The sequence below is a fragment of the Cupressus sempervirens genome, chromosome 10, assembly GCF_028749045.1.
Source record: "Cupressus sempervirens isolate cs-2001-9-10 chromosome 10, ASM2874904v1, whole genome shotgun sequence".
Lineage (NCBI taxonomy): Eukaryota > Viridiplantae > Streptophyta > Pinopsida > Cupressales > Cupressaceae > Cupressus > Cupressus sempervirens.
Genome location: NC_143127.1, coordinates 402,781,466 through 402,925,644, shown reverse-complemented (window position 1 = coordinate 402,925,644; position 144,179 = coordinate 402,781,466).

Genomic DNA, 144,179 nt, shown 5'->3' with positions numbered 1-144,179 from the left:
AGTCATTGATAGAAAAATTGAACTTAATGTCAACAATCTCCCCCTTTGGCATTAGTGACAAAAAAAATTATCAAAAAAAAAATTTGAATACTCAAAATTACAAGTCAAAAATTTATTTATCACCATATTGTACCTTCAACTCAATTTTGACTTCCTATTGCTGTAGCTTGGTAACATGCTTTGTTTTTCTAATTTTTCAAAATTTCTTTTGTAAAGATATTTTTCTGCTTATTTGTATATGTATTTGAATAATACTATACTACTCCCCCATACATGTATCTCTCCTATATACATATAGTATTTTACTCCTTTGTTAGAATATTCATAAATATAATATTAATATGTTTACTTCTCCCCCTTTGCATATTAAATATATTTACTTCTCCCCCTTTTTGACATAAATGCCAAAGGTGTATAATATTTACAAATTAATACCAAAATGTGACAAGAAATTAAATTGTACCTTCAAAATTAGTACCATAGTCTTGTTCCAATTCTCTTGCAATACCTTACTTGCATGCAAGGCCATCTAAACTTCTGCTGATAATTCTATCATGTGGTCAGCTACAGAGAAAATGTTACCATGGATGAGAGTCTTTTCATGTGTAATGTATTTCTATAGTGCATCCATGTTTGGAAGAATCATGCCCTAAATTTTTGCAAGTGTGGCCTGATTCTAGCTTCTTCCCTCAAAAATTCTGCTTGAAGATTTGTTAGCTATTTGATCCTTGTGTGATGTGCAAAACTATAAATTGGATCAAGTGATAGCTAGTGTGCACTTTCCTTCATATCCTCATCTATTTTCTATAATTTATCCTTGATCTCCTTTGTGAAGATAGATCTGTCACTTAGTTTGACAAAAAATGAAACAAAATTACTAATAGATGTTTCTAGTGAAGAAAGAACATTAGATAGTTCAACTTGATCTATTGTAATCTTTAGTACAATTTGCTCCAACACTTTGTTTTCAAAATTTTTTTCAGCTCTTTGTAGTAGTTTTTCTTGTTCATTCAAATCTTCATTATATTTGTGGATAATTTTAGCTAACTGATCTAGAATAGGTTGTTTTCTTTCAACATCAATACTTAGAGCATCAAAAAAATGCTCTTTATGTCCTCAAAGGCTTGATTTCTCTTCTTCTTTTCTTCTCTAAGCTTCTGTTTCTTAGCCCTTTTCTTCAATAGTTCACTGAGGGTATCCATTTTATCAGGAGTGAGGGTAAAGATATCCCAATTTGGAATAAAAATATCCTCATCTAGATCTATTTCTTCATCTTTTTCTTTACCTTTTAACCTTTAGATTGGTAGAACCAATTTCTTTGCCCTTATTTAGAACTTCAGTGCTCAGTTGAGACTGATTCTCATTGTCATTACATTGGCTATGGATACACTTAGAATAAAAAAAGTTGTAGAAATAACACTGACAAAAGGAGTACCTTGTTGTTTCTTGGTAAAGCTTGATGTTGGAGGAACTTGCTTCTTAGTAGATGAAGTGTTGGCCACTTCAGTCAATGAAATACTCAGTAGTACAAATCTAAAGATTGGTTGGGTGCTTGGTGTAGTAGTCATAACCAAAATCAACTTGGTAGGAGCCTTCTCTAAGCCTGATTGCACTAAGGATTTACTTAGAGAGTGAGGAAATAAATTCATGACCAATACTACAATCTTCTCTACATCAGTTTCCTTAATGTTCTATATTTATGGAAGACTTTCCTCAGTGGCTTCCTATCCTTCCTCCTCATCACCAAGATCAACATCATCTATCTCATCATCTTTTATTTTGACTTCTACTTTTGCATCCTCATCATCACCATCCTTTTCATCAATATGCACCATAAAGTCACTAGGTTTGTGCAACCCTTAGATGTTCTTCCATATGGTAGAAGTAGACCACACCACAAATTGAATGTCCTTAAGCAATATCAGATATGTGTTGAATTCAAGAGTGAGCTTCTTCTCATTTTCCTTCAAGGATTCTTTCACCTCCTTTTCATTGAGACTTGACATAAGTTGTCTCAAGGTTTGTTCAGAGATGTCCTTGGTAATCTTTATTGCATTGTCCCATCTAAGTTTAACTACATTCACATGTTCATTAGATATTTTTTATGAAAGCTCATAAGGTGAGTATTTCAATTTTTCCAATTTTTCTATAAGTGTATTTTCTATCTTCTTTTTCTCTTATTCATTCCTAGTCTCATACTTAAGAGGCTTAAAATATACCATGCCTGCTCCTTCTTCCACCTTCTTTAATTTTTCTTGAAGTGTAGGTGCAAACCTTTTGAATATAATCTGTTCTACTTCATCCTCACCCAACTTTAGCTTCTTCTTGGACTTGGCTACTCTTCTTGTAAATACTATAGGGGAGGACTTAATAGGTCTGATTATAATAACCTTCCCCTTCTTCTTGGGAGACTCTTCCTTCTCAGATTCAATTTACTCTACCTCATATTCTTCATCTTCTACATCATCTCCTTTGTCCTTGGTAATCATAAGAGGAGAACTTGATGATTTTTTATTCTTGATTATCTTTTCTATCCTCTTTCTTCTTCTTCTTACTACTTGAGGTAGCTTGATCACCAACTCAATTCTTGCATTGGCTTCATCATAGGTTCCAAAATAGGTGGCTTTAGGATCTACAAGATCATTTAGTAGAGCTTCAATGATATCCTTAGTGTCATCAATGTTAACCTCATATTATAGAGGCTTAAACCATGCCACTCTAGGTCTAACTACTTGAATATATACTTTGTCATAGTCAACCATGAAATAGATATCTTTCTCATAGTCTTCTACAAGCTTCCCAGGTATCCTAAATCTACTTTTCATCTTTTCCTTGAATGAATCAAAGTAATTATCCATAATGCTATTAAAATTTTCACCCATTTCTACTATGTGCTTATTGATTTGGTCTAAAAATTGAACATCCTTTCTCCATACTATAGATCCTTTGGAAGGGAAAAACTTTTGAATAAATAAATATATACATGTCAAAGGAGAACCAAAATTACATGGGTTGTTCATTGACACTCTACTACATTCCATATTCTTGTTGAATTGAATCAATAATAACTTGGCAAGGTCAAAATACAAGAAATTCTTCACCACCTTGTATGCTAGATCAACAACCTCACATGATACATTGTTCAATCGACTTGAGTTGAATATATTAAGAGCAATCACATGGATTCCAAAATTTATTCGACAAGAGTTTTCTTTGTTATTTCTACCCAACCTAGTGTTTTAGTGGTATTATATTTGTTCAACATTGGCAATCTAGTGATTGTATGTATCATATTATTTGTTATAAAGATAGGGTGATCTAACCACAACTGCCCATTGTGAATTCTTCTCAGAATAAATTTGATCTATTTGACTTGAAATTCCTTTGGCATATGAAGAATATGTGTTAAATTATTATGCTTGTGTTTGAGAATGCCATCCACACATAGCTCATTGAATGATTATTTCATTTCTAGGGTTCCAAGTTCTTGAATAGAACAATGATAGAACAAATAAATATCATGGACAAGAAGTACCTTGGGCATAATTTTCTATTACACTCCAGTAGGGTCTAATGTCTCTATAATTGCTAGACTCGTCTCGAATATGGGAGCCTTGCAATCCACTCCATGAACCAACATTTCCAATCCTTTCTTCACTTAGATGATCAAAGATTCCATCGCTCAATAGGGTTTTGAAAATGGTAGAATCTTTAACAATAATTGCTCAAATTGCTCAAAAATTTAGAATTCATTCTTCACTCCGTGCTCTAAAAATTTATGATGAAATAATGCATTTGATTCCTTCCTTTTAATAAATTTCCTCTTTTCAATTTCCATTAATGCTTCATATGTATACTCGCTTAGTGATAGGATATTCTCCACTTGGTTTGGTCTTTAATGCTCAGAAGACACCTTCAACTTGGTAAGGTCTCTTGACTCAGTAGGAACTACCAACTTAGAGAACTTTAAAAATTGGTAAAATTACCACAATACAATCTAACCTTGGTACTCGAAAGAGTTACCAACTTGGTATTTGCAATATGAAATGTAATGTAACTCAATTATGCTCGGTAAGGTTTGTGACCCGGCCTTGATTGGTAAGGTCTTGAATTTCCATCATTACTTGGTGATCCTCATACATCTTGAATGCTGATATGGATCTTTTTGCTTGCTAGTTGAAATTAATGTTAGATGACTTCTTCTGAATGATAGTTCTAGTGATCTCCACAAGGAACTAAGTTGAAATGATTGTGCCACCCAACTCATTGACTTGGGTGTTGTCCATTGTAAGGAAACTCGGGTGCGGAAACAACTTCCTACGCTAATCTCATAAGGAAAGTATGGTGCAAATCCTATTAAAATCTTCTACACTTACAAATCCAATATCATGTAAACAACAATATTATAGCCAACCATGCATACAGAAAATAGACAAAGAAAGAAAAAACATAACACAGAGATTTTCTGGTGGGTAAAAACCTTTCAATAAAATAACCCCACCCCTTCAGAACCTGCACAATGTATTATCTTCAACACAAGGTTACAATACACTTGCAATGCAAGTTCAACATCAACAATAGAAGACTCCAGTAGCAACTCATAGTACCAACAATACACCTTTTTCGCATACTCTCTTCAAAACCCTAAAAATTCTTATAACACGTGCTACACTTTTAGGGCTACTCCCAAAGGTTACTCAAATATCTTAGTTACCACATGTCTTCACTTGTCATTGAATCTTCCTAACATAGCTCTTACGTGTTATAAGAATCCGTCATAACTGTTTCAACTATGATCTCCTTATACTCAATTCAAGATGCCGACACATCAACATTATTTGCAAGAAATACATTTTACAAAACAAATAATAATGAATAGGAATTATCCAAGGTTGAGACACCTTATTCCTAACATCCACTTCATGATTTTGACTTGCATTCCTTGGAGATTTTAGTACCCATTGAGCTACCTCATTTGTTTTATGATATTGTCACCTTTGGATTTCTTTTCATCTTCAATTCTTCATGTGTTCATATAATTCTTGGAAAGATGTCCAAGTTCTATATAAATAAACATCTCTTTGTAGAATCTATTTTCTTCACGTGATGTTTCACACAGTTTGATCCTATGTGCCCAAACTCACCACAGTAGTGACATCTACATCATGTGTTGTAATCCCATCCAAATATTTCTTTCAAATTTTTTTCTATTGGGTTCCACTTCATGGTTTTACACTTTGAAGACTTATGTCCTTGTTTCTTGCAATTATGACACTTTCCTTCAAACTTAGGTTTCTCTATTCATTCACTTTCTCTATGTCCATGTTTGTTGCAACTGTAACACTTTTTATTGAATTTTTCTTTACCATTTCTCCAAAATTTGTTTGATGTATGACCTATCTTACCACAATGATTGCAAGTAGGCCATTTTTTCTTTTGAGCTCCTTGTTGAGATGATTCACCTTCTTTTGTATATCCTAATCCAACTTTTCCTTTGTACCTATATTGACTTTGCTCATTCAATTGATTCATGCTTTCCTGAGATTTTATATTTTTTTCATTGGTTTGCTTTTAAATGCTAAGATCATTCTATAGTCTTTCATTCTCTATCCTTAGATTGATAAACTCTTGATTTACATCATTGATTTGATCAATAAAGTCTACTTGCTGAAAGGATAGTTGAATAATTTCATTGTCCTATTCTATCACTTCTTTGGCTTTATCTTTTTCTTCCACAACTTCACATAATCTGATTGATTGGATTTCTTGTTCTCTTTTCACCTTTTTGACTTCTTCTTGAAGATTATAACTCTTCCCTACTAGGTCTTTGATTATTGCATCAGCTTCATCTACATTTCTTTCTAGACATAAGTCTTCAATACTTCTTTCAATGTAGAAATTGTCATCCATTTGTACTACAAGATCTTTCCTTCTTTTCAATAATTGAGAGATTTTCTCCTTTTATTTCTTGAGTTGACCAATGGCCAATTCCAAGTCCAGATTTTCATTCTCAATAGCCTTATCTAGCTTGTATACCTCCACTACCTTCTAATCTTATCTCAAGCTATCAAAATTCTAATGTGAGAACTAAAGATCTGATACCAATTGTTGGAAATATAAGATAGGCTAGGTTATTGAGAGGGGAGGGGTGAATCATGAACCAATAAAACTTTATCTTACTTCACCAATTAATCCTTCATATATTATTCTGATCTAATTGCATGCATGAGAGAATGGAAGAAATAAAACATTCATAACACTTTGACACAAGTTATGTTCACCTAGAAACCTTCCAATTAGAAAGTAAAAATGGGGCGGGGATGATACACACAAGCTTTAGTACTATAGTAAAAAATTAACTTGTTAAGGCTTATAATTGACCACTTTTGGTGGTGTTCCCTATTAGGAGCAATAAGGACTATGAGGTCCACCTTGCTAATGGATTTACAAACATACAATGAAGTTGCACTCTGTTAGGGGATTTAACAAAAGATGTATAAGTATACCTTGTTAAAGGATTTGACTAATACACCTACTAAGATGAACCAATGGATGATCTTTGATCTACAACTCTAATTTTATGAATGAGATTCCTTGTATTGCAGTTATTACCTAGTTGTAATAGATAAAACTCTACTATCCCTTATACTACTTGTAGCCTTCTTCAATTCACACTCATACACTCCTTATTCTTCTTTGTAATTCCCCGCCTAGAGATCATTGGAACAAGGATAAATATAAGCCAAGATAAAAAAAGAAAAGTATGGATGCACATGAAAACATCATATAGGGATCAAAATGATCACAACAAATGACTAAACAAAATCCAAACACCAACAGATCTCCAAATGCCACTACTGACCAAAATGACAACACATAGAAGAACACAACCAATTTCAAATCTGAAACATTTCAAAATCAAAATCCAATTCCAAGGGATTTAAGAACATGGTAGAGGGTAGTCAAATCACCTCTTGAAAAGTTTTGGTTAAACCAAAGAGTGTCTACTATCCACCTGAATAAGTTTTCCCAAGAACCTAGGCAATATTTTCATGTAGCACTATGCAATACTTTCTAGTATCATATGACCTTTCTCAAGAGGCTATGTGATACTTTCAAGGTTTAGATGACACTTTTCCAAAGGTTGTGTGATAATTTACCAGTATCATAATCTAGTTTTTTAAAGTGTGTGTGATACTTTCAAGTATTGTGCGATAGTTTTCCTATGGGGATGTAATACTTTCTAGTATCACATGATTCTTCTTCTCTGTGTGTGTGACACTTTATAAGTATCATCCAATTCTTACACATTGTTATCTAGGAAAAGCAAGAAATGCTCCAAGGACAAAAAAAAAGATAAAACAAGGATTCAGAACCTCCTAACTAGAGAGTATCAAATCCACAATCGAGGCATAGACACTCAAACAATAACAAATGAAAGACAAGAACTAAATCTAACCATCTAAACATAAAAAAGAAGGAAATGAACTAAAATTAACATCATAAAGAGTTGAAAGAAAAAAACTAAGTGTGCAATTCCCCCAATCATAATAGCATCATGAGACCTTGAAGGTCCTAGCCATCCCTCACATGTAACAAATCAAACTACCAACTCAATAGTCAGAGCTATCTTATGAGGATGTTTTACTACTTTTTGTGGTGTCCACAACACATGTCCCATTCTTTAGTAGGAATGGGGACCCCCTTACTTTTTTCAGCTCCCAGACTCACAGTTCGAGAGTCGGGAGAAGAAAGTTTTGTTAGAGTTAGAATTTTAGAGTCAAAATTTGGAAAAACACAAAAACATGGAAAAAATTAGGAAAAACACACAAAAAAAAGGAAGTTAAAAAATCAAAAAAGAAAAAGAAAAAGAAAGTAATGATAAAAGAACACATGCCAAAAATGGCCACGCAGGCGCCTGAGTGTTGTGTGCCACAAATGACTGCACACATGCCACAAATTGCAGTGAGAGTGTCCGAGCGCTGCACATGCCAAAGGGCCATGACATGCCCGAGTGCTGCACATGCCAAAGGGCCATGCACATGCGCAAGCATCGCACATGCCCCACAAAGGGCCCTGCATGCGCCAAAGGTCCACGTGTGTGCCAAAGCACTGAATGCTTCCTTGCGCACTATGCATCCTGCACGCCCTCCCATTCACCTCTAGTTTTGTTTGATGTTTTCAAGTAACTATTTTTTGGGGCTTTTGTTCTGATGTCATTAGGGTGTATCTTAATTAAGTATATTTCATCACTATAGACTAATTTGTGCTTCTTTGTGTAGGGAAAAAATGTATCCTTAACTTGTCGGGGTCATAACTTTTGACTCGGAGCTTAGAATTCATAACCGTTTACATCGTTGGAAAGAAGAACTGAAGATCTTCAATCCCTAAAAAAGTGAGCCTTTAGTTGCCCAATTTTAAGGACCAATGAAGGTTTCAAATTGAAATATTGAGTAGAAGACCTTCGAAAAAGCCAGTTAAAAATGCCTAGGAAAACTTGTGAAAAAATATGAAAAAGTTTCAAACATTTGATCATCTGGATCACTTGGTTTCTCGACTAGGAAGGATAGAGAAGTTGGAGAGAAGACAAAGGTCAAAGATAGAAGGGTTGGACACATGAAGTGGAATATGTTCCTCATCTTATACAACTATTAATGACAAGATTTGACCTAGGTGCCTTGGGATTTTAGATCGAAGAAGCAGGAGGAGTTCAAGTTTATGAAAGTGATTGGCTATAAAGAGGGTATAAATCATCAAAAAGGGCCAAAGTATGTACACAAAAAGTGATCTAAAACCCCATTTGATCAAAACCTACAAACCATTTTCAAAATTGACAACTTTGATTTTTTGGCTATTTGAGCTATTGATGTGCACAGGTCCGCATTTTCATGCAGCTCTGTAGCTTTGCAACTCTGCAAGTTTGCAGCTCCACATTTTCATGTAGGTCTATAGCTCCACAATTTAGAGGTGTGCTGACAGTTAACTGCCAGTTCCAAAAATAACACTTTCCATGCATCGGGAATGCATTCTGATGATAGTTTAACTACGACACATGCTTAGTGAAGGACCAACTTCTATTTTTGGTGCCTACATGCACTTCCACTTTGACTAGTGGCTTCCTCCTACTTTCTCTCTCATGCTTTCTCTATTTTTGACATGTAAAGGGCTCATGTATCCAATTAATGAATAAAATATGGATGGAGTCCGTCTAAGCACCAGTTAGATTGTTAGTTTGTATATATTTAATTTGTTTTAATGTTTTAAAAGCATTTTATTACATGAAGATATCTCTCACTCTCAACAAAAATTGAGGAGACAATTTCTTGTAAATACCCCATTGTAAAATGTAACAAGGGTCATTGTTATTATGCAATTAAATTATGCTTTTGGTGCTCGCATTTAGAGTGTAGTCATTCTTGCTTGAATGTGTCATATTTTTTGTGAATTTTATTCATGAAATTGTCATTGAGCCAAAGGTTTATTGAATTATTTTTGGTTCTATGATCTTTTAGTTCTAATGTTTGCTGAATAGATTTACGAGTTCCACTGATGTAATGAGCTTGAGAAGAGATCACCCAATTGTGTCTTTATAGCTTTTTGTCTCGCATGAGCGCACTTTCTATGGCCTTGCAATTTGATGAAGAGCGAAATATCATTCAATTGGTTAAAGTTTCTCACCGATGATAGCATCAGTGGATTCTTGGAAGCACTGCTCCTATTTTCATTGGTTTCCTATCGATTTCTTCAAAGGTTTAACTTGCAGTGTGTTGTGTTCTATAGCTTGTGTCAATTTCATGTTATTTTATTTCAATTTCATTATCTGCTTTGCTAACCCCTTGTTAGAATAGGAACACATTTTAGTTGCATTGGTAGAATTGCATTCATTAAAAAAAATAGAAAATACAAAAATATTGTTCTTTTGGTGTGATATTTTGAGACAGAAAATAGATTTACTTTGACTCTGAGATCATAATAGAACTAGCAAAGGCCTCCTCATGAACAATCACATTTATCTTCATCTGAGCGGATTTTGGTATGTCGCAAGATAAATACTGAACCTTGGAGTTGATCCCAAAAAGATTAGCTTTTTAAGAGAGGAATTGCACAATGGATTCCTGCCATTGACCTCATGTAAAATGACCTCCCAACACTACTAAAACTTAATAACATCATAAGAACAAAAAATCTAACATGCTAAACTAATAAGCAATAGATACTCCAATTAAGAAAATCACATCATCAAATCATATGCTAAATAAAATAATAAGGGAATGCGTCAAATAAACTAAGATCATCTAAACATGATATCCAAGCATTCTAATGAAAGCATAAATCACAAGAAAGCATACTCTAGAACTTGAAGTACCAAGTGAATACATCTAACAATGGTCACACTAGGACAATAAACTATCTTTGTACATTGATCCACAACATGGGTATAGGTAACTACACCTCCTAACCACATGGAACCTATAGGTCCACTCCCACCATGCCAATGGAGATAATGATCCAACCACAACCATGAATAAAGAAAACATCCATGGCTATCACACACACCAGCCAATAATGATAACTAAAACCTAGAGCATGAGACAATACAAGTATTATAGGTCTTGGTAAGACACTCAATGGGTTACTATGTAGGGTCTGACAACATCGAGAGTTTCTTGGCATTGGAAAGCCCAAGCTAGTATTGGCAGCATAAACTTCCCAATAGAAGGTGCCCAATCTTGGCAGTATCAACTTCCCAACAGAAGGCACATAATCCAACTTTCAATTATCTTAAATTTTATTACTAGCCAATGTTTTATTTAATTATAACTTAATTAAAACTCCCTCTGTATAGTATGTCACAATAAACACCAGGTTGTGAGATAAAACCTTTAAAACTTCTTCACACCAATCCTATGGCGCAATGATCACTAGGATAAAAGATAGGAGCCCCCTATATGGTGCTACCCTACCCTACCCATGCTCATCTAATGATGAGTGGCATAGGCATGCATATTCCCAAACCAACCCCAAATGATCATAACTCCACCAAAATACAAATGGGAGGTCAAGCCTTGCAAGTCACCCAACAAATGCACATGCACATGATCATGTGTGATGCACCACCATTACAAAGATCATAACACAAGGATTGGAAGAGAACATAATGCAAAAATAACACTCAGCTGAAAATAGACTCAGGAGAATAGATGTGGCACACATCCCAATGTAATATAAAAGTGAAACAATGATCTAACTAGCATCCCAACGGATGATCTAGGTTCATGATCAACATCATGCCAAGAAAACTCAAGAAAACATGATGGCATGCAAAATGAGGTAAAAACCCCAAAACTAGAAAACTTTGATATTAATACCCATTTGGTCTTAGGGCACAAAAGCCAAAAAAATCTAATAAAATCAGGTTTACACACCATATGCAACAATGACCAACATAATGGTGCAAAACCCAAAACCCTCATCATGAAAATAGGGAAAACATTCATACTCGACCAATTGGGTAGAACCAACCAAAAAAAAATAGAGAGGAACACTAGCTCTCAGCCTCCTAACAAATAACTACTAGAAACATAGGTAGAAATGAAGCTAAAACACAAAAATAGAAGAGCCTTACCTAACAATAGAAGGCATAGAAACAAGAAACAACACAATAAAATAAATAACCTACAAAAATTGTCAAAATTATTGTAAAGTAAGGTCTCCCTATGATGGATCCAATGAGACTAACCTCATGAGGATCCCAAACTCACAACTCTCACAACAAACAGATATGTAATCCTCCAAAAGAGGATTTTGGAAAAAGTTTTCAAATTCTCAATTTTCAAAAGTGAGAAGTGAGGAATTAATATCTTCTTTCAATATTTATTCACTTTTTGAGTGAGTAATCAATTAGGGTAAATAACTAGTTAAACTAGTTTAACCTTGAATCATCTCAAATGAAAATAGGACATTCCAAGTAATTGGAATTCATCTATGGAAAAGCTGCTAGAAATTAAAAATCAATTAAATAAAGCCTAAAAATCCTTAAACCAAAATCATAGAAAGCCTTAAAAACTTTGTGATAATGGGAAACTCTAAGTGCACAAACACATTTGCTGGTCCAATCACATAATGCAAATGATTCTAGGTTTATCAAATCATTGGAAGGTTTAATTTAACATTCAAATAAGATACATCAACCATACATGGATGACATTGGTAAAATATGAATTGTGGAATCACTAACTCCATGTGCCACTACTACGGATATAAATCATACACACTAAAACAAATGATCAATTGTAATTGCATATTATAAAATAGCCAAAGAAATAAATGCATTAAATCACCTAATTTAACTATTTATTCAATTATACTAATATAATCCATTTACATCACTCATGTTTGCATAACACATAATGAAGCAAGAATGAAGTAAATAACCATAGCATTAAATCCATCACATAACAAAATCAAAGATATGTCCAAATATCGAATAACCATGTATCATTATAAAACATACTATCATCTCAAAATGACATCAATGTGCAAATATAATCAACTGCACAACATAGTAGTATAGCATCTATTATACTGAAATTAAAGTATAACATCTAACCCTTAGGTCATCTCAAATGCAGAAGTAATACAGACTAAAAATATAAGAAGTAGTACATTCTTCATATACATATTTGGATATGATATAATGCATTACATATATACCAATCCAATTCATTACTTTCTAGTGTGAACTACGATACCAAATTCATTATAATTCACAAGGTTAGCCCAACTATTGTAACTTGGGTTCTAAAGAAAAACTCAAAAATGTTCTGATACATAAAAAAAACTGACAACTCTCAACAAAATTTAGCACTTAGTTTAAGTTGAAGCTTGGTCCATACTAATCACTTTCAAGTAGCTCAAACTTGATTAGCATTGTGTGATTTGGTGAACACTGAGAAATTTGGTAGCTGCTAAATCACTTGGTTGACACTACATGACTTGGTCAACACTAGATTCATTGAGTTAACATTGCAATCTTGGTAAACACTGTAGAGCTTGGTTAACACTATAGAGCTTGGTTAACACTAGAGTCTTCATCTCATCCATTGGATACCTTGGTAGACACTGCTACGCTTAGGCTATACTATAAATTGTCTTCGATGCTTGGTAGATGCTGTGTAGCTTGACATTAACTACAAATTGTCTATTTATCTCAGTAGCAATTAAGATGCTTGGTTAACACTGCTAGATGAATGATAAGCCTGATAGCAACTGTAGAGCTCAATAGTAATGCAACCATTTGACTAAGTGTTGAGTCACTGATAGAAAAATTGACCTTAATGTCAAAAGGGGCTTTCTTCCTATTTTTCATTTTAAATCTCTCCAAGATCCAATTTGCATAGTTTCCTTGAGAGATAAAGATGCCATCATGCATTTGTTTTACTTCTATGCCTAGAAAATACTTCAAGAGACCCAAATCTATCATTTCAGACTCACTTTAATGGCCTCTTTGAAATTAGAAATGAGGAAATCATCATTCCCAGTAAATATAAAATAATCTACATACAAGACAAAAATTAAAAATTTACCATAAGCTACCTTGATGTAAAGAGTGGGCTCACCATCTCTTTTTCTAAAGCTATTTCTCATCAAATATGAGTCAATCCTATTATACCATGCCCATGGAGCTTGTTTCAGCCCATAAAGAGATCTTTTCAGCCTATACCCTTTATTTTCTTCACCCTAAATTTCATAACTAGGTGGTTTCTCCACATACACCTCTTATTTTAACACTCCATTCAAGAAGGCAGACTTCAGATCCATTTGGAATACCTTCCATTTGTGTCGGGCTGCAATTGCTATGACAACATGCATAGTTTCCATTCTTACAATAGGAGCATATGTCTCATCATAGTCTCTACCATACTTTGCACCCCTTGAAAATAATCATGCCTTATACCTATCTATTTTTCCTTTGGCACTACACTTGGTCTTATAGACCCATATAACTCTAATAACTTGCTTCTTGGGAGGTAAGCCAACTAGACCCCATGTTTCCTTTTCTCTCTATTGCATCTATTCTCACATCCATGGACTTACACCATTTCTTTTCTTTCATCACTTCTTCAAAATAAATTGGATCACTATGAGAAAATAATGTAAAGTTTACACTCTCATCAAAATCTTCCTCATGCATTTCATCTTGGTATATCTCCCTTAAAATTTTGGTTTTTCTTGGTAATAGGGAGGCAAGAGTTGGATATGAACATTCACTATTTCTACTATTTTTGTTTTGTACATTTTGTTCACCAATAAGGAGTTGTCTAGAGCTACCCAAAGCTGATTCTCTTGTTGTCTATGGCTAGTTGTCTTTCTATTTGTTTGCCTATTTCCATGAGGAGCATTTTGAATCTATCCAGAGCTGTCTACATCTTCTGCTCCTTCATCTTGTTGATCACCAACCTCATCTTCTTCATTAATAATAGGCACTTTACTTGAAGTGCTTAAAAATTTATCCACTAAGCCATCCCATGACTTATTTTCAATAAACTTCACATCTCTTGAAATGATGAGCTTCTCGGTGATAGGATTATACAATGTGTATGCTTTTTTGAATTATAACTAGTGAAGATAACTTCACACCTTTCTCATCCAATTTTTTTCTTTTCTACTTTGGCACATGTGCATATGCTACACACCAAAACACCCTCAAGTGTTTAACTATCCATCTATGTCTTGACTAAGCCTTAAGAGGAATCTTGTCATGAACTACCTTTATTGGAAACCTATTTATCAAATATATAGTTGTTGTTACAACCTCTCTCCAATATTCAGTTGAGAGTCCCTTTCCTTTCATCATGCTCCTTTCTATCTCAATAGTGGTTCTATTCTTCCTCTCAGCCACTCCATTTTTCTATGGGGTATAGTTGGCTATAAAGTCCTTCTTGATGTCATTTTTCTTGCAAAAAATTATAAAAGAATTGAAAGTATACTTCCCCCTCTATTTGACTTAGGATCTTGACATAATGTCCACATTCTTTTTTAGTCTGGAATTTAAACTATAAAAACTTATCAAATACAACAAATTTATTTTTCTAAAAATATACCCATGTCCTATGGTTGAAATCATCTATACATGTCATAAAATATGTACTCCCCCCAATGGAAGTGGTTTTCATAGGGAAAACTAAATAAGTAGGCACTAATTCTAATGGTGTCCTTTCCCTTCTAGAATTACTAGATTTAAAGGGAGGCCTATTTTTGACAATAAGTTCAAATCAACATAAGCAAGATGTCCATACCTAAGATGCTATAGCTTGGAGGGGTCTTTAATCATACTCTCTAGAGCTGATTCCTAGTGTAACATTCTACATGCATTCTTGGGAGGTTCAAGAACAATTTAAGAAGAGAAACATGTCTCTATCATCAAAGAAAATATCTAGTTCCTTGTCATTTGGACTATGGAAACTATTCTCTTACTCCTATCTTTATCATGAATGACATATTTGTCATTTTCTATCAACGTTTCGTAACCATTTTGAATGAGCTATCCAAAACTCATCAAATTGTGCTTCATACCTAAGATAAAATAAACATTTCAAATCTCCTTCTCATATTTGGTGTGGATCATAATAGATCTCTTTCCCAAAATAGGAATGGTTCCATTGTTTCCCATTCTAATTTCAAACTTGAAATTTTTATCAGTAAATCTATTGGTAAACAGATTGTTCTTTATCATTTTAACTCTTAGATGCCCTAATTCATGAACAATAACTGATTACAAAAATTGGAAAGTTGCTTCTAAAAAGATTAACTTCCCTCTAAATTATTAGGTATAGCTCCCTATTGTAGATTTGCAATGAATTTTGTTTATTTCTAAATCTAAATAGGGTATGTTCTTAACCAGAGAACAGGGGAGGTAAACCAAGCTAAACCTATACAAGGTTCAACTCAGGCTAGAAATGATTTAGAAAGTTAATTAAGTTTTATGGACTCACATCTTATGAACTCATAAAAATTAATTATTCAATGGTGCTTTCTAATTGATGCTAAACTGAACTAATTAGAAACATAAAATGTAGAGAAACTAAACTTAACTTGAAGGAAAAAAATTTAAAGAACATCTTTGAACCTAAGGTGAAAATACTTCTCACATTTAGTTTGCTATCTCAAAACAAGGGAATGAAGCTCTATTTACTCCTTGTTTTAATCTAGATAAAAGAGAAAGATAACAGTTAATTACTAACAAAATGAAACTAAAAATAATCGATACAAAATACCACTCAATTGACTCTACAACATCAAGTATTTCACATTAAAAATTAGCTAAACTTTTATTAATCTTTCATTTGAATACATATAGGATTCTGAGATGACCATTACAATGGAAGTTTAATCGATTCATCTCCTCAAAAGAATGACAAATGAAAAGGAATCAGTTTGTCATATTACAATAATTATATCAAAATGAGAAAGAGGAAGAATATGAACCACTTCACTTTCTTTCCTTTTTCTTCTTTTTCTCTATAGGACTTAGTGGCGATGATAATTGGAATTATTTCTTCATGTCTTTGTACATGCATATTAGTATATCTCAAGAACCATCTAGAATGTTCTCTAGCAAAATCTTTGATGACATTCAATCTGTCTTGCAATTCCTCCATGGCCACATGTATGCATCTGCCAAGTTTTTGGAGTTCACAAACTCTATTCTGGTGCCCTAAAGATATGATTGTTAGAATATTTATAAAATTAGAGAAATTTTTCTACATGACAGTTATCCCAATCACCCCTTTTCCTTGTCCACTATTCTATGAATCTGTATGCAGTGCCTTCAAGAGTTCGTAATCTCTATCTTGATCTTTCTTTACCTTATCTTCAGTCTCCTTTAGGATTTTTTATACTACCAAGATCATTTTAGACTCGAACTACATACTTTTTAGCCACTTGAACAAAGGCTCATATCCTTTGGGAAAATTTTTAGCTTCAACAACCTCCTTTGGTTTCATGTGGATGATCATCTTCAATAGAGATACACAATCATCGCTCTTAGCTCTCTTTGTGGCTAGGGTATTTCTATTAGATGAAATGTTATCTTTCTCTATTTCTAGTCTTAAGATAACATTTCCAATTTTCTCAATAATAGAGAGCCCTTTTAACTTAAGCTTGTCACTCCATTCTTTACCAATCTGACCAAAATGCTTATCTTCTTGAAGTTGGCAGATAAGGGCTTGAACATCTCCAATAGTAGGATTACTAGTCATGGGCATCCCAAAGATGCTCACCAATGGAGTGACCAATTATCTAATATACCCATTCAATTCTCGTATCTCCACCTTCATCCTAACCTTTGACAATTTGAGGTTCTCTAGTAGTCCTTTAATTACCTCCTTTGTTGACTTCCACAAGCCAACCTTGGTATCATGTCTAGCTTCCCTCAGATCTACTGAATGCATGGTGAAATCATTCGTAGTCATATCCTCAATCCTTCCTTCTTTAGTAGGTTTGGCTATCTGCATTGTTAAATGCCCTATTTCAAGGTCTTTCCCGAGGATAGACAAGGCTTTCTACTTCTTGACCTTACTCAATGTAGATCTAGAGTAGACCACAAGAGATAAGGTGTCCTTGTCAGGAGCCCCTTCATCCTTTCTTTTTCTCTTCTTCTCTAGAGTGTCGTCCAACCATGAATCAATGCCTATCACCTTGGAAGCCATCCTAAGAGAAACTATGCTAAACATCTTCTTGATCAGAGTAGCTGCTCTCACCATCAAAGAGAAGGGATTCTTTGGAGTTTGTGAACCAATCTTTGAAGAGTCTTAGTCTTTCTCTGCTTTTGTACTCTTTTTGGTTGCTTCATTTGACTTGGTGGACTCACTATCACTACTTCCTCCATCTCCTAAGTCCACTACTTGTACATGAAGGCTACTAGGTAGGAGAAGTACAATGCTTATAGATGAAACTGGACATCTATAAGGTAAGAAAATTAGAGTAATAACATTGTCTTTTGGTTCATCCACCTTAGTCTCTACTTTTGGTAGGGTATCAATCACTGGGAGGGAGTTGTCTTGGCAAGTCTTATCCATAGGAATTGAACCGCCTCACAATAAGTGTTCCATAGTCATGTGCTAGGCCTAGCTTAGGAATAATCTATTCAAGCTAAGGACTACTTTTCCCCTACCATGAGGTGCATTTAGATTGTCAACCCAAGGACGTATACTTGAAATGGTCGGCACAGTATGTGCACTAGGTACCTTGATAAGTCATTATGCTTATGCTATAGGAAAGTAAAAATGCAAAGGAAAGAAACTACACTACTACTGTGGAAAGAAAAATACTGAATCTATGAATGTTGAAAACAAAATGACAAGATAACAGAGATTCCATCTTGACTCATCCACTAGTTTGTTCTCGCAGATGTTGCAGGAACGTTTATGAAGTGTGATGCTACAGGAAGGAATTAACTAGCTACGTCTTACTTAAAATACTACTAATGCTAGTAAAATAAATCTATTCTATCCTAATCTAATCCACCTTCCAAGTGGGCCCCCTTGGTTGGCTTCTCGAATCTACCAACATAGGATAGAAGCTAAAGAGAACTAATTCATTTCATTAATCAGTCATTACATGATTCAGAATTGTAAAACACAACTACAACAAATTGTGAATCAGTGTTCTGTCTTACTCAATAAAACTTATAAAAAAACCAAAAATTCACACACAGGAGTCGATCCTAACATATATAGGGAATCTACTCTTTATTACATAATAGAAAAGTTAAGTCTGCAGGAGAGAATATAGGAGAACAACTGAAAGCAGAAAGGAAGGATAACAAAATTGAGGAGGGAGCAATGAAGTCTCAACATCCACTTGTTACAACATAAATGCAGAGAAGGCAATGGCTCATAAAAGCTTCTCCTTATTCACTGCCATGTTTCTTGGAGTGGTTATAACTTCCTTTTTGTGGTTGTTCCTTGATGCTCATTTCTCCTTGAATGCTATCGACAACCAACTTCTGGATTCCTCTGCTCATCCTTTAATCCTTATCATTAGGTTAGTTATGATATAAGATGTATTTGCAAATAAACATCCATCAAACTAAATTCAAGCATAAGAATGCACATTTGGATATTTATATGAAATACTGCATATTAGATACAATTGAGGCAAAAGATGACATAGTTTTTCTACCCCATAAATCATCAAAGGTTTATCAAACATAGGCTTATAAGTGTTAAAACAAGGATAAACAGAGTATCACAAAGTATCTTAAACATAACAAAATAAAGACATTTTTAGACTCATCATCTACCCCCTGCTAAACTAATGCTTGTCCTCAAGCATTACACTTCTTTGTCAAAGATTTGAGGTCCCCAACTTTTTTCTTTCCCTTTCTACTGCTCTTGAAGGTGTAATATAATCCTTTGGTCCTTTCCCATACTTCTCGCCTATGGTCTTCCTGTAACTTATCAAGTTTGTCAGCATCAATATCATACATGGGCCATAAAAGCATTGGAGGTTGCATGGTCAAAGGACACCATAGCTCTGGCCTTAGTTGCTTTCCTAGTTCTAAATATTTTGGAACTCTATATAGTGCTGCTTCCAAATTAATAGGACTGTGCGGCTCTGATTTCTTGAGAGAATCAGGTAACCGTGCCCATCTACTTCTTACTCTAGTCATAGCTCTCTGGAATGCAAAGTAGGGAAAGTTTTCATATTTAGCATATACTTTGGATCTAGCAGCAAATACCTTCTTTCTAACTTTTGGATTACTCTTCCCATAGGTTAATGTAAACCAGTCTTGAAGCATTTCTTCTAGTTGTTTACTTTCTGCCCTCAAAGGTAAATGTTTTATTCTCTCCTCATCTCTGTAATTAACTAGCTGTCTATCATAATTCACCTCATTAGACATCCATGACATAAAAGCTTTCAAATGCACATCTCCTATATAGAGCAAAGGATTCCACTCAGTTTCTGCAGGAATGACAAAATTATGAATATACAACTCACACAATAGATTTTACTGCCATGGTGGTAAGGTTTGATACAGCTCATAAAAATCTTGTGCGATTTTGAATTTTGCATTTACATTTCTGAGGGTTAACATCAACTGAAGCAAAAGATATTGTTCTTCCAAACAAAAAGTATATACTTGAGGAGGTGGTCTGCAAGCAAGAGCTTGATCAGCTAATTCAAGTCCATGTTCCATGCGTTGTTTCTATCTTTCTAGCTATTCTTTCAATTCTTCAATCTCCTCATTTTGTGATGTTATGATCTTGCTCATTCTTTTTTTCTCCTCTTTCCATAGTACTTCAGCAAATAAATGCTTTCCATATAATTGGAAAGGGAGTTTTTGCAAGGTGACGGCACTGTTATCCTCTTCATAATCCTTTTTCTTTTTCTGTTCGTGCCATAGATGTTCTGCCAAACTATTGATCCATGTTGACTTATATGGGACTAAGGCAGTATTTGAATCATGACATTCAGGAACTACTTCATTCTCATGGCTTGAAACACCTGGTAAATTCATTAAAGTTTCGTTAATTTCTTGCTCACTTGCTACAAGAGGATTACCAGAAGTTTTTGTCATCTCAGTGTGAAGGGGAGAATGGTCAAAAATTATCTGAATAGGAGACTCTAGAGTAGGTGCTTTAGACAATATAGGATCTTTCAAAATTTTCCCTCTCATTCTAGGGCTTTTATGCAAAGGAGTCTCTTCTTGTACTATTGTCTGTTGCCTACTTTTCTGTTTCGATGTCACTGCCACAAGATTAGTTGTTGTAGGAACCTTCTTTATTTTCTTCTGTTGCTTAATTGCAGGACTAGGTTTTTGTTGAGCAGCAATTTCTTCTGGTGACTTCCGTTTCCTTTTAGCTTTACTAGTAGTGCGTTTAGGGATGTCCTGTTCAGGTGGAGGCACATTCTCTTGTGTGTTTTCTATTTTAGCTCCCTCAATATTTTGTTCTATAGGCTCACTACTAGGAACTACGTTTTCCTCACCCTTCCATTCACTAAGGTCAACTTGGGGTTGTAGGGTTTTAAATTTCACAAAGTCATCCCATGTCAAAGGGGATACATCCCTAAGAGACCTTTCTATTAACAACTTAATCAAGGCATAGTGAGTGATAGAATTATCTTTCCTTTTTTGAGTCTCTTCCACACTAATACATAGCATATTATATAGAAAATTTGGAAGATTCACGGCAATATTGTGCCTTATACAACTAAGCAACTTAAAATGGTGTACATGTAAGTGAGAAAATATACCTTCACAAGTAAAACACCTGATGACACGCATTGCTAGCTCAGGGTATGGAGGTGGCAAAGATAATCTCTTGCACCCCTACTTTGTAATATCCAATTGAGGGTCATGTGGGGTAGTGAATTGGGCCCTTGCTGACCTAGCGTCATGCAAGCTTGGATAATGCTCTCCAACAGAAGGTAACCCTATTACTTCTGCAATTCATTCTTTTGTTGCAATTACTGTCAAACCCCACACAGAAGCTTCACCTTCATCAAATGTCCTGGTGAATTCTACAGCTGCTTCTTCATCATATGCTATTAAATTCAAACAATAACCTAACCACCCGCATGCATTGAATCTTCTTACTGCTTCTACGTCAGAGAGCAACAAAATGTGCTCAATCAGCTCTCTTCTCTATAAACCTCCTCCCATTTCTTGATACTTCTTCTGCTACTCCATTTCTCTCTCCCTTTCTGAATGCAAACTTCAAGACTCTGTGTTATTTCTCAGATGCTTCACCACTTCTTTTTGGAAACATTAATTGCCATAACCAATTGTTATGTGCCATAATTAAACTTTAGGTAAAAGTAAATCATGAATTTGTGTGGAAATCTTTCAAAAACATGGTTCAAATGCCAAAATTTTAAAAATAGGTCACATCATGTCTTAGCACGACAAATTTGGCACGAACAAGGAAAAAAAAACAAAATTCATTCAGAAAGTGGGAGTACAACACTTGACATGGCATACTTATGGCAAAAAGTTCTCATTAATAAATGATAATGCCAAGATTTTAGAAAATCATCACAGTTAATCAGGCATGTCATTGGATAGTATGAAACTCCCCTGCCCCTTGCTAATTTTATGACAAGTGTCCTCACTTGTCAGACTAGTATGGGTGAGGGACTGGAATACGCCATAATTATAGAGACTATGCAACATTATATATAATTAAAAAAATCTGCAAACTTATAAATGAATAATAGTTTGAAAATTATGTTTATACCTGCCAAGTGGATTGTCACATGCTCCAAAAAAAAGAGGTGGCAGAAATAATGTAAATGGCAGCATCCATCAGCATGTGCAGATTTGATTGAAAACACAAAAACTTAATTATGTAGAAAGTGAGTGAATGGAAGATTAAGAAATAGAGTGGGGTGGGTGGATGGAAGATTAGGATATGAATGGAAAGAAATATCATGAAAAGAAAATGGACTTTATGTGAACATAAAGTTATTATTATGGACATGCAAATTAGAGTTAATGTTGAAGAGGAGCAGGCGGAAGGTTTTCACCTTCTGCTGCAGGAAGAGATACTTGAGTTGTTGTTGGATCCAGTTGTTTGAACTGTTGCATGAATTCGGCTTTTGTTTGAGGCTATTTTTAAAGCTTAAGTCGATGATTGTTGATTAGCATTTTGAAAGACACATCATTAATTGTGGTTAGTTGAACTATTCCATTGTCAAAGACATGGATGATTTGATATGGTCCAAACCATCGCGTCTACAGCTTCCCTGGCATATCCTTAAAGCAAGAATCACACAATAATGCCTAGTCACCAGCTTTGAACTATTTGTTGAGGATATGAGAACCATGCCAGTGTTTTCACTATTTTTGCACCAGTTTAGTGTGTTCTAAAGTGGTCTTGCGCATTTCATCCAAAGAATTAAGATGCAGGAGGCGTTCTCTTTGTGCTACAGGAAGATCAATATCTAAGGTCAAGGCTATTCTTAAAGTCTTGTGTTCAAATTAAATTGGAAGCATTGCCACTTTCCCATACAAAAGCTCAAATGGTGTGAATCTGGTAGTGGTTTTCTAACTTGTTCTATAAGCCCAAACAGCTTCTTGTAACCGGCTGGTCCAATCCTGACGAGGCAAATGGACTATTTTAGTTAGAATATTTTCCAGCTCATGGTTGGTAAATTTTTCTTGTCCATTGGCTTGTGGATGATAAGGACTAGATCTGTGATGCCTGATGTTATACTATTTCATCAACTCTTAAATCAGGTTGGAAGTAAACTGTGTGCCTTGATCAATAACCAATTCTTCAGGAACTCCATAGCATGTATAAATCTCTTCATACAGGAATTTGGCAACTTTTTCATCATGGGCATGCTTCATAGCCTTAACCTCAACCCATTTGGTTAGGTAGTTAGTACAAACTAGAATATAAGACTTCCCATTCGATGGAGGATCAATAGGACTGATGAAGTCCATTCCCCCTTTGTCAAATGGTGTTAACACCACTTGAGGATTCAGAGGCATTTTATCTGTTTTGGTTGGGCAACCCATTCTTTGGCATTGGTCATAGTTCCTTGTATAATTGATTGCATCTTTATGAAGGGTAGGCCAACAGTAACCAGTGGCTAAGATTTTGAAAGCTGTTCTTTTGGCTACAAAATGTCCTCTGCAGGGCTCATTATGACATGCATGCAAAATGTCATATGTCTCATCTTCTCTTACACATCTGCGCATAACTTGATCAGGTCCAGTATAGAATAGAAAATTGTCTATCCATGAGAAATGGACGCTTTTTTGTATGAGCAGATTTCTCTCCTTATAAGAAAAATGTGTTGGTGTTTATTAGCTATAATGTAGTTAGCAATATCTGCATACAATGGAACTTTAATAGCAATATGAAACAAATGTTCATCTGGAAATGCATCGTCTACCAGAGTAGTATCAGTATCATGTTGATTGATTCTTGACAAATAATCAGCTACAACATTTGTTTTTCTAGGCTTATCCACTATGGTTATGTCAAATTCTTGTAGCAATAGTAACCATCTTACTAACCTACCAGTTATAGTAGGTTTGTTCATGAGATATTTGATTGCTGCATGATCAGTATGAATGTAGATAGGATAACATATGAATGTAGATAGGATAACCTGTGATGTAATGCTGAAATTTATTTAGAACATAGACTATTGCTAACAATTCTTTTTTAGTCACTGTGTAATTCAGTTATGGGACATGAAGACTCTTATTGATATAATAAATGGCATTTTCAAGATTTGAGTGTTTCTGTGCTAAGACTGCACCTATGGCATAATTAGAAGAATCTGTATATATGTGAAAAGGTAGGTTCCAATCAGGGCCTTGTAAAATTGGGGCTGTGGTCAAAAGTTGCTCAAGCTGCAGGAAAGCTTTATTGCACTCAGGTGTCCAATTGAATTCAGCTTCTTTGGTGAGCAACTTGCACAAGGGACTAGCTATTTTACTGAAGTCTTTTATAAAATGCCTGTAATATCTAGCATGTCCCAGAAAAGATCTCATATCTTTTAATTTAGTGGGTATGGGTAATGTTTGAATTACCTCAATTTTAGCTGGGTCTACTTGTATACCTGCAGTAGATATGAAATGACTGAGTACCACACCCTCTTGCATGAGCATGAAACACTTTTCACTATTTAGTGCCAAATTATGTTCTTGACATCTTACCAAAACTTTTTCAAGATTTATCATTGCTTCTTCAAAAGTAACTCCAAATGTTGTAAAGTCATCCATATAGATTTCCATACAATCATGTGATATATCAGCAAAAATACTAATTACAGCCCGTTGAAATGTTGCAAGAGCGTTACAAAGACCAAATGGTAAAACAGAGTATGCAAAAGTACCCCATGGACAAGTAAATATAGTTTTGTCTTGGTCTTCAGGAGCAATACTAATTTGATTATAGCCACTATATCCATCTAAAAAGGAGAAGTACTTCTTTCCAGCTAGTGTATCCAAAACTTGATCTATGAAGTGTCAAGGAAAATGATCCTTTTTAGTAGCCTTATTCAACTCCCTATAATCTACAAAAATTCTCCATTTTCCTCCTTTCTTAGGTACTATAACCAGCGGTGATACCCATTTACTATCAGATATAGGATAGATAAAGCCAGCATCAAGCAGTTTTTGTAATTCTATTTTGACTATTTCTCTGAGGCTTGGATTTATCCTCCTTTGAGGTTGACAAAGTGGTAGACAACCTTCATTAATGTATATCCTATGGGTACACAGTGTAGGGCTTAATCCTTTCATATCACCATAATCCCAAGCAAAAGTCTTCTCATGCTTCTGAAACAATTCTTTTAATTGTTCCATCTGTACAGATGTCAATTTGGGGTTAACCTATAGTTTATGGCCTTTACTCAGTTCAATAGAAATAGTGGATTCTAACATAGCAATTTTAGAGATTGGGCTTCCTTCAAATTCACAGGGAAGTAGTGAACAAATATTTTCAGGTTCCTTAAGTAAAGTACAACTTGTATCACACTCCTCATATGTAATCAATTCTAATACAGAGCTTTCAGACACATCTTTTCCTACCATACAAGTGTTGGTAAGGATGCTCTGGATTACTGAATCTTCTTCTTGCAACTTTAGAAAAGATTTCCTATGTAACATCATAAGTTGTACTATGAAATTTATCTCTTCTTCTTCATCTCCTAAATCTGGCCAAAAAGATGTACTCAATTCTAGTAATGGTTGTGCAGGAGGATATAGATCAAATTGCTTGGTTTCTTGGCCATTTGATATGGTCATATTCCCTGATCTGCAATTTATGTTTGCATCAGTTGTGGCCAACCATGGTCTACCTAGAATGACAGGATAGCCAGATAGGTTTACTTTAGGGGACAAAGTCATGAAGTCCGCAGGATATTCTAGGCAATCTAAGGTCACAACAATATTTTCTATCATTCCATCAGGAATGATAGTGGAACTATCTACAAGCTGCAGAATAGTTGGTGTGGGCCTTAATCCTTCTATTTGTAACTTCTTCATGGTTTCTTTAGTCATCACATTTATAGCAGCTCCCAAATCTATTAAGGCATTTTTAAAAAATTGACCATTTATGTTGACACTTACTACTGGACTCCCTGGGTCAGAATATTTTGGTGATATCACTCTTCTTAACATGATATCAGCTAAGTGTCCAACAACATGAACTGTGGTAGGATCCTTCTTCTTCCTTCCAAGTTTCTTTAGACAAGCTTCCCTTATAGCTTTTCCATAAGTAGGAATGTCCTTAATAGCTTGAAACAAAGGTATTTGGACATGCATATTCTTCAACTGATTAACAATGTCAAAGGGTTGTTCCTTGCTTTGTTCAGGTTTCTTTTGTATTAGTTGGTCTAGAAAAGGAGGCTCTACTGCTGGTTGAACTGGTATTGGTACAGTAACATTAGTTGGGTCAACAGGTTCATCAACCAAAGGTTCTGATGCTGCAGGAGAGTCTGATACTTCAGTTATAAGAGGTGGCTTTTGTGCTAGTAAGGTCATTTTAGATCTCAAATGTATATCTGTGACATCTAGGGCATAAGCAGGGTACTGCTAGGTATTAGCACTATACATGGGCTGCTGTGGTTGGCTATTTGGATTTTGCTGAGGCTATGCAGGTAGCTATGTTTTCTTTTGAGGTTCACTATTTGCAGGTGGTGGCATTAAAGCAGGTTGTTGAGCTAGAGGGGGTAATTGTGGAGCACCAGTATTTTGGTTAGGCCATTATTGAGATCCCTTCCATTGGTTTGGAGATTGCCAATTCCCTTAGGGTGGTTGCCATTGGTTCTACTGGTTCTGGGGCCATTGGTTATTCTGCTGGTTAGGCCAAGGTTGTTGGAAATTTTGAGACCATTGAGACTGTTGTGGGTTATTTTGCCCAGCATTATTCCAATTGGGTTAGTTTTGTGGAGGACCTTGGGTATTGCGGTTTTTCCATTGATTACCATATGAATTTGAATTTTGCAAGGGGTCTTGAGGCATACCTTGACATTGAGCCCATGGTCAGCGTTGAGCAACAAAGAATACTTGCTCATCATCCCCATCTATCTTTACATATCTAGTTGGAAGATGCTGGTTCTCCATGCTTGTAACCAATTTACAGTGGCAATCCTTCTTTTGCTTCCAATAATGAGGACAGTACTCAGCTAGTTGTAACTCAGCCTCTACTTGCTTCTTCTTTGTAGTCATTGTATCCAACTATGTAGCGACATCATTAATGATGTCTTGTTTGAAATCTGACAACAAATTAGATATTTCAAGTGTTGAAATGCCTTGACTAATTCCTTTTGTAACCGTAGAACGGGGTCCTCGACCTTTTTTCATGGTTGACCTTGAGTAGTTCTGACATATCTTTTTGAGGTCATCCCATTGAGCTTGATATACATCTCCACCGGCCATTAGGTCCAATGCTTCCAAATAGTCTTCATTCACTCCTCTTAGAAAGACTAGTTTTTGGGAATCTTCACACAATGTGTGCCGAGGATTCTTTTGTAGTGTATATAAAAATCGAGAAACATAGTCTTCTAATGTCTCTTCCTCCTTTTGTGATATCCGAAAGATATCATCTCCTCTTGTGCTAGATGCTTTGCATTATAATTTATATTTTTCCAAAAACAAGGCTTGCATTTCATCCCAATTCATAGCTGCATTAGCTCCTAAGCCCATGAACCATCGTAAAGCTGATTCTTTCAATTTGGCTAGAAATAATTTAAGCTTATGGGCATCAGTGTTGTAGTTGAAACTACGACAAAAGATGTCAAACTCAAACAAGAAGGTATCAAGGTCTTCAGTTGCAAGGCCATAGAACTTTGGAAGAGTAGTGGGAGGTATATTCTTGAGATTGGCATTGGTTATGAGACTTGGAAGTGGAAATGGAAAAGTGGGTTGTGCCATGACTAGTGGGACTAGATTATGAGGTTGCTGCTAAAAAGGAATGTTAGGAACTAGATGATTAACAACTGGTGGATTCAAGGTAGTGTTATCAAGAAGACTGGTCAATATTTCAGTGAAAGGTTGGAGACCAGATATATCTAGGGATTCAGCTCTTGATGATGATACTATGGGGAAAACAAGACTTGCGTCTTCAAAGGACAACTCAACTTCTTCTTCAACTTCTTCATTCAAATTAACAGATCCTTGTGGAAGAAATTTTCCATATTCATCTCATCGTCTTCCTCTTCGATGCATGCAACTAAAATTTTGACACTGGTAAAAAGAACTTAATCTAAAAACTATGACTCAAAAATGCTCCTAGCTTGACACCATCCCCGACAATGGTGCCAAAAATGAACCGCCTCATAATAAGTGTTCCATAGTCATGCGCTAGGCCTGGCTTAGGAATAATCTATTCAAGCTAAGGACTACTTTTCCCCTACCATGAGGTGCATTTAGATTATCAACCTAAGGACATATACTTGAAATGGTCGACGCAATATGTGCACTAGGTACCTTGATGAGTCATTATGCTTGTGCTGCAGGAAAGTAAAAATGCAAAGGAAGGAAACTACACTACTGCTGTGGAAAGGAAAATACTAAATCTATGAATGTTGAAAACACAATGACAAGATAACAAAGATTCCATCTTGACTCATCCACTAGACTGTTCTCGCAGATGTTGCAAGAACATTCATGAAGTGTGATGCTACAGGAAGGAATTAACTAGCTAAGTCTTACTTAAAATACTACTAATGCTAGTAAAATGAATCTATTCTATCCTAATCTAATCCACCTTCCAAGTGGGCCCCCTTGGTTGGCTTCTCTAATCTACCAACATAGGATAGAAGCTAAAGAGAACTAATTCATTTCATTAATCAGTCATTACATGATTCAAAATTGTAAAACACAACTACAACAAACTATGAATCAATGTTCTCTTTTACTCGATAAAACTTATCAAAAACCAAAACCTCACACACAGGAGTCGATCCCGACATATATAGGGAATCTACTCTTTATTACATAACAGAAAAGTAACTGTCCTAAGTTAAGTCCGTAGGAGAGAATATAGGAGAACAACTAAAAGTGAAAAGGAAGGATAACGGAATTGAGGAGGAAGCAATGAAGTCTCAGCATCCGCTTGTTACAATGTAAATGCAAAGAAGGCAATGGCTTGTAAAAGCTCCTCCTTATTCGCTGCCATGTTTCTTGGAGTGGTTATAACTTCCTTTTCGTGGTTGTTCCTTGATGCTTGTTTCTCCTTGAATGCTATCGGCAACCAACTTCTGGATTCCTCTGCTCATCCTTTAATCCTTATCATCAGGTTAGTTATGATATAAGACATATTTGCAAATAAAAATCCATCAAACTAAATTCAAGCATAAGAACACACATTTGGATATTTATATGAAATAGTGCATATTAGATATAATTTAGGCAAAAGATGACATAGTTTTTCTACCCCATAAATTATCAAAGTTTTATTAAACATAGGCTTATAAGTGTTAAAACAAGGATAAACAGAGTATCACAAAGTATCTTAAACCTAACAAAATAAAGGCATTTTTTAGACTCATCAGGAATAATGACAATATTTGTAGAATTAAAGTTGCTAAGCATGACACCTTTTCTCTTAGATTCTTCTAAGGCCAATAAAAGATCCCAACCTATGACATCCCAACATTTCTAATAGAATAATACAGTGAATCCATCTGTTCCAGGAGCTTTATCAAGGGGAAAAGTCTGAACCACTTTCCAAATCTCCTCCAACAAAAATGGTTTTTTGAGATCCCTATTTTATTGATTTGTTACAACTTCTAGAATAGCTTCCAAAAGTGAACTAGTTTTCTCTTCACTCCTCTCCTTCTCTCCCAAAGGCTCAAGAAGATATTTAAAAAACCTAATGCCCTCTATCTTAATACTTTCTTCATCACTGATCACATTGCTTGATGTAGAATCTTTAATTGAGAATATAATCATACTTGCTTTTTGTTGCTTTGCTGTTGCATGAATTTTTTTGTGTGTTCCTATCTCCCTCACTTAGTCATAGTTCTCTTGATTTTTGCCTCTAATATTCTCCCTCTGTTTTTCACATATCCCCCTCCTAAGGATATCTTTATCCTTCTCTTGAGGATCTCTTTGTCCTTCTCCTGAGGATCTCTTTGTCCTTCTCCTGGGGATCTCTTTATCCTTTTCTTGAGGCTTACCCACCTAGCTATAAAGCTAACCTAGCAATGTAGGGTTTCAATATCTAATACAATGGTAAGAAAGTATTAGAAGGGATTTGACCTGATACAGAATTCAAGTTCAACCTTGCAGATTTTAGATCACTCTTCAATCCTTTTCTTTTCTTGGCTTTCCTCCCTTGCAGTGCTGATAGCTTGTTCACCCTTCAAGATCTGCCTCCTTGAGTTCTTCCACTCGTTATGCCAATGCTCTCTCTGGTCACTTGATCAATTTAGAATCTTGATGCTCTGTTCTTACTCCTCTTGGCTTCTTCGCATGATTACACTTATGACCAACTCCTTCTCATGCATGCATACTTGATATTTTGCTTGTAATTCCTTATAAAGAAGTTTTGTTCTCAATTTCCTGCTCAAATCTCCCTCTCCAATTTTAGGGTTTCAATGGATTAGGTAGGACACAATGTATCTGCCCCATATCTTGTTTCTATCTAGAAAATTCATGATAAATCCATTAGCATTTGCCAACAAAAATTTACATAGTGTTCTGTGCCACCAAATCATCATTCTTATCTTCTATCTGGTTCACAAAATTCTAGATAACTACCATGTCAGCTCAAATCTGGCAAATCTTTGACTTTTCAAAATAATGCAGCAACTTGACATCATTGGTTTACTGATGCTTGGCACCTTCTGTGTTACTCAGCTTCTTAATATTATTTATTGGTGCTCGACACCTGTATCTTTCTTGGAATTTGTATCTTCACTCGACACCTGTATCTTGCTCGGCACCTGAAGACTGCTCGACACCTGAAGATCACTCGACACTTGATCTTCACTTGGCACCTAAAGATCACTCGACACACACTAAAATTGAACTTTCTCAGCTTCAACTAAGAATCTGTTTGGCACTAACTAGAACTTAGTTAATCCTTACATCATGTGTCTCAGTGTGTCCATCCTTTGTGTCTTAGAGTATGTCATCAATACACTATTTTATCGATGGCTTAGCTGATCCTTATACTTCATTACAACATCATAACTTCAACCTTTCTCTAGGTACTCTAGTTACATCTTATTGATTTCCACCTCCTTGTCAATCAACCAACTGATAGTATTTGGATCACTAAAGCAATTGTCATTCCTGCAAGTAGCAAGTTTGACATCAATGACAAAACAATGATTGAAAACATTCTTTACCAGTTCTATTACTCTTCATTCATGAGCTTTTCAATCATTTTCAACAATCTCCCTCTTTGACATTGATGGCAAACCAAACTAATCAATTGATCAACTTAGTTACCACTAAATTATATACGTTTTCTACTACTTTTTGCTTCCTTCTTGACTACTACATCCTTACTACTGATCTCATATATCTCCATATCTTTACCTTTTAGTTTCTCATAAATCTCCCTCTTTCATATATATCTTCCTCTTACTTTGTATTGATCAATTTTCTGCATATATCTCCCTCTTTGACATAAATGCCAAAGATGTAGCATCTTTAACATGTGAAATATAAGCTTTGCATCTCATGTTTTCTCCCTTTGTCACCATGCTTTTGACTGATTTGGAGTTCCTGCTCCTACTATCATCCTCTACATCATTCTTTTGATATTTAAATGATTTATTCCTATTGATCCAAGGTAGCTTCTTTGTTGCTTTAAACTGTTGGAAATGAGAATGAAGTAACTGAGAGGGGGAGGGGGTGAATCAGTTACTACAAAAACATTTCACAGTCCCTTAGATGTCTAAAAGTTTGATCTATTTTACAGATTACTGAAACTTGATATTACAGAAAATAATAACGATCATTAAGAACTGATATCAAAACAATTAAGCAAACTCCAACACTAGAGACACCAGATTTAACGTGGAAACCCAATATGGGAAAAACCACCAATGTAACTAGTTACTGTTTTTCACTCTTCTGAAGTGAGCCCTATTAGGAGCCAACCCTGTTAAAGGTTACAAAAACACACTGTTAGGTGTGACCCTGTTAGAGGATTTAATCACCCTGTTAGGAGTGGCCTTGCTAGAGGTCTTTAGAACAATTCAATTGAACTGTCACCTTGTTAGAGGATTTACAATAGGGTTGTTAAACCCACTCTGTTAAGAGATTTTGAGTTCACTGTTACAATGGTTAGAAAGCAACAATGAAGTGACCTGATATAATGTGCAACTTATCTTTTGCTGATTGCAGATCTCTGTTATGCTTGACTGGATCCTTACTGATCACATACAACTTTGCAGCTCCTTCAACGCATCTGATCCTCCATCACACTTTTTCAACATTTGCTTATATGTTCAATATTCACACTCTTATGCATCCAAATTCTTGCATATATCAAATTCACAACTTGATCTTTCATATATACCTTACAAATTATCTTAGTCGGCTCTAATCACTGATCAAACAAATACAATAGTCGGCTAAGAATTACAAACCAACAAATCCCTTTACTGGCCGACACTGCTTGGTTAATACTGTGATTTGGAGTTCCTACTCCTACTATCATCCTCTACATCATTCTTTTGATATTTAAATGATTTGTTTCTATTGATCCAAGGTAGCTTCTTTGTTGCTTTAAACTGCTTGAGTTAGGGGCATTACCCCCAACTTGCCTCTAAGATATTCATAAGCATCCTTGGGCAATGGTTTGGTGAAGATATCTACAATTTGTTCCTTTGAGTGAATGTATTCCATCATTACTTGTTTGTCTTCCACCAATTCTCTAACATAGTGATACTTGATTACAATATGCTTGGTTTTTGCATGCATTATTGGATTCTTGGATATATTTATAGCACTTTTATTATCACAATATAGTATCATAAGTTTAGTTACCTCTTCTTTCATTCCTTTCAATAGATGTTTAAGCCACACAATGTTTGTGCAATTGACTGCTGCTACCACATATTCTACTTCTGTAGTGGACTGAGATGTGCATGTTTGTTTCTTGCTAGTCCAAGTAACTAGCCTTTTACCTAAGAATAATGCTCCTCCACTTGTGCTTTTTCTGCCATCAATGCTTCCTCCCCAATCTGCATCTGTGTATGCATTGAGCTCAAACTTCTCATTCTTTTTGTAATATAGGCCAAAATCATCAGTTCTTTTGAGATACCTCATTATCCTTTTACTACCATGAGATGATTTTCTCTAGGATTGGTAGAGAATCTAGCCACTATTCCAACTGCTAGTGCTATGTCCGGTCTGCTATGTATAACATATTGTAGCTTTACAATCATTGATCTATACATTGTTTGATTGATTTCAGCTGATTCATCATTTTTAGATAGCTTATGTCCTATTGCCATTGGTGTGCTAATAGGTTTGGATTCTTCTAATCCAAACTTCTTGAGTATCTCCTTGATGTATTTTGATTATGTCACAAATATACCATGTTTTAGTTGATGCACCTATAATCTTACAAAGAACTTGATTTCTCCAAACATAGACATCTCAAACTCATGTTTGATTTTGTCAGCAAAACTTTTGCATAGTACTTCCTTTCCTCCAAAAACTATATCATCCACAAATATTTCAGATACAAGAATATCCTTACCTTCTTCTGATTTGATGTACATGTTGCTATTATCATCAGTTCTTTCAAATTCTATTTGCACCAAATACTTGTGAAGTCTCTCATACCAAGCTCTAAGGGTTTGCTTCAATCCATATAGAGCCTTTTGCAGTTTACATACCTTATTTTTATTCTTTTCATCAATAAAACCTTCTAGTTTCTCTATGTAGACTTCGTCTTCAAGTATACCATTCAAAAATGCAGACTTTACATCCATCTGATAGACTTTAAAATCTTTGAAAGCTGCATATGCCAATAAGGTTCTTACACCTTCCATTCTGGCAACTGGAGCAAAAGTTTCTCCATAATCTAGTCCTTCTTCTTGTGCATATCCTTTGCAAACTAGTCTTGCCTTGTTCCTTGTGATTTCACCATTTTCATCTAACTTGTTTTTGAACACCCACTTGGTTCCAATCACATTCTTATTTACTGGTCTTGAGACTAAGGTCCATGTTTTGTTCTTCTCAATTTGTTTTATTTCTTCTTGTTGGCTATTCTCAGAATCTGAATGAACATTTTTTGTATTCTGTAGCTTGGCTTTTGAATGTGTCTGTTGTTCAGCATTCACTGTCGGTGACTCGACAAATACTAGATTCTGTTGCTAATTGTAATTTTGAGTTGCAACTTCACCATTATTAGGTATACCTTCATAAAAGTATACAAAGGTCTTGTATTCTTTTTCTTTCTTGGTATTCTCAACACTTTGAACTTTTGCAAGCTCATCAAACTTCACATTTGTACTTTCTACTACTTTGTTAGTGTTAGCATTCAAGCACTTATAAGCCTTACTTCTAGTAGAATAACCAAGAAATTTGCCTTTCTCACTCTTTACATCAAACTTTCCATTCCTAGACTCTTTATATATATAGCATTTGCATCCAAATATTTTGAAATGTTTTACATTAGGAGAATGCCCATACCATAATTCAAAAGGTGTTGCATTTGTACCTTTCTTGACTTGAACTTTGTTGAGTGTGTAGACTGCAATACTTAGAGCTTCTCTCCAGTACTTGAGTGCAACTTTTTTCTCCATCATTAAGGTCCTAGCACAGTCAATATTGATCTATTTCTTCTCTCTACTATACCATTCTGAGGCAGAGTTCTGGGTTTTGATGTCTACCTTTTAATTCCTCTTTCATTGTAGAACTCTTCAAATTCTCTTGATGTGAATTCACCTCCTCTATCAGATCTGAGACATTTTAGGCTCTTTCTAGTTTCTTTTTCAACTCTAGCCAAGTACCATTTGAACATTTGGAATGCATCTAATTTTTGTTTTAGGAACATGACTGTCATCATTCTTGAATAGTCATCTACAAATAGCATTATGTATCTATCACCTTTGTAGCTTTTTACTTCAATAGGACCACACAAGTCAGTATGAACTAGCTCTAATACTTCATTGGAAGTATAAGTCTTTCTTTTGAAGGTTGACTTGGTCATCTTCCCTAGTTGGCATTGTTTGCACGTGATGTTGTTAGGCTTCTTCAACTTTGATAGATCTGTAACTTTCTTCATTTTGTTGATGCTTATTAGATTGTCAAAACTTTCATGACATAGTCTCTTGTGCCATAACCATACATCATCAGTTTGAACAATAAGACAAGAAACATCTTCCATGTCAAGGTAAAACAAATTACTCTTACTCTGATCACCTTTCCCTAATAGACTTCCTTGAGAATCATAAATCTTAGCAACTCCTTTTTCAAATTCAACCTTACACCCTATGTTGCCTAACTGTGAGACACTTAACAAGTTATAATTCAGTCCTTCAACATAATATGCATTATTACATGATATCTTTTCAGTAAGCTTGATACTACCTTTCCCTTTGATCTGACACGGTGCATTGTTACCAAATCTAACACTATTTCCTTCATATTGAATAAAGGTAATGAACTTACTTTTGTCTCCAGTCATGTGATGAGAGCATCCACTATCTATGACCCATCTATCATTCTTGTTCATGCAGGTTACCAGAGCAGTTGCTTCATCTTCATCTGATTCATCTTTCATAGCTACATAGACTATTTCATCATCATTCTCGTCAGAGTCTTCTTCAACAATATAGCATCTTTTAACTTAACCTTTGTAGTCCTTGTTTTCCTCTTTCTTGTTCTTGAAGTTACCACCATCCTTGTAATTTTTCTTTTGTGTGCATCTAGCTGCAATGTGACCAACTTCATTACTATTGAAACAAACGATTGGTAGCTTACCTTTGAATTTGCCTCTTCCTCTATGAAATATTCTTGCTAGTAATGCCTCCAATTGGTCCACATCATCTGCATCAATGATGCTATCACTGGATACATACTTCACATCATCTTCATCAATGCTGCTATCACTGGATACATACTTTCCTTTTCCATTCTTTTTCTTTGTTTGAACTTCCTCATTGTCTTTTATTGTCATCTTAGCTTTGAATGCAGATTCAAAATTTTCTGGCTTGTAGTTGTCAAAGTTGGATAGCTCAATGGTAGTGAGTCTTCCAATTATCCCTTCAAATGTCACTGTGTTTCTTGGTACACACCTTAGCTCTTGGATGGCTGATACTCTTATAGCATAGATGGGAAGAAAAGTTCTCAAGTATTTGCTGCATACTATTTCTTCTACTAACTGTCCTCCTAGGCTTCTTATGGCACTGACTACTTCCTTCATTCTTGCACCATATTGAGCAACATTCTCTCCTTCCATTTTCATATCATCAAATTCTCCTTTTAGGCTTTCTCTTTTGACTCTCTTGACATTATCATCTCCTCCATAGATTCTTGATAATGTATTCCACATTTGATGTGAAGTATCACATCCTTTGATGTCATCATACTTGACATAGCTTAGTGCTAAGGCAATATCTAACATAGCTTGATTGTGCTCCTTCTTCTTGCTCATGTCATCTGTAGTGAGGGGTCCTTCAGGGTCTACATGATCAACTGTGATTGAGGTCTATGCATAGTCACCTATTGATCCTAGGTGTAGCTTCATTAGACTTTTGCATGCAACAAAGTTGTCTTTGTTTAGCTTGGGAACTTCTCTCTTGGACATCTTGTTCTTCCTACTGCTAGTACCTTGAAACAAATTAGCAGTCATCTTTGATACCAATTGTTATAATTCTTTATAATAACTGAGAGGGAGGATGAATCAGTTATCCAAGGTCCAATGATGTCCAATACAACTTTTTCTACAAATCCTTAATGGCACATAACTAAAATTACCATGCATGCAATTGAACATTAAACAATCATGAAAAGTAAACATGCATCACACCATAACACTAAGAATTTGATAACCCATAAACCCTCCAGGAATAAGAAGGTAAAATTGGAGTGGGGATGATACCCACAAAATAATTGTGCAATTGATTTCAACCACTTCTGATGGTCTGCCCTGTTAAAGGCTACAACACATTGTTAAATGTGACCTTGTTAAAGGATTTAAGAACATTCAACTTGGAATGTCACCCTGTTAAAGGATTTACATAGATTTATTAGGCTCACCCAAATCCATGGAATTTTAAGTCACCTACTCAAAAGAATCTTTCATCCCTCACTAAGGATCTCCTATACTCCTCCTAAGGAGTCCTTATCCTTCTCTTGAGGATCTCTTTGCCCTTCTCTTGAGGATCTCTTTGTCCTTCTCCTGGGGATCTCTTCACTAATACATTTGGCATTGATTTGCGATGACTATGTGATAGCCATGTGTCACCACTATGATAGTAATAGATGCCATTTTTTTAGTTGCAAATTATGACCTCTATCTGTCACTGTCACAATTATGACATCTATCTATCACCATCGCAATTACGATGCCAATCCATCACTATGCAACCACTTTATTGTGACATCAACTCCATCACAATTCTTGTGTTTGATGTTGCAATTGCGACGGACACCCCAAAAATTACGACGGTAGTTTTTGTTGCAGCTACAGCAACCCCATCGCAATTCTTGCGGTGGTCATCACAATTATGATGACTATTGGCATCGCCACTATAGCAACTCCGTCATAATGCTTGAGGCTAATGTCGTAATTGAGATGAAAACCCTTGCAATTTCGACAGAAGTTGGCATTGCCTCTACAACCCCGTTGCAATGCTAGAGGCTGACATCACAATTGCAATGGATACAAAGTAAAACAAAAAATATATATTTGGAGATTGGATTGGGCATTTGAAAAATTCACCAAAAAATGAATGTATTTTCTAGTAGGAGAACATTATTCTTTGTTTCACCAAAAAGAAATAAAATGACCTACTCGATTGTAGATTTCAACCATATACTAAGAGAGGATGAGAATGGGAAACCCTAATCATCTCTTCTAAAAGAAAATATGAATTCCACAATTCTATGAATTCAAACAAAAAAATATGAACAAAATCATATCGTTAGAAGCCTTCTTGTAGTTTTGAAGTAGCCCACTTTGTAAAAGGATAAAGGTTTCAAAATTATTCTTAATGTTTTCTTTTCTACAAGTACTAGTAATGGAACAATAATTTGTGAAAAAAGTGCACAGCTTGCAAAAAGAAATTTAGAAGTAGGAAACAATCATACTTTGACTATTGGTACTGTAAAAATGAAATATTTTCAGCTGCATCATCTGCCTTCTTTCATTGTTCATTTCGAATCATTTGTTTTGTCTAGCATTGCCACATGTAGCTGATGTCAAGCCTCTGCCAATATTTCATTTGTAGGATCACCTCCTGCTGATAATTTGATGAAATAAGGACTTTGCATACTAGGTTTTGCTATTAGTTAGAATTTATTAGAGCGGATAAATATATGGTTTTCATACTTGTATATAATGTTTTTATAATTTATTAAAATATGTCACTACTAGAACTAGCTTAGTTCATTTTTTAGTTATCAATCACTTTTATCCATCAATCTAGTTAACTCATGGATCATCTATACTACAAATGATTCTGAAAACTAAAGTATGATGTTCTCAACTTCATTTACCCAATTTGTGCTCTCAAATGTCTACAAGTAGCCCCAGACCATATTGTAATTCTATAAATTTAAAATTATAACAAAATAATCACCACGATCCTACATTAGAGATGACATTGTCTATTATGCTTGGTATGAATCGTATGCTTACAATATATTATTGAAACCACATAGAAAATCGATAAAACATGATATATTATTTTGAAAAACTATTATTTCATCACTTTGTGTAATCCTAAAATATACTTCTTGTGGCCAAAAATAAGAAAATCAAGGGACAGAGTGGGAAGTTCTATGCCAACAAAAGTAAGAAGTGAATAAAATTTGGAGATTGGAGGATAATTGTCCTCATTGATTTATGTTTCATCATACCAAAATTGTGTATGTGAATGGTCTTCCCCTCAAAGATGAAGGAAAATTTAGCATATTTAGTGCAGAGCATTACAAATTAAAGCACCAATTTTCAACTCCACTTTCCAACCTAGGTAAAATGAGGAGGTGATTTCAATCCTTATATAAGAAATCTATTAGATAATTTCTACCTATATTGGGAACACTTAAGATTACAATAATCTTAGACTAAGAGAAAGCAAAATATGGTGAGGAGTTAGTTCCACCAAAGGTGCATATGCAAAGTAGGGAGGATCATTCAACTCCAAAATGGAAAATATTTGAACTCCAACAAGAATACACACATACAAAGAGAAATAACAAATTTGCAACCTAAAACTATGGAAAGCATGGCCTTATAAATGGCACTAGAAAACATCCCAAAAAGGTGCATATGCAAAGTAGGGAGGATCATTCAACTCCAAAATGGAAAATATTTTAACTCCAACAAGAATACACACATACAAAGAGAAATAACAAATTTGCAACCTATAACTATGGAAAGAATGGCCTTATAAATGGCACTAGAAAACATCCCAAAGGTTTACAAAATGTATTGATATGACCAAAATAAAATACTAGCCTAAAAAGCAATAGGGCCCAAAATGTATTTCAATTAAATGTCGGGGCCATAATATTTAATTATATTATAAAGTTATTTAATTGCATCAGGGACATTACAATGTGGCACTTGGAGTTTTTGTCTACTATGAACACCATAAAATATACAAATATAGAAATGATAGTTCTTCTTACGAGATGTAATTATTGTATTACAACACAACCACTAAACTGGTCATTTCCTCCTTGTTACAACACCTTCGATCAAACCATGGATCAAATACATCTGCAACTGATTGCAATCTTTTTGTCACTCAGCTATTTTTCTTAACCAATTAGACTAGAATATTTCAATGTTGAAATGGTTCCTTGTCTCAATTTCCAAGAAATTGTCATAAATCTCATAAAATCATCCATGCTTGTTCCTTCTCGACACTTTAGGGAAGAAATTGTTGTATTACAACTTCCTCCAAACAAGGTCTTAATATTATTTTTTTGATTACTAATATTCAAAAATAATTATTTATTATGAAAAATTATATAATATTACTTAAAGAAATGTTTAACTAATATTGAATAACTAACATTATTTATTCCATAATTTAACCTAGTGGACATTTCATTAGCAGTGGGAGTTGGTGCTTCCACTAAGTTTGCGAGAGATTGGTCTCTTGCTAAGTTGGTTCTTAGTAAAGGGATTTGGTGCTCATAAACTTAGTGGTTGGTGCCTACAAGTTTGTAAAATAAAAAATATTTTAAGTCATTGATTTTTCAAGGTTTTCTCCCATTAGGGTTTTCATGTAAAACATTGTGTCATAGTGTTCTTGTGAATGATTGTTGGAATTGAGTAATGGTATTGTGATTTATAGAGTCTAATTTTGTAGTAACTGTTATACTAATTCACACACATCCCCTCCTCTCTGTATAACCATGCACTCTTGAAATCTTCAAGTAGACCCACCCTCTTAGGTGTGGCCCTTTGTCACATATTTGGCCATATATTGAGGTTTACTCTTGGTTCCTCCTACCCAAGTCATCCAAAAAAAAGATAATATCTGATTAGTATTTTCACAATAGATTTGAATAATGTGGAATAAATTTTTTTAATTCATTTATCTTGTTTCTAGTGATTTTTGAGAAGAATTTCCCACAATGTCTCTACTCCAAGTCATGCAGTACATTATGAAGAGAAGAGAAGCTGTACATTTAGAAGTTTGATAGGGGTTCTGATTAGAACCAACTTTAGCACATGATTGTTTATCAAGATTGAACTAGAGTCTCAACAGTGAAATGAGCTTTTTAGATATATTGTGACTATTTCTCGACATAGTTGATCATGTATTAGAAAACTTATAGTATCATCCTTTGTCATCTTGATACAAATTCTATTTAGATTTTAATGCTGATTTGTTTTCTTTGGCTATCCAAAGTGTCGCATTAGCTAATTAATTAACACTGAAATAGTTATGGTGGTAGCATACAGACAGTTCAATATTTGTCAACTGAAAGGCTTCATATGACATCTATAATTCACCATAAAAACCAAGCATGTATAATACAATTTTATTATCTTTGTTTGGCATTAAATCTAATGTCTGAATTTATAGTAGTTTTTTTGGGTTTGTGCCTATGTGGTTATCATTGAGGAAGCAACAATAAACTTAAATCTAATTTGTTTTTTTTCTTTATGCAGTTGATTTATCTTTTATAATAGACGAGGTTCAGTAGGACACATCTTGTGCTAGAAGATAAATTATATGTTTTTTAAATTTGATACATAGGATAAGCAGTGTAAACGAGCTGAAGAAGCAAAACAAAGTGCCACTCTATTCAGCAGCTGAAGCTACTCGTCAGATGCTTGAGAAAAAGGTAAAATGTCATTGCAATGTATTTCTGATCTTTAATGAGTCCTTGGAGATGCAATTACTGTGTTTAGCTTGTAAAGAACCTTTTATGAAGGTTAATATGCTAACAAGCCAATCAAATTGTTAGAAAATGTTTGGTTGCAACCTAATAAAAAATCAGCAAGACTTCATTAGGATATTTTCTTCTCTTTGGAAGTCAAAAGTTTTCCATTGAAATAAGACATCTCCATGATAGTTAATAGCAAGATTTGAAGGATGTACTGTCATTGAATTCAAATTAAAACATGCTATTTCTTTTGTTGTAGTGTATATTTTTAATGTAAATCCTAGCATCTATTTTTTTGAATTATATTTTCAATTCAAATATATCTACAACTTGTCTATCCATCATACAATCATTTTGTGTATGAAAGAAACTAAGTTCAAAAGTCAACTATGATGTACTTGAAAGGCTTTTTGAAGACAATGTACATTCTTCAGACCTCTATTCGACCATATTTAGGTAATCGTCTTCCTCTGCCATATATCTAACATCATTTTACTATCCTATCAATAGAAAAAGAATGTCACACAGACATTAGATGAAGGAAAAGGTATATGAAATCAATCATCAGCTGGCGATATGAAGAGAACCCGTTCTATCTTGTGGGAAGATGAAGAGTCTGCTGACTTTAAAAATTCAAAAAGACAAGCTCTACAAGGTGAAGGGACTGAAGGAAATGTAATTGATTACAAAGAAGAGGGTGTTGAGTTCAAAGAAGAGAAAACTGACCCAAACATGGAAGATGAGCTGGAAGGTGGTGATTTTGACATTGAAGGTGCTGATGGATTAGATAATGATTAGCTCCAACCATACAAACTATAGTATGGACACAAAGTTGAATATGGATATGATTATGAAGAATAATAAGTGTATGTCACTTGTTGGAAGAAAATATTAGTGACCTTTATGGTCTTTGTACAGGAAAATTGTTCATTTCTCTTTGGCACAGGTTTGTTCTAACTTCTAAGAGTTAGTGGGAACACATCTAGGTCCATGGCTCACCAGTCTCTATTGTTACTTCTAGAATCTCCAAACATGAAAGCAGTCTCCTATGATATGTGGATGTAAATGCCCATACTGAAGTCCATTGGATCTTTTTGGGGTTGTAAATTTTGTACCTTTACCAATAGAAAGACCAGAGTTCAAACCCAGCAGACTCTACCCCAATTATTTACCTACCAAAACCAAAGATGATGTAAATATGATCTTGTGCATTGTAGGCATTGACTGTCTAGTCATACATGCATACATTTTAAAATTTGGTCTTGTAGTTATGACATGATACATTTAGAATGTCGTATTCTTCGACTTGGGCATTTGGGGAAGTTCCACTAGCCTATTTATTTCTCCTGTATGTTGATCTGGAGTATTAAAAAGGGAATAAGTTAATTATTTTTAAAAAGTTTCCTTAAATTAATGTTGCAGGCAACTTTTTTCTTAATTCATTTTTGATAAAGTGATTTAGGTTCCATTAGCCTATTTATTTTCCCTGTATGTTGATTTGAAGTATTAAAAGGGGAATAAGTTAATTGTTTAAAATAAGTTGCTCAAAATTGATGTTGCAGGTAACTTTTTTAAATTCATTTTTGATAAAGTGATTTAATCACTTTATATCAGTCTAAAGAACTATTATTTCAATAAAGGTGTATTTAAAATTTATTACCTTTTTTTTTCACAAAGTCTGGACTCCTAGTTTAAATTGAAACCCTAGAATAGAAATTTTATGGGTATTTGACTTTGGAGATGGAAGACTTTTTCCTTATCAATTTAATAGTGGATTCTCTCAGGATTCACATTTGTATTTTACACAGAAGACACTAAAATTGTTGACAATCATAAGCGATGGAATTTCAAGTATCAATTCATTGGGATTTATTAGCAAATAATGAATTTCTTTTGTGGTATGTGCCAACGGTGAAAATATTATATTGTAAGTGTTAATTATAAAAGAAATAAATAAAATTTATACTTATTTTCTGAGTGGTACCATACCCATGGACCTAGGGGAAGCCTTACATCTCAAAGAAAGTGATCTGAGGCACAAATCAGTCATAAAGTCTTTTCATCATAGCCTAAAGAGGGGATGGAAGTCCATTGCAACATATTGTAGGGGTCAAAGAGAAGTCATTACCCATAATAAAATTGAGCATGAAGATAATACTTACCTTACCCATAACACTATGCTATTGACTTATTCCCACCCATTCATAAGTTTTCCCATCAAAATAGCACACAATTTTCATACCTGCCCATATACCTTCACAAGAAAAAACAATAATGGCATTAGGACTAGATTTGTATACTACTTAAACAATCCATGATACAAATAAGTGGAAATCAAAGTAAGGTTTGTGATTTTTTTTGAAGATTGAATTCTCCAATTTAGGCTCAATTACAATGAGGTGAGACACTGAGTATGACATTTGTGGCCTTGATTATATTATTCATAAGCTTTCTTGTCTTTTCCACATTCCATGAGTATTCTATATTATTCATCACAACCCATTTTATTAACTCATTATGTGAATAAAAAAATTGATTATTAACTAACTATTTATCTATGTGCATTTGATGTTTCAATACAATGAACTAAATGTGATGACACTAAATACAAATTTATGTCAATTAGTATTTTATTATTTTACGAATATCCATGACTTGATATCTTGTTAGTCTAAATCTTTTCCATAGGTCCTCCTATTTGAATAATTTATAAATAAGATTGGTAAAATTGATTGTGTTTTGCAAATCATATACAGGCAATATTTTAATTATTTCTATTGACTTGAATTATGATCTTTTGATTCTGACATTGTCTAACTACAATCTATTGGCATGAGGTGGATGCTGGTTAGTCTTTTTCCCCTCTCACTTGTTGAGTTAGGCATCATCTGGAAAAGGGAGGCTGATTATGATAGTGAGGAAATTGTATTGTAAATTTTAAGAACTTGTACACATGCATCAATCGTAAGTTGATTGTATGATAATGCAGGGTAGACACGCAAAGGTTTTCTCAAGTGTCATCACAAGTATCTGTACTCTCATTGCCTTTCTATCATTGCATGAGATCCAATGAAACATAGGGACTCATTGTTTCCCTAGTTAATTATGATAATCGTATCATTGGTGATAACATAGTCCCAAGACAGTGTTGAGATCTAAGGATGCAATAAAAAAAGCTACAAGTTTAGAACTTCGTGATAGTTCAAAGCATGAAGCCTTAGATGCATAGGACAACAATGTAAACATAGGAAAAAATAGAGAAATATTTAGTATCTTATTGAGCTTCACTTTGTTTCGAGAATAGTTTAATATCCTCTACTAAACAGGGCCAACCACATGAAGGTGGAAGCTCATTTGGCCCCACCCCCCTCCCCCTAACATCACTCTACATTCTTTGTTAACATCTAACATTCATTCATTATTTCAACCATTAATAAAATGTAACATTCAATCAATATCATATGATAACATTCAATCAATATCACATGATAACATTCATTAACACATTAGATTCGTTAACATGCAACATTCATCAATATTCTGCATTGACACATAATTCATGAACATTCATTAGCACATAATTAAATTCATTGAGACATAAAATTCAGTCATTATAAATTAAGGTATGTAGATGACAATCATTTCTTTTTTTTCTTTCTATTTCTTTTTTCTATGTAAGCTCTAAGAGGAGCATCAGTGTCATCATCAATTCCCCCCTCATCAGTTGTTCTGTTCTCTGTTCTTGATGATCTCAAATTCCTATGCTGTTGCAAAGGGGGGTCCTCTGCAATAACAAATAAAAGAGTTAAATTAAAAATAATTTATTATAATTGTTACAAGTATTTAATTATTTTAAATAACATAACTGTGGCACTCTTTACCTGATCTGACCACATCATTTTGTCTGGACTCAACATCAACATGCTCATGAACATTGACCCCTCGATCCTCTACAGCTGCTATACAAAATGTTATGTTAATCCAAACACCAATTGCAATTACATAAAAAAAAATTAATAGCAAATGTATACCTCCACCACTGGGATGCACATCATGCAAACCTTCAACATCCACATATTGTGTAGACGGATTGTCAGGCTGCATTCCAACATCTTACGCATTGTTATCATTGCTTTCTTAAACATATATACTCACTTTATATTGGAACTTAACATCAAATAGACTAATTAGTAAAGTATTCAATTTTTAATAAATTTCATTTAGCTTATTTACCTGTGGCTCAGATGCATCATTATTAGAACCTTCCACACTGATTTCAGCTCGTAGCCATTCAACCATGGCTCTATAGCTTTGTTGGAAGCCAATTCTCTTATCCTCTTTTGTGAGGCATCTCTTGAACTCTGAGCCCTACATTTTTGCATGGTATGGTGAATTTTACTTGCATTGTTTCATCAACCAATGGAGGGTAGTTAAAATATCAAAAGGAAATGGTAAATAGTTAGCAGGGTTTCCAACCCTTGTTACACCTTATTTTGGTCATGTTGGAGTTATTCTAAACTATCTTTGGTGTTTGGGAGTCCTAGAGGATCCAATTGCACTCTTGGTTGGGTGTGTAGAATAAAGGTCAAGTGCTGCAATCTGCCCTGTGACTAGTAACAAAAAGTTTTCCTTAGACCTGATTTGTTTTGAGTTGTGTTGATGTTTGTTTTGGTTTCCATTTATGTTAGAGGGTTGAAGTTGTCCAAAACACTTGGTGTCAAGGTTGGGTGTATGAGGCCTTGAATGGTACAAGGGAGAAGTAACTAGTATGCAGCCTTATGCAATGAGTTGGGTCCATGAATTAAAGGAGCAGTTGTAACAACAAATTAGTTCCTTGTTTGAAGGTGAATCAAGCCTTGAATGTTCTTTTGGAGAACAGAGGATTGGGGTGATAACTTGAATTGCTTAGTTTTTCCAAGGTGCTAGGAGTTTGTTGGTGCTTCCAAAGTGTGTTACTTTGCATCATATATTGGTGTGGAGGAACATTGAGATCCAAGTTGAGGATCAGGAGCATAGACAAGCTAGTCTATGCTAGCATTTCCCATCACATTATATAAAAAATTTGATACAATTTTTCATTTACTAATACTTACAACTCGTGCTTGAAGTTTCGAAAAACCACCAGAGCCGAGCTTGTGTGTCCCGTGCTTTTCTAGTCTTGCCTTTGTTTCCTTTGATGTGTCAGGCAATCTATGAAAAGTTTGAAATATGTTAGATAGTATACATATAGAGGTTAATTAGTACATAATTACATTCTCAATAGTATCATATACCTTGCTGTACTCTCTACTGGTGTAATATTATTTTTCTTGTCAGCTTTATACTTTCCATCCAAAATCAAAGCCTACCACTCAGCTTCAAGAACATAGGGCAGACACTCATACTTGGGTTTATCTCGTAAATTTTTTCTATACTGGTCCCTAATATACTTCAAACATAAACTAGCTTTTTCAAGGAGCTTGTTTCTCTCGAATGCACGAGGTCCAAAGAGTTGGGTCATGCTCTCTATAAGATCATCCTTCAATGGTTTGTCTTGGTTATTCCACCTTTTAAGTAAAAAAAAAACATTTTAGATTCATAAATGAAGTGAAGCTACCTTTAATATAGTTCAACAAATGGATGAAAAGGAAAATTATTCTAGCAATGATATGAAATCAAAATAGTGGTTTGGGGTTTTAGTTAGGATATGATGTTCCACTAGGTACGTAGGGTGGGCCCAAATATTCGCAAACACTCATCACCAAGTTTTCTCCAAAAAACATCATTCCCTACAAAAAAATCATGGGATCATTAGTTGATGAAGAGTGATCAAAAACTAAATTACTATTATATCACTATAGAATAATAATAACTTTAAAGTACTTGGAACTTTGGCTACTTTTAATGGAATGCCTTCATCATCGCTGACGATCAATATGAAATCCTTCACCATTCTCGTACTAGGAACATAGAAACATCTAGGAAATGATGTTGCAGCTCCTATTGCAAAAAGTTTCATAAGTTTCATAAGTCTTTGTCATGAAGTATAAAAGAAAAAATGATAATTGATGTAAAAAACTGTTTGTTTCTATCATAAGAGAGAAAAAAAAGGATTTGTGTACCAGTAGATGGTGCAACAGTCAATGCCTGTAAGCTATGTATTGTCAACTCAGTAGTTAGAAAGAGATTTGTGGTTGTCTTGGATGGAGGTAGCATCGTCATAGGATACAATTGATTAGAAGATGAAGAATAAAATTGTTAGAGCATGCATAAATATAGAACGCGTGGACTAGCATGGACAAGATTGTTAGAGCATTAAAAAAAAGGATTGTTCGAGCATGTATTGTCAATGATTATGATCATTCCTATATATATTCAGTGGAAAATGCAAGTGGGGAATGGAACATGCAATCTACCTGAACCACCTGTAGCACCCTCATCATGGGAATGGGGCTCAAAATCACGCAAAAAACTCTATAAAGACAATGCATCCATATTTTAATTAATGACATAAAAGAGCATAACATAAAAACCATTATTGAACTATTGTTATAATTAAATTTTTTATTAATACTTACTTTTAAGGTTTCAGAGGTGTGCAACAATTCAGATCCCCTATCTTTTATTTCCTGAGTAGTAGGCTTTATGGTTGACAAACGTATAATTTCTCTGCCAATTTTCTTTAGTACCTTTTTAATCGAATTGATCGGGTCATTAGTCTCTGCTAAATCAATATAGAAAGGGTCCTCCTCAGGGGGGGGGGCTATTGATCAGGGACTATAGGTTCCTTTCCCTCCCTTCGACCATTGGCCCTTTGTGAAAACAATAGTATTAGTATTATCACAATTACTCCAAAAAAATGAAGAAAACAACATTAAAAAAAAAACATTTTGCTTCTATCTAGTTTGCATAATTACAATGAGTTTTACCTACTCATGTGTAGATGAGCCAGGAATATCGCCAACATCCCCTCCGGGCAGTTGCTCCATATTGTGCCCCTATGTCAAAGATCAAGTATAAAAATGTTAACCAAAAATTTATTGACTAAATGGTATGTTGGAGTCATTGATTAGAAGTTGGTTTAATAGTATGTACCACCCCCATGATAGTAGCCTCATTTGTATCTATGCGGTTCAAATTGTAATCAATAAGAACCTCTTCCCCTGCACGTATTGATTTTATTGCATAGATGAATACACAATTTCCCTCGTGGGCCTCATATATGCAATTGGGTTGCTTTATAGTTGACCTAGGTCGTGTAATATTTATAAAATCCACAATATTCCCTGTTGCTTTTAGCCTTCCATCAATGTATATAGCCACACTTTTACTTTGATTATTGTCTTGTTGTTGTATATAATTTGCTGAGAGGTCATACCTATGCATACTTTTTTTTCTATTGAACAATATGCATCTAGCTTTTGTAATCATAACATGGTCCAACATACTCCATCAATTCAGAAACTTTGTTGTAAGACACCTTTATGCTATCCATAGAAAATAGGCCCAAACCATGTAATGATGATGGTGTTATGTGATATATCCTCTCGTTAATACAAAAATCAGTGTTTATTGGAGGAAGTTCCTTGGGTACCCAATGTTTCTGTAGATGTTGGTACCTCAAGGGCACCTCGATGTCACCTTCCATCTCATCATCATAAGAACATGACCCCTCTTGAGCAAGGAAAAATTTCATGAATTTATTGAATTTCCTTCTAGTCCTTTGACCTCTAGTTAATCTCCCTGTTCTAGATGAACTGCATGTCTCACTTTCCTCTTCTATTCCTATATTTCCCTCACTCGAGGAAGACAGTTGTGACAAATACCTATTCGTTGGTACCTGCAAATGGGAGAGATCTTAGAAGACATCAATCTTACTATTGATAAGTGTATTAAATAGACTCTCTATAAGGAGTATTGACTTATACCTGTCGACCCATGAGACTGTGCGGGTTGCTCCTGAAAGGGGTTCAGTTTCTTGCAAATGTAATTCAATTATCGTGAGCATAATCACATCATTATCATAATCACATCCATCATAATAATCACACAAAAATTAAAAACATTAAAAGGAACACAATATAACACTTAAATTAGGCTCACATTATAATCCTACTAGGGAAGTAGGCCAAGTGAAGGGCTAAAACTGGGTTTTTGTATCAGCTGATGAGTTGAGGGCTTAGTCACCTTGGGGACATGCTATTTGAAGTTGTTTGATTTGTGTGGAGGTGGAGGAAACACCTAGTTAAGGTGAAGTCAAGTTTGCCACCTATTGAGGTATTGTGAGCATTTGATAGTTTGTTAATTAGATTGCTTGGATGAATCCATTGGATGGATTGAGGGACATTCATGGGATTATTCCAAAGATGTAGAACCTAAGGTGGCATAAGGATTTGGTGTGCACTCTGATAGGTTATGGAGTTGGCTTGGATCAAGGAGAGGGATCTTATGAAGATGCTTGGTTGGTGTTGTGAGAACACTATGGAAGTCCCTCTTATTATGAATGATTGCAAGTCCACCTAGGGTCTCTGCATCACCTATAGAGGCAGAATTATTAACCAACAAATTGGGTAAGCACTTATATTATGTTTTCTCTATGAATTTTATTCTAGGTACAACTCCCTTTTATAGATATTTAATGAATTCCCTTTTCTAAACTAAACACTTACAAATGCTTTTGACCTGAAAGAAAATAAGGCTCAATACATTCACGCATCAATATGTGTTTTAAATAATTTTATTTAATTAATTTATATTAATAGTTAATTTAGATTAGCAGTATTCTATTTGTAGTTGAAACTTTTAGCTTTTAAATAGATAATGAATAAATTATGTAACCATAAAAGAAAAATATATTTCTATCAAGAAATGAATATTAAATAGATTAAGGATTGATGGCATACCTCTAAATTTCATCATCATCATCCTTGTCATCATCATCATCATCATCCTCCTCATCATCATTGTCATCATCATCATCATCATCATACTCGCCATCATCATCATCATCATCATCATCATCGTCATCATTGTCATTGTTGTCATCATCATCAACATCATCATCATCAACATCAAAATCATCCTCATCATCATAATTAGTAGTAGCATCATCGTCATCATCTTCTTCATGAAAATTTGTGTCAGGAACATCATCCAATAACTGTCGATCATGATCACCATCTACATCATCTTCTACTTCTTGGGTATCTTCTTCTTCCATCGCATTATACTTTATTGGCCTTCCTCTCAAATCATGTCTATCAAAAAATGACCAACCCAATTTATGTGGAACCTCTGAGTATAATACTTTCTCACATTGGCTTGGAAGAACATAGGGCTCATCCCCAACTAGCTCAAATGACCTTGTATTAACCATTGTAAATCCATTATCATGTTCAATAACAGTTCTATCAGGATCATTTGGATTAAGTCATAGCCTATACCATTTGAGAATGAAGAGTACTAATTTGAAGGAACTAAAGTCACACTCAAGTATATCATCCAAAATGCCATAGTATCGATTTTTAGACTCTCGAGGATGTAAGTCATTTTTAGATGAAATATTAGTCACTTGAAAGACTGCAATTATTCCTGAATCACAAGTTTTCTTCGTGTCATCCAACACTTTGATGCAAAATTTTTGACCATTATAGAACATAGCCTTGTGGTGTTTAACCTACAATAATATGTGAAACATGTCAAAATTATTGTATCATGAGTTGATTGTGAGGCCTTGCCCTGACCCATCATAGCATAGTGATACCTTATTATTATTTTGATACTCATGAGTTGAGATGTTGAGACATATTCTGATGCTTTGAACATATTATATTATTTCATGTTGTGTGATGTTACTTTTAGATATTTGATGTTCATCATTTAATGTTATATATATATATATATATATATATGTTGATGAAATAAGTAAATGTAGGATTAACACTTTGATTAATGAATTTTAATGGTTAAGAATTGAATAGGATGAGAGGAACCCTGATTGTTTTATAGATGTATGTTTTAATTTATGTGATTTCCTAATACGTATATACATATGTGCATGTGATTTTATGGGACTACTGATGTGTGCAGGATATTTTAGCCGAGAAACCCGATGGAGGAATAGAACTGATCCTTATGTGCTAATTGTGAAAACCTTGTTGTTCGTAATTCAAATATTTTATTGTGAGATGTATGAATGTGTCTTTCTATGATCAGTAAATGTTAATGTTCGTAACTATATTCTTTTAGTGTTGCTTGACACTTGTGAATTGTTTATGCTCTTCAATGTGCTAATTAGAGTTAGTTGTGTAACCTTTGGACCTAATTCAAATTTAGTTAGTGTCTTTTTTCTAATTTGGTTCTTAATCAAGTTTAGTCACCCTTAATCTAGATTAGTGCTTAATCTGCATTTTTAGAGTTGTTAGATGGTCCTAATTATTTCCTAGCTTTTGTTTGGTTCCAAACCTATTCCTAAGGCTTTAAAACATGAAATATTTATACCCAAAGGGTATGGGTATGGGTTGGGGGCATTTTCCAACCCCTAAGCCCCTTTTATTGACTTTTGAGATCACTCAAAAAGTCTATTTTTTCCTTTGTGCGAAAATTGCAAGTGGCTACCATGAGTTGCATCACCTCACCTCCACTTAGTGGTTAACCTTAGTATGGGTTGAGTTAGTAACTTCTAGATTTGTAGGTGGGTGGGGAAAGTTATTACCCTTTTTGGTGGTTGAGTTTGAGACTTATTTAGAGGTCCTTCTTGGAGTAGTTTTGGGGGTTACCCAATCTCTACTTTTAGAGAGGAGTCTTGGAAGATTGAAGGCAAGGAAGGGGGAAAAGCTCTACTCAAATAATTCATTTTCCATTACCTCTTTGTGAAGGTAGGAGTTCTTCATTTCTTTGTTCAAATTTTCATGCTTATTTCATGCTTATGCTACTTGTTGTTGTTTGGATGCTTGTATGTATGTTGGGTATGTTGGGAAGGATTGAAAACCATGTTTCTTGAATGCTTTTCTTTCATGTTTATGTTTGAATTTCAAAGTTTTCTTGTATAGGTGTTTTGGCATTACTCACCCTTGGAGAGGGCAGAAGTGGCCAATTTCGAGAAAGGTCATTTTAGTTGGACTCCAATAGTGTAGAGTCTCTTCTCAGGATGAGAAGAGGGAGAGAGGGTAGGGTGTTATGGGCCCCTACCTGTCAGCACAAACCATGTATGAGTTTTGGCATGTAAGAATGGAAGAACGAAAGTTCTTGATTTATAGCCCCAATTGGGCACCTGGTTTGGTGTTGTGTCTGACATCTCCTGTTGGAAAAATCCACCTTTCCCTAGTTTTGATTCATTGTGAATCCTCTTGTGAAAACCTAGTATGAATATGCATGTTTGATTTTTCTTTTGGTCATGCTTGTTGACACTTGATCAAATTCTGTTCTTTCCACGATCTTAGCAATGTGTTGCAAAAAATGATGTTGATCCCTTGATAAGGGACTTGAAGGAAATTTATTTGATTGTTTAAAATTTGGGATTGGAATCCTATGTAAGTTGTATTTCAAACCTTGTTGTAATGGCAAAGATGCCAAGTTTTCTTCCTGGTTCTTTCCCAGCTGAGCCTTTGAATCAGGTTTGCCAATAAAATGGTGATTGAGTATAATTGCTTATCATGTGATTTAATCGTAATTTTTAGTTATTTGAATGCACATAAAAAATAGGATGGAAATGATGTTGATTCAATTAGGCAAAAATTTCAAGTTTCTTTATATGTTGAAAACAAAAAAATCATATTATGAATGAAAATTCAGTTTCATGATTATTGGAATTAAACCAATTCTTGTATTGTGGCTTAAATGGATGACTAAATCTCTTGGCTTATTTAATTTTCAAGTAGTCCTATTAGATTTACTTTATAAATTTAAAAAAAAAATCCCCCCCTTGGTTATTAAATCAACTAGAAAATTTATACTTAGAAAATAAAGCCAAGAAAAAAATGCCTCAAGAGAGTAAAAACTCTCTAGTTTTTGTATGGGAGATAAATTCATTCTCCCTTTGGTGACAGAGAATTTAAAAGATTCCCTTATTATCCTTTTTGCTTTATTGAATATTGTATTTAAAATTGAAAAAATAATAATAAAATAAATATAAAAAAAGGAAAAGAAATTTTAACTAAACTAAATATCCTAAATATCTATCTTGCTACCTAAGAAACTTTTTTCTTTAATTTCTCCCTTGCACGTCAGTTTTGGAGATGCTTTTTAAAAAGTTTGTTTTTAAACAAAGTCAAAAATGATTGTTAGGGATGACATCATCCCTGTACTACCCCCTGACTTTGTGCATGTAATAACTTCCTTAGGAAGCATTTGGGTTTTTGGAGGAAGGAGATTGCATTTTGTTTTAAACTTCATACTTACCTTCTTTTCTCATCGCCACCTCACATGTTAGGATGTACCCCACTTGGGCAGCACGCTGTCCCAAGTGCAGCGCTTGGGAAGTGCAAATTGGGAAGTGCATGGGTAAGGGGGGGTAAATTTGACATGTGGAGAGTGTAGGGGGTTAGTATAGGTTAGGTGTTAGGTGTTAGTATAGGTTAGTTTAGGTTTTGTTTATTGTTTTTTAGTTAGTATTAGTAAGGTTAGATTGGTAAGTAGATTTTAAATAAAGTTTTTTATTATTTAGTTAAAATTAATGTTTAGTAATTAAATGGTTACATAGTTAAATGTAAATTTGTTAAGTTTTAATTTGATTAGTGATTTAATAAAATTCTTTATAAGAATTAGTATGTTTTAAAAATTATTGGTAGTTAGTGATGTTAGAATTGAGTTTTAGTTTTAAATTTAGGGGAGCTAGTATTTTAAGTAATAAAGTTAGTTATTAATTATGTTATTTGTGTAAAGTTATTTGTTTAAATTTTAATATATTTTTTGTAGTATTAGTTTATTAGCATGTTTTTAGAAGTACTTATTAAAGTTAGTTTTAAATTTAATTAAGTTAGAATTGTGTAAGTTTTTGTGATGATAGTTAAATTAATAAAGTTCTAAGTTAGTCTTATATTGATAGTAAAATTTAATTATTTTTGAGTATTAAGTAGTTTTATTTTAAAGGTGAATGGGCTATTTAAAATAAGTTAAAACGTAGATTTTATTTGATTAGATATTTCAATTAATTTTACACCTGAATTCATTTAAATTGTTATTTAAATAATTTTCATATCTTGTTGAGAAATTAATGTAATAACCTAACTAATGATCGATATCAATCTAATAACAAAATCATCAAGATCTTAATGATGTATTCCTCCACAAGTTTATAAACTTAAGATGAAATGTAGAGAACCTCTACTTTAACTTTGAATGCAAACTTATCAAACTTAGAGCATTCTAATTATTAATTTCAAAAAAAATTTTTGTGTTTTTTCCTCGTAGTTTGGGCATGACATTGATAAACATACGGGTGATTAATAAATTTGTACGTACCTGGAAATCTCTTGAACCACATGCTAAATCTATTTTGCTTTGTGTAACATTGGAATCTCCATTACGATGAGCTTCTTTAACCAATGAAGATAGACCTTCCCATGTTAATGTGCGACCAAAATGTTGACATCACTCAATCCATACTGTCATCCAATCAAGATTGTTTGCAATATACAAATGTAGTGCATCCCACTCTCGAGCACCTGTACAAAAAAAAAATAGACAACTTACAGCCGATTTATTTTGAAGATTAAGAAATAATTTATTACAATAACATCTTATAATTTATTACCTTTCACTTTCCTCAATGTTCCTTTCCCCATCAAGTACTCCCCTTCTAATTTTTTAAAAGGCTTGAGATCCCAAATGTGATCTACATGGATATTTGATGCAAACTTAGGAAGATATTCAGTAATGTACACCATAGTCTGGTATACCATATATCCCTCTACCATAGAACCCTCAGGATGTGCTCTTTGTCAAACTAAAGCCTTCAAAGATTTCAAGTGCCTCTCAACCATCCACATTGACCTAGTGTGTACAGGTCCACACAATTCAATCTCCTCAACTAGGTGTATGAGGTAGTGTTCTTGTGCATTGAAAAAAGTTGGAGGTAGACACTTTTGCATTTCACACAGTAAATAAGGAATTCTTCTCCTCCAATAGTTTATATCTTCTTTATGGATTTCTTTAGATGACAACCACCTACATCAAGAGATTCAAGTCACAAAAAATATATAGATACGAGACTTTACAAAATAATATACAATAGATTACATAGCAAGAAAAACAAATTGCGAATATAATAAATATATACAACAAATTGAACAGATATTACTACTCACCTCATGTATTTTCCAAGATCATGTATCACTTGTTTGATGTTATTGTTGAAGTGCTCTGGGAGAGATAGAGGAAGCGTGTATTGCAGTAATTATAAACCAATCATTTCATTGTTTTCTAACATAACATCATGAAAAATACACGTAGTTTATGAATATATTGTAAATATAGAAGAACATAACTTACCTTGATGAAAGTATGCCAATCATGCATTTTGAGCCCTTGCCCAAATTCACTTTTTTTTTTATATGAGATTGTTTATGTTCACAGCAAATCCTATGGGAGGTCAATTTTTTTGTACGACTTCTTTTATGGCATCACTTTGCTGCTTTGTTAATAACCAAGGAAGGGCACTTATATTAATCTGATCTCTATTGCTATTTGAGTGAATGAAATTCTTCAATGCATGATTGGATTCACGAATGTCATTACAAATTTTGACATTTTTTTTTTGTCATGCCTTCCATCCAATATTTTCCATAATGTCTCTATTATATTCTTTCCAATATGCATAGTATCAAAAAAATGCACAATCTATAAGTGCTCGTAGTAGGCAACCTACTAAATTGTCTAGGATATCTTTTTAGTCCCTTTGGAAGGTTGTCAGTACTGCCTTGACGACCTTCACGATCATCAATTACACAATTAGTAAACAAAAATCACAATAGAAATATATAAATTACAAACATAAAGCATTAGGTGGAATGACATTACCTCAATGATTAATTCTATTATATTCCAACTTCCATAGGCGAGGTGTCATTCTTCGTGGCTTTGATGTAGTCTCTTCTTTCCCATTGAAAAGATGTTTTTTTGTACTTTGATACTTATGATTCCTGTGGAGGAAGTGCCTACACTCATCAAACACCTACTTTACTAAACTTTTTGAATGATGAGATTTCATCTTTGGACCACAAATTGGACATGCAAATTTTCCCTTTGTTTGAAGACCTACAAGATAATGATATAATTGGATTATTAAATATGTTGATTTTTATAATTATAATTATCATGCACAACTTGAATTCACTATAACATACAACAAAAATGTGTTAGCTCTAGGGCATCATGTATTGTCCATGCAAGTATTGCATGGAATTGAAATTGTCTTTGTCCTATTGGTCTAGACACATCATACATAGTGACACCATTTCATAACTCTGCCAACTCATCGATAAGAGGCTCAATATATACATTCATATCTTTTACTTGATATTTACCTACTTGAATGAACAATAACATTACATAATTATTGTGACTGTTTTAGCGCAAGATTTGTAAGTACATGTAAATTAATAACTATCAAATGATAAGATACTTGGAACAATCATTACCAACATAATGTGCTCCCTCTTTATTGACATCCACGGAGGAATGTTATTGTTGATAACAAAAATAGGTTGCACCAAGTAAACAAATCTCATCTCTCCAAATGGATTGAAACCGTTCGTTGCCAATGAAAGCTTGAGATTACGAGGTTCTTCTTTGAAGTGTTGCCACTTTTCCTCTATGTGCATAAATGCCAAACTATCTGTAGGGATTCAAATAATGTCATCTTGACTTCTATTTCATGCATGATAATCTATAAATTGAGCCAAGCTACTACAGCTAAATAATTGTCACATCCGTGGAATTATGGGGATGTAACGAAGAACCTTTTGAGGCACCTTTTTTGTTAGTCAATCTGTTCAATATCTACTCATATGACATACATGTCATTGTGTTGCAAATTCATGTTCTTTATAATATATAATATGATCATTGGGACACACATGTATTGCTTCATACTCCATTCCGATATCTTTCATAACAATAGATAATTCTCGATATGAGCAAGGTAGAATATTTGATGGTGGTAACAGAAACTTACCTATAAATCTACAGAAAAAAATATAAGTTGTTAATATAAACAATATTAGTGGTACATTATTCACCCTTTGTTAACTATAAAGACATATATGACATACCTTAACATACGTGACATTGTTATGTTGGATAAACCATTCATAACCTTGAAGTTCAACAACAACAATACAACAGAGAGAAGAGTTGTTTGGGAGTCTTTGTATAGGGGGTCGTATGCCTTGTCAAGTAGAGGTACATCAAGGCTATCATCATCATCATGATCAGATACGCTTGGACTAAATGTGTCATGGATCAATGTATTTATACCATCATCTTCAATTGTGTTTTTTGGCACATGATTTTCATCTTCCATGGGATCATTATCTTCACCTTGGATATTCACACCTCCATGTTCCTCCACTTCGAAAACCATATTCTTCGAATTTTTGTGGTTCATATCATGTACTTCCTTGGGGAGATTAACCTATATAAAATTGATTAACATAAATAAACCATGATAATCAACTCATCATCAAGTGATTTGATATGTATATAAATTGTTAAAATGATATAATGAACAACTTACCAGTGGATGATAGTCATGCCCCCCTTCAATGTGACCATTCTCCCTACAATGTCTCTTAACTATTTTGATTAGCAATCTTCTATGGTTTAAGCCCTTACAAATTTTGCAAGGATAATAACATTTTCCATCACCTTTTCTTTTCAAGTTAGACCACAATCTACTGAGTGTCTCCCTATTTTGTTCTTCACTTATATTATTTGACATGATCATTCTTTGTAGGAAGCAAAAATTAGGTTATGAAAACTTCAGTCTACAACTTTCACAAACTAAGCAAAACTGTCAAAAGTACACAAATCTTCTTAGACCTAGCTAAATACTTTCTTTGACTTTATTCCTAAGACATTTAACCCAATCATCTTTTATAACATTCAGTCAATTGCTCTAGGCAAATTTGTGGATAAGATTATTTGTATAACTTTGACCAACTGCTTGAAGGTCTTATTTCAAGAGACCTTACAACATTAAACCACTAAAATAAATTTCAAAACATATAAGCTAAAAGTCTAGTTAAAATATACATTAGATTAAAAAATATACAATTTTCATACCCAAGTGCGTGGCTATAAATCGTGCAACGGCCTTCTTGCTTAGCTATAGAAGCTCTCCAACAATCAAATTATACAAGCTACAAGGCCTAACAACAATTTCAAAACATATAAGAAACAAGGCAAGACATATTACATGACATGGAAAAAGGAACAAAATTTACAAGCTTTAGCAAGACATATTAAATGATATCATAGTGCTAGAGAGATCACAATTATATGAGTCGAACATAGTCATGAAAAAGCACATAAATTAGTTATTATATGCAATTGAAAGATATATAGTTAGATAGAGACATCCATAGGGCATATTGAAAATATGAAATGATCATATAGATTTCATATAGGATTTTGAAGATGATAGTGTTCTAAGGCAAAGAATCCATTCATATATCCATAATGACATTAAATGTTTAAGCATGGACAATCATCAAATACCAAAATAGAGAAGCAATAAATCATTCACAATAGTATTTTCTTGAAAGTTTCTAAAGCCTTTTCAAAAAATCCATTTTGTACATATCATGCAATCATGGCATTCCATGATACCATGTTTCTTAGATGAATTTGTTTAAAGAGTTCATGTGCCTTGTCTATATTTCCACATTTTGCATACATGTCGCAATTAGTTTTGGTTCTATGATGACTACTAAGGGGGATGTTGGTCTCAACACAAGAACTAGAGGTACCATAAAGAAAAATGATAAGTGTGGTGATAAACAATGTCAAGATCATTAGGAACTTTAACAAAACTTCTTCCAAGTGGAATTGGAAGCTACTAGTACCATAATTCCAAATAAACGTGTAAAATAGATTGAGTCAAAAAAAGGAATAAAACAATATACTATATTCTTTTTACAAAAATCAGTAGTTTTTAAGAAATCAATTTGGAGGTTTTCAATTACCATGAATTGGATTGAGAAAGCCTAAAAACCTATATCTTATGAGACTACATTTAAAAGGTGTCAGGAATCTACCTCCAGTAAAACAAATTAGAGGTTCCTACAGGATCCTGGGAAAGTATGGAGAAATTTTTTACAAGTTATTGTAACCGCCTTATATAGTTCTATCTCCTATATTCAATATCTAAGATTTGACCATGTTCAAAGATTTTATGGATGAAGGTGTTAAACAAACATATTCAACTTTAAATGATGAAGACTAGGTGTCTAAATTACCATTGACAAAGGAAACATAGATTAAAGCTATTGTGGATACTAGAGAATCCAAAATGACAAGGCACAAGGTGTAATGAGAAAAAATAATTGATAATGGATCAGACTATAAAACTTGGAAGCCACATGTATGCTAGAGGAAGAAATTAGGAAGGAATGTATTGATTTGGACAATTTTTCTCTAAGAGGACTTTAGACTTCTTCTCTTCGGGAGTATCATGCAAGAACACCTCAAGCTTAGATTGAAGGCCAAAACTAATTAAGTTCCTAGCAGGGCATAATAAGTATAATAAATTACATCGATAATTTAGACCAATGATGTAATGGAAAAAAATATTTTTAAGCCAAAGTTGGCATGGATTTATACTTTAGGACCAACTAGGCAACATTGTGCATATTTGGTCAAAGAGAGTCGAATGTGTTAAAAACCATATCATCATGTTTTTCATGATATTAAAGGTCATCATCACCATTTTATATTTTCTTAGGCCTTAGAGTGCATATAAATCTTCATATTGCAAAACTACAAAAATGTTATGATGTTGTCAATGATAACATTGAAAATATTTGTGTTGGTCTTTTGGATCCTATTGGCTTTTGGGATTCTGCTGGTGCTGAGCCTTCTACAAAGGCTAGAGGTGATTTTCCCTATAGTGTAGATGTTGGTACCTTTTGTGGATGTGTGTTTTGAATTAGCATCTTGATATGAATTGTATGTACAAGGATATCTATTATCAATTTGTAGCTGAGAAAAATAATAATTGGTGCTTCTTGTTTAGCCTCCAATTAAAATAGGGCATAAAAACTGCATTAAACTTTCTTGTTTATGACCTATTTGAGATAGATTGGGTTGTAGTTTACGCTGACATCTGTGAAGCATCCTGTATACCAATTGCATAGCTGTGAGAGTGATGCTCCTATTTTGTTTATAGATTCACACATTCAAATTTCAAAATAAATATCCACACATTCTTAGTTTCTAAATGGAACATCCGATTGTCGTGGAAGCAAAAATGAGTTTACAGGATATAGGACACTATTCATATAGGTGTAGGTGAACTATTCTCAATCATAAATTAGGGAAAGGCATCCATAGTCAATATTGGTAGCGAGTGTTATGTTGGTCTAGGGCATTCTCGTGCAACCCAAATTTACATAAAAATATAGTTCAAACTAATCTGATCAAACAAAAATAAATACTAACTAATCTTATCTATCTCAAAGGGTAGAGCAAGTCCTTATCCAAGTACATTTCACAATTTGCAAGGAAAACATGCATTTGTAATCTATGGTAGGTGAATTCACCGTATTAGTTTAGAGTCCCAAGTTTGACTTCTCTATCAAAAATTTCTAGACCAATCATACTTTTGTGTGAGGGCATTTATTGCCACATATGCAATCTTCTCTTTTCTCAGCATGATTGCATTACTATTGATAGTGCATTAAATCCCACAAATCATTCATATTAGTGAGAAAAATTAGGATCAGATTTGGGTCGCTAATGCTAGATAGGTCCCTTATTTAGCCCAAACATCTGATTAAGTTTTACCTAAAACTTTAAACTTTCCTTGTCATTGCCACTCTAGGAAAGTTTGCATATTGGAGTTTTTATGAATATAAAAATGGCGAGTTTCTTTGCCACAGAAAAACTAACATCAAATTTGAGTCCAACAAAGGGAAATAGTGCAGATCCAATGATTCTGTGTGGAATGCAGTCAATGTCAATAGTAAAATTCAATAGGCAATTTTTTAGATAGTTAAAAAAATTAGAGGAGCATTTGACACTAATTTTACTTAAATGGTGATGCTCAGACCAAAAATGGTAGCTGTCTCGATTACCTGCCCATACTGACATAGTCAATTATATGAGTCGAACATAGTCATGAAAAAACACACAAATTAGTTATTATATGCAATTAAAAGATATATAGTTAGATAGGAACATCCATAGGGCATATTGAAGAAATGAAATGGTCATATAGATTTCATATAGGATTTTGAAGATGATAGTGTTCTAAGGCAAAGAATCCATTCATATAACCATAATGACATTAAATGTTTAAGCATGGACAATCATCAAATACCAAAATAGAGCAGCGATAAATCATTAGCAATAGTATTTTCTTGAAAGTTTCTAAAGCCTTTTCAAAAAATCCATTTTTTACATATCATGCAATCATGGCATTCCATGATACCACATTTCTTAGATGAATTTGTACAAAGAGTTCATGTGCCTTGTCTATATTTCCACATTTTGCATACATGTCACAATTGGTTTTGGTTCTATGATGACTACTAAGGGGGATGTTGGTCTCAACACAAGAACTAGAGGTACCATAAAGAAAAATGATAAGTGTGGTGATAAACAATGTCAAGACCATTAGGAACTTTAACAAAACTTCTTCCAAGTGGAATTGGAAGCTAGTAGTACCCTCAATAGAGTTAATATGTGATCAAAATCTTTTAATTATTCTCATGTGATCAATGCATACTTATGTAGCTTTTATTTGATTAGTTTATTTGGTAAAAGGTGCTTGAGACAAATTTTACATCCTTAGAAATCTAAAGATTTCTATAAAGGAAATGTTGACAGTATCATATGTTTATTTTCTGATGTACTGCTCCTTATATGCTACACTCATTCTTCTTTATCTGTCTGATCATAATATAAACATTGTTGTATATGTTTATTTGCTGATGTACTGCTCCTTATACACTTGTATCTAATACATGAGCCTATAAGGCTAAGGAAAGGACATACCCGTCCGCCAAGGGAGGAAGACTTTTTGCCTCTGGATATCAAATCTACATGGCAAGGCATGGAAAAATGTTTTGAATTGGGTCTCACCAAAGCTATTGGGTTGAGCAATTTTTCCTCTAAAAAGATTGAAGATTTGTTGAAATATGCCAAAATCCCTCATGTTGTGAATCAAGTAATGTTGCACTATTTTCAGTTTTTTCTACTATAGTTTTTCTCGAAGTTTTCTTATATATATTTTCTCCAAGTTTAATTATCTTCATTTTGTTCAAAATATATAAGTAATTGACCAAAAGTGGTGGAATATATGGTAGGTAGAGATGCACCCAATGTGGCAGCAGAAAAAGTTAAGAAAGTATTGTAGTGAGATGAAAATCCACGTATCAGCATATTCTCCTCTTGGAACTCCCAACACTGTATGGGGAACCAATATGATGATGGACAATCTTGTTGTTCAAGAAATTGCTCAAAAGCATGGAAAGTCTATAGTACAAGTATATAGTTCTTATGTCTTTTGTAGGATATTTTATCTATAAAGTCAAATTGCCTCATTTTTAATGTTGGAGTCTTATACTTAGCAAGACTTGATTTCAAATAGACTCTTTAAAAAACATTTAAATTTACAAATAAACCAAAGATCCACAATAACTAATTTTTTTAAAAAATAATTTGAATGTCAGTCCATATATTGTCTTCTTGCACATTCTTATTATAATGCGTTGCATGTTCTTTGTAGGTTGCATTGAGGTAGGGAATAGAGTAGGGAGTAAGTGTGATACTGAAGAGCTTTAATAAAGAACGGATAACTACAAATTTTCAAGTTTTTAGTGTCATCTGCCACAGACTGTTTTACAAAATGTATCTGCTGCAAAGAGACCCCACTTGAAGGAAATCTGTGAAGAGTTTATGAGAACTCTTAAACACTTGATAAGTAGGAGATAATTTCCATAGCAAGTCAAATCACACAGTTAAATCCTGATAGCAATATCACAAATCTTAAACACGTTTTGATGGAATTCTCTCATTGCGTTGGAATTGCATAAATTGAAATGATAACCATTAAGAGAAAAATAAGTGAATTGGTAAAATTAGAATTCTTGTGAATAAATGAAACTATTTTATCTCAAAGAGAAAATAGTACAAAAATAATGTCCAAGAATTGTAGGCTATGTAGACGACAAATTTTGTAGGACAATCTATGATTTTAGGTATAAATAATTTGTATGATACTAAAATTTGTTGTTGAGATTGTTAGAGAAAAATTAATTATAAAATGTCTAGAAAATGTCTGAAATGCCAAAGCTTGGAATGGAAAACCTCTTAATAAAAATATTGATTTTTTTTAAAACAACACTAGTAAAGGTCTTTTACATAGCCCTCTTAAAGGCTTGGGAAAACATAGCGATGTATCAGATATAAATTAATAAACAAAGGTACCTGTGAATTGAACCCAAATTTGAGTTGCAAAGAACAATGCAGTCAATTTATAAGCCTTCTTATTGTGTCGACAACATCTTTTCTCTAGAAATTGGCCTTTGCAATTTGGATGTGATGATGTACACTATGACTCTATCTCATCCACCCTCGGGGCACTCAACTTTTCATGATTATTCTTATCTGCCAAATGGGTGTCGAGATTATGGTTGCTAGAAATATTTAGAACACAAGACATGAAAATGAAGAGGACTATCAATTCCTTAATGAATGACCTATCCATTGTGTTCACAGTTCACAAACTTGTAAAGAATCAAAATAGATGTTTGCTCTACCTATTCAAAGAGGAAAGAAATAGCTTGGATGTTCAAATTATTTGTAACTTGAAGGCTTAGACTTCTTCTACTTATAGTGAGTGACCTATGTGAAAAGCAAAGACTACATTCCCTTAACTGCTAGTGACTAGGGTTTATTACCTGTTACTTTGGTGCATCTTTAGAGAGTTTGACTAGCAAATTCGCACAAGAAGATTTTAACTTCATAAATTTTCTATCCATACCTTTCGCCACAGACTACAGAGATGGATTTTGAATGTATAATGCCCTGGTCTCACGCCACAGACCGCAGAGATGCATTCTGAAAATACAAATTATCCAAATGACCAACACACTTTTTGTTTTTTTTTCTTATATCTCGTTAACATCGCAATTGCAACGTTGTCGGGTTATAATTGAAAAAAAAGAAGCCAAAAACACATTACATTTTCCCACCATCACAAATTGACATCGCAAATGCACCCCTAATGTATTAGTGCTTTATTCTTTTCCTGAGGCTTACCCACCTAGCTATTAAGCTAACCTAGTAATGTAGGGTTTCAATATCTAATACAATGGTAATAAAGTATTAGAAGGGATTTGACTTGATACAGATTGCAACTTCAACCTTACAGATTTTAGATCGCTCTTCAATCCTTTTCTTTGCTTGGCTTTCCTCCCTTGTAGTGATGACAACTTATTCACCCTTCAAGATCTGTCTCCTTGAGTTCTTCCACTCGTTATGCCAATGCTCTCTCTAGTCACTCGATCAATTCAGAATCTTGATGCTCTGTTCTTACTCCTCTTGGCTTCTTCATATGATTACACTTATGACCAACTCCTTCTCATGCATGCGCACTTGATCTTTTACTTGTAACTCCTTATAAAGAAGTTCTATTCTTGATTTCTAGCTCAAATCTCCCTCTCCAATTTTAGGGTTTCAATGGATTAGGTAGGATACAATGTATCTGCCCCATATCTTGTTTCTATCTAGAAACTTCATGATAAATCTAATAGCATTCACCAAAAACATTTTACATAGTGTTTTGTGCCACCAGCTCATCATTCTTATCTTCTATGTAGTTCACAAAATTCTAGATAACTACCATGTCGGTTCAAATCTGGCGAATCTTCAACTTTTCAAAATAATGCAGCAACTCGACATCATTAGTTTACTGATGCTCGGCACCTTCTATGTTACTCGGCTTCTTAATATTATTTACTGGTGCTTGGAACCTGTATCTTGCTCAACATTTGTATCTTCACTTAGCACCTGTATCTTTGTCAGTACTTGAAGACTGCTCGACACTTGAAGATCACTTGGCACACACTAAAATTGAACTTTCTTGGCTTCAACTGAGAATCTGTTTGGCACTAACTAGAACTTAGTTAATCCTTACATCATGTGTAGTGTTTCCATCCTCTGTGTCTTAGAGTATGTCATCAATACACTATTTATCAATGGCTTAGCTGATCCTTATACTTCATTAGAACATCATAACTTCAACCTTTCTCTAGGTACTCTAGTTACATCTTATTAATTGCCACCTCCTTGTCAATCAACCAACTGATAGTATTTGGATCACTAAAGGAATTGTCATTCCTGCAAGTAGCAAGTTTCACATCAATGACAAAAAAATGATTGAAAACATTCTTTACCAGTTCCATTACTCTTCATTCATGAGCTTTTCAATCATTTCCAACAGAAGGAGCTAGAGCTACTAGAGAAGCTTGAGCACATGTGCTCTTACTTTGACTTCTTCTTACTATGGTCCATTTGAACCACTTCCTAGTCCTTTTGATGATTCTGGCCATCATGACGTCTAGCTTTTCTCCAACATCTTCATAAGGTTTAGAGCTTATAGGAGTGCCTCTTAACTTTGTCAGATATGTATTACTATACATATCTTTCCTGTCATCTTCTACTCCTTCAACATCAATATTAGTTTGATACAATTTCACTTGATCAATTGTGAATTTGGCAAAAATATAGTCTTAGCTCTCAAATTCATCTTTGCAATATGTCCAATAGTCTTCAACTATGGTGTTGTGTTTGATCATGCTCCCAATCTACAATACTTCCCTTGCATACCCATTTGGGTCAAACATAGGTCTTAAGACCTCATACATCTCCAATTTGCATTTCATCTCAAATACTTTTAGCATGTTCTTTGCATCAAAATGGGACTCACAACTAAAAGCTCCCACCTTCATAGGGAACTCGTATTCCTTCTTCTTCAAACTCCCACTCAACACATTCACTTGGATTGCTTGCCTCACAATCTCAATTAGCATAATAATATCACTTGGATACCTTGGTAGCTTCAAGGGGAACATGTCAAAAGCTTTCAACTCTTGGCACCTCGTGGCTTTTGAAACCATGATTGCATGATATCCTTTCTCCAACTCATCTTCATGGTAGAGAATTCAAAAATGGCTCCTGCGATTGTTAAATTTGAAAACTCCTCCCATTTAGGAACTCTGAGGAAATTTACCATAGTTTTCCTATCAACAAAGATTAGGACTATGTCATCTGGCAATACAATCTATCTAGTGTCTAGGTTGTAATGATTTATGCATTCATAGATCAATTTTGGAGCTTGGACTACCACTAGGAAACTAGCTACATCAACTAGCTTATATCCTTAGAGCTTCTTAGTTATGGGATGAATTGGCTCCGATCTCACTCTCTTCTGAAAGTCTTGCATATCATAGACATGAAGAGAGGTGTCTATGAAATTCTATAATGTAGACTTGATTCCATCTAACCCATCAAAACCTAAAAATCTGGATGCCATTCTATTTAGAGATGAATTTTGAATGTAGGAAGCAAAAGGAATAACAAATGCACAAATACTAACTTTTGAAAAAGTTGTGCGATTTAATAGAATAATAGTTCAAGAAAGAGCGGTAGTTTTTGTAACTGTTCATGTTTCCATCTATATAGGAACTTCATTTCATCTGTTGATCTATAGAATTCACACCACATGAATGAATTGAAGGAGAGATCCATTGAAATAGTGAATGCAAGGTTTTAATAGATATATTGGTGTCTTATCAGTATCATGTTGGTCCAATGGTAACTTTCTATCATCTCATATTTACTTTCCCATTTCCCATTAAGTTTTAGGAAGTTTTGAACAAAGTACTCTATAAGGAAATATCTACCAAATTAGATTCTGCTTAATAAATCTTTCCTACAGTGGTTAGATTATTTCCATTATCATCTCAAGATGTTTCACATACAATTTTTTTGTCCCATCTACTCATATACTTGATTTTCTTTAAAATGCAAAAAAATGTTCTCATGGGTTCAAAAACCTACCGAGAAGAAGACATTTTCATTTCTCTGCTTAGGCTTTCCTTTTAACTTTTCTTTATAACTTATTTCTTCCTTTGGGTTCAGAGATGTCCATAAGGAGTGTGGAGCTTCATTAGGGACCAACCTTTCATTTCCTTTCCTTTAGAATTTCCTTTTGCAGAAAATAAACTTCATGGGTTAAAAACTCATCGAGGAGAAGTCAAAATTTGAGTTTTCCACCTAGGATGATTTTGAGAGTTGTGATGAATCTTTGATACTTTCTAAGGTATATAATCATAAAGGAAACAAGGATTTATCGTAAAGTACCTCATCATCTTCATTTTGTGGCTCATATGCATCATTTGGTGCTCTTTGCAGGAAATCACCTTCATGGGTTGAAAACCCATTGAGGAGAAAGTGAAGTCTAGATTTTTGCAAGCTTCTCTTTTCATGGAGAAAATGATAGGCCACAAGCAGATATAACTCTTGTGAATGATCTTTTCATATTTCATGAATCTGCATTAGATTAGGTACTACACTACTTGTAACATCCCTTGACACACAAGAACAACCATTTGACTATGAAATGTGGGGAAGGGGGAGATGAAAAATCCAATGAAGACTCCCTTCACTTAAGAGGACTTAGACTTAGACTTAGACTATACCTAAGACTTTGCTAAAGCACAAATTTCCACTTTACAAATTAATCAAAGTGTGAAAAGTGGGGCAACAAAATGAAAACAAAATATCATTACCATGCATGTGGTTACTACAATTGCTATGCAAATAAAAAACTTCAAGGCCACCTTCTTCACCAGTGTTGCATATGATGAATACTATGGAGTTATTTTCTTTGCCAACATTTACATAAGCTACATTTGCACATTGGCTTGACTGGTCTCCTTGTTTTTTCCAGCATGCACTTGCATAATGCCCAAATTTATGGTAATAGTAACACTCCATATTGGAGCTATAATATTTCTTGGATCCTCTAGAGCTATTTTGAGATATTCTTGCTCCCTCTTGGTTGGCTACTTGTCCTAAGCTTTCTCCTCCAACATTTCTTTGTCCAAAGTTATGATGACATCTACCTCTAGAGACTCTATCAGAGCCATTTCTTCTTCTCCCCCTGCATCTTGGGATGGTAGCAAGGAGGAATATGAGGAGTAAGTCTATACATGAGGATTACAATAAATGGAAATAGATATTCAACACCTACTATGTATTTCACAATTATATGGGCTTATTGACTACCCTAAATGGCTATAAATTACAAATAGAAGTACGCAGTTGAACTATTATCTAAAGTGAACCCATTAAATCTTAACATTACTATGTCTAGATGGAATTATAGCATCATGGAAAATCAATTTATAAATGAATTCAATAGTTCAATATAAGACAACCTAGATATCTAGATAAAACTAAGATTACACTAGATGCATTGCAAGTCATAAAAAATTAATTTTAACATCTAATTAATTCTGACTCTAGCTAACAATTTTTCTTAAATCACAACAAATTAGAGACTACCTAGAAGAACATTAATAGCCTAAATGATCATTCCTAAAGTGAAATATCAAACCTTCTAAAAGCATCTTTTCATGAAAAGTCACCATATAATCCATATGATAATGAAAAGAAACTAAAAACATCCATTGCCCCTTTTATCCTATAAAGGTGAGGCAATTATTTATCTAACATATAAATAGAGATAATAGTAATAAAGGAAGAGAGACATATTCTCCTTATTACTACTTAAAACCTCTAGGGTAAAAACACAAACCCGTGTCACCCTTGTGTAAATGAAAAAGCTAACAAAAGTGTAACAATTCACCTTCAATGATATAATACTAGTATTAATATTTAGAATATTAAAATGAAGTAAACTAATGAAATTTGTAGAAATGAATGAAGTTTAGGATTATAGTTTTTAATAATTATTTGGAATAAGAATTGATATATTTTCTAATTTTTATAGATAATTTTTTAGTTGCTGAAAAATGCTGAAAATTAGGGGTTTAGTTCCCACCATAAAACTATATGGAAATAAACTTATTTCCATTTGAACTTAGACTATGTTATAGATAACATATGTAGCTCATTAAATCAAAAATAAAAATTGACTTTAGACCTATATTTTCTCTTTTATAATGATTCAAATTTCAACTCACTTGAAACCGATAGCTTTCACCTCCCACCACATTTTTCCAAACAAATCTATTCTAACCAGAAGAAAAATTATGAATCTCATATAATTTTTAATTTTTTATATGATTTAATATTTTTTCTTTCTAAAAATTGACATCTTTTTGAGTGTTAAAATACGTGCTTGTAGAATTTTTAAATTATAATATACTATATCTAATTAAAACACCATAAACTCTATATGAGAATATTCTTGACTTTGAGGTCTATACAATGTTATTTATATGTTACTTAAAAAGTATTAGAAAAAATATTAAGAGTTATTGAAATTTTAGTTTTCTAAAATAATTTTATTTCTTTAGTATTTTTTTACAAACTAGTATAAAACATGCATTTAATAGACATTTCCAATTGGAAAAGTGCGAGACCATACATAACTTAGCTAGAATGAATTTATCTAGATCATATGTTTGAACAAAATTGATATTTGGATAAAAATACTCAAATTCAGTCATTCCAATAAGTTAGCCTAAAAGGTGACACAACTTTGTACTGTTACCCTCCAAAGACCAACTTCAATGAGGTCATCTAAAAAGAGGGTCTATTGGTTTCTGATTTAATAGATTTGCATTTAAAACCAAAGAAACAACACATAGAATATTACCTAGGGTTCAACTACTTCCCATGATTAGCATACCCTATTTAGTCCTAGACCAACTTAACAAAGCAATAATGCTTTCTACACTTTAGGCTTTACTAAACCAAGGTAGGTTAACTTAAGGGTTTAACAACTTTTTAAGAATGATACCTTGTAATACAATCCTTCACAACATATTTGGTATTGCAAAGTTCTTGAAATTGTAAAATGAATGGCAAGCTAATTAGAGGTAATAATGAACTTGAAAAGGTTATGAAATAAGTAATAACCAACTTTATACTCCATTGTAACATAAATTCTTAATGATTTTGATTTATGAAAGTGTTAATGCTAAGACCATATTAATATTGCTTGATTCCTTCACTCTAAAGACTGATGCCTAAGTCCATTGTTAGAACATAGTCATATCAGTTATCTTTTAGATCTATTTAATTGAATTCCAAATGAATGTATTAGCTATAAATCTTCATTTTGTATACTTATCAAATCGCTCTCACACCCTAGATGATCCTATCATTTAGTGGAAGTATTTCTTTAATTCTTTGAATCAAAATAAAATCTGAAATGATATACAACTTGTTCATCTATCCTCAAAATCCAAAAAGCATGAAATAGGAGATAGAATTATAAGACACAACTACCCTACAAATATTTCTTGTATTAATTTCTTTGAAAATAATACATAATTTTGATATGAATTTTGACAAAGTTATGAGACTAAACTAGACTTTCATTAATCTCTAGACTTCTATAAAAACAAGCTGAATGCATAAAAACTTAGCATCAAACCCTAGGACTGACACAAAGTGATATGAATCACAAGATTAGAATTTAGGCCCTTTTTCCAATCCTTGGAAATACTTTTTAATAGAAGGATTACAACAAGCTTTAGGCTGGAAGGGTTTACACATGTCAAAATACTATTTGCATCAATGTTGTTTTACAAGAGACAAAACAATTACAAGAGAAAAGACTAGAGATAGCCAAAATATGAATAACTGTCATTGTATGTTTTCAGGATCAATTTCATTTTTTTTCAAAGGAGAATACTCACAACAAGTGAACCAAAAAGATAAGGTATCTCATTGAAGTAGTTGTCCTTCCTCTGTTTGTTGGTGTAACTTCTTCTAGCCTATTTAGTCACTATCTCTAGATGGAAATGCCTTGATGTCAGCCACAACTTTCGAAATAGTAATGTTAGTATCTATATCTAGCTAAGTGGCTTATCTAAAGGTATTCAATTCACCTAGACACTAATTTAATTTTTCATCTATTATAGTGTCATGCCCTAAATTTTAATGGAGGAACACATCCAATTTTATTTTTTTTAAAGAGACACGTTAACGTTTATTATTTAGTTGAATGACTTGGTGTACATTATGAAAGGGTTTACACTCCTATCAGGTTGTGGTTATACTAGACTATTACTCTGTATAACTAAATGTGTAAGTTGCATTCTAAGATTACAGTTTACAATGAAGATTCAAAAGTTGCTTGACTATTTTGAATTGGTCAAATGGATAAGAGGATAAGTTATCCATGCTTGAATTTGGATTTGTTTACGTTCACTAACAATTCACGATCGTTCCATTTGGGGTTTAGATTACGAGCCCTTATTCTTTTGCATCCATGCCAAGACACTCTGATGTGCAAGTGTGATTCAAATTATGTTAACATAGCATTGATAGCATTCAGGATTGTGATGAGAAGATGAATTATTAATCAACTATGTCCATTAGTATCAGGGTTATCATTATATTAATTAGTATTATTCTTACTAATATTAGTTAACTAATATTATAGTTATATCTTAAGTCCACCTATACCTTCTATTCTTATTCTACATTTTTCATTTAAATGCTAACATTATTAAATAGTATTAATACAAAGCTACTATACTTGAAATTATTGTATAATAATAACCAAATCAAATTACAATCTAATCCCATACCTCCTTACACCAACTCAGATTGTCATCAATTATGGCTAATAACATTAGCAATGACCAGGCAACTATTTACCAAAAAATTTAAAGTTGAGTGCCCTACTTGTTTATCCTATCTATACTACTCTTATCCAAAATAATTCACTAAATAATATGATATATATATCTACCCATTTCATCCAAAAATATCTATAGTCCCTTTATGCTATAGTCAAATATCTTAAAATGAATGACATATTAATATTACCATTGAATTATTTAAATAACTGTAACTAGCTTATATATCAATATTCACTATAAGCATCATTTACAAATTCATGTGGAAAAATAAAATCAAAAGAAAATAAAATCAAAGGAAGGTAAAACTAATATTCTAACCCTCTATGAATACATATAAAGTTACTTTTTAAAACACATTCAAACTTCCTATATCTTACTCTCTTCTAACTCAACATCATGTTTATTAAATCCTATAGTTTTCTAACTATGCTAATCTTAACACTAACCCTACCTATGTTCCCCACCTAAATTGCTATCACATCCCTAGTCACATAAAGCTAGGTGTCCTTGCAAGGTTGAATTACTGCAAGTGTCACATCACACAATCTAATATCCCTTTTCCAATGCCTTTTCCTTTCTAGGCGACTTGGACATGGCAACATTTTATGAGCTTAACATATCATATTAAATTTTGCTTTCCATCTGCCTTGTTGTCTCCTATGTGTAAGTGGAGGTAGGTGGGAAGAAAATGGGAGAGTGTGTGCGCTCTCCAAAGCACCTTCCATCATAAATAGCATCTTTTCTTTTTTTAAACTTAAGGAGAATGGTGGTTGCCCAAGGAAGGGAAGTTTTTTCAACATTGTTAGCAGCATTTAATTAGTCAAGTACTCCTCTTACATGCCCCAAGATGATGGCACCAAGGATTGATTGCTGATTGGTATTTAATGTTCTTATTTTATTTTATTTTTGAGCTTTGTTCATTGTCATAGGAAGATGACACCTTAGGTCTCGTAGGGCTATCTCAAGGTCAATAGTTTCATTTAATCAAGCATTATTATATTGTTATTAGATTTGTTTCTCTATCTAATGGTGATTTGACATATATGTCTTATAGATCCATGCTTGTTTAAATTTATTTCTAGCTAGGAGTGTCTATTCTTTTAGAGTCCTAGGTATGTTCCTATTCATTAAAATAATGCTTCGTAATGGGAGGAGGATATTTATTTTCCTTTCCCTATAAATTCCAGAGGGATTAAATGAGCACTTTCAACAATATTTTTTTTTATGTTCTTTTTATTTTATATCTTCTATATGATTTTCTTCTCCTTTAGTATAGGACATCCATCATAGATTATTGCAGTGATATATTGGGAGTAATTAGATTTGTTATTACAATTTACATTAATGAACTTATTGGATCATTTGAATAGATAACTCATTACAAAAAACACATATAGAAACCATGTTAGTAGTCTTAAATGAACCAAACTGAATGATTCAATTCTATGAGTAATGGGAATTGGTAAATCATTTTCTCAGGAGCTAATATTGTATTCACCTATAAGGATCCAATTCAAATATGCATGTACATTAATTATTTAAGAGAATTGAAATAACATTATCATTCCAATACCATTACATGATCTAACACTTCTAGTTATTTCTATTCTTCCATGATAATTAGAATCAATCTTGCAATCTAAATAGAAATGAAGAAGCACATTAACTAAAAGCACCAAGATAACTTAGCTCCTCACACACAATACATGTTTCCATCGATGATTCTTCCTTTACATAAAAAGGTGGTGAGATCTCTTTAGTATGCTAATACAATGGAAATACTACTCACTAACTTAGATGTTCCTCCCAATCTTCTCAACAATGAGAACCAATAAAATTACTCTTGCAATACATTCAACACACACAAGAGGACGGAGTTTTACTCATAGCTTTAACTCAAAATACAACAAGAATATTCTCATCTCCTATGCACATGGAAAAAATTGAGAGCTCCAAGTTGTAAAGAACATCCAAGAAGGACCTATAGATGAGAGATAAAAATAATGAACCATGGAGGCTCACCTCCCAACCTAGGCCTCAAGGAGACCACCCACATGCTAGGGGAAACAAGGCTCAACCGAGATACATCCACACATCATCACAACAACTTGAACTAACAAGATCACACATTTCGCAACACATTTACAACCCCAACCAAGGTTTGCACAATTATTCAAAAATGGAATCATAAACATTGAGTGAAGGTGGGCTTTCAATTAGGAGACTTGCCATAATATACTGAAACTATAACAACAATTTTCATGCCCTTTCGGGGCTTTCACAAAATAACAAATTTCATGCCCTTTCGAGGCTTTCACAAACATCCTTCAATCATACTACCATCAACTAAAGCATCTTTGGATTTCCATACTTCACCAACCTTCTTACCACACAATCATTCTCCTTATTGTCCATAACAAGTTATGAATGAATATGCCATGCAATGGAGCCCATAATCCAAGGTTCTCAACTATATTTCAAGCCCAACTAACCCCTTCACCCAAGGCTTGATCTTCCCTCCCAAGGGTGAGTGAAGCCTTCACACCCATGAACAAATTTCAACATCCAAACAAAACAAGAAAACCAACCAAGAACCCCCAAGAGAATTCATGAAACAATATACACCACCATAACACCACAACACAAAGATATCAATGACAATGAAAAATTCCATATCACACACATAGATCCTACAAGAAACACTCTTACAATTTCCAACTTCAACTTCATGAGATGAAGAAAACATGGCATGAAGCACTAACCTTCTTCCAAGCTATGGTTATCAAATGGTGATCAAGATCATTCCTTCCTTGGCTTCCAAGCTTCCTCTTCCAAAATCTACCTGTCTCTACCATTAGAGAGTGGGTGAATAATCACCAAGGTTGGCACAAGCTCCCTATAAAGACCTCCACTTTTATCCTCACCTACCCCTCTTACTTTCTTGTATCTTCCCACCAATAAGAACTTAACCAAGTGGTGTAATGAGGGAAGAAGTCATGTGACAATATGATTTTCGAATTGGCTTGGAAATGCCTATTTTTGAGGGTCCCCTAGGTCCCCTAGACCCACTTATGATTATATTTAAACCCCTAACCCATACTATTACCATGTGGGTAACTTATTTTCACAAAAATAACACTTTGAAATCACTTTACGATCTCTAAAGTTCCTATCAAATTATAACTTGAATTTCCATCATGAAGGTAACTCTTCCTAACACTCTCCAAGGTGGGTTAATTGATTTCATAATGAAGATTAGGCTTAGGTTAAGTGACTTCATGCCAAAGAATCCTATTTGACATGTCATTTTCACATAGACAATACAAGTGTCAAATGACACACCCACACATTAAAACACTTTACACATCACGATGACATGTCTCTAATTAATCATGCTCTCTGTCTATAACACTCATGCACAATCACATTACTAAATAAACACAATACAATGAGGTTTTGAATCTTCCAAAGATTCACCTTGGCCTTACTGTGTTCACATAAGATTGAACCTTGTTTCCCCTAATTATCTCCATGGTTCAACTTTCCTACACACTCAAATTAAACATTAGTAGCCGGATAAAATAATATATGAATACATACAGATAAGTGTAGAATAATTCCAATGTCTCATAATTCACGTTAACATGTACATTTAATTTCATCTAATCATTTTCATTCTAAATACTATAAAAAGAAGCATTGCAATGTCATATTCATTTAACTTTCATCTAAGTACATATATAATTAACTCTCATTCGATTCATATTCAAAAAATTGCAATATCAACATATGGGTATCAACATTTATCTTTCTTATCATAACGATATATTTATAATCAGGAAACACTAAAGTCATATCTACTAAATCATTAAAACATATAAAATGGACCTCAGTATATATGTCCTAAGTGAAAATCACTAATATGTAGACTTGTTAACTAGTATCCTTTCGATCAAGCTAAACATATTGACAGTCCTAGCAATATCCCTTTATCACATTATGAGGGGTTTGTGAGTAAGTTTTTAGGGTTAATTCTTCAAACTGTTAGAATGTTTCCATAATTGTGTCATCATACTTTAAACCCAAGTTTCAAATGTAATCATATGTGTTGTCATTTGAACCTACATTCATTGTTATCTCCTAGAAGAGAAAATGTTAATTCATCTTCCCTAATTTGGCTAGTGCACTGTTTTGTAAATCCTTTGATCGAGTGCCTAGATTGAACATATAGAGTTTCATTTTTGGGTGATCTTAGTTATTCCATCTAAAGTTATTTAATGGTTATTACACTTATCATAACCAAAGTCTTCTTAGTCTCTAATAGGATCCCATAAATAATTATTAGGAACAAAAATGTCCATCATACTCTAATTAACTCCTAATCGCATTCATTTTATGAAATCTAGAATAGGGTATGAGTGTGGGTCTTACATATAGACCTAACCTTTGTAACTATTTTACTCATGCCTATTTTAATTTTGTACATGATATAAATCATATCATATACTACGACACATCAGTTTCACCAATACAATAAGAAATAAATCTACCATGCTTCAAAATATTACAAAAGAAGTAGAACATTCTTGCAATTCTCTTAGGTTACTTTCATCATCAATAATTTTTGGAATGAAACTAGGTGTACCTTCAACAATGATATTAGTCTTGTTTTTGATCATTTGCATTTTTCCTAAAAATAAACCACTTAATTCTTTAACCTTATTTACCAACTTCCTAGTTGAGATGATAACCTCTTTTGATAATTCCTTCTTTTGTGCCAACATCAGAATAATCTCATTAAAGAATGGTATAAAAGGACCCCACTTAGTAAACAAAGGAGAAAGTAGAGACAAAGCTTCTGAACACTAATACTTAGCACCTTGTAGTGAGATATAACTACTATGGATGTTTTATGAAATCTATTTTAGGATACCTATTTTATAGGAAAGCATATTCTTAATTGTCCTTATTTCTATCTTGTTATATGTTTCATCGTCTTCCACATCCAAATCCATTTGCTTATTTTTTACTAAACCCATGTCTTCCACATCAGTTTCTATTTGGGTATCTTTGTCATTTACTTCTGTAACATGTCTAGTAATAGTTTTCAATGTTTTGACCCCATTTTCCAAAGAACCATTCCTTTGTTCTAATACATATTTTTTCTTCATTTTGTCCTCATAATGATCCCTAGTTTCAATGTATTTACCACAAGCATGATACAACTATTTTTCTCTTTCCCATGAGTGACATTGTATTCATCATACTATAAATTTGATCTCCATATGTAGAAGTGACATTATAGAAAATTAAATTTCCCTATGGAGAATATCTTATTTCCATCAATGTAGGCTTATTTGATTCTACAACAATGCTCCATAATGTCATCATTAGAGCATTAATATTAAAATTGGCCCCCTTAAATTCTCCAATTATATTAACATCTTTGAAAGAGATGAACCTTTCTTGTCCAATTATATTAACATATTTTCTTAAGCAGAAAATATTGGCTCATGTCAACCACAAAATAGTATCATTCCACTTCTACTCACAAGATCTCTAGCTCTTTGTCTACAGTGAGTGATTCACTATTGGGATCATATTCGTGTAACTTTTTGACCATCTCTAATACCTTCTTATTTGAGTCCTTTGTTTGAGATTGTAAAGACAATTCATTCTACTTTAATTTAAAAAGATTTTTTTGGAACTCCTTAGAAGTAATGAAATCATCATCCCACATAAACTCTTGAGCTTGTATCATTCTATCATCAATCATTCTAGCCTCAAGCTCAATTTTGTTAGGAATTCTTCCATTCTAAGTTGCTTGTCTCATTTAAAATTTGTACCTCAAATCATTAAAGTACTGGCTCTTCCTTGGCATAATTTGAAGGCATTTTCCCTAACTTTATCTGGTATTTCAATTAATTTTTTCTTCTTCTTTCCACCCCTGGCCCATGATGAGATTTTTGGAAACTCCTCTTTTTCATCAACCTCAAGAACAATATCTTACTCAAGAGAGTCAGGCTCCAATTTGTTTCTTACTTTTGGGGGTACTTGGGACACTATCTCTTGATAATTCTAAATAGATTTACCATATCTGTCCATGCATTTTTCTTCATAATAGAAACCTTTGAAAGAAGGGTCAATTTTCTTCATTTCTTCTTCAATGACAATTATTTATTTCCATGTCAAGGCTCTATCTCTACAAACTTTAGTATCCAAACAATTAGTAATCACATCATCCTCCCATACTTTCTTGCTCAGGAGAAAATTGAATCTTCAAATTTATCTCAAAGCTATTATGACAACATCATAGGGACCATATATTCTAGCAAGCATAGTAGGCAATTTAAATTCCCTCATGAATGCATCAAGCTCTTCTACTGCATCTTTTCCTATGTTGAAATCCCCTACCTTGAAATTTCTATACACAAAGTTTCTCTTTTGGATAGTTGGTCACAAGTATTCTCTACTCATTAGAATTATTTTCCAAAAAAATTCAATGGTTCCTAATCTTTTAGGGATGTACTTATGCAAAAGATTGTGTGGTTGTAGGCACCCAAAAATCCTTATTAATGAACAATTTTCAAATGAAAATATACTTCCCCAATCATGTCCCAATGTCCTATCATCATCATATCATCTAGATGGATTAATTAATTTTCTCACACCCCTTGGGACCCTTTCAGTAACATCTCCTAACATATTTAAAATGGGATATACATAGTCATTATAAAAAGCTAGAGAATTAGAATAAGGGTAGAATTTTTTCCATACCCTTGTCCATCATTGCACTAATAAAATTTCTCCCATTTCCTCTATTCCTTTAATGAAATTAGGCTTTATGTACCTTATATTATTATACAAGATTATGTGCATCAACAACAAATAGTGATGGAACTTGAAATTTCCCATCTCTCTCTATTGTGGAGAAATAATTTCATTATGGATGACATTGATTATATGGGTAAAAATGTCATACCGTACATTGGTATGAAAATCCTATATATCCAAAGCCATTATATATAAAGATCCTAGAGCATTCATAGTCCCATCTAACCCTATCACATTAGTAAAACCAAAGATAGTATAGTGAAAATACCTTCTAAAAAATTCAAAGGGCATGAAATCTCCTATTTTCTTTGGAATTTCACCCTTCTCCTTCATGGACCTAGGGATCCATCTCCTTCTGATTTTATGAGTGAGAAAACTCTTTTGATTCTAGAAAGTTTCTTTGAGTTTCTCCAATTTAGTGATATGGGTCATGGGCCCTCCTAGCTCAAAAAATTCTATGAAGGTTTATCTATCCAATATACATAAGATGCTTTTGTCATTCTTATGGAATACATGGTTTACTAGATTGTATTCTTTAATCAAATATTTTACTAGGGCCACATCCATGAAAATCTTTGGGACAATCACCTTTCCCAAATTTCTATTCCATGGATTTGAAATGGGAGGCTCACATACCTTGTTATTATAGAAATGCCATAGTAATTCATTCCCATTTGTATTTGGTACTATCACATCCCTACAAAATCTATATGGATCCTTCAAACTATGTGAATTTTTAGATTAAGCATTTGATGAACCTAGCAAGAAATAAACTTGTTCATCCACAAATGTACTTGGCACCTTTTCTTTTTCCTTCATAGTACTCTAGGAAGCCTCTTCAACATTTACTTGCACAATTAGTTTTCCCTCCTCATGTGCCATCTTTTCACAATTGAAAATTTTAAGCCAATCTCTACAATTCAAAACTCTAACTAGCTCTGTGTACAAATGACTTCTTAGAAATAACACTTCATGAATACTGGTGCCAAGAACTTTGCTCCATCATCTTTTTAATGGTGTATTAGTTCAAACATTGGCATTAATGGCATCTAAAGAAAACATGCATGAATTATTTCAAATTTCTAGAAAACCATCACATTCATATTTTATTGTGTTCATACTGCTAGTTCAACACCCAAAAATTACCTTTTTTTTATAAAGTACTTACATTTTCTAGAGTAGTAGTGTAGTGATAACTCATTTTCTTCATTATCTCCATTTTTTGACAACTATTAGTAACTGACTAGTTCAAATCGTGATGGTGCAAAAGGTTTCCAATCTTGACTTATCACGACATTGCGAGTTTTTCATGCTAACCATTTTTTTAGCTATGGTATTGTATGAAACCCTTATCTCTACATCATAACCAATTCTTTACACTAAACTTTTCACCCTACAAACTTTTTACCCTACAAAGTGCTGAACATAGCTATATCCCCTTCATCCTTGCTTTGTGACCCTTTATTAGCCATATGCCCCTAACTATGAGATCAAGTGTAAATTAAAGATATTGCATCAATTAAATTTATCTCTAGATCTCAGCTATTTGTTTAAACCACATTCTTAATGGTGTAAAATCACAAAGTCAATTAATCTCATCTTCTCCACTTAACAACAACATTGGAGATTCCAACTCATGAATGGGCATTACAATTCACTATCTAGCTAATAATTATTTCTGTATTCTATTTCTTATGCCTTCAAAGAACCCAAAGAAGTGGAAACCATGAATAAATTAACCTTATCTTTAATTTTCAATTGTTAGGTTAAACTATGTTCATAGCTATGCAAACTTGTAGACAAGGTCAATCATCTTCTTCTCTACTTAACATTAACATCAAGAACCTTAAGCCATGAAGGAGCATCATATCTTTCTATTACATTGATCACTACTTCTCCACCTTGAGACCTATTATGTCATATCTCAAAAAACTCCACATGGCATTCTTTTAAATTCTTATTACCCTTGAGATCTCACATCAAGAGGTTTTTTGCAGCATCACTAGTCAAGATAAACCATGACAATTAACCACGGTGATGCTGTGAAAACCATTGAGAAAACTATGTTGCATCTTCATTCTTCAAACTGAGAGTTTATTTCTAACCATAGAGAATTCACAGAAGCCTTGCCACAAATTGTGCTTCATCATCATTACCTTAAAACAAGTAGGGTTCAATAGAAAAGAGATATAGTGCTTGAATGATAATCATGATTTAAAGATTCTAAATGTCCTTCAAGCATGAAAAGACATATGTAAATATTTGAATTAAAGACTGAAGACATGAAAAGGGAGATAATAGGAGGAAAGATATATACAAACCAAAATTTAGGGATTTTCTAGCAAGGCTTCTGTAATAAAGATATGTAAACCATAATTCCAACTATTCAACCTAAATTTTATAGTAGTCTATTTTAGAATGGTAAAAATATAGGCCACCAGTGGCTCTATCTAGGGATAATAGACAACTTGCATCCATGTAAGAATTCAATCTTTTTGGAAGAGTAAACTACATACTTGATAGAATGACTACTTACTTAGAGAGAAATGCCTAATAAAATTAGAGGAAACACACAAAACACTTACAAAATGTACATTATTTACATATGTACAGAAAACCCTAGACTACTATTCGTGGAAATAAAAGTACTTTTAGTAGAAGTAATTCTTCAAGAATTTTCAATGAACTGGCAATTCCATAATACCTCATAGTTATCTAATGAAATATGAATCTTGTCCTCACTTGTCATGGATCAAATAAGGGCCCAACTAGATAGGATCAAATTTTCCATACTTACCTTTATCTTCCATTCTAGCATTCCACAATAGTACTAATTCTTTTGATGCAAACTTCTATTCTGATGTCCTTTTGTAAGAAAGATGCTTTACTTGTAGTTGCAACCTTTCATTTTTCATAGAAGCTTCTCTTCTAATCTCACCCAGTTTCATAATGTCATCCATTCTTAGTTTCATTTCATCTATTATATCATCATCATATTTTTGAATAAAATTTATACATGTCCTTAAAGTTGTTTTGTGGTAGCTTGATTTGTATTTGATAAACTAACACTATAACATTTGGGGTCAAATTTTTTGGTCCTCATCCCTAAGGTGATTGGGGCTAATTCTTTTGACAAGGTCAGACCTATTAGCTTGTGCAATTCCTTTTATAAGATTATCTCGAAGGTTCTTACCTCTAGGTTGCTCAAGCTCCTCCCTTTGATCATTTCGTAGCAACAAACAAGTTTTGTCCCAGGAAAATAGATTTTAGACTCAGTCATGATGGTGCATGAAGTGATCCACTCTTTGGAAGCTGGCAAATGAGAAGGGATGCTACTTAAATTGGACCTTTCTAAAGCCTATGATCGAGTTGACTAGACTTTTCTTGATATGGTGCTCAAGGCTTTTGGTTTTGATGACAAAGCTTGCAAACTAATTTGTTAGCTTGTCACTACTTCCTCTCTTGCTGTATTGGTTAATGGAGCCCGTTCAGATTTTTTCAAACCCTCAAGAGGGCTACGACAAGGGGATCCTCTCTCACCTATTCTCTTCATTATCCTGGCTAAATGTATGGGAAGGCTTATTGAGAGAGAAAAGAAAGAAGGCAATATCAAAGAGTTAAAACCTTCCTCCAAAAGTGATCCTTTTTCGCATCAGTACTTCGTTGATGATACTATCATGGGACTAGAGGCTTCTGTGCAGGAGGCAAAAGCCATGAAGAATGTCCTAGATATCTACTCCAGAGGGTCAGGTCAACTAATTAATTGGGATAAGAGCTCCTTATATTTTATTAACACTCCAAAGGATAGACAGAGGAAAATCTCTAGGATTCTGGGTTGTAATGTGGGAAATTTTCCCTCTACCTATCTTGGGCTTCCTTTGGGTCCGACTCCTCCTGACTCCTTCTAAAATGACATTATGGATAGGTTTAGTAAAAATCTTGTAGGTTGGAAAGGAGCTATCCTTAGTAAAGCTGGCAAACATCAGCTGGTTAAATCCACCCTTCAGAATTTGCCAATGTATGCCTTAAGCCTCTTTGTGATCCTAGTTGAATTCGTAGAGAGGATGGAGAAAATTTTGATGGATTTCTTATGGTTAGGTGTTGAAGGGAAAAAAAGATACCCATTAGTTTCCTGGGACAAAGTCTACCTTCCTAAGCACTATGGAGGTCTTGGCATAAGGAAGCTTTCTCACCTTAATAAGGCTCTTTTAGCAAAGAAATTATGGTGTATCTTCAACAGTACTGGGGAATGGAGAGACACTTTGGTCAACAAGTACATTAAGAGGCCTTCTATCCAATTCTCCCTCTTTAGTGAGGACATTCCTAAAGGTTCTGCTATCTGGAATGGTTTACTTAAAGCTAGGGAATTGGCAAAGGCCAAAGTTTCTTGGAAATTGGGAAATGGGGAGGATATCCAGTTCTGGTCTGATAACTAGCTTTTTTAGGGGCCCCTAATGAACAATCCAGTCTATGATGTTTGGGTGAACCATTGTATCCAAATTTTTGGGCTGAAAGTCTATAATTATAGGAATGACTAGGGTTGGATAGATCTATCTATAATCTCTGAAGATCCAAGTCCAATCATGTTAATGTTAAATTCAATGGTTCTTAGTAATGAGAGGGATGAAATGATCTGGAAGGACAACTCCAGTGGTAATTACTCTATTGCTTCTGAGTATATGGCTCTTTGGAGCTCAAAAGAGAGACCCCCTTGGTCGAAAGCTTGGATCCTAGGACTCACTCCAAAAATCAATATATTTTATTGGCTGGCCTTACAAAACAAAATTTTCACTCAGGACAACCTATTAAAAAGAGGTTAGTTTCTGTCAAGCAGATGTAGTTTATGTAAGAACCAGTTAGAAACTGGTAATCACTTGTTCATTCATTGTACCTTCTCTAGGGAGGTCTGGGACTTCCTAACACAAGACTTAGTGATTAGCTGGTGCATGCCATATAATCTCTTGGATTTTTTCTACCAATGGAAATCCTTGTTCTATTCCCCTATTTTACAAGATTTAGGTACTTGTTCTTACTCCACTTCTGCTGGAGCATATGGAAGGAGAGAAACAATAGAATCTTCAGAGATAGAGAGGAACTAGCCATTGTTCTTGATAAAAAGATTAACAAAAATATAAAGGAAAACTACCTAGTAAGGAAGGTGGGAGATATCAAAATGGGCAGTAGAAAAATGGAGAAGGAAAAAGAAAGATTGGTAAAAAGACAGAAAGCCAAGTGGCTTTTCCCCCCAGAAGGTTGGCATAAAGCCAATTTTGACGGGGCCTCAAAGGGAAATCCTTGCTCCTTGGGATGTGGAGGCATTATTAGGAATGAATTTGGGGATGGAGTTGCGGCCTTCTCTCTCCTGCTTGGATTCCAAACTAATCACTTCGTTGAAGCTAGCATGGCTTGTCATGTGATGAAACTAGCTTTTGAAGTTGGAGTTACCAATTTATGGCTTGAAGGGGACTTGAATAATATTATTAAAAGTTTAAATGGAAAATATCATTATTCTTGGTCAATTTCAAATCTTATAAATGAAACACGTGAGACTCTTGCTAAATTTGAAAGAGTCCATGTCACTCATGTTTTCCAGGAAGCTAACCCGGTGGTAGATTGGTTTGCAAATAATGGTGTACAATCCAACCAAAAAATGACTTGCCAACTGGGAAAGAGTTTTCTAGTGAATGTTAAGAGTCTGATCAAGATGGATAAGATCCAAGGGAGTACGAAGGAGATCAATCTGCTATTATGAATAGGAAAGGCTTATGGGGAAAGGGTACAACTCATAAAGGCTACATTGATAAATGCAAGAAGTGGGAATTATTTCATTTTATTCGGCACACTTCATGGGTCTTTTGTTGCATTCATAATCTAAGCAAAGACAAGGATTACTTCTTCAACCACCCTAAAAAACATGGAGAACCCTATCAGGTGTTGAGGTTTCAAAGAGCTATGCTTATGAGAATTGTGGGAGAGTAGAGTACCGAAATGGTGGGAGAAAGGTGCAGAAAAGAACTAGTGGAAAAAATGGAGAAATGAAGAAGCAAGGAGAAAGTTTGGGAGTAGCTGGTTTAGGGCATGATTTCAAGGTATATCATGAAGCTGCATGGCTACAACCAAGATGTGACTGACAGCATGGTTAATTCATGGAAGGATGGTAGAGTCAAGGTGAATGGGATAGCTTTTTTGAAAATGGAGGAGGTGATCTCGGCTGTGACTAAGATTCCAATGGTGGGCTTTAAGTTCTTTAGGGATAAAAAGCTTTCAGCCAGTGCTGTGAAGGACTTTGCCAACAACCCTAAGGAGTTGAATGCCTTGAAAAAAAGTGATACATTTTATGATCCAGATTCTATAATGAAGATATGGAGGTATGTTCTACATGTTTTCATTGTGTACATTACTCTAGACCCTAGGTTTGATTGTGTTCACACCCACCATTTTGTTCTTTTGAATCATTTTCGTCATAATAGAAAAGTTTCCTTCCCTTTCTATTTGTTGAATTCTATGAGTAAGGCGATGTCAAGCTTCAAAAAGAAACCTTCTACTAACCCTGCTCTGCATGAGGGATTGTTACTGCTTATATATGAGCACTTCAAGGCTTAGATGATTAGTAACATCCCATTGCAGGCTGGGAATGAGGAAATCAAAAGCTCTAGCTATTCCTCTGACTTGGATGATATTTAGAGAATTAGTTCTGAGGAAGGAGGGCTTAATTTTGTAGGTAAAAAAGCTTCGCCAATTGTTAAGAAGTCTCCCCCCCCATAATCCCTAGAAGAATTATCCCTAGAGGTCATGGTCAAAAGAAGACCAAGAAGGAGGAACAGGACACCTGTGATGAAGAGGAGACGATGGAGTCTGAAGATGAGGAAAAGGAAAGGCAGGAGGAAAAAATGGATTCCCAAGGTGGGAAGAAATGCAAGAGGGTGGGCATGGAGGATGAGAGGTTGTAGCAGAACCTGGACTCTTCCCCAATCCCTCTCTCCCTTATCCATCCCTAGGCCCATCGAGAGGAGCAGACTCAAGATAGTTTTGGTACTAAGTGTGGGGAGGTGCTGGGAAAAGAAAGGAGGAAATAATGGAGAAATTTTAATGTCAGGACATCAAAAATGGTATTTTTAGGGAAGTGATGAACCCTAGATCTTGGTGGACAATTAGGAGGAACCGCATCTTGAAGAGCTCATTAACCCTATGATTGTGGCTATCTTTGATAATGCCAAGGAATTTGGGATGAACCTCTTGAAAAATTCCCGCAACAACATGATTGATAATTTCAGGTCAATCAAGTGGCTTTTTCACGAGCTAGAGGAGGTTAAGGAGAAGGTGGTTCAAATGGAAGGAGCTAGGAATCTTAAGGGCCTAGAGAAAGGGAAAAATTATGAGGATAGGCATAGCCTAGCAAAAAGGAGGATCCACAATCTAGAATATTATAATCATAATCTATCAAGCCAGATGATCTCACTACTCAACTCGATCAATAACAAAATTTTATCTTTAACAGAGTGGCTTAAAGATAGAGGCATGTAGGGGGATGTGGACGCAAAAGATAGGGGTAAAGCCAGATCTACTGAAGATAATACCACTGGTATCACCTTTTCTACTTTGGACCAGGAAGATCACATGACCCACCAGCAAGAGGCTGAGGAGAACAAGATGGCACAGGAGGCTGCTCAGGTCATGCAGGACCTGGAAAGAAAGATTGAGGAGTAGTTCCTATTTTTTCCCTTTTTTGCTGGCTTTTTGTTCTGGCTTTTGACTATTTTGTTTGTCTTTTTAGTTTGGCCTTGTCTTTGGCCTTTGTTTATTTGGTTGGGCCTTGTGCTATTTCAGCCTTTAGACTTGTTTATTTTGTGCCTAGGCTTCTAACACTTATTTTTAGCCTAATTTGTATTAATTCTCGGGTTTCAGGATCCCTACAAAACCTGTTTCTCTAATAAAAAACATTTGGGGTCAAATTGCAATGGCAGTGTAATTTGTGGTGATTTTCATGATTTTTTTTTTTTTTTTTTGCAATTTTCCTTGACACGATCACAATACTGACATTTGCATAAAAATTATGATGCCTATGTGAGAATTAAAAAAAATGAAAACATGACATAAATCATTCCCCATGTGATTTGATTGTGGAGTGCTATGCATGAAAGAGGGTGGAGAACTCCAAATGAGGGTGGAGAGCTCTAAATACTATCATGCCCTTGTGATCAGTGCATTTCATTGCTATGATCTCTACATTTTGTTGTCATTCCCTTGCTCTATGATTTTTTTGTTATGATAACTGCATTTCATTACCATGTCCTTGCTCTATGATTTCATTGTCATGCCATTCCTTTGTGATTTTTTTGCCACGTCATACCCTTGTGATATTTGTGCCCTTTCTCTATGATTTCATTTCTATGTCATGCCCTTGCTTTGTGATTTCATTGTCACGTCCTTCCTCTACGATTTTCCTCAAGGGCTATGTAAATGTTTGTTTCTTTTCCTTCTAAATAAGTATCTTTTTATATTTTCTTTTGAACATGTATATCTTAGATATCTTTTTTAAGGTGCTTATTACATCTTAGCACAACAAAAAAATTGATCCAACTACATACATATTCTAGAATCCAAATAATAAAAGAATAAAACTCATACAACCCATACTAAGTGACTTACCTCAAGATCCTACACAAAAATAATGCAAACCAAGAAAAATGGGTAGAGTTTGCAAGAAATTTTACAAAAACATATCATAGAATATATTTATAGAAAGAAACTAGCCATAACCTAGTTGAATGGGTCTAGTTACTAATTAGTAGGAATGATTACAAATTCCTGTACAATTGTCATTAGATTAGATACAATAAAATAAACAATCAATTGTTCCCAGCTAGTAGGATCAAATATAGTTTTCCAAGGTGATAAAATTGCATATGCAGATACATGACTTGCATTGTAGGGAAGAAGTGCATTCCCCAAATTATAACAAATGGTTGGATAAAAATGCTCCATTTACTGGCCCAACAACGAAAGCCAAGGATGTAACCATGCATGTATTGGCACACTCTCCTTACGAGGATCCCAATTATCTATTGTTGCTATTAATTTGGGCATCACTATATGATCTAGAGTGTTATGAAGTACTAAAGCTAGTAATAACTTATCCCATGTCTCAAAAAATGTAGCTTAGATTTAGGGTCCCTTGGTTCCCAAGAATTTTGTAGCAGCTATTCTCATTGCTAGAAGAATAACTTCAATGAAGAGTTGAGTGTAAGGAGTTGAAGAAGCAAGTTTTGCTTTTGTGTAAATGTAATAATCACAAGGTTTATTCCCTTGTAGAAGTCTCTTTGATAATGACATTACCTCTAAACAATGCAAAGGATGTTGAAGTGGTTCCCAACTTTGAAACACTCTTATAAACATTTGATACTTGGGATCATCAGAGGGAGATTGTACCAATACTTGAAACACTCTTATAAGAAAATGTAGAAACAATACATGACAAATTTCACAACTTGTAGTCCTCCCAATATTTGGACTATAAATTCTCAAAGACAATTGTAAGTGATTCCAATGTCATAGTACCTACAACAACACTTTCCTAGATTTTATCTAGTGGCTCTCACAATATCCTCTATGTTGTCTAGCTGTTGTTTCTATTATGTAGTCTCTTTCTAAAGTTGCTCCTTCTCCTTCTCTTTCTAAAGATGCTCCTTCTCCTTCACTCTCGTGCATTAAATTTGGATTATCACACTTATGAATATCTACATCTACCATATCTAAAATCAACTTCACATTGTGTTGTAACTTTGGCATAGGTGTTTGATCAACGATAGCTTTCATTTCAGCAATCAAGTTTTCAAGATTGGTGAACACCCTCACTTGTAGACCTCTCATGTCAAGCACTTTTTGTACTATTTCAACACCATGTTCTTGCTTCTAAGATAATAGTTCTTCAGGTGCATTTTCTTGTAAATTATTAATTTTGTTGAACAATTGTAAACTCTTAGAAAGTGCATTGTTGTTTTTGTGTATGTATGTATATATGTATGTATGTATATATGAATGTATGTATATATCTATGTATATATATGTATGTATGTATGTAAATATGTATGTATGTACACACACACACACACACATGTATATGTGTATATATATGTGTCTATGTATGCATGTATGAATATATACAGAGAGATCTTGTCGATTGTGGATTATGGATTATTAAAAAAGAAAGGAAAAGAAAACACAAAATTAATCATTCCCCATTTTTTTTGATTAATTGTGGAGAGATGCATGCAAAAGAGGGTGGAGATTAGTAGAGATCTAAGATTTTGTTTCTATTTCCTTGTGATTGCTGCATTTCATTTTTGTGTTGTGCCCTTGTGATCTTTGTGCCCTTGCTCCATGATTTTCTTCAATGAGGGAAGAGGTACCTATGTAATTTTTTTTTCTCTTCTAAACATGTATCTCTTGTTCATATATAATAGCTTTGGTCAAATTCAAGGATAACTAATTATGATGTTTGTATGCATATGTGCATGTATGTATATATATCAATTCACTATGTGAATTGCTTTACATGCATACATACACACTTGCATAGTACTTGTGCTAAATTAAATTACTCATTCATGTCTTGAATTCACACAAGCAATTATCCTTGCATTCAATAAAAACTATTCATACCAAAATAAGTATGCAAATATCTATACTTATAGATTATATTATCTCTTGGTGATTGGGTAAAGATCTCATGCATAATAATCCCTAGGTAATGATCAGATGCATTCATATGAAGTCATAATAGGATCTAGCATATGATTCATTTATGTTACTCCATACTTGTTTTATTGAAATTTTTTTTTAACACAATCAGTCATACTAGAATTATACAACTACAACTAGTACTCTTGTTTATTTTATTTAATCATCCATTTAAGAAATTATTTTTCTTAAAATTAGATTGTATATTTGTAATAGGCCATATGGAGGACTGAGTAAAATAAAAGACCATATGTAGGTCAACAAATAATGCCTATGTAGTTCATGTCTACATTTGACCATATGTATGTTAGAGAAAAAGGGTTGCATGCAACTCTAGTCCCTACCTATGGTGGGGTACAAGGAAGGTGTGTATGAATAGATTTGGTAAATTAAAGATGACAATAATGTCTAGAGGAAGGAAATGATAGAGGATAATTTCTAGAAACAAATGTAGGAAATTCTAATCAATCATTGTTCATATCTTTGAAAAAAATAATTGCAAACCTAAATTTTACTAACGTAGAATGTGCTCCATGTCTCAAAAGAGTAAAAGACTTTTACATCTGGCATATAGTTTCTCACTCATAGGTGAATACTTTCTCTAGTGCTAGAAAAAACTTTTGTAACTAGGTTTTCTTCATGAAAAGTGTATGATACACATCAATATCTTTGGCATTATATTATCATTAGATATGAATCTACATAAGTTGTCTACAAAAAAAATCACAATAATTTTATTCAAATCTCATCTCAAGCTTTTATCTTCTAAGAAAGTAGGGATTTTGAGTGAATAGGGATATTCCAATTTTGATAGTGGAGATATTAGTTGGTCTTCAAAAATGACACACAAGCTAGATGTATACCTCTATGGATCCATTATAGTGTCATCTTACTAGTAAACTAGTATTAATTCCAAATAGCCCACAAGTTTGAATATCTCTCATGGTATGATATTTCTTTATGAGCGTAATTTATAATTTGGATAAATCTCTAGAACTACTATGCAATTTGATAAAATGATAATGATGGACAGAGTGTGGTAATTGAAAGCTCATATTTTGATTACTCAATTTCTCAATTTCTTGTGTTCATCTCTGACATAATTCTAATTATGTATAAGATGATTATATTTTCTTCATTCTTGCCAATATCTATGTTTATTTTGAATATGTACTATTGCTTTTGCTTAGCAAATTATTTAACAACAATTTACCTTTCAACTATTGTTAGGGGCCTATGCTTTGGAATCAATGTAAGTTAATTTTCATGGTAGTAGAATTTCTTGCATTAATTGACACAATGCTAAGTGGAATCCAAAAAAATTGCATTTCAATTCTTTTTTGGGGGCATAATCATATTTTATTCCTTAATTTTGGATGTAGTAATGAGGGTTTTAGCTCAAGCCATGGGAGAGCATTTGAGTTATGAACATAGCTAGAAACAACATCTAATCTTCTCTAAGTCTCTCTCCTCTAAAGACACAATACACAGAGCCATTATCATCATGAGTAGACTCACTCTCCTAATATGAACTCAATAAAAACTATTCATACCAAACTAAGTATGCAAAAATTTGTGCTTATAGATAATATTATCTCTTGATGATTAAGTAAAGATCAAATACAGTTTTCTTAGGTGATAAAATTGCATATGTAGATGTATGTATGTATGAACATATGTATGCATGCATGTATATGTGTATATATGTATGTGTATAGGTATGTATGTATGCATGTATATATGTATGTATATATGTATGTATGTATGTATGTATATATACATATGTATATGTATATATATATACATATGTATATGTATATATGTATATATATACATACACACATGTGTGTGTCTATGTATGTATGTATGTATTCATGCATGCATAAATACAGAGAGATCTTGTGGATTGTGGAGATCAATGGAGATCTAGGATTTCATTGCCATGCCCTTATGATTGTTGCATTTCATTATTGTGCCCTTGTGGTCTCTACAATTTTTTGTCATTCCCTTGTGATCTTCATATATGTATGTATATACATATATACATATGCATATGTCCATTGTTAATCTCAATTTGGTTTTGACATATGATTGACAATATACTTAAATCATTTACTTAGTTCATGTAGGATAAGTAATGTATGCCGAGAAAGAGATATATAGTATATGTCGAGTAACTAGTAAGTGCTAAGTCACTCAAGCTTTGAGTAGATAGTAAGTGCTAAGTCATTCAAATGCTAAGTGATTAGTGAATGCTGAGTCATTCATAGGTCGAGTTAAAATATTGAAGAGATAGTGGATGCAAAGCATCAAACACTTCAAGTGTCGAGTAATACAATTTCAAAATTTTTTTTGTAATGGCATAAACTTCTATATAAACCATTTTGGAGTGAACTTAAGGATTGTTTTGTGATCCTAGATGATAAGGACAAATCTTTATTGAGAATCTCTATGCAGTACATGCAAGCAATCAGAAAAAGGGAAGGATTAAGTGACAATATTAGTGAATCACAATTATTGATTCATACCTAACCCTAAGTCACCTTGGTTTTCTTAAGGAGGACAAACCATAAACTTTTTATTGCATGTGGAAGGAGAAAATAGAGATGTTTGCATGCACAAAATGAGCATTCACGGTGACTAAGGTATTGTGAACTAAGATACATTATAAAATAAGCTAAAGGATAATAGAGGAAAGGAGTTAGAGGATACAAGTTATACCTCTAATCAATGAGGATCAAGTACACATTAGGAAAGAGGTGATTTGTTAACTACCAGTAAAGTGCTAACCACAAGATCATTGCTGAGACATTCTAATGAGTGAATTAGTTAAATCTTTTAAGAGGGTAGTCTTAACATGCTACTATAAATCCTTTAACAAGGTGCTTACTTCATTGTAAGTTAAAGTCCTTTTACTAGGCACACTTCCAACAAGGTGTTGAAATTATTTAACAGTGTAAGATCTAACAATCTTATAAGCCTTTAATAGGATAGACCTTTCACAGGGTAGATCATGTTTCATGATCAAACATTGTAACCTTCATTGGATACACTTAATTACTACAGTAGTGAATATTTTGTTAATCTTAGATTGATTTTCATATATGAGTGACAATATACTTAAGTCATTTACTTAGTTCATCTTAAAAAAGTAATACATGTTGAGCATAAGTTGTTAGATAGTATATGCCAAGCAATAGATATTTAGTATGAGCTGAGTAACTAGTAAGTGCCAGGTCACTCAAGTGTCGAGTATATAGTATGTATTGAGCTAATCAGATGACAAGTGATCAGTGAATGCTAAGTCATTTAGAGGCCAAGTTATAGGTTTGAATTTATAGTTTATGTCGAGCATCAGGGACTTCAAGTGCCGAGTTACACAGTTCTGACATAGTTACTTGTAATGGCACAAACTTCTATGTAAACCATGTTTGGGATGACCTAATGATTTTTTTATGATCTTTGATGATAAGGAAAAATCTTAATTGTGAATCCCTATGCATTACATGCATCCAATCAGAAAAAAGGAAGGACTAAGTGGAAATATGGGTAAATCACTACTGTTGATTCATACCTAACCTTAAGTCACTTAGGTCTTCTTAAGGAAGGAAAACTCTAAATTTTTTATGAATGCTTAAGAAGAATTAAAGAGACTTTTTCATGCAGAAACAAAGCATTCATGGTGGCTAAGGTGTTCTGATTTGAGTTACATTGCAGAATCAATTTAAGGAGAACAAAGGAAAGGAATCTGAAGACAAAAAATATATATCTGATCAGGAAGGATCAAGTACACATCAATATAGATTTGATCTAACATCAAGTAACAAAGTACTAACCAAAGGATCATTGCTGAGACATTCTAATAGGTAAACCAATTAAATCTCTTAAAAAAGTAGTCTTGATAGGCTATTGTAAATCCTTTAACAGGGTGCTTACTTCATTGTAAGTTAAAGTCCTTTTACCAGGCACACTTCTAATAGTGTGTTGCAATCCTTTTACCAGGCACACTTCTAATAGGGTGTTGCATAGATTGTGACATAGATCTGTGGTGAATGATTTTATTTAGGTTGAAATTTTTAAGCGCTAATTCACCCCACCCCACTCAGAGTTTACTTCCCTATTGTATTTCCAATAATTGGTATCTGAGCTAAGATCTATAGAAAGTAAAGCTTTGCAACTTTGAGCAAAGATCTTGAAGATGGAAGTCTACAAGTTAGGATAGACTATTGAGAATTAGATGATTGAAATAAAACTTTCCCTACATTAGCTAAAAGAAGCAAGAGATGAGCTAAAGTGGTCATTAAAATGAAGGAAGGAAATAGCTATTGAAGAGAATGATACACAATACCAAGAGACTAGCACTACTAAATTATTTGCAGATGGAAAAGCCAGTGAATTGTTGAGATAATGGGTGTTGCACACATTGCATAATATTGTTATTTTATTATGTAATGTTGTGCCTAGATGGACGTGCAACATGTAAAGATTCCCATGAAATATTCTTGATGAGTTGTATTGTAACATTGTGAAAATATTTCATGTAATTATTTAATATTGGGGGAAAAGAATTAAATGCCCAATATTAAATGTGGGGTCAATGGGTTAGGTAGCACATGGTTTTAGCACATGGTTTATGTAATACCACTTAGTGGTTTTGTGGGACTTGCTACTATATAAGCAGCCACAAGGGTAGTTGTTGTAGAGAGTGAGTGAGAGTGACAAGGAGAAGACAAAAGGAAAGAGTCAAGCAGGACAAGGTTTGACAGGTTAGCCAAGGGAGCATTTATGAAGGTGAAAGCATGGCATGGGATGTGTGGATTCATGCTTGTTCACATAGTTTGCTCGGTTGTGGCTATGGCCATGAAGGCTTCCATGGTTGTATGGAAATGGTATTTTTGTTGAATAATACATGATGATGGATACTTTTGGAGGCTGGGTTTTTCCCTCGATGAGGGTTTCCCAGGGTATATCTTGTGTCACAATTTTGTGGGTATGTTGTCTATTCTCTTGCATGTGGATTTTAATTCCGTGTTTATTTTAGATCTATTATGGGTTATGTGGAAACGGTTATATTCTTTATTGCCAAGTTTTCTTACAAGTGGTATCAGAGCTATGGTTTTATTATTTGTAACCCTAGATAGAATCCATGGGAATGCATGAGAGGATAAAAGAAAAGGACAAGATATATGAATGATTTATTGCAGATCTGAAGCTTTTTGGATTTTCTGTTACGATGGGATGTTAAAATATTTGGGCATGTGAAATTGTTGGACAAAAGAGTTTTTTCGGATGTTTCATTTAAATGAGGGTTTTGTGGGGGGGGGGGGGGGTAGTTTGCAAAAATGACCTCCTGGGTAAAAACAGACCTCACCATTGGATCCGGGTCAACATTTCCATAAATTTTGATATATAATATGCCCTAGTTTGGCCATGTTAAGAAAAAATGAAAGAGTTTTTTGGTTTCAGCTCATGATGGCCGTCAAATTTAATCCCATCAGAATTTTCGTCACTGAAAAAAATTAAAAATGAAAAATCGTACTGAAAATGGTAAAAAGACTGTCTTAGTAAAATGGCCATAACTTTCTCTCAAAATATCAGATTTCAAAGTTCTTACAGGCGTTGGAAAGCTAATTTAGAGCACTACAAGATGGTGTAGGTTTGGTTCTGTGATTTTAAAATTTTGTCAGGTTTTAAGAGCCCTAAAGTCAGATGTTATTTATTTTGAGCACGGATTAGGGCATAACTTGGGCATACAGAGTCGGATTTTGGACTTCGAGTAGTCAACGGAAAGCTTTTGGAGCGCTCTACACATTGGTTCAGATTTGGTGCAGGTTTGGCATTATTTATTTGTTGATATATTTATCTAAACAGTTTATAAGTATATTTTGACTATGGTAACATTGTGAGTTTATGGCATTGGAGATTTAAGTTTTGATGTCATTGTATACTCAGTTCATATTTTAGATTAGTCTCATGATGATATGGTTATTAGTGTTTGGTTTGGATATGCATGATGACTTGTTAGATCTACAAGTTGTGCAGTGTTGTAAGCGGTCTATACTTACAGGTTGCATTTATAGCTTGGTTATGGGTTGTCTTTGGCCATTGATCTTTCATTATTGATGCATATTCAGATTGGTGGCTTGGATTTGGATTGTCTATGCCCTAAGTCACATGATTTTATCTTCATGTAGAAGGGATGAGATGTTGTTACCAGGGACAGTCATGCTGGAGGATTGTGGTTGACTATTTTATGCTGACAGGTTGGACATATTGAGAACTAGATGCTCAGTTCATGGATGTGATCATGGTGCCATGGATTTTGGAATGACATGATTGGTTATATAGGTACATCCTTGATGTTCATTAGCTTGGATTTTTTGATTCAGTTATGGTGGTATATCTTCTTGGTTGAGGATCATGGTTATTTGGTTTCATTTTGAGGAGCTGATGATGTGCACTTTGAGTTCTTTGATGGTTTGATGCCTTGGTTGATTCTCATGGTTAGAGGATGGGTTTTCATCATGATGTCATGGATAGCTTGGATACATGGTTTAGTGGGAGTTTGTGACAGTGATGGGGTGACAGTACAGGATTAGTTCCTGGTTTGGTTTATATCTTCTTGGTTTGGAGAGGATGGATTTTATGATGCCAAAGGTGACTTGGTACCACGATTGAGTGGGAGTTGTTGGCATTGATATATTTATTGAGTGTTTACAGATGTTGGAGGTTTGTCTTAGATCCTGTTGCTGCAAAAGCGTCTTTGACATTTGCATGGTGCACTTGTTATCTTCATGGTGTTTGAAGTTGGTTAGATCTTGAGGACTCATCAAGTTCTTGGTTATCTTCATGGTATGTGGAGATGGTTCTTCCTGGTATGTGGAGATGGTTTTCTTCATGGTGTGTGGAGAAGGTTGCATCTTGAGGACTCACAGGGTTCTTGGCAAAGGTGTGGTTTATGCTTTTATTTGGCATGTTATCCTTGGTATGAGGATGGTTTCATTATTATGTCATGGTATACTCTTGATACGCGTTTAGAGTTGTGACATGTTATGGTATGTTCATGTGGAGCATGTTATCTCTTTAGTTGAGATGGTAAGATCATGTTGTCATGTTTATGTTCCTGAGGCCATGGTTGGAACTTTGACATTGATCTTGGTTTAGTTTCTTGGTATTGAGTACACTGATCATAAGCTGGATACTTCATGATATTGCTATGTTGCATTTGGAGTTGGCATGGATTGATTGGTTACAGGTCCTCATATGGATACTTAGAGATGGTGGTGATGCTGATTTCTCTTGGATTAGAGAAGTATTTGTTGGGACGGTTGATGGTTTCAACAGGAAGTCTGAGGGGCAGTCACCTGATATGGACTTGAGAGGAGATTGTTCTTAGATGAGTCTTGGTTGGAGACTTGGGTATCTTGATGAGCATTCTCATTCCCCACTCTTGGTCTACTCAGTGGTTTGCTACTTAAGAGGTATAGCCCATTGTTTCTCTCAGTTGCATTATATTTATGCTTGTCTTTCATGGATATGGATCTTGAGCTATGGTACATGAGTTAGTTCTGGAGGGTTCATTTGAGAGATGGTTTAGCATTGGTTATCTCCATGTGCATATGTTGTTATGCTGGTTGAGTTTGGGAGATGGTTTTATATTGGGCATTTTCCTTGGATTAGGAATGGTTATTCCTTGGTTTAGGAATGGATTTATTGAGTTTGATCTTCTTGTGAGAGGCTTACATCCATGATTAATTATATGGTATGGTTTGGGTGTTGTTGAGGCTTTTTTGTTGGGGTTTTATGGAGGAGATCATACTTGCACAGTTTACATCTAGAGGTGTGTGTAGAAGGACATGATACAGGTTATGATTTGCATGGTTTCTCTGGTCTTGGTTATCTTCCTGGATGTTCAGTTTTGCTTACATTGGATTTGAGATTGGTTAGAGATTGTGATAACTGGTTTGTGTTCATGTATGTCATGTGAGAGATGACATGGTTATTCATTTATATCTTTCCTCTGTTGGTTGTGGAGAATTTGGGAGACTATTGGAGACTTGTTATGAGAGTTATTCTTGCAGGATATTAGTTTATATATTGTGGATATCCTTGATACTACATGGATTCACTTCTTTGAGATGTTGTGAGTGGATTGGTTATAGATTTGACATTATCTTTTGCAGTGGAAGCTTCTTGGTATATATATGGCAGGTATTTCTCTTGAGGCTTGTGATTGTAGGTTGCAGATTGGATATGTCAATGATATGAGATTCACTTGTTATACCTTTTGAGGTATGGATAGTTGGATGGGTTTGGCACTTTGCTGTGGGTGCTATTTCAGCTATGGATTTTTTGACAACTACGGATACATGTGATTACCTTTGGATCAGGTTATTGGTGCTCAGAATTTTTTAGTTGGTACAAGATTTTATGATCTTCTAATGCGAAAGGTTGGGTGGCTTTCTCTTTGGATGGCTTCTATGTATGTCCAGTGGCAGTGGCATAATAGGAGGTGAGATCATTCATGTTCGAGATGCTGGATACTTTGATTTTTTTGTGGGTACCAGGATGGAGCACTTGGTATATTTTGATCCATGATGGTGGATGTGCTGGGAGGGATTGTTCCCTTGTTCATTTATGTGGCTACGAATTGACCCTATGCAATGTATACAACAAGTGGGAGATTGTTGAGATAATGGGTGTTGCACACATTGCATAATATTGTTATTTTATTATTTTATTTTATTATGTAATGTTGTGCCTAGATGGACGTGCAACATGTAAAGATTCCCATGGAATATTCTTGATGAGTTGTATTGTAACATTGTGAAAATATTTCATGTAATTATTTAATATTGGGGGAAAAGAATTAAATGCCCAATATTAAATGTGGGGTCAGTGGGTTAGGTAGCACATGGTTTTAGCACATGGTTTATGTAATACCACTTAGTGGTTTTGTGGGACTTGCTACTATATAAGCAGCCACAAGGGTAGTTGTTGTAGAGAGTGAGTGAGAGTGACAAGGAGAAGACAAAAGGCAAGAGTCAAGCAGGACAAGGTTTGATAGGTTAGCCAAGGGAGCATTTGTGAAGGTTGAAAGCATGGCATGGGATGTGTGGATTCATGCTTGTTCACATAGTTTGCTCGGTTGTGGCTATGGCCATGAAGGCTTCCATGGTTGTATGGCAATGGTATTTTTTGCTGAATAATACATGATGATGGATACTTTTGGAGGCTGGGTTTTCCCCTCAATGAGGGTTTCTCAGGGTATATCTTGTGTCACAATTTTGTGGGTATGTTGTCTATTCTTGCGCATGTGGATTTTAATTCCGTGTTTATTTTAGATCTATTATGAGTTATGTGGAAACAATTATATTCTTTATTGCCAAGTTTCCTTACATGAATTTGATGCAATAGTTGTAGATTTGATAGAAAATAATGGAACCCTAATTGAAGAGGTCAAAAATATCATTTAAGAGAATAAGAAGTCCAACCAATATTACTATGTGAGGTGACCAAGAAGAAAAAGAAAGCTGAGGAGGAAAAAATCATGATTGAAGATGACCAAAGGATTTTGACCAATAGATTGGAAGAGAAAACATTAGAGGTAAGTAGGATTGGTAACATGCAATTGGAAACTTTGAGTCAAATGGTGATTGCAAATCATGAATTGAATGCAAAGGATATTGAGATCACAACATTGAAGTTGTAGAATGAACAACTAAGAAATGATATGAAAGGAGAAAAAGAGTTTGTTGAAACTTTCAATAAACCTAGTGAAGCTATCAAGTACTTTGAATAATTGATGAGATCCCCTAGATCAAATAGTAACACTTTTGGATTGGGTTACACTAGTACTAAAGAAGGAGAATCACCCAAAAGTCATGAAGAAAGAAGTAACAAAGGTAAGAGCTCCAAACCTACTTATCATAATTGTGGTAAGATAGGTCATACTACTAATTTTTGCAAGAGCAAGAGTGTAAATTAGAATTAGAAGTAGAAGTTCATGGGTCATTATCACAAATGCAAAAAACAAGGACATTAGGCACATGAATGCAAAACCAAGACCATAAGCACACAAAGATTTGAAGGATGCTGGTATAGTTGTCAGAATTATGGACATAGAGCATATGAGTGCAAATCCAAACCCAAATGGTCATCAAAAAAAATACAAAGGTAAAGAACAATGACAACTCTTATAATTGGGATTATAATACTAGGTATAGTTGTCACTATTTTCAAGCATATGGACATGTTTCTAAAAATAAGGACACATTTTAGAAGTGACTACAAAAGATGGATAAGTCAAACCACACGTTTTAGCTATTTGAATACTGGTTACATAAGCAAGAATAGTCCAACAAGGTCAAAGGCACCAAGTAGCAAGTTCAATAGAGGCAAAGGAAAGGTAGATGTTGAGCATGTCAGAGATGAGATAAATAAGACATGGAAAAGAAATGAAGATTGCAACACATCAAGTTCACATGGGATCACTTCATCCAATGGGTTAGGTGATCACACCACTTCCAATTACACTATCAAGAGGTATGTTGGGACTGATATTTAAGAGACATACTATACATCAATTCTAAGGAATTAGTTTTGAATAGATTATATTTGCATGAAGAAAGATGCAAGGTGCTATTAAAAATCAAGAAGAAATTTTTAAGTTTTATTAATTTTCAGGTTATTTCCAAGCATGAAAAGTTTCACTATGGTTGCTAAGGAAAATGTTAGTTGATGTCAAGCTATCAAAGGTGATAGTGTTGACCGAGCTCAAGTAGTTGCCAAGTGATAAGGGAACGTCATGGAAGCTAAGCAATTCAAAATCTCTATTAAAGTTGAGCTTATAGTTGTGTAAGCACTCAACATTAAATGCGAGCTGATTTTAAGGTCTATATGATTGATTACTACTCATTTGACATCATTTAAATTTGAAGGATAGCATGAAGAGTGAAATGAAAATTGAAGAGATCATTCCAAGCATTTTCCAGTAGGATTCAATAGTCACTCGACACTATCACAACAAATCTTCAAAGGTATTTATTGTGTGCCGAGATACACAGTTTGAACTTTCTCAAACCTTAGTTTACAAAATGGCGTCTAGTTACTTAGCTACTAAGTTTAAAGAGGGTAAAGAAGTTTTGAATGTGCAATTGATAAGAAATGAGATCAGACAACCTAATTTTAGAGTCATTCCTAATATCACTTATAAGCAAGATCCATCTGGCACATTATCAATGATACCACCTCAAGTTTTGATGATTTAGAATGTAAGGTGTTGCTAAACATGTAAGGTGGGTAGAATAGGAGACATGGAGATTAGGGAAACCTTTGATAAATTTTATGAATATAGAGTGTTGAAAAAAGAATTCAAAATAATAGAGAGAAAAGGGTTAACCTATGCCCTAGATTTCCCTAATGTTTTCAAGACTAAATGGATAAAGATAGCTCTTAGTAGAATTCTGATGCAGAGTATGCAGCAAAAGCACCAACTCTTCTTCCAACTCCGATCAGCACCTTAACTTGCTTCCAACCTCCAAACAGCAACTAGGCTTTCTTCCAAGGTTAATGACTGACCCAATGGCTTCTAACATTGGTAGACTCTACCTCAAAGTGGACTCCACTTCACAAGCCCAACCCTCAAACCTCGGGTTCACAAACAACTTGGGACAATCACACCTATTACGGATTCCCTAACACCAAATAGGCTTAAAATAGAAAATATTTCTTAGATTGGGTTAGAACTCCATTCCCATGATATAAATTCTTCTTACTAACTCAAAACAACAAGAAAAACCCCCACTTTGAAGTTTCTCAACACCCAACACTGAAAATTACAAATTGTTACCAGCACTTTTATTAGAACAATTTCTAGTTTCAATGGTCAAACTCCCAAAAAATACAAAGAACTGTACAATATTTTCACATCACCAAACACCCTTCAACTACTCCTATGAGATTCCAAAAGATCAATTTCCAACTCTACTCCAGCATCAAGTTATGCCCGCTTTGTGTCACAGTCCTAAATGGCCAGTTTAGGCTGGGTTACAAGGAAAGCATAAATAAATGGGTTCAAAGACTTGGTTCAACCCCTTGGATCTCTTCTACACCTTTTATTTGTCCTTCTACACCCTTCACTTGGGTCAAATCAATCAACTTGGGAGCGTGATCCTTCGTTTTCCTTCAAAACTAGACTAGACATAAGACTATGTTCAGCCTAGGGCTTGCTGGTAAAAATAGGTGCCCAACTCCTACAGACCTGAAACTCTTCCATCTTTAAGTCACCTCTCCTAACTTGCATTCCACAAAGCGGCATTGAAATCCCACGGTGGGTTTGCAAGTTAGGAGGCCATCTTGTTGAAACCCTCAATGTGCAGCAATTTCAGACCTACCTCTACTAAAACAGGTATAACTTTTAACTCAGAATAGATAAAAACTTCAAACCAATTGCATTAGAATTCTGACTCAGTCCTCTTTCCAAAAATATAAGATTTGTACCGCTACCAATCCGTACAGTCCGTACGGAATTGAAAAAACAGAGAAAATTGCAGAATTTCTGAGTTTTATTCACCAAATGCTGTCCACCCGTCCGTACCATGGCCTTCCCCACGTGTGGAGACCTTAAATAAGTGTCTTTCAACAGTTATAACTTCCCTTTGGATGGTTGGAAGACCATACAACTTCCTTTTTTAAGTTTGACGACAAATTTGCAAAAATTGCTCTTTAGCAACTTTTTGCATTTTGCAACTTTTTGCACCTTTGCATTTTTTTTACACACCTTCAATTCAAACGTGTCCTAATGACTCAAATCCACCTAAAACATCCTAAAAATAGTAAAATACTCAAGAATTCATAAATAATGACTCCTTGGTTACAAATGGTCACTTGGCTTATAACCACACCAATGTGCCATTGTACCTTACAATTGAGTCTTTATTACAAATATGGACCAAACTTCATTCCTAACAACTCTAACGTACTAAACACCTTGAATTCATGCCTAAGAGCCTTAGGTGCCCTGCACCAAATTCATGATAATTTTGTATGGTTGGATAATGGACTAGTGAAAATCACAAAGAATATTGTATACAGAGTGACTGGGTATCAAATGCTTGATCGGCCGAAAACCATGAGAAGTAAATCTAAAGAGGTCATTGAGAAGAATATAGGGTCAGTGTTGAACAAAGAGGCATGGCAATTGACACAATCATAGATCCCCTAATTTCTTTTGTAGTGAGGATAATAGCACATAAATTCTATCAATTCAATAGGCTCAATAGTGTACCATGTATTTCTATTGACATGGGCTATAAGATAGTTAAGAAGGATCACACCTATGACCTTGTCAAGTTGTAGATGCAACAATTGTTAGAAATTTTGGGAGAAATAAGGAAGACGAAAAGTGCACAATGTAAATTTGGTTCAATTCTTGTATGTATATTCTTTTATGTATAGAATAAATTCCCTACTTTTGGTAAAGTTTACTAGAAAAGAAACAGATCTATTGTAGTGAAAATAGGTGAGTTTATTGAGCAACTTGGAAACAACTTTGAGTCAGTTATGACTGGCTACTTTGATGATTTCAAGAAATCAATGAAGAAAAAACTAAGGATACAAATCTCACTATTTGAGAAACATTTTAATGTTGTTTTCTTTCTAGTTGATACTAATTTTACATATGTTCAAGTTGCAGTTCCAAGGGTAAGGTGGTTAAGACCACTAGGTTGTGAGATCAATGTTGATGAGGCCTCTACAACAATCACAACGTTGCTTGTAAAAGATGTAGATGCTAAGGCTACTACCTTTGGAAAATATGAAGTGGAAAAATATAAGATAATGATGGATTTGAAGATTGCCACAATCATAAGGAAGAAGAACAAGATTGTGAAGAAACTTAAGGAGAAATTTGGTGAAGAAGCCAAGGAAACTGAAGAAGATGATGATGAAGATGAAGAAGAAGAAGATATACCCTCAAAAGCACTACTGGCCTTAACTCAAGGTTAAGGAGAAGATCAAGTAGAAGAAGTATAAATTAAAGAGGGTGACAAGGAAGAAGAAGCCAGTGAAGCACCTAGGACAAAGAAAAGGAAAGCTAGAGCCCCAACAACTAGCAAACCAAGGAAGGCTACAAAACCTAAGCCTACAATTCCCTCTGCTAGAGAAAGCACAAGGGCTACTACTAAAAAGGCTCAAGAAGTATATAAACCAAAAGAGAAGAGGGCCAAATCAGCTATCATAGAAGATGAGTGTGAGAAGAGATTGAGGAGAAAGTACATAGCTCCAACTAAATCTAATGAGGAGAGGACTAAAATTGATGAAAATAGCCAATTCAAGGTAGTAAGTCACCTTCCTTCCTCAAATTTAGAAAATATATGTGAGAACATAAGGAATAATGCTGATTTATCTAGTCTTATGCATATTGAATTTGATAAACTTGAAAAAGTTGAGATGAACCAAGTACAAGAGTCAATATATGGCATGATGGTAACATTCAAAAAAACTCTAATTGAGATTGTCAACTCTCTACCAAAGGGATTATCTGATAGAGTTGAGTAGAAGTGGCAATATAGTCTCTCAACAAAAAGACAAATTAAAGAGACTACACTTGCCCAAGTGATGCTAGAATTGGATAGGGTGAGAATGTCTAAGGCAATAAAGAAACGTATAGGGAAATTTGCACCAAAATATAGGACATTCAACATATTGCGGAATAATGTTGAGGATGTTGTACAAAAGACCACTCTTATTTAGAAATCATTATATGGTTTGACAACAACCAAGTCAATATTTTAGGCACCTATTGAAGTAGGTAAGGATAAAGATGAACAACAGGTAACTAAGGTGATCATAGTTTATATTAAGATAGTTACATAAGTGGAAGGCACTAAAACACATGAAGATACATAGGCACCAACTGAGGGTGAGTAGGAGACATAATAGAGTGTATCTGATACATTAGTTATGATTGCTAATGCACAACATGAGGTGAACACATAAAGTAATACTATAAAGATTAAGGATGTTTTTGATACTGCTACTTTGAACATCAATCCCCTTACAGAGGAAGAATTGAAGAATATACTGTTGGAATCCACTACCTAGGCTAAACTTTGTGAAAATCCTATACTAGTGAGTGTTGATTTAATTGAGAAGCTAGACAAGATATCTACAAGGGAGGAAGTACATAAACTAGTGAAATCTACAAGCCCTCCTCAATTCACATTTGTACAACCTACATTACCCATTATGGTATATAAAAGGAAAGAGAAAACTACTTCCATGGTTTGTACTTTGGCATAAAGTACTCCAGTCTTAGTCAATGTAAAGGAAAATGAAAATGACAAGGATGAGACAGTTGGAGAGCATAAAGATGAAACAAAAAAGAATGAAGGAACACAAGTTTCAATAGGTCAAGTAGATACTCCTGCACCTACAACACAAGATCAAGGTACATCTATGAATATAGAGCCAGAAAAGGATATGACTGAAGAGCTAGGTATGACTACAAAATCTAAAGGGAAACTCATAATAAACACAATTGTGAATTAGCCAAAATCTACTACTCCAATTCAAGCTCTACATAGGCCAAGTATAAAAGCTATACCTCTACAATCATCAAGGCCAAGTCCAAGAACATCTAAGTTGGATAAAGTTACATCATTTGTTGATGTGAACTTGGATAAAGTGATTGAGTTACCCAAGTTTGATTTTGCAACCATCACTATTGAACATATGAGCATACTCCAAGATGATATTGCAAAGAAGAAGAACCAAGAACTAATCAGATAGGAGCATGGGTAGAAGAATTTTTTTATAGATATCAAGGATATTTTTCTTGATGCATTTAGCCTACTAGCACCAAAATAAATAAAGCTAATCATAGAGCATCTAACCAACCTTGTTGAGAAGGTCAATGATTTAGACTTGGATTCAAATGTCAAGTTACTTGAATGGTTTGAAAGAAAATTTCAAAATAAGGTTGATGAAAAGATATCAAGTGCTATTGCACTATCACAGGTTGAACTAGCAACCAAAATTGACAGTGTGAAGAAGGTGCTAGAGAACATTTTCTCTTTGTACACCAAATTGTGTAATCCAACATTCTTCACACAAGAAATAAGGAGCTACATACTAATTTTGGAGAGTCATATACATTTATCTAGTATAACTCTACTAAAATATCTAGTCTAGAGTGAAACATTTTATGAATCTCATGAACTCCTAAAGTTAGTTCACAGTGTTACATATAGATGAAGCAAAAATCAAGGCTAAACTAATCAAAAACCAATCCATTCTAGCTCCACATATGGAGATATTGTACAAGGAAATAAACTTTTTTGAAACACTCATGAAGAAAGATCTACATCTTTCAACACACGATGGCTTAGTTCACCAAGCTACCAAGCTGGCCATCCAGATCAAATCATTGGAGGTAGCTTGTGATAATTGGGATACAACTTTGAAAATAATGCTTGAGGTCTACATAACATTTTTGGAATAACACACTATAAGTGTATAACCCTTTGACATAAGTTTCTAAATGGGGGAGAAATAAGAAGGTATGGGAGAAATAAGAAGTATGAGGGAGATAATACTTTTGGGGAGTAGAACAACACAATCAACTCAAGGGGACTTGGTGAATTTTGATGTATGACTGATGAGTCATAAGTTTTATTTTGGAAAATTTTGAAGTTTTATATGTAAGTGAATATTATCTAAGTTATGCTTAAAAGGCTAAGGGTTATTCATCCATGACCAAGTATTTTGCCACTCATGTCAATAGGGGAGATTGTTAATCTCAGATTGGTTTTGACAAATGAGTGACAATATACTTAAGTCATTTGCGTAGTTCATGCCAAACAAGTAATACATTCTGAGCATAAGTTGTCAGATAGTATATGTTGAGTGATATTAGTTAGTATGAGCTAAGTAACTAGTAAGTGTCGAGTCACTCAAGTGTCGAGTAGATAGTATGTGCCAAGCTATTTAGATGTCAAGTGATTAATGGATGTTGAGTCATTCAGAGGCCAAGTAATAACATTTAAGTTACAATTGATGTCAAGCATTAGGGACTTCAAGTGCTAAGTTACATAGTTTTCACATAGTTGTTTGTAATGGCACAAACTTCTATGTAGATCATTTTTGGGCTGAATTAAGGAATTTTTTTACGATCTTTGATGACTAGGAAACATATTAATTGTGAATCCTTGAATTAACTACATCCAATTAGATCAAAGAAAGGATTAAGTGGAAATATGGGTGAATCACTATGTTGATTCATACCTAACCCTAAGTCACTTAGGTCTTCTTAAAGAAGACAAACCATAATTTTTTTATGAATGCCTAAGGAGAATTGAAGAGATTTTTGCATGTGGAAATAGAGAATTCATGGTGACTAAGGTGTTATGATTTGAGTTACATTATAAAATAATTTTAAGGAGAACAAAGGAAAAAAATTAGAAGACAACATAGATATATCTAATTAGGAAGGATCAAGTACACAACAATATAGAGGTGATCTGACATCAAGAAACAGAGTCCTAACCAAAGGATCATTACTGAGACATTCTAATAGGTGAATTAGTTAAATCTCTTAACAGAGTAGTGGGTAAGTGTAGGATCATGGTGTACCAAACTATGGCCTTAAGTGGCAGTGAAAAATTAGCAAATCAGGGTTATGTCAACTTGACACATAATTTTAAAGTGGTTATGGACTTTATATCAAAAAGTTGTAAGAAAATAATCTGTAGAAAATTGAATGTAGTTTCTAAACTACTAGGCCTTATCAGGAGAAAAAAATAATTGATTTGTCAAAAGTTTGGATTTTAATGTAGTAGTATGAAAATTTCACGGCTAAAATAAAAAGTAGGTGTATGTCTGACCACCTTAATCAAAATAAAATGATAATATTTTTTTAATATAATTATAGATATGAAAAGTAGACTCATGCCCGGATGTGATACATATTTTTTGGTATTTTTATTCCAAATAAATAATTAAATATGAATTTTCTACCAAAACTTTTTCGAAAAAAAAAGTCTTGTGTTTGACCACCTTAACTAATAAAAAATTTAACCAAATTTAATTTTTTTTTGTCTTATACTAGGTGAAGCATAGAATGTGTTTGAAAGTTATAGCTATTTTTCAATTAGTATGTCAATCAGCACTTTACAATAATCTTCATTGATAATTAACTAATAAATACTTATCGAACTCAGAATTTGAAAGAAATTATATCGATGGAATCTTGAGAGTGATATTAAAAAACCTTTTTCGTTTCATTCAATTTCAATCAAAATAAAATTGTCAGACGGCTACTCGAAGTTTGAGTATCACTAAAACCCTTGTCAAACATGTCTTTTAGGTTGACCAGGTAGGCTTAGTAAATACCACGCCTAATCAGATATCTAATATGGCTTGGTGATCGACCAAGCCATATCTGAACAAAAATTTGAAATCTTCATACATTTTAGAGGGAAAACGATTTTGTGAGTTATAAATTATAACTTATCAACTATTTGAGTTATATTACAATGTCTATATATATATATATATAACATAATGTAAAGATATAACATATAATCTATTAATATATAATAATATATTATGTTATTCTTATTAAACTAAAAGAGGGGTAAAAATTTGATTGAATATCAAAGAGATCTTAACAACACAAGAAACAAAGAGAACTACATAGCTTTATCTTGCTTCACAAGTTGATCCAGCATCTAAGATAAATCAAGGGGAAGCATCCTAGGATCAAGAATGTTCCAAGCCGGCCCTTGCTCAGAGGCCTATTTAGCAAGACAATCAACCACACCATTCTACTCATGAGGGATATGAATAAAGGACGTAAAATCCAAAGAATTGCATAACTGAATGATCTGCTGAATAACTAGAGCCAAATGCCAATCCACATGCACAAGGTTCCTATTATGCAATAAGTTCACAACCACCTGTGAGTTAGTCTCATAGATGATTCTTTTCTAGCCATGTAGACAACACTATTCCACTGCAACCAAGATTGCTAGGGCTTCCATGAGGTTATTAGTATGGTAACCCTTATATATAGAAAATAGAAACTGGATATCACTAGAACTATCAGGCCCAACTCCCCTGATACCAGCTGGACTAGGATTTCCCCAAGAAGAAACATTAGTGTTGATTTTAAGAGTGCCCACCTCAGGAGGAGACCAACATCCCTGATGATTAACTCGCTAAGGGTGTTGCTTAGCTCTATTCCCAGAGCGGGTGTAGTGGATCGAGGGAGAGCAACCCTGAAGAGGAAAGGAGAGGCAAGAGTAAATACCACCATCAATAGGATCCAAACCCCCACTGATGTCACATTTAGCAAGGAGTGTTTCCTAAAGAGAATTAACAATTCTCCCCCATAGGTGCCTGATCTCAAACTACAAATCATGAAAGATCCTTCTATTTCTCTCAAGCCAAACATGCCATAAAATAAGGGAAGGGCCGATAGTCCAAGCAACTTGATATATATATATATATATATATATATATATATATATATATATATAATACATATGTTATTAATATATAATAATATATTATTTTATTAGTATTATAATCTATAAATATAATATATATATATATATATATATATATATATATAACATAGATTAATATATAATATATATATTATATATTAATATATAATAATATATTATATTATAAGTATTATAATCTATAAATATAATATATATACATATATATTAATATATTAATCTGTGTTATATATAATCTTATTAGTGTTATAATCTATTAATATATTAATATATATTAATATTATATATTAATATATAATATATATATTAATATTATATATTAATATATAATATATATATATATATATTAATATATAATAATATATTATCTTATTAGTATTATAATCTATAACTATATATATATATATGTTATTAATATTTATTATTATTATAATCTATAATATATTATTACTATTATGAGCTATGTTATTAATATATAATAATATATTATCCTGTTAATATTATAATATATAAATTATATATATATATATATATATATATATATATATATTAGTATTATTTTATTAGTATTATAATCTTATGAGTCGAAGAGCCAAATAAGCCAACCTATGACCCCCTTCAACACATTACATGATGACATATGTCCCTAGGGGTCCTAGGACCCCTACGGACATATTAGAATCACTCATATGACTCAAAGGGGGTCATAGGTTGACCTATGACCTCCTTCGACCCATTAGATGATGACATATGTCCCTAGGGGTCCTAGGACCCCTGAGGACATATTAGAATCATTCTTATGAGTCAAAGGGGGTCATAGGTTGACTTATAACCCCCTTTGACCTATTAAATAATGACATATGTCCCTAGCGATCCTAGGACCATTAGAGACATATTAGAATTGTTCTTATGGGTCAAAGGGGGTCATAGGTTGACCTATGACCCCTTTTGACCCATTACATGATGACATATGTCCATAGAGATCTTAGGACCCCTAGGGACATATTAGAATGCTTCATATGGGTCAAAGGCAGTCATAGGTTGACCTATGACCACTTTCGACCCATTAAATGATGACATATGTCCCTAGGGGTCCTAAGACCCCTCGAAACATATTAGAATCGTTCTTATGGGTCAAAGGGGGTCATAGGTTGACCTATGACCCCCTTCAACCCATTATATGATGACATATGTCCCTAGGGGTTCTAGGACCCCAGGGACATATTATAATTGTTCATATAGGTCAAAGGGGTTCATAGATTGACCTATGACCCCCTTTGACCCATTAAATGACTACATATGTCCCTAGGGGTCTAAGGACACCTAGGGACATATTAGAATCATTCTTATAGGTCAAAGGGGGTCATAGGGTGACCTATGACTCCCTTCGACCCATTAAATGATGACATGTCCCTAGGGGTCTTAGGACCCCTAGGGACATAGTAAAATCATTATATTAGTCAAAGGGGGTCATAGGTTGACCTATGATCCTTTCCGACCCACTAAATGATGACATATGTCCCTAGGCATCCTACGACCCCTAGGGACATACTAGAATCATTCTTATGGGTCAAAGGGGGTCATAGGGTGACCTATAACTCTCTTCAACCCATTAAATGATGACATACATCCCCATGGGTCCTAGGACCCCTCGAGACATATTAGAATCGTTCTTATGGGTCAAAGGGAGTCATAGGTTGACCTATGACCTCCGTCGATCTATTGAATGACGACATATGTCTCCAGGCGTCCTAAGACCCCTATAGACATATTAGAATCATTCTTATGGATCGAAGGGGGTCATAGGTTAAGAACAATTCTAATGTCCCTAGGGCTCTTAGGACCCCTGGGGACATATGTCATCGTTTAATGGGTCGATGGGGGTCATAGGTCAACCTATGACCCCCTTTGACCCATAAGAATGATTCTAATATGTCTCGAAGGGTCCTAAGACCCATGGGGACATATGTTGTCATTTAATGGGTTAAATGACCTATGACCCCCTTTGACCAATATGAAGCATTGTAATATCTCCTTAGGGGTCCTAGGACCTCTATGGACATATGTCATCATGTAATGGGTCGAAAGGGGTCATAGGTCACCCTATGACCCCCTTTGACCCATAAGAATGATTCTAATATGTCCTTAGGGGTCCTAGGACCCTTAGGGACATATGTCATCATTTAATGGGTCGAAGGGGGTCATAGGTCAACATATGACCCCCTCTGACCCATATGAAGCATTCTAATATGTTCCTAGGGGTCTTATGATCCCTATGGACATATGTCATCATCTAATGGGTCGAAGAAGGTAATAGGTCAACCTATGACCCCTTTTGACCCATACGAACGATTCTAATATGTCTCGAGGGGTCTTAGGACCCCTGGGGACATATGTCATCATTTAATGGGTTGAAGGGGGTCATAGGTCAACCTATGACCCCTTTTGACCCATATAAAGTATTCTAATATGTCCCTAGGGGTCCTAGGACCTCTATGGACATATGTCATCATGTAATGGGTCGAAGAGGGTCATAGGTCAACCTATGTCCCCTTTTGACCCATAAGAACGATTCTAATATATTTCTAGGGTTCCTAGGACCCCTGGGGACATATGTCATCATTTAATGAGTCGAAGGGGGTCATAGGTCAACCTATGATCCCTTTGACCCATATGAAGCATTCTAATATGTCCCTAGGGGTTCTAGGACTCCTATGGACATATGTCATTATTTAATAGGTCAAAGGGAGTCATAGGTTAACCTATGACCCCTTTGACCCATATGAACAATTCTAATATGTCCCAACGGGTCCTATGACCCCTGGGGACATATGTCATCATTTAATAGGTTGAAAGGGGTCATAGGTTGACCTATGACCCTCTTTGACTCATATGAAGCATTCTAATATGTCCTTAGGGGTCTTAGGACCCCTATGAACATATGTCATCATTTAATAGGTCGAAGGCGGTTATAGGTCACCTTGTGACCTCCTTTGACCCATATGAAACATTCTAATATGTCTCTAAGGGTCCTATGACTCCTATGGACATATGTCATCATCTAATAGGTCAAAAGGGGTCATAGGTCAACCTATGACCCCCTTTGACACGTATGAAGCATTCTAATATGTCCCTAGGTGTCCTATGACCTGTATGGACATATGTTGTCATCGAATGGGTTGAAGGGGGTCATAGGTCAAACTATGACCCCCTTTGACCCATACGAAGCATTATAATATGTCCCTAGGGGTCCTAGGTCCTTGATGAACATATGTCATCATTTAATAAGTCGAAGGGAGTCATAGGTTAATCTATAACCTCCTTTCACCCATAAGAACGATTCTAATATGTCTCTAGGGTTCCTAAGACCCCCAGGGACATATGTCATCATTTAATGGTTCGAAGGGGGTCATACGTCACCCTATGATGCCCTTTGACCCATAAGAATGATTCTAATGTGTTCCTAGGGGTCCTAGCACCCTTAGGGACATATGTCAGCATGTAATGGGTCGAAGGGGATCATAGGTCAACCTATTACCCCCTTTGACCCATAATAAGCATTCTAATATGTCATATGTCATTATGTAATAGTCGAAGAGGGTTATAGGTCAACCAATGACCCCCTTTGACCCATAAGAACAATTCTAATATGTTTCGAGAGGTCCTAGGACCCCTAAGGACATATGTCATCATTTAATGTGTCGAAGGGGGTCATAGGTCAACCTATGACCCCTTTTGACCTATGACTCCTTTTGACCCATATGAAGCATTCTAATATGTCCCTAGGGGTCCTATGGACATATGTCATCATCTAATGGGTCGAAAGGGGTCATAGGTCAACCTATGACCCCCTTTGACCTATACAAACGATTCTAATATGTCCCGAGGGGTCCTAGGACCTCTGCGGACATGTGTCATTATTTAATGGGTTGAAAGGGGTTATAGGTCAACCTATGACCCCTTTTGACCCATATGAACCATTCTAATATGTCTCTATGGGTCTTAGGACCGCTATGGATATATGTCATCATGTAATGGGTTGAAGGGGGTCAGAGGTCAACCTATGACCCCTTTTGACCCATAAGAATGATTCTAATATGTCCCTAGGTTTCCTAGGACCCTTGGGGACATATGTCATCATTTAATGGGTCGAAGGGGGTCATAGGTCAACTTATGACCCGCTTTGACTCATATGAAGCATTCTAATATGTCCCTAGCGGTCCTATGACCCTTATGGACATATGTCATCATTTAATGGGTCGAAGGGGGTCATAGGTCAACTTATGACCCCCTTTGACCCATACGAACGATTCTAATATGTCTCGAAGGGTCTTATGACCCCTAGGGACATATGTCATCATTTAATAGGTTGAATTGGGTCATAAGTCAACCTATGACCCCCTTTGACCCATATGAAGCATTCTAATATGTCCTTAAGGGTCCTAGGACCCCTATGGACATATTTCACCATTTAATAGGTTGAAGGGAGTCATAGGTGAACCTATGACCCCCTTTGACCCATATGAATGATTCTAATATGTTTTGAGGGGTCTTAGGACACCTGAGAACATATGTCATCATTTAATGGGTTGAAAGGGTTCATAGGTTTGACCCATATGAAGCATTCTAATATGTCCCTAGGGGTCCTATGACCCCTATGGACATATGTCATCATTTAATGGGTTGAATGGGGTTATAGGTCAACCTATGACCCTTTTTGACTCATACAAATGATTCTAATATGTCTCAGGGGTCTTAGGAGCTATGGGGACATATGTCATCATTTAATAAGTTGAAGGGGGTCATAAGTTAACCTATGACCCTTTTTGACCCATATGAAGCATTCTAATATGTCCCTAGTGGTCCTAGGACCTCTATGGACATATGCCATCATGTAATGGGTCGAAGGGGGTCATAGGTCAACCTATGATCTCGTTTGACCCATAAGAATGATTCTAATATGTGCCTAAGGTTCTTAGGACCTCTAGGGACATATGTCATCATTTAATGGGTTGAAGGGGGTCATAGGTCAACCTATTACCCCCTTTGACCCATATGAAGTATTCTAATATGTCTCTAGGGGTCCTATGACCCCTATAGACATATGTCATCATCTAATGGGTCGAAGGGGGTCCTAGGACCCCTAGGGACATATTACAATTGTTCATATGGATCAAAGGAGTTCATAGATTGACCTATGACCCCCTTCGACCCATTAAATGACTACATATGTCCCTAAGGGTCCTAAGACCCTTAGAGACATATTAGAATCGTTCTTATAGGTCAAAGGGGGTCATAGGGTGACCTATGACCCCCTTCGAGACATGAAATTATTACATGTCTGTAGGGGTCCTAGGACCCCTAGGGACATATTAGAATTGTTCTTATAGGTCAAAGGAGGTCATATGACCCCTTTTGACCCATTAAATGCTAACATCTCTTAGGGGTCCTAGGACCCCTAAGAACATATTATAATCATTCTTATGGGTCAAAAGGGGTCATAGGTTGACTTATAACTTCCTTTGACCCATTAAATGATGACATATGTCCCTAGGGGTCCTAGGAACCCTAGGGACATATTAGAATAGTTCTTATGGGTCAAAGGGGGTCATAGGTTGATCTATAACCCCCTTCGACCCATTAAATGATGACATGTCCCTAGGGGTCCTAGGACTCTTAAGGACATATTAGAATCATTCATATTGGTCAAAGGGGGCATAGGTTGACCTATGACCCCCTTCAATCTATTAAATACAACATATGTCCCTAGGCATCCTAGGACCCCTAGGGACATATTAGAATCGTTCTTATGGGTCAAAGGCAGTCATAGGGTGACTTATGACCCCCTTCAACCCATTAAATGATGACATATGTCCCCAGGAGCATAGTAGAATCATTCTTATGAGTTGAAGGGATTCATAGGTCAACCTATTACCCCCTTTGACCCATAAGAATGATTCTAATATGTCCCGAGGGGTCCTAGGACCCCTGAGGACATATGTCATCATTTATTTGGTCAAAGGGGGTCATATCTTGACTTATGAACCCCTTTGACCCATTTGAATGATTTTAATATGTCCTTAGGGGTCCTAGGACCCCTAGGGACATATGTCGTTATGTAATGGGTCGAAGGGGGTCATAGGTCAACCTATGACCTCTTTTAACGCATATTAAGCATTCTAATATGCCCCTAGGGGTCCTCGGACCCCTAGGGACATATATATTAATATATATATTATATTTATAGATTATAGTACTAATAAGATAATATATTATTATATATTGATAACATAACTCATAATAATAATAATATATTATAGATTATAATAATATATATTAATAACATACATACATACATACATACATACGTACATACATACATACATACATACATACATACATACATATAGTACGTTATTATATTTAATAAAAAAATAGGATAAATAATAATAATACAAATTATATTTATAGATTATAATAATAATAACATAATATATTATTATATATTAATAGATTATTTGTTATATCTTGATGTTTCATTATTATATATATATAATATTATAATACATTTTTACATAGTAATATAACTTGAATAATTTATAAATCATAAACTATAACTCCCAAACTCGGGGTTCCCTCCAAAAGGCCCTATGTCACATATCGGATATCCGATTTGAAATCAGATGTCCAATATTACTGCCATCAATTTCCAACATATTCCCTATCCCTACAGAGCTGACAATATCACTTTTTGAGTTATTTTTTATGAGTTTTACAAAAAGTCTTGTTTTGGGGCCCAACCATTCGAAAAAAGTTCAAAAATATAATATTAGGTGTTCAATAGTGTCATCTAAATGGAGAGTAACAATCACCGAAAGGCTAAATGCAAAAGGAAGATATCTAGTGAAGACATTGCAGCATATAGGGAAAGGGACAAAATAGAACACAGAAGAAAAAGATAAGGTATGCTAAATATCAATCAAGTTGATGATGAAAATGTACCTATTGAAAATGATAATGCTAAAATTGAAAATTTAGAGAATGAAAATTTCGAAGACGAAATGCTACCAAGTCATAATCCAAATTTCATAATTGACCATGTCGAACATGATAATGCACAAGAACCTTACATATCTCTTAATTATAATTGACATGAAGGTTCTAAGACACCAAAATGGATAATTGAAATTGATGAAATGATTATTACTAGTTTGGAAGAGAAAAAATTAGAAAGAACCATTCGATTATGGGCTTCAAGACTATATTAGATGTTTTTCGACAATAAGATAGTGGTAGAGAAATGTCAGCTTTTCATGCACTTATTAAAAATGCAAAAGATGAGACCTATGATTTCCAAATTGAAGATTCATGTCAATAAAAAGTTGGAAAGAAATGCCACTATTGTGAAGAATCTTTTTAGTGGTCTCAATAGCATTGGGAAAAATAGTAGGACGAAGGATAACAGAGCTGCTCGAAGGGTTATTACAACCTCTTTGGTAAGTCATCATTTGAGAAAGGGTAGATATATGAGACAAACTTGTATTGATTTGAATCTAAATCGTACTACTTTGAGAAGAGCACTTAGTTGACGAGAGAAAATTGATGATCCTCTTCAAAATGAAACATGGGCATTTGGTGGGAGACTTTCACATTTTGATAAGAAGCTATCTGATGATGTGAAGGAAGAAATTATACAATTTTGGCACTCTAACTCACGAGTATCACCCAATGCTAAAAATGTGTTAAAGTTGAGAATTGGCATCATAGATCGCATGCCACATCCTAAACACTATTTGGAGGTAAGTCAAACTATGTTGTTCAAACAATTTAGAGAGAGTCATCCAAGTCTTCATATATCACAAAGGGCTTTTGAATCTTTGAAGCCATTTTATTGTGTGCCACTCAAAATTTGAAATACATGTTGTTACAAATATCATGTTGAGTTTTCTATGCACTATGAACTATTATGCTCCATTTGTTCTATTTTTCATAGTAAAGAAATGTTGGAGGATTGTGTTGCTAGTGGGCTTCCAAAATTATCAAGAGACTTGCTAGATCAACTTTTATGTCATACAGTTGATGGTTGTTTCTTTTATAGAAATGCTTGCTTAAATGAGAAGTGTTTAGAATGTGGTGGCTTATCCAATTTTGACACATGTTTCCATGAGGGGTGCAAACAAGATCTTGAAAAGACAATAGTAAAAAAAAAGGTATATGAAATGGTAAAATACACATTGAAGAGTGGAGGTGAGAGCTCTAGATGTGAATTGGTTGGAAAAGATATCAGTGTGGCTAGTTTTATTTCAAATTTCAAGGCAAATATTTTTTACAAGTATGCAAGACTTAGTCACAGGTCTCAGTGGTTGGCTGAACAATTTAGAATGTGCAAGGAGACTTTTCCATTGGCACTATTATATCAATTGTTTATTTTGCTAAGAACTACACATTGCAAACTCAAAATGAGACACAATCTTAGTATTACAACTCTATTTAGATTGTTATTTTTGTTCACATAACATATAGACATGCCTTTGATAGTGCAGAAGATAATCGGAAGATTATTAGAAAGTATCATTTTTATATGAGTGATGATAGATCTCACTCTCACGAGTTTGTGTAACATTGTTTTTTATTTTGATTTCTTACATGAGCATGCAATTTCTATGGATAGACATATCATTTGGTTAGATAACAATACAGGTCAATTCAAGAATGCTCGCATGTTTTATTGGTTGTGTAGAATGCACGTAGAGATAGGGGTGCCTCATATTTGGAGTTTTTTTTAGTTTGGCCATGGAAAAGGGGAACATGATAAAGCAGGGGCATGTGTGAAGAGAGCTCTAGGAGCAACTGAAGATTTCAGCAGCAGAGCTTCTTGATGCTCATAGCATTGTTGATTGCTGTACTTTAGCATTATCATAGGGGGGACACTTGATTCAGTGGTATGCAAGTTCTTTTTGTTGGTTGAGGAAGGGTCCGTAGTTGATATATTAGATTGTGCTACAGTGAGAGACTCATCAAAAATGTATTCATTCCAGAGCTCTGATTCTAGTACATGGACCATTTGGACACGACAACTAGCTTATTTTTGTCCAAGTTTTTTTCAGTGTAATTGGTATCACTATGAGTCAAGTGAGTGGGTAGACACATGGGCTCCACATTATCTTACTCCATTTTCTATCACACCCTCTATCAAAAATGATGACATGGAAAATTCACTTGAGCATAACCATCTATCAGATCTACTTCAACTAGGACATGTCTTTGCATTGGTTGCACCACAAGGGAATGATAAGAAATCTAATTAGTGGTTAGCACATTGTGTAAGAGGTAAACAAAAACTTGCACAACCGATCATAAATGATGATGGATTCACATATCCTATTGGTTTAGTGGTTTTCACTGGAACATGGCTATGAATATACATGATTAGAAGGAACAGAATTCATGCATTCGAAGACTATAAAAAGCACAAAATAATTCTCATATATTCGCATCTTATTATAGCAACAAATATAAAGCTGTTGAAGCATCAAGGAAGACCAAAAGTAAAAGAATTTTTTACTATTGATAATGTTGATCATGAAGCCCTATCCGAGACCCTAAAATAGAGAGAGGACCCTATTGAAATAGTCGACTAGGTATATTTACTTCTTATGTTATTTTCTTCATAATGATTCAATGAATTGATGATTATCTTGTTTAATACAATAAGTTACTAATTTTTTAATGATATTGGAATGTAGGTACATCATGAAGAGTTGGGTGGAGAAGGGGGGGAGTGGTATTGGGGAGAATTCCTAAGATTTATGATGTATTATGATGTAAAATGTGAACTTTTTTTGTAAATGGTTTTTGTAATAATGAAAAAGATAGGTTAAATTAGTTGCACATTCTAATTTGTATTTTGGTAGGTTCTTTGTAAGGAATTATAAGAGGAAGATATTGAACAAGTTCTTTCAAATCATATTTGCATGTGATATAAGGCTATAAGGATAATTTTAAGAGTATTTATAACTATATGAAAGATAATTGCTTGCGGATATCTTATTACAAGTTTGGTTTTTTCCTTATTTGACATAAAGCTGACATTATGATTATTAAAACTATTTTTATCAAACTAATCAAATAAGAAAAATCTAAAAAGAATGGATGAACAATTAGAATACTTGATTTCTTCCATTTTGCAACCAATCATGGCATTTAAAAGCATAACGAGTCATAATATTGTATAATGTTTTGAAAGACTTTAATATTGAAAAGTTGTAAAGGACCATGAGATTTGAACTTTAGTAATGTCTAGGTTTTCATAGGGTAAGTGAGTCATTAGATAGGTCCTGATAAGGTCTCATAATAATCTCAAGTCATTTCATAAGTTGAAACATTCAATAAGTCACTTAAAATTTAGCTTATTGCTTTAAAAAATTCAAATCTTGAATGTAATGGCTACATGAGTATTTTGGAGGGAAACTCCATAGTTTAAATTTTATGAAATATAGGGAACACTAGTGCAAAGCACCTAATCATTTTTCTTTTCTTGATGTAATCAGGTCTAGGGATAGATCTAATGTTCTCCCTATGACCATCCACATTTGTAATGGACACAAGACCCCATGGTGCAACTATAAGCCTTGGCCATCAATTGGTTCAATAAAGTGGATTTTTGGTAAATTCCATGTTTTTTAGGTAAGTCTAGATGTTTAGAACATTATTAGGGTCCCTAAGAGTTTGTAGAGTCCATTTGCAATCAAATTTGTAATAAAATTTGTCTTAGCACAAAAATTGCAAAAAGTTGCTTAGCAACTTTTGCAATTTTCTTGACAACTTTTCAAAATCTAACTCCTAATAGCTAGAACTATTTGAATCGTTAGTGCCATTAGCTCTGACTGGGTGGGTGAACCCTAGTGACACCCTTGTTCTAGCCACGAAGACCCTCTATCGTCTGCGGCCACCCCATACTGAGGAGTCCCCAAGGTTCTCTAAGTGCATTTTCAGGTCAATCTTCTGAGGGTCATAACTCAGAGCTCATGAGGGCTATTGATAAACTATCAAATGCTACAAGATAGTGATTTTGAGGCCTAAAATAAGATATCTCATTTTTGAGAGATCACATTTCATTTGGATTCGACACAGCAATCTCGCTCGATGCCAACATTCGCAGTGTGCCTTAGTTCATAGGTGCACCACAACATAACTTTGAAACCACAAATCTTTGCATCAAATCATCAATGCCATTAGCTCCAAGTGGGTGGGTGAACCCTAGTTACACCCTTGTTACAACCACGAAGACCATCCATCGTCTGTGGCCACTTCGTACCAAGGAGTCTCCAAGGTGCTCTAAGTGCCTTTCGAGGTCAATATTTTGAGGGTCATAGCTCAGAGCTCGTGATGAATATCGATGAACTATTGAATGCTATAGGATGATGATGCTAAGGCCTAAAATAACCTATCTTATTTTTGAGAGATCACATTCCATTTGCATTCGGCATGGTGATCTCACTCGATGCCAAAACTCTCAGTATGCCTCAGTTCATAGGTGTACCACAATATAACTTTGAAACCGTTGATCTTGGCATTGAATCGTTAGTGCCATTAGCTCCGAGTGGGCAAGTGAACCCTAGTAACACCCTTGTTTCAGCCATGGAGACCATCCATCATTTGCGGCCACCCTGTACCGAGGAGTCTCCAAGGTGCTCTAAGTGCATTTCAAGGTCGATCTTTTGACAGTCATAACTTAGACCTTGTGAAGGCTATCGATGAGCTATCGAATGCTAAAGGATGGTGATGCTGAGAGCTAAAATAATCTATCTCATTTTTGAGAGATCACATTCCATTTGGATTTGGCACAACAATCTCGCTCGATGCCAAAACTCATAGTGTGCCTCAGTTCATAGGTGCACCACAACGTAAGTTTTAAACTCCTAATCTTGGCATTGAATTGTTAGCACCATTAGCTCTAGGTGGGCGAGTGAACCCTAGTCACACCCTTTTTCTAGCCATAGAGACCATCCATCATCTGTGGCCACCTTGTACTGAGGAGTCTCCAAGGTGTGCTCTAAGTGCCTTTCGAGGTTGATATTCTGAGGGTCATAGCTCACAGCTCGTGATGGCTATTGATGAACTATCAAATGCTATAGGATGGTGATACTGAGGCCTAAAATAACCTATCTCATTTTTGAGAGATCACATTCTATTTGCATTCGGCACAACGATCTCACTCGATGTCAAAACTCGCAGTGTGCCTTAGTTCATAGGTGCACCATAGCGTAACTTTGAAACCATTAATATTGGCATTGAATCATTAGTGCCATTAGCTTTGGATGGGTGGGTGGACCCTAGTCACACCCTTGTTTTGGCCATGGAGAACATCCATCATTTGCGGCCACCCCGTACCGAGGAGTCTCTAAAGTGCTCTAAGTGCATTTTGAGGTCAATCTTTCGATTGTCATAACTCAGATCTCATGAGGGCTATCAATGAACCATTGAATGCTACAAGACAGTGATGTTGAGACCTAAAATAACCTATCTCATTTTTGAGAGATCACATTCCATGTGGATTTGGCATAGCGATCTCGTTCGATGCCAAAACTCGTAGTGTGCCTCAATTCATAGGTGTACCACAACGTAACTTTGAAACCACTAATCTTGGCATCAAATTGTCAATGCCATTAGCTCTGGGTGGGTGGGTGAACCTTAGTGACACCCTTGTTCTGGCCATAGAGACCATCCATTGTCCACGGCCACCCCATACCGAGGAGTCTCCAAGGTGCTCTAAGTGCATTTTGAGGTGGATAATTTGAGGGTCATAACTCAGAGCTCATGAGGGCTATCAATGAACTGTTGAATGCTACAGGAAGGTGATGCTAAGGTCTAAAATAACTTGAAGCTCATGAGGGATATCGATGAACTATCCAATCAAGTCTCTTAAGTTGAGATATTTTGAAGTTATGTTGAAATTGAAAAGTTGTAGTATGAGGATAGTAACAAAGTGAAGTGCTAGTTATCAAAGATTATGAATCTATGAATGACTTGGTGGTTGGGAATAGAATCCATGGTTGAGGAGTGGAGTCCTTAACTGTGTTGAGATTAGATTTGAAGCCAAGAGTTAGTTTCAAGGTTGAAGGTGGAGTTTAAAATCAGATTTGGGGTTATCTAAACCTTGTGTAGGTAATTAACAAGTGTGTTTATGTATATAACAAACATAATCAAAATTAATGATATTTCATAAACATGAACAATACACATGATCCACGATAAATTGAACAATACTAGATACTAAATTAATATGTATATCATTGTACACATAAATGAAAAAAAAAAAATATCAAAATACATGTATCCATAGACAAAATTTTACACAAATATATCAAAGATCATGTATCCATAGACAAAGTACTCAAATATATATCAAAATACATAGATCCATATATAAAATGTGGCTAATCATGCCATCAAAATGTGTATAATATCAATGTTTCTATATAAAATGTGGCATATACCATCTCAAAATGTCTCATGATGCATCCTACGAAACCTATACTATCCTAGGGTGCTAGTGGATGATCAAAATGCAACCTCTTTGCTGCACTAGGTGGATCGGATGCCTCCTACATAAACAAAAAAGGAAAACCCAAAGTTAGACTACTAAATTTATATGATTCTATGTATCTAAAATTGAATTACTCAAATGCATAATGATATTTTTTTTAATGGAGATTAAATATATCAAAATTTTATAATAAATACCTCTCTCATTGACCTCCTACACCGGTCAGGAGTCCTCTTGTATGGTCTCGAAAATGCTAGCACCTCTCTAATTGTGGGCTATATATTTTCAAATACATTTGTTAGATGAATCTACAATTTAAACTATAACATTATAATTCATAGCATGCTAAATTTATAACATATTTAATCATGAATTCAAACTACAACTTACTATTGTAGGCTCCTCCTCAGGAGTGAGTGGCCACATCATCAAATCTACATAACTCTCCTGTCGGACCTCATGTGCGCTAGGAGTCTCCTATGAGATACAAAATAGTAGTTGTTAATATCACAAAAATTAGTTTTTAATTTATTTATGAAGATAAGGATAATAAAAAACAAATGATACTTATACATACAATGGGGCTCTCAATGCAAATATAAATCCCTGATCGTTTACAATGCAGAATCTGTATAGGCTCATCACCAGTAGCAACGCCCTATATACAATAAAGAATGTAATTAAATAGGATTTCCACAAACATTTTACAAGAATGCATCGATATTTAATCAAATAGAAAGCACCTAATTACCTTTCCTTTGTCAATGCATGCTAGCTCACCCCCCACACTTTGTCCCCGTGGGACAGGTGCTACCTGCAAGATAAAAGAAATATTAGCAACCATATATGCTACAATATCAAATAGAAAAAAAATGTGAACACAACATAATGTACTATGGATGTCTCAAGGCCAAATGAAATGGTGAGAGTGTGGCATCATCAATCTATTTGAGCTCCTCCTCGGTCATCAACTAAACGTGAATGAAGATCACATACATATAAAAGTCAATATGGCTTAAAAATTAAAATTACTCTATTATAAAAATTAACTTTAAATCACATATGTCATAACAAAAAAATATATACACGTACCAACACCGAAGGATTCCATGCCTCTGCATTCCCCTCCTCTCTTGCATCAGGGTCTGTAGCCTCTGCGTGTGTGTCTGGTGTATCCTCGTCTAATACAAAATGATACTCAAGAAGATCACCTATGGGACCCAAGCAAATATTCTTGCAAGTAATGCAAGTGTGAGACACACAAATGTGTGATGAGCTAGCCGATGATGAACTACCACCAACATCATTAACATGAGGAGGTAGGATTGACCTAGCCTAAGATATCATTAGGCTACTCAGCCTATGAATGACTCTAATGGTTTGAGATCTAGCCTCTATCATAATATCTGGATGTTGCACTCGAGGAGGAGGGGAGATACCAGTTGGGGGGACAAAAGTGCTAGCTTTCTTCCACTGGGAAGAGGATCTATCCTGAGGAGCTCCTAGTCCTAAGCCCATGTTGGGCTTCATGCTCCAATAGTTCACTTTAAGTTTCAACACAAATTCAGCATATCATTTTCTAAGAAAATAAAATGGTATGTCTAAATTGCCATGTGGAGGGATATCAAAGACCATCCACCAACGATCCCAAAAGTTTGCACGTATGGTGTCATTTGTGCACCATTTAATTGATAGTTTGGATTTTTTTGGGTCAACTGGTAAACCTGTTTTCAGGTTCGCAAAAAGGCTGGCCAAATTGTCTTTTCTTATGTTGACGGTTGCAACCTCATCATAATCCAAACCATCATCAAACATCTTATGCATTTGATCACGCCAATGAAGAGCAACATTTTGTTGGTTTGTAAGGGTTTCAATGTTATCTACTATGGTGTTTAACGTGGATAACATAGGTGCCAATGAGGGTACATTATTATATGTTCTATGCAAACCTCTCAACTTGATGAGATTCTCATTTATCAAATCATCGATTCGAGGAGGGTTTTGAGGGGGTAGAGGATCGTTTGGTGGATGGTTTTGTGGGGGTACTAGATCATTTAGTGGGGGTTACGAGGAATATTATTCCCTGCCTTAGTGTCATCATTCTGAGCAACCATTCCTATTGAATTGTAAAAAATAATATATATTAAAAAAAAAATTAATTTTAACCTTTTTTTTTCAAAAAAACCCTAGATTCAACTAAAATAAACAAAATCATGCTAAAATCTATTGAATTTAGATTAAAAATGAGTTAAAAAACAAAAAAAAAAAACCTTAATATCCGATATCTATTCCTATATCTAATATCCGATCACGCGCTAATATTGGCCTCCAAAATATGAGAAATAAGGGCCCGCAGGTCTGGTCTTTGGTTTATGTAAAGTCACAGATATCGGATATCCGATCCACCACATATCTTATATTTTGTATATAAGATATAACATATATAACATATAACACATATGTTATATTTTATATGATATTTTATATATAAGATATTACATTATATTATATTTTATATTATAATATAATATTATTATTATATTATATTATTATAATTTATAATATATTATACTTTTTTATTATATATTATATTATAATATATTACTTTATTATTATAATAATATTTTATATTATATTATATTTTATATATATTATATTACATTAATATATATTATAATATAATATTATTATTATATTATATTATTATAATTTATAATATATTATACTTTTTAATTATAATATTGTATTATATATATATTATATTACATTACTATATATTATAATATTAAATATTATATTATATTATTATAATATAATGTTATTATTATAGTATAATTATTATAATAATAATATTATATAATATAATATTAAATAATAGATTATACTATTATAATATAATATTTTTATATTATTATAATATAATAATAATGTTATATGATTATTGGATATTCGATATTAAATCGGATATCTGATATCAGATCGGATATCCGATAAGGCTCGACCTTTCCTTCCAGGTTTGGTACCTGGATAGGTGGAAAAAAGTTAGAGCGGATTTTGAAGCGCTTTTAGACATGTTCAAACTCTATTTTTTTCACATCACCACTTTTTGGCACACCATGATCCTGCACATACCCTAGTCTTAATAGGCTATTGTGAATCCTTTAACAAGGTGCTTATAGTTAAAGTCTTTTTACTAGGAACAATTCTAACCTGGTGTTGAAATCCTTTAATAGGATAAGATCTAACAATCTTGTAAGCCTTTAACAGGGTAGAACTTTCAAAGAGTAGATAATGTCTCATGACAAAAAATTGTAACCTTCATTGGATACACTTTATTATTACAATAGTGAAGATTTGTTGGTGCCATCCCCATCCTAGTTTTACCTTCTCTTTGCAGGGTTTCTGGACAACCAAATATCTTGTGTCATACATGTGTTGAATATTTTACTTTCATGCTATGGATGTATATGTTTAATTTGGTATTTCAGTTTATATATATAGATTGTGAGATGGATGTGTTGTAAATAATTTTAAGGTTGAAAATTTTAAGTGTTGATTCACACCCCACCACCCTTACCCCCTTTCGAGTTTACTTCCCTATTGTATTTCCAAAAGATTTGAGGGAATCATCCCCACCCTAGTTTTACTTTCTCATTGGAAGGTTTTTAGGTAACCAAATATCTTGTGTCATACATGTGTTGAATGTTATTTGCTTTCATACTATGGATGAATATGTTTAGCTGGCTATTTTAGTTTATATGCAAATTAGAGATGGGTGCATGGCGAATGGATTTATGGTTAAAGTTTTGAAGGAATGATTCACTCCCCTCCATATTAGAGTTTACTTTCCCTATTGTATTTCCAACGATTAGTATTAGGGTGAGGGTTCTCTAGAAAGTAGATCTTTGTAGCTTTGAGGAAAGATCTTGAAGATGAAAGTCTACAAGTTGGGAAAGACTATTGAGAACCAAAATATTGAAATATAGCTTGCCCCACATCAATTGAATGAAGCAAAGGATGAGTTAAAAAAATCATTAAAAAGAAGGAAAGAGATAGCTATTGAAGAGAATGAGACACATTACCAAGAGATTAACACTACTAGATTATTTGTAGATGGAAACATAAGTGAATTTGATGCAGTAGTTGTAGATCTAATGGAAAAGAATGGAGCCCTAACTAAAGAGGTTAGAAATTTCAAAAGAGAACAAGAAGTCCAATCAATATTGATATGTGAGGTGACCAGGCAGAATAAGAAAGCTGAAGAAGAAAAAGTCATGATTGAAGATGACAAAAGGATACTGAGCAACATGTTGGAAGAAAAGACATCAAAGGTGAATAGGATTGGTCACATGCAACTGGAAATGTTGAATCAAATGATGATTGCAAATCATGAATTGAATGAAGAAGATATTGAGATCACAACACTAAAGTTGCAGAATGAACAACTATGAAATGATCAAAAAAGAGAGAAAGAATTTTCTGAAAGTTTCAATAGACCTAGTGAAGCCATCAAATATTTTGAGCAATTGATGATATATCCTAGATCCACTAGTGATACTATTAGATTGGGTTAAACTAATACTAAAGAAGGAGAAACATTTAAAAGTGGTGAACAAAGGAATGTCAATGGTAAGAACTCCAAACCTACTTGTCATAATTAAGGAAAATTTGGACATACAACTAATGTTTGTAGAAGCAAGACTGCAAATCAAAATCCTAAGCAGAAGTTTCTGGGTCATTTCCACAAGTGCAACAAGAAAGGACATCAGACACATGAATGCAAAACCAAGACCATAAGCACACAAAGATTTGACGGACACTACTAGGGTATGTGCAGGATCATGGTGTGCCAAAAAGTGGCAATGTGAAAAAAATAGAGTTTGAAAATGTCTAAAAGCACTTCAAAATCTACTTTGACTCTTTTTCACCTATCTAGGTACCAAACCTAGAAAACAAGGCCCAACCCTTAGCGGATATCTGATTTGATATTGGACACCCGATATTATATCAAATATCCAATATAATTTCAAATACCCGATAACGAGTACTTAAAAATATATAGTATGAAATATATATAAAGTAATATGAAATAATAAATTAGTTATTACATTATATAATTATAAAATAATAAATATATATTATATTATTTATGAAGATTAATATTTTTATATTTTAAAAATCATAATATAATAGTATAGTATAGTATAAATTATTAATATAATATAATATAATATAATATAAAATTATAATATAATATAATAGTACAATATAATATAATAGTATAATATAATAGTAAAATATAATATAATATAATATAATAGTATAATATAATAGTATAATATAATAATATAATATAATAATATAATATAAATTAATAGTATAATATAATATAATAGTATAATATAATATAACATTATAATATGATATAATATAATAGTATAATATGATATAGTATAATTTTTTTGTAATAAGTATAAGGTGGACAAAAAAATACATCAACTATCCAAGTATCCGAGGAACCAAGGGCTAGCCTCGAAACGACAAAAAAAAAAGGAGGATTACATGCATATAATAATAGAATTGAGCAAGAAACTAAGATTAGTGGAGCACATTCTCAATGTTGTCACACCAAACAATCCATCCCATCAGGCCTTCCATCCAAATCAGATTCTTATGTTCTTGGATTTGTTGCAGCATGCTGATCAACTCTCCTATAGATTCATGAAGTGGTCTTTTGATTTCTTTGCTAAGAAGCTTGAGAGTTTGGTTAAACGTATGAATATTTTCTAAATGGCGCCTCCAAAAGTATCCATCTTTGATTTCATGAGCAAAGAAAGTGGCATATCCATCCTTGAGCAACCCTTAAAACTTCTCTTTGTTGGTTCTCATAGTGAATTGGACCTGTGAGAAAATTTTGAAATAAGTGAGACTTCAAAAAGACTCAATAAGCAACCTAGGGGAATTTTGAAACCTTTCTTCATTTGTGCATTTCCATATTTTCCATAAGATATTAGCTGAAAGAATGTCCCAAAACATATTAACCAATAATGATTTCAAAAACATTATAAGTATAGGGAATAGAAATACCAAACATAAGCCAAATCTCTTTAGCAAATTTGCAATAAAAAAAGATATGTCTTCCCATTTTCGGGGTTTTGCAAATGCTATAGAGATTAGTATCAGCATACTTGTTTCTAATAGGAAGTCTATTAAGAAGCAACATCCATCTGAAATACATAATTTTTGGATCAATTGAACTTTTCTAGCAAACATCAAGAATTTTATTCCAAGCTGAAGCATCTAAATCAGTATGCCAAAGATAACTGAGATGAGAAATAATATCTTCACTGTAATTAATAACATTGTAAATGGTTTTTTCCTTGAGATTAGGCAATATAATTTCACCAACCCATTTTATGTTAATGTGACAAACAGTAGGAAAATCTTTGCTAGCTCTAAGAATCATATTATAAGTCTTCTTATGAGACTCTGGAATGTTAAACTTAATTTTAAGATCCTCCCATTGGATAAGGCTATCTTTCTCAAAGATGTCAATGAACTGATTTATACCATGATTAGCCCAAAACTTTGCAAAACAACCTTGGGTAAGCACAAGGGGTTTGTTTCCCAGCTTAAGGTTCCACCAAATGGATCTTTCACCATGAAGGGATTTATCATCAAAAAAATTATTATTAATGATAAGATGCCTAACATGGCTCCAGGCTTTCCAAATGGACTTAAAAATAGGAGAGCCTTGAACAATGACAGGAAAATTACCACCTATAAGATCAGCAAGAGGAAGATTCTTCTAAAATTTAGCATTTTTTGGATAGCCTCTTTCAATATTGTTACGTATCAGGACCTTCCAAGGGTCATCACCTTCCAACACATGGAAGATCCATTTAGAGGCCAAGGCAATTCCACTAAGCTTTAGGTCTTTAAGCCCAAGACCCCCAAGAAGCATTTTAACATGACACCATTTCCACTTGACAACATGTCACTTATTGTTTCCTTTGCCATTAGACCAAAGATAATTTCTAATAGATTTGTGATATTCCAGCACTTGGTAATCAACAAACATCTAGGCTGAGGCATAATAAATATTATAAGAAGAAAGAATCTTTTGACAAACTTGGAATCTACTAGCAAAAGATAGGTGCTTGTTATGCCATTTATTAAGTTTGTTAAGGATCTTATATTTAATCCAGCTCCACATCTCCTTTAAGGATGGGTCAATAGAAAAAGGGATTCCTAAGTATTTAACAATCTTAGATGGGCCACCCCATTGAAAGCCAAACTTATCAAACCACTTAAGCGGTTGGTTCTCCCAACCAAGACATATAGACTTAGCTTGAGACACGCGAGCCCCTAATATTTTACAAAAGAAATTTAACTTAATAATCATAGCTTCAAAATTGGATTCAAAGGCTTCATGATAAAGATAAGTATCATGATCAGCAAATTGGCAGTTAATGATTTCATTCTTATTAGGGAGGGTGATACCTTTCATAGCTAGGGAATATAATATAATTTAGTATAATATAATAGTATAATATAATATAATAGTATAGTATAATATAATAGTATAATATAATATAATATAATATTATAATATGATATATTATAATATAATCTAATAGTATAATATAATATAATATAATATAATATAATATTATAATATTATAATATGATATAATATAATAGTATAATATAATATAATATAATATGGTAGTATAATATAATAGTATAATATAATACATTAGTAATATGTTATTTTTGATCTGCGAGGTGTTTCAAGAAAGACAACTTGCGGGTCATGTCAAATATCAGGTTGATCTTTTTTTTCTTTTTAATAACACTGTCACTTTTCAGGTATCTGATATTATACCTGATACCGAAAAATATCAGGTATCTGATATAATATTAGATACCCAAAAAGTGATAGTGTTATTTATAAAAAAAAAGCAACTTGTGGGTTGTGTTGCATAGTTGAATATTAGTTTTCAGCGTAGATATCCATTTTACTATCGGATATGTGATAATAGGTTGGATTTTTTTTTTTTTTAAATGTTGTTAATTTTAGTTGAATTTGTTAGAATTTAGAGTTTTTTTGATAAAAATTGTTAAAATTTAGGTTTTTTAAAATATAAATTATGTTTTGCAAATTAATAGGAATGGCTAATCAAAATGATGACCATGAGGCAAAGAATAATATTCCTCGTAAACCCCCACCAAATGATCTAGTGCCCCTACAAAATCATCCACCAAATGATCCTTTACCCCCTCAAAACCCTCCTCGAATCATTGAAAATCTCACTGAATTGAGGGGTTTGCAAAGAACATATAATAATGTACCCACATTGACTCCTATGTTATCCATGTTAAACACCATAGTGGGTAACATTGAAACCCTTACCAATGAACATAATGCTGCTCTTCATTGGTGTGACCAAATGCATGAGATTTTTGATGATGGTTTGGACCATGATGAGGTTGTGGTCCTCAATATAACCAAAGATGATTTGGTTAACCTTTTTGCGAAACCAAAAATTGATTTACTAGTCTATCACAAAAGAACCTAAATTATCGATTAAATGGTGCACAAATGATGACATATTCGCAAACTTTTGGGATCGTTGGTGGATGGTTTTTGATATCCCTCCACATAGAAATTTAGAGGTGCCATTTTATTTCCTTAAAAAATTGTATGCAAAATTTGTGTTGAAACTCAAAGTGAATTATTGGAGCATGAAGCTCAACATGGGTGTAGGACTAGGAGCTCCTCAAGATAGACCCTCTTCCCAGGGAAAGAAAGCTGGCACTTTTGTCCCTCCTACTAATGTCTCCCCCCCTCTTCAAGTGTAGCATCCTAATATTATCACAAAAGCTAGCTCTTAGACTATTAGAGCCATTCATAGATTGAGTAGCCTATTGATATCTCGGACTAGTTTAGTCCTACCTCCCCATGTTGATGATGCTAGTGCCAGTTCATCATCAACTAGCTCATCACATGTTTGTGTGCCTCACACTTGCATTACATGCAAGAATATTTTCCTGGGTCCCATAGGTGATCTTCTTGAGTATCATTTTGTATTAGATGAGGATACACCAGATGTAGATGCAAAGGCATGGACTCCTTTTGTGTCAGTATGTGTATACATTTTTTTGTTATGACATATGTGATTTAAAGTTAATTTTTATAATAGAGTAATTGTAATTTTTAAGCCATACTGACTTATACATGTATGTGATCTTCATTCATGTTTAGTTGATGATAGATGAGGAGTTGAGATAGGTTGATGATGCCACGCTCTTGGATATTTCATTTGGCCTTAAGACATCTAAGGTACATTATGTTTTGTTCTCATTGTTTTTTTCTATTTGATATTGTAGCATATATGGTTTCTAATCTTTCTTTTATCTTGCAAATATCACCTGTCCCTAGGGGACAAAGTGCGAGGGATGAGCCAACACCCATCGACAAAGGAAAGGTAATTAGGTGATTTCTATTTGATTAAATATTGATGCATTCTTGTAAAATATTTATGGTAATGAAATTTAATTACATTCTTTATTTTATATAGGATGTGGCTATTAGTGATGAACCCATATAGATTTCGTGTCGTAGACGCTCAGGCATTTCTATTCACACAAAGAGCCCCATTGTATGTATAAGTATCATTTATTTTTCATTTTCCTTATCTTCATAAATAAATTCAAAACTGAATTTGGCGATATTAACAACTACTATTTTGTATCTCATAGGAAACTCCTAGTGCACATGAGGTTTGACAGGAGAGTTTTGTAGATTTGATGATGTAGCCACTATATCCTGAGGAGGAGCCTACACTAGTAAGTTGTAGTTTGAATTCATGATTAAATATTTTATAAATTTAGCATGCTATGAATTATAATGTTATACTTTAAGTTATAGATTCATCTGACAAACACGTTTGAACATACACAGGCCACAATCAACGAGGTACGAGTATTACTGAAGGCATATGAGAGGACTCCTAACTAGTGCAGGAGGTCAATGAGAGAGGTATTTATTATAAAATTTTAATAGTATAAATATTCATTAAAAAAAAGATCATTATGCATTTGAGTAATTCAATGTTAGATACAAAGAATCATATAAATTTAGTAGTCTAACTTTGGGTTTTCCTTTTTTGTTTATGTAGGAGGCATCTGATCCACCTAGTGCAATGAAGAGGCTGCATTTTGATCATCCACCAGCACCCTAGGATAGTATAGTTGTCTTAAGATGCATCATGAGACATTTTGAGATGGCATATGCCACATTATTTATAGAAAGATTAATATTATACACATTCTGATGGCATGATCAGACACATTTTGTATATGGATCTATGTATTTTGATATATATTTGTGTACTTTGTCTATGGATATATGATCTTTGATATATATTTGTGTAATTTTTTTATGGATAGATTTATTTTGATAGATATATTTTTTTTCATTTATGTGCATAATGATATACATAGTAATTTAGTATCTAGTATTGTTTAATTTATCGTGGATCATGTATATCATTTATGTTTATGGAATATCACTAATTTTGATCATGTTTGTTATATTTGATTCAAATGCAATAATTTGTGAATAATATTTTAACATTTTTTATTATCAAGTTTGGATGTAATGTTTAATTTGAAGTGCTATCATGACATAAACACAATTGTTAACCTCGTGCACAAGGTTCACATAACCCATACTGATCCACTTAACAAAACTAGCTTCATTAATACATGCTATAATTTCAAACCTTATATATGTGTTTCCAACCTTGTATGGTCATGCTCAAACCCCTAACTGACTCTTTGCACTCATTTTCACTATGCAAGAAAAAGTTGCAAAAGTTGCAAAATTGCAATTTTGCAACTTTTGCAATTTTGAACAATTTTTGATATAACTTTAAATTCTTAATTAGATAAGTTCACCAAACTTGGTAAGGGGTTATTGATAGCCCTCATGAGCTTCGAGTTACAACCCTCAGAAGATCAACCTTGAAATGCACTTAGAGCACCTTGGAGACTCCTCAGTACAGGGTGGCCATCGATGATGGAGGGTCTTCGTGGCTAGAAAAAAGGTGTCACTAGGATTCACCCACCCATCTAGAGCTAATGGCACTGACAATTTGATGCCAAGATCAGCAGTTTCAAAGTTATGTTGTGGTGCACCTATGAACTAAGGCACACTGTGAGTTTTGGCATCGAGCGAGATTGCTATGCTGAATCCAAATGAAATGTGATCTCTTAAAAATGAGATAGGTTATTTTAGGCCTCAGCATCACCATCCTATAGAATTTTACATTTCATCAATAGCCGTCATGAGCTCCAAGTTACGACCCTTGGAAGATCAGCCTCGAAATACACTTAGAGCACCTTGGAGACTACTTGGTACAAGGTGGTTATGAAAGATGGATGGTCTCCATGGACAAAACAAGGGTGTCACTAGGGTTCAATTTACCATTAGGAGCTAATGGAACTAACAATTCAATGCCAAGATCAACAGTTTCAAAGTTACGCTATGGTGCACCTATGAACTAAGGCACACTGCAAGTTTTGGCATCGAGCAAGACCACTATGCTAAATCCAAATAGAATATGATATCTCAAAAATGAGATAGGTTATTTTAGGCCTTGGCATCATCATCCTATAGAATTTAACATTTGATCAATAGACCTTACAAGCTCTGAGTTATGACCTTTAGAAGATCGACCTCGAAATGCACTTAGAGTACCTTGAAGACTACTCGGTATGGGTTGCCCGCTGATCATGGAGGGTCTCCTTGGCTAGAACAAGTGTGTCACTAGGGTTCACCTGACCATCTAGAGCTAATGGCACTGATAATTTGATTGCAAGATCAACGGTTTCAAAGTTACGCTATGGTGCACCTATGAATTGATGCACACTATGAGTTTTGGCATTGAGTGAAATCACTGTACTAAACCCAAATAAAATGTGATCTCTAAAAAATGAGATAGATTATTTTACGCATTGGCATCACTATTCTATGGAATTTGACGTTTCATTGATAGCCCTCACGAGCTCTGAGTTATGACCCTTGGAAGATCAACCTCAAAATGCACTTAGAGCACCTTGGAGACTACTTCGTACAGGCTGCCCATAGATGATAAAGTGTCTCTATGGATAGAACAAGGGTGTTACTAGGGTTTTCCTGCCCATCGAGAGCTAATGGCACTGATGATTTGATGCCAAGATCAATGGTTTCAAAGTTATGCTATGGTGCACCTATGAACTGAGGCACACTGCGAATTGTGGCATCGAGCAAGATCGCAATGCTGAATCCAAATGGAATATGATCTCTCAAAAATGAGATAAGTTATTTTAGGACCCCTAGGGACATATTATAATCATATATATGGGTTGAAACCCTTTCAACACATTTCATGGTGACATATGTCTCTAGGGGTCCTAGGACCCCTAGGGACATATTAGAATTGTTTGTATGGGTTGAAAGGAGCCATAGGATGACCTATGACCCCTTTTGACACATTTTATTACAACATATGTCTCTAGGGGTCCTAGGACCCCTAGGGACATATTATAATTTTTTATATGGGTTGAAAGGGATCATAAGATGACCTATGACCCCTTTCGACACATTCCATGATGACATATGTCTCTAGGGGCCCTAGGACCCCTAGGAACATATAATAATCATTTATATGGGTTAAAAGGTGCCATAGGATGACCTATGACCCCTCTCCACACATTTCATCACAACCTATGACTCTAGGAGTCCTACAACCCCTAGGGATGCATTTGGTTGGTTCCAATGCATCGAGAGGGGTCATAGTTTAACCTATGACCCCTCTCGAAGCATTTCATGACAATTTATGTCCCTAGGACCCCAGGACCCTTAAGGACCCATTAAAAATGTGTTGAAAGGGGACACTGGGGGCCCTAGGGACATATATTGTCATGAAATGCATCAAAAATGGTCATAGGTTAACCTATGATTCCTTTCGATACATTTTATGACAATATTATATTTAATAATAATATAATTGTATAGCTTAATATAATAATAATATAGTATTAGATTATATAACAATAATAATCATATATGTCACTAGATTATAGATTTAATAATAATAATAACCACATATATTATTATATATAATAATAGTCATATAATATTACTATATATATTTAATAATAATAATATTTATCATATATATTATTATATCATATTTAGTTATAATAATTATTATTATATTTATAGCTATATTATATTTAATAATAATAATCATACATATTACTATAATATAATAATAATTATTATCATATATAATAATAATAATAATAATATCAATGTCCACACTTCCCCCAAATGAATTACCCTATAAAATACTCTAAAGTTTCCCTCTCAAATTTGCCTCCCTCCAAAATTACAATTGAAATATCTTTCCTCCCAAATTTCCCTCCAAAATTTCAATTGAAAAATTACGAGCCTAATTGGATACTCGATTTCATATTGGGTATCCGATTTCAAATTGAATACCCAATTTTATTTCAGGTATCTTATTAGGCTCGGTATTTACCCAGCCTATTTGGTCAACCCAAAAAATGTGTTTCACTAACAGTCAAACTTCAGGTAGCCATTTGACAATGTTATTTTCATCAAAATTGAATGAAACAAAAAGGGTTTTTTTATGACACTCTTGAAATTCCATTGGTATACTATCTATCAAATTCTGAGTTCGATAAGTATTTATTAGTTAATTTTCAATGAAGATAATTGTAAAGTGCTGATTGACATACTTATTGAAAAATAACTATAACTTTCAAACGATATGACATTTTTTAAATCCAAAAGTTGTGTCACATTCTATGCTTCGCCTAGTATAAGAAAAATAAAATAAATAAAATTGGTAAATTTTTTTATTAGTTAAGGTGGCTAGACATGGGAGTTTTTTTTCAAAAAAAATTTAGTAGAAAATTCATATTTAATTATTTATTTGGAATAAAAATACCCAAAAATATGCATCACATCCGGGCATGAGTCTACTTTTTATACCTATAATTATATTAAAAAAATATTTTCATTTGATTTTGATTAAGGTGGTCAGACATACACCTACTTTTCATTTTTGCCTTGAAATTTTTGTAGTACTACATTAAAATCCAAACTTTTGGCCAATTAATTATTTTTCTCTCCAGATAAGGCCTAGTAGTTTAGAAACTACATTCAATTTCCTACAAATTATTTTGTTACAAATTTTTTCTATAAAGTCTAGAACCACTTTAAAATTATGTGTCAAGTTGACATAACCCTGATTTGTTGGTTTTTCATTGTCACTTAAGGCCATAGTTTGGTTGACCATGATCCTGCACATATCCACTATAACTATTAGAAGTATAGACATAGAGCATATGAATATAGATCCAAGCCCAAGTGGTCATCAAACAAGCAGAGAAAGTTAAAGCACAATGGAAACTCTTATAATTGGGATTATAATACAAAATATAGTTGTCACTATTGTTAAGAGTATGGGCATATTGCTGAAAATTGCATTAGAACACATTTCGGAAGTGACTACAAAATATGGTTGAGTCAAAATACATGTTTTAGCTATTTGAAAATTGGTCACATAAGAAAAAATTGTCCAACAAGGTCAAAAGAACTTAGTAGTGAGGTCAATAAAGGTAAAGGAAAGATTGACATTGAAGAAGTTAAAGTGCAAATGAACAATTCATGGAAGAAGAAGGAAGATTTCAACACATGAAGTTCAAATGGGATCACTTCATCGAATGGATCAAGTAATCACACCATCTCTAACTAGGAAATTAAGTGGTATGTATGAGACTAATATTTTAAAGTTCAATTATACATTAGTTCCAAGGATTGAGTTATGAAAAGATCATATATGCATGAAGTAAGATGTAAAGTATTAGTTAGAACTTAGAAGAAATCTATAAGTTTTCATGTTGCTGCCAAGCATGAAAAGTTTCATTGTGGTTGTCGAGTGAAAGTTAGTCAATACCAAGCTATCGAGGGTGATAGTGTTGGCCAAGCTTGTAGCTTGGTTTCTAAGTGTGAAGGAAATTACATGGAAGATGAGTGACTGAGAATCACTATTGGAGCCAAGCTTATAGCTGTCTAAGAAGTAAGCATTTATTGTGAAGTTTTAAGGGTTATATGGTCATTTTTGACTCATTTGAAATCATTTGAATTTGTAGAGAGAACATAGAGTTGAAGGAGAAAAAAGAAGAAGGATTCAAGCATTTTAAAACCAAATCCAATTTCTACTCGACACCATTCATCAGATTTGAGAAGGTATTTATCATGTGTCGAGCTACATTGTTTAAATTTTTGCAAACCCTAGTTAGTTATTACAGAATCTAGTTCTTCTTCTACTATAGTTAAGGAAATAAAGGAAGTTTTAAATGTTCAATTAATAATAAATGAGATCAAATAAAAAAATTTCTAAGCAATTTCTAACATTTCATATAAAGGAGACCTATCTCGTGTGCTATCGATGATACCACCACAAGTATTGATGATACAAGATGTAAGATCTTGTTACACTTGTAAGGTTGGAATCATTGGAGACATGGAGATAAGAGATTTATATGGAAAATTATGTGAGTATGGAGAATTAAAAGAAGAATTCAAGGTAATAGAGAGAAAATGGTTAACCCATACCCTAGATTTTTCAAAAGTATTCAAAATAGAATGGATTAAGATTGTTTTTAGTAGAATTCATGAAAATTATGTATGGTTAGAGGATGGCCCTATAAAAGTCACAAAGAGGATCATTCATAGAGTGATATGGCATCCAACCTTAGATATAACTAAGATAATGAGGAGTGATCCAAAAAGGGCAATTAAAAAGAATATAGGGGCATTATGGAACAAGAGTGGAATGACCATAGACACATTTTATGATCCCCTAGAGTTACTTTTGTAGTAACAATTATTGCACATAAGTTGTTTTAATCCATAAGGTTAAACAATGTACCATGTATGGTTGTGGATTTGGGCTACAAGATAGTGAAGAAAGACCATTCTTATGACCTTACCAAGTTACAACTCTAACAGTTATCTGAGAACTTTGGAGCCATAAGGAAAACAAAAGTGCATAATGCAAATTTTGTTCAATACTACTTTGTATACTTTTCTATGTGCAAAATGCTTTTCCCACATTTGCGAAAGTAGCTTGGAAGGCTAACAAATCAATTGTAGTACATATTAGTGAATTTATAGAGCAACTTGGAGATAATTTTGAGAGTGTGATGGCTAGCTACTTTTAAGACTTCAATAAGTTAGTGAAAGAAAGACAAAGCATACTAGTATCACTAGTTGAAAAACATTTCAATGATGTTTGTTTTCTACTTGATGTTGATTTTACATATGTTCAAGTTGCTTTTCCAAGGGTGAGATGGCTCAAACCCCTACCTTATGATATTAATTTTGATGAGGCATCTACAACCATCACTACTTTATTGGTAGATGAAGTAGATCAGGATCCTATTGCTTTTGGAAACTATAATGTTTCAAAGTCTAAGATCACAATGTATTTAAAGACAACTTCTGTGATGACAAAAAAGATTAAGCTTGTAAAGAAACTCAAAGAACAATTTGGTGAAAGGGTAGACGGTGATGAAGAAGATGAAGACAATGAAGATGATGAAGGTGCACCTACCCAAGAACCACTTACCATTACTCAGGGTCATGGTGAGGACCAAGGAGAAGAAAAAGCAAAATTTGATCAAGGTGCCGAGGGAGAAGAAGCCAATAAAGCACCTATTGCCACAAAAGAAAAGAAGAGGAAAGAAAAGAAGCTAGTACCAAGAAAACCTTAAAGGGTTGTGAAACCAAAGTGTAAAATTCTTGTTACCATGGCTAACACTAGAGCTACTACCAAGAAGACTCAAGATGTTCATAAGCCTAAAGGCAAGAGAGCTAGTACAACTACACAAGGAGATGAACTTGAGAAGAAGCAAGGAAGGAAGTATATTTTCCCAGTTGAATCAGATGAGTAGAGGACAAAATTAGATGATAATATCTAATTGAAAGTGGTAAAATCACATTGCCTCTTTTGATTTGGAAAACTTGTGTGAAAATATTAAAAATAATGTTGATTTAAGTGGAATCCCACATGTTAGGTTTGATAAACTTAGGAATTTGAATATGGATAAAGTAGAAGAGTCTATATATGCCAGTATGGAAACTTTTAAGATAACTCCAATTGAGATTGCCAACTCTTTACCAAAGAACATATATGATAGAGTTGAGCAAAGGTGGAAATATAGTTTCACAACAAAGAGAAATATTAGAGAGATTACACTTGCAAGAGTGATGCCATGTTTGGACAAATTTAAAATGACAAAAGCTATTAATAAGTAAAAGGGAAGATTTTCTCCAATATATCAAGCCTTTAATATCCTACAGAAAAAAATTGAAGAGGTTTTTTAGTAGAGCACACATGTATGGAAGGTGATCCATGGGCTAACAACAAAAAAGGCTATTGAGAAAGCACCTAAGGAAGTAGGTGAAGAAAAAATAGAGGTAGACATAGTTGAAGAAACAAATAAAGAATCTGTGATGGAAGTACATAGGGAAGGCATTATAGAGGCAATAGTTAAAGATGAGAAATAACTAGATTAGAATGTACCAATGCCAAGTTCTAGTCCTCAAGCAGATATAGGAAAGGTTAAGGATGTGTCTGAAATTGCAATTTAAAACATTAATCCGCTAACAGAGGAGGATATGCAGAAGATAGTGACTGATTCCACAACCAAGCCACAATTATGTAGTCATCCTATGTTGGTGAGTGTGGATGAGATTAAGAAGGAAAAACTAGCATTTGCAGGGGAGAAATCATAAGCATTATCTAGTGTCCCCTCTTAATATATAGAGGTGAAACCTTACATGCCTATGGTAGTATACAATAGGAAGGACATCATGGCTTCACATATCAACACCAAGGTATCTACAATTATAATAATTAAAAAAGAAAGGACACTTGTTCAAATAGGTCAGGAAGCTAGTCCTGCACCTACACCACAAGCACAAGGTGCAAAAGAAATCAAAGAGAAGGAAAAGGATAGGAATGAAGATTCAGTCTTGACTATGAAACTGGATGAAGTAATAGAAATATTGAAACTAGTTACCTTACTAGACACTATACTCCTACTCCTAGTCAAGCACTTCACAATCCAAGCACTGAAGCTACACCTTTGCAAGCATTGAGGCTAAGTCCTAGCCCATCTAAGTCTGATGAGGTGCATCCTATGGTGACATCAACTTAGATCAGGTGATTGAGTTACCAAAGTATGATCTTACTACAATAACAATAGAGAAGATGAGCATATTACAAGATTCTCTAGCAAGAAAGAAACACCAAGAACTACTCAGAAGGGAACACGGGAAGAAATAAACATTTCATGACATCAAGGACATATTTCTTGATGCATTTAGGCTCCCTACACTTGATGAAGCGAAGCTCATCATTGAGTAGTTGGCAAATATTGTAGAGAAAATCAATGATGAAGACCTAGATACCAATGTCAAATAATTGGAGTGGTTTGAGAAGAAATTTCAAAAAAAGGTGGATGAATAGATATCTAGTGCCATTGCACTACACCAGGTTGAGCTAGCAGCCAAAATTGAGGGTGCAAAGAAAGTATTAGAGAATATTTTTTTCTCTTTACACCAAGTTTTATGATACTCCTCTATTCACACAAGAAGTGCAATTCCATATTGACACTCTACAAGGAGATATGAAGCTATCTGGTATTACTCTACCCAATTCTCTAGTATAGAGACAAAAGCACTTCAGGATTTTGATGAACTCCCAAGGTTAGTTGGCAGATGTGCATGCTCAAGATATAAACATTCAAGCTACATTGATCAATATCTAGTCCATGCTGACCCTCCACATGGAGATACTACATTAGGAACTAGCCTTTGCAAAAATAATGATGAAGAAAGATCCTCATCTTTCTACACATAAAGGCTTATTTCACCTTGCTTCTAAGTTATCTATCCAAATCAAATAATTGGAAGTAGCATTTGATAATTGGGATACAACTCTGAAGGTAATACTTGAGGTCCATAAAAATTTCTTAGACAAATGCACAATTTATGTACAACCCATGACATAAGTGTCAAAAGGGGAGAATATATGAAGGGAGAGAATGAAGAAAAGAAGAGTATGAATGAAAGGAGAGATAAGTTTTGGGGGAGATCAAATAGAGACAAAGTCAATGCAATAGATCTACTAAGAAAGAGTATTCAATTTCAATTTAGAATAGAATAATAAACTGAGGGGGAGTTACTAAATTTTGAGGTATGACTGATCAGTCATAAGTTTTCCAAAATTTTGAACTTTTGAAATTTTGTATGTAAGATAGATACTAAATGGATATTATCTAAGTTATGCTTGAAAGGCTAAGGTTATTCATGCATGATCAAGTATTTTTCCACTCATGTCAAAGGGGGCGATTGTTAATCTCATATTGGTTTTGACATATGAGTGACAATATACTTAAGTCATTTACTTATTTCATGCTAAATAAGTAATGTATGCTGAGCATAAGTTGTCAGATAGTATATGTCGAGCAAGAGATATATAGTATATGATGAGTAACTACTAAGTGTTGAGTCACTCAAGTGTCATGAAGATAGTAAGTGCTGAGTTATTCAGATTTTGAGTGATCAATTAATGCTGAGTCATTCAGAGGCTAAGTTGCAACATTGAAGAGATAGTGGATGCCGAGCATCAAATACTTCAAGTGCCAAATAATATAGTTTTGATATAGTTGTTTGTAATGGCACAAACTTTTATATAAAACATTTTGGAGTGGACTTAAGAATTGTTTTGTGATCCTAGATGATAAGGATGAATCTTTATTGAGAATCCCTATGTAGTACATGCATCCAATCAAAAAAAAGGGAAGGATTAAGTGGCAATATGGGTGAATCACAATTGTTGATTCATATCTAACCCTAAGTCACTGTTATCATTTGTTCACCTGCCAAAGATTCAAATTTCAAATGTCTAGCCTGTCCAACAGCTAGTCCCAGAATTAATATTATTTTAAATGCCTAAGAGACATCGAACAAATCTAAGTGATCAAGCCTTGTCAAAGTTCTATGGCCTATAGGTTCTCTACTGTCAGATCTAAGTCAGATCTATGGCTGGTGCTATCTCACCATCGAAAGCTACGCGAGATTTATGTTTGCGACATGGCACCCTTTTGCCATGTGTTTGATGGGTCCAATGGACTAGGCAACAAGTTTAACGGGTCGAAAAAGTTTCACGGCACTGTGGGCGCTATGTCACTATCGTGTGTTGGCCAAAAAATCTGCATAGCAACATAGCGCCTGATGGAAAGGTCTGACGGCAAGCAGGTTGCGTCATCAGAAAAGTTAGCAGTGGGCAGTCAATTTCATGGGCCAAAAAGTTTCAAAATATGACAAGGTGCCATGGCACCAATGGAAAAATTACAAGTTTTCTGTTAGCGACATAGTGCCTGGTTGACATGTGTCCCTTAGTAGGGTCAAGACAGTACGGACCCTCCAAGTTGGTGCCTTGTCAGACCAAGGTGGTGCTTCATTAGTCTAATGGGGAAAAACCACATATGCCAAGTTAGAGTATAGTTAGCGCAGCCAGTGCAGTCAAAAGTTAAGATCTCCACCATTGGATTAAGCCAGATCAATGAAAGGTGCCATGTCACCATGGTAGAGTTGTGTGATCTTTACCATAGCAACATGGCACCCTTTCGCCATGTGTCAGCGGGGCCAGGTCTCGCTAGGGTAGGTTGGTCAGATATTGCCAGGTGTTGTTTGGGCATAGTGCGGTTGTTGAGGCGGCACCAGATATGATGGGCTCGAGGTAAGGATAGTGCGAAGCATGACGAGTCTTCACGATCGTCAGATCAGGGAAAATTGA